The sequence below is a fragment of the Notamacropus eugenii genome, chromosome X (genome assembly GCF_028372415.1).
Source record: "Notamacropus eugenii isolate mMacEug1 chromosome X, mMacEug1.pri_v2, whole genome shotgun sequence".
NCBI lineage: Eukaryota > Metazoa > Chordata > Mammalia > Diprotodontia > Macropodidae > Notamacropus > Notamacropus eugenii.
This window is the reverse complement of record NC_092879.1, coordinates 73,290,534-73,430,911: the sequence shown is the minus strand read 5'-3', so window position 1 is coordinate 73,430,911 and position 140,378 is coordinate 73,290,534. Positions and strand designations below refer to the sequence as shown.

The following is a 140,378-nucleotide window of genomic DNA, read 5'->3' as shown; positions in this document are numbered from 1 at the left end:
CATCATAGTCTGAGGGAGATAGATACAGTTTGAAGGTAGGTCATGGGGCTTTGAGTAGATGGAAATTCTGTAGGATTCCGCAGTGTCTGTGCAGTGGCTGCCCCGCAAATGAGGGCAGCCTTGGGGTACATTGACAGAAGCAGAGATTCCAGGATGAAGGAGGGGGAATGCCCTCTGCCCTCTTCTAGTCAGATCATGTCATTAAAGTCAGACCCTGAAAAGCTAGAAGCCAATTCAAAGAGGGCTCCCAGGAGAGGATTTAAACCCGTGCCATCTAGGATCAGGCTGTGTAAGGATCAGGTGAAGGAACTTGAGATGTTTAGCCTGAGAAGACTTGGGGGTGAGGGTGCTTGAATAACTGTCATGGAGATGGGGAGTTCACAATCTGGAGGAAAGACAGGACACACACACATGAAAATAGCCTCAGTCCCAGTGTCCACTAAATAGAACGTAGACAGTGCTGTAGAAGGGAGAGATCCATTCTGTAGGCTGTGGTGACCAGGAAAAAAGGTTACTTCTGAGTTGGGCCTTGAAGAAAGTAGGCACAGAGGAGGAGACCCACGTAGAGACGGCCTTTGGAGATATGGGACCACAGTTAAGGTGAGAAGATAGTCTAGCCAGGATCTCTCATCATTCTCTCCTGCTTACATTTCAAACTGTTCTCTTTTGTCCTTTCCTCACTGAAAATGGAGAATACCTGCTAGTCACCATCTATGTGTCATCCCTTCAATATCATCACTGACCAACAGGGACTAGGCCTGTGCTGTCGTGTGTCTATTCACCTACAACCAAATATCAGGGGTAGGGGGAGGAAAGGTAGCAATGAAAAGCCATTTGGCTTTCCTCATGAGGTAATCTAATGCTGTTTCTTTTTATTGAGACTCTAACCAGGACCTCTGAGGTTCTTTCTCTATTTCAGTATTGCTGGGGCCTGCCTGAAGCTGTCTTTTCCCCTTTTCTTTTGTCCTTTGCTCCTGCCTACTGGGCCTTCCCCTTTGAGCTTCTCTTAGATCACTCATGAGTTGCTTGGGTGGCCCCAATGTACGTATCACAGACCAACAAGTTGGGAAGGGACAGATCTGAACCCTATCCCTTTCCTAGAGCTTGTAACTCTTAGCTTCCTGGTTGGATGGCCCCCCTTTTTCCTCCCAACCCTGCCAAGGTCCCCAGTTGCGTTGGCCTTGAATCTCCCCCAGGCAGAGCGGAAGCATCTTTTAGCCCTATCTGGGCCCCCTGCACAAAGCACTTTTCAGTTATCTCTGTTGTGCTGCTGGCCCTGATTTCCCTCCCTCTCATCCAGGCCATGAGGAAGGCAGCCTTCCAGCCTTGGGCTGCCATAAGGGAAGAATAATCCTTTTGTTCCCTGCCTTCCCTTGTCTACTAGTAGTTCATTAAATCTTCTTCCCTCCCCAACTACCACCCCTTCCTGCTGGCCAGTGGTCCAGCTGCCCTGTTTATGAACCTCCCATTCTCTGGCAGGATGTGCCTCTAAGAGCCACAGGACCTGCTTTGGGGTCATTGGATTGATCAGAACTAGTAGTGAGGTCCCTGGTTTGATGTATCCTTTTTTTAATAGTAGTTGAGTCTGTTTTTTTTAAGCAGTGGGAGTCTATTAGCTTCCCTAGAACAATTTATGTTCCCAAGATAAAGAATGATTTCTTTAGGATAGCAAACCTATTATCAGTCAATCAATACAAAATTTATTAAGGGCCAGGCCTTCCTGAGTCTGGCAGTAGGCAACATCCTGAATCTCTTTGGCCTCAATTTCTCAGTATGCAAAATGGGACCAATCTTGTTCACCTAGTGTCAATGATGGATATACATAGAAGGTTCTAATAGAAGATGTGGTAGTACCATTCTGGATACAGGGGATGAGTCCCATGTGATGGGCTAGAAACTCTTCTCCTGGGGTTTTAGCATTCCAGGATTCCTGAATCCTAGTCCTTCTGAGCACTCATCCTCTGGGCCTAGAAAATAGATCTCCAACAAGTTTTCGTCTCTGTGCTGCATTCCCACGTGGTCACTTTGCTGAGGCAGAGTGAGCATTCAGTTCCTCCTCACAATTAACTCATAGAAAGTTTGCAAGGCCTGCCTGATTCTTCTCCTTTTCTTCTGGCTCCCTGTTGATGAGGAACTGACTCCTAGAGCCTTGGACTCGAGTTGATGATGATAAAACATCGCTTTCTTTCCTGTGTAGCTCCACACAGACAGGCCCTAGCCAGTCTTCAGTGACTGCCCGACATCTTGACCAGCTCTCCCAAACCTTGCTTTTCCCAACCTTCATCAAACTAAGGGCAAGACTAGAGCTACAATTCCAGATGCAGACTGACTCTGAGCCCCTCCAGGGTTTGGCTTATACCTGCTTCGTTCCTCTGGTAGTACTCTCCTTTCCCAGCCTTGACACCAAGGGGCCTGGGAAAAGAAACTGGGCTGGGTAAACTGGCATAGAGAGTAGTTTCATGTGTGGCTCTCTCTTAATAGACAGAGAGACAGAACTGGCCTGGGCATCAGATATGTTCGGGGGACCCCATGCAGGCCCTGGCAAGGTGGGGCAGGGAGGGAATTCTGGGCTTCAATGGCCAGATCCCTTTAAAGGATTGTGTTCTCAGCTCCCTTCCTGCTCTCCAATACCACAGTCTGAATCCAGTGTTGGAGAATCAGGGCTGATTATTCCTTTTGTGACCTCAGCTGGGCAGGCTTTACTGTACCTGCAGCTACATCTGTATTAACACTTTCTCAGCATCTGCCCCTGGATGGCAGCCCAGAAGATGGATGGCGCCAGTGCTTAAGCCACTTACAGTGGTCCATTTAAATGCTTAGCTGCACCTCCCTGACTGGGGGGTGGGTGGAACTCAGCTGTCTCTGCACATGCACTTCTTGAGTTGGTAATGTGACATGAGCCTGCACAAGGAATTGGAAATCTCTGGCGAGAAGCTGTTGAGCTCTCTGAAGAATTGACCAGACCACAGCCAGTTTCCAGGGGAAAGGGGAGGGCTAATGAATGAACCCTCCCTAAGAACTCCATCAATGGTTTCTACCCTTCCCTACCCAGCCTCTGACCAGAGCTGCTCCAGGCTTCATGGAAGTCAGGAGAACTGGTTACTCACCCCAAATCAGCCCCTGCTTTGTGACCTTGGCCAAGTCACTTTCCTGGCTCTGTATACCCATCTATAAAATGGGGGTGATGCTGTCTGAGCTATCTCACTGTTGTGGGACTCAGAAGAGGTAATGTATATATATAACAGTTTGGAACCTTAAAGCTGTTATGAAAATCCTACCAGTGGGCAGCTGAAATATTCAAGTGACTCTAGACCCAAATTCTGGGCATCTGTTCCACAGATGAACCTGACCGGGAAGGAGATGAGGCTGGGTACAGTGACCATGCCATTCACATGGAAAATAGGCTGAAGCCCTGTGCCCTGAGAAGTCTCCAGGCCATTTGTCTCTCTCAGGGTTTATCTGGGCCCTGAGGCCCTTCCTCCTTCCTTTCTCTTTTCTTTGCTCATATTCGGTGTCATTTTGAAATTACTGAACTGCTCCCCTCTTCCACCCTAGTATAAATACTATTTCCCCTTATTTTTACAGATGAGGAAACTGAGGCTTGGAGGAGGAAGAATATAACCCAAGTTCCCACAGCTTAGTACCAGAACGTCTCCCCTCCCCTGAGGATGCTCAGGGAAAAGAGGGGAAACTCACCTCCAAAAACAGAACTGTAGAAGGTCAGCCAACAGTGACCTTAGAGGTCAACTAATGATAGTGATAATAAGTCTTCCCATTTCTGCAGCACTTTGAGATTTCCCAGGAGCTTTCTTGACAGGCATCCTATTAGATATTCTAATCTCCCTTTTACAGATGAGGCCTGTCAAGGTTAAGTGACTTGCCCAAGGCCATACAGCTAGGAACAAAACCAGGAATGATGGGACACAAGGTTACTATGTCTCCATCCAGTTTGATTTCACTTTTTCCCTTCGTCTCTACCAATAGGGCTTCCAAGGATCACCTTGGAGATTGGGGCTTCAAGCTAGTGAAACCAACTTGATCAGACCTCCTTTGACTAGAAAAAGAGAACTTGTATGAGGGCACAGGGTAAGGAAGGAAGGGCCACCCAGGAACCTCATAGGATCTAGAACCAAAAAGGACCCTCAAGTGTAGACTGACTTATTCCCTCATTTTAGAGGAGTAAAGTAGAGCTCACAGAAGGGAAGGGACTTGACCAAAGGCATATACATAGTCAGGACTGGAACTCATGTCCTCCAACTCTCAAAATCATCCCCCTTTCTCTCCTTTTCTCCAGTCTCAGAGGAAGAAAATAGTCCTCTTCTCCAAGGCCAAGCCCTCTCATTGTGTCCTTGAACCTATTCACTCCAGCCTCCTCTGTAAGCTTTCCTTTTTCATCATCTTCTCCCTCTCTCTACTCTTCCTTTTTTATCCACTGTCCTTTTACAAGTCCCCCACACAGACACATCTGGATCTCCCTGATCCTTGACAATACCTTCTTTTGACACTATTGCCTCCTTGAGCTACTGGCCTGGATCTCTCTTCCCTTCATAGCCAAATTCCTAGAAAAAAGCTTTCTATACTTTCTGCTTCCACTGCCACACTCTCACCCATGTTTCACTACTTGGCACCTGTCCCCTCCTCTCTGGCCCCACAGCCACCACCCTAGTCCAGGCCCTCATGGCCTCTCTCAGCTCCTTGGTGTAACCTCCTCATTGGTATGCCTGCCTCCAGGCTTTTCCCCATTGCAGCCTAACCTCCACACAACCACCAAGGTAATTTTCCAAGGTGCCTCTCCTACTCAGGAAGCTTCATTGCTTCCTCATTGCCATAGGATCAAATAGAAACTCCTCTTTGGGTCATTCAAAGTCCCTCACCACCTGCCCCCCAACCTATCTTTCCAATCTTATTACATTCATGCATCCTAATCCAGGCAAACTGGCTTTCTACTGTTACTCCCCCATGGCACTTTTCTCATCGCTGTTCTCCCATCTCCCTTCTCCATGCCTGTAGTTCACTCCTTCCTCACCTCTGCCTCTTGGAATCCCTAGTTTATCTTTCATCTGATAGAAAGAATCTCCATCGCAGTCTATATGGCAAGTGGTCATCCAGCCTCTGCTAGAAGGCCTGCAAGAAGAGGCCTTCCCACTTCCTTTGAGGCAACCCTGCACCATTTGGGGACAGCTCTCATTGGTTGGAAGTGGTTCCTACCCACAAGCCTGATTTGCCTCTTTGCATTGCCTGAGTCCAACCATTCTTCTACATGGCTCTCATGCCCTCTCCCCCCAGTCTTCTCTCAATTAATCAATCAGGCATCTCTTGAACTCCTGCCATGTGGCAGATGCTGGGCCCAGCTGGGCAGCTGCAGTTCTCACCCTGGCCTCCTACTGAATGGACTCTAGGCCCTTCATCTTCCTGGTTTCTCTCCAGCTTATCAGTTTCCTTCCTGATATGGCACCCAGAATGGAGTCTTAATTGGGATGTGTCCTGGCCAGGGCAGAGTACAGCCCAAGGCCCAGTGTGCTTTCTGAGCTGACACGTCACTCAGCACTCCCCTTGCACTTGCAGTCTGCCAAAGCCCCTAGATCTTTTTCAGAGAAATTGTTGCCAAGCCAAGTTTTCCTCTTCCTGTGAGGTGATTTTCTGGTAATCCATGGGTAAATTTTGACATCCTTACTGAATTTCATCTTTTTGGATTAGCCCAGTGCTTGAGCTTGTCAAGATCTTTTTGGATCCCCACTCTGTCCAGTGTGTTATGTCTCCCAGCCTTGTGTCATTTGAAGGTGTGATAAGCATGCCATCTACATCTTGAAATAATTGGTTAAAAAAAAAAGTTTTAAAATAACACAGAGCCAAGCACAGATCCCTGGAGTACTCTACTGGAGACCTTCTGTCAAGCTGACATCAAATCATTACTGCCCACTCTCTAGTTTGACCACTCAGCCAGTGAGAAATCCACCCAGCTCTATTATTATCTAGTGCTCGTCCTTCCATCTTTTGAGATCAACTGCCTCCAAGAGATCAAGGCATGAACAGTACTAACCAGGACCAATGATAAAACCAATAAGAGTCCACAAATGTTGCTGAGGAGAGAGGTTTGGGGAATAAACCAGGAGGTAATCAACAAAAGCCAAAGTATCACTGCTGAGGGTACAGGGACCCCAAAGAATGAAATTTGGAGCTGACATCCAACATGACAAAAGTCCCTGGAGTGAAATCCGTAGTATCCTTTACTCTCCCAAAGCCAGAAGACCTCAAGCAGGGGGAAGAGAAGGACAGAAGAGACAGAGAAGACCAAGGTGAAGAAGCAGTGACATGGAGTGGCCCAGCTCTTCTCAAAGCTGTCAGTAAAGCATCAGATGATTGGAAGGGAAATGAAGAGAAAGGGAACAAGGGATACTTGTAGACCAAAATGAAGGTTTTCAGCTTCTAAACTTCCTATTCTTGTTGCAAGGCAGTCACAGGGCTAGACCGGAGGGTGGCAGGGACACCACAGGGCTAGGCCTGAGAGCAGCTACCTCAGCAGCAGGCTGCAATGGATGTGATGGCAGGAGGAATTGGGTGTAGCAGTAGGAGCCAGGTTGCTGATACGAGCAACTCCAGCCCTTCCATATACCTGGACACAGGTCTCCCCAGGGTACCACCCCTGGCTGCCATTCTCCCAAAATTTGAGCTGCCCATTATGACTGTGATCACCACTTCCTTTTCTAGATGTTCACTAACTGTCTTTTTAATGGTCTGTCCTAGAATTTTCCCAGGAATCAAAATCAAACCTCACTGGCCACTCTTCCCATTATTCTCTTCCCATTTTTGAAAATCAGGATAACATTCAGCCTTCTCCAATTTATGGTACCTCTCCCATTCTCCCGGAGCTTTCGATTGGATCATCAAGAGCTTAAGAGTCACATCCACCAGTTCTTTCAGTCCTAAGGCTTCAGTCCAAGTGGTTTGAACTCATCCAGGGCTATTGCTTCATGCCAGTCAATTTTGTTCATCACTTCCCATTGGCTGAGAAAACAGGACAGGAAGGAGTCCCAGATAGTTGTGCATTCTCTTTGTCAGAAATGCTCAGAGCCCCAAGCTCAAGATCTTTTCCCTTCTTGTGTCTACTTTCCTCCCAAACAATTAGGGAAACTCTGAGTTTTCCTTTCCAGCCTCTGATCATTCTGAACTTTTCCTTCTTTTTTTTCTTTCTCTTTTTTCTTTCTTTTCTTTCTGTCTCTTCCTCTTCTCTCTCTTTGTCCCTCTCTTTCTTTCTCTCTCTCCCTCTCCCTCTCTTTTTCTTTCTTTATCTTTCTCTCCCTCCTCTCTCTTCTTCTTTTTTTCTCTTCCTTCCTTCCCTCCTTCCTTCCCTCCTTCCCTCCTTCCTTCCTTCCTTCCTTCCTTCCTTCCTTCCTTCCTTCCTTCCTTCCTTCCTTCCAGAAACTATTTTATGCCCCACTTAGATTCATTCTCCTAAGTTTGCTCTTGCTTCCATCTTATGTCTACCTTCTTTTAAAAATCTGGGTTGGTTGGGGAGTTGCCTGTTTCTCTTTACATAGCTTCTGTTTTTCTCCTCATTAGAATGGTTTCCTTTTGTGTATTCAGAATTTTGTACTTGAGAATTTTCCAGCACTCCTGTACTTACTTCCTCTCTAGATTTTAGTCCATGGGGGTCCTACCTATTTTTCCCCTGAGCCCTTTGAAATCTGTTTTCCTAGCCTTGGGTGCACGTCACAGTATGCGCCTACCTTTCCTCTCTCCTTGATCACAAACTCTAAGAAGGAGTAATCACTTTGTCACAAGGTTCCCATCGCTTTTATCCCCATCATCAGTTCCTTCCTATTGGTAGATATCAGATCCAGAATAGGATTTCCCCTTGTTGGTTCCTCTACCTTTTGAAGACCAAATTATCCCATGACCATATGACCCATCTCAACTGTCTTCTCACTCTGCTCCCCAATCCTTTTACTCTTCCCTGGTCATTTCTTTGTTATGCTCTCCAAAACAGCTACTCCATACCTTCCCTTCTTTTCTCAAGATACCCACATTTCCCCCAGGAGGACCTTGCCTCATATGGAACTGAAAAAACCAAAGCCATACATTTCAAGCTTCCTCTTCCCCGCTGCCACCCCAGTCAGTTCCATACTTAAGATCACCAATCTTCTCGCTTGCGAGAGAGAGAGAGAGAGAGAGAGAGAGAGAGAGAGAGAGAGAGAGAGAGAGAGTCCATCTCCTTGTGAATGTTAACTGGTTGGGCCCTTTATCTCATCCCTTCTCATGTCCTCTGGCAACCTGCCTCTTCTTCAACCATCCTCTCCCAAATTATCTACCTCTCCTTCTCTGATTATTCCTTTGCTTCTGCCTTCAAAATTTCCCAAGTCTCTCCCATCTTAAAAAAAAACTTTCAGTTGCCACCCTCTTCAGCTAGCATTATAGAATTTTCTTCCCTTTCATAGTCAAACTCCTAGAAAAAGCTTTCTACATTTGCTGCCTCCACTTTTCTCACCTCCAACCCACTTATCCACTCCTTGCAATCTGGCTTCTGTCCCTAGCACTTTTTGGAAACTTCCCACAAGATTACCAGTGCTCTCTCATTCAATAAAACCACTGGCTTTTTCTCAGTTCTTATCCTTTCTGACCCCTCTGCAGTGCTGGCCACTGATCCCCACTCCTTCCTCCTTCTGTGTACTCTTCTCTCTTCAGGTTTTCCTGACACTGTTCTATCATGGTGATCCTACCTTAAGACTGATCCTTTTTTGGTTTCCTTCATAGGTTCATTATCCATATTCCTCTTCCAGTGTGTGAGTTTGCCCCAGGGCCCTGTCCTGAGCTCACTTCTCACCCATCTCTCTCTCGCAGTCTCTTTTTATTTCTGTCCCCATCTCCTTATGCACCCAGCAGTCACTGCAGTGCAAGCCCTCCTCACTTCTCATCTGGTCAATCCAGTTGCCCACTAATAAGTCTCCCTGCATCAGAGTTATGCTGGAACCAGCTCAAGCCAATTCTTAAGAATCAAGTGTTAAGTTTTCAGTATGAGTATTCACACCTTGAAAATTAGTTGATTTTTTTAGTAAACAAATCAGGGCTTGATTTATTGGGGGTTTTTCGTTGTCTAAAGAAAGTGATGGAGAAAATGTTAATATGAAGATTAAATTTGAAAGCATTGTGGGTACGTATACCCAGGCTCTTCCCTCACGAATCCATCCTCCATACAGCTCCCCACTGACTGTCTAACCAGATCTAACCAGATTACTTCCTTGCTCAGTAAACTTCAGTGGCTGCCATTACCGTTAGGTTAAAAATCTTTGTTTCACATTTTAAGCCCTTCATAATCTGGCTCCAGACCATTTCTCTGGGCTGATCACAAATAACTTCCCCTCAGTTGCACAGTTGGCCCACTTGCCATTCCCTCCAAAGAACGGAACATCTCCCAAGTCTGGTCCTTGGTACAGACTGTTCCCCATGCCTGGAATATGTACCCTCCTCACCCATGCCTCCTTGAACCCCACACCCCAAACTCCCTGTAAGTGCCTACACTTTCGGGTCTTTCCTGCTTCTATCCTCTCCCTAATCACTGTTTACTTTGTGGGTATACTGGATTTGCTATCTGTGACCAAGTAGATCCCCCAGCAGAATGTATGTTACTTGACAGCAGGAGCTTCCTCACTTTATTTCTCTCCCGTGTGACAAGCACAATGCATAGACCATAGTAGATCATAGTAGGTCATAGTAGGTCTTAACAAATATTTGTTGTTTGATTAATTTGATCAGTGAGGCAAGTCAAGAAATCATCTACTGCTCTGCTTTTGACAAAGAGAGCTAGCAAACTACTGGATAATTGAAGTTGCCCATCTTTGTGCCAGGCTTATAATGTTTCCCAAACTGCTTATATATGTCCAAGTGATCTGTATTTGCTGAGGACAAAATCTCTTCTGATTTTCTTCCCGTTGTTCCTCATCCAAACATTCTCCAGCATGTTTCCCTTCTGGTTTTTTGGATTTCCTCCCATGAGTCTACCTTCTTAAATGTACAATGCTGCCCCTCACCCACCCCTTTTTAATGGGGTTGTTTCTCATTCAGAACCAGTCATGGGTTTCACTCCCGCTGAGTCTTAGTGATACCTTTGAAGTCAAACTTGCCTATTTCCATGAGATCTTGAGTTCTTTTTGTTGTTCTAAATTTGGACACCTGTGTGTGGATATGTGAAGCTATGAGCTTTTACTGCTGGCTCCTTTCTTGGATTGTATCTCTAGTGAATTTCTAGGTGTCTCAATTGCTATAAGTCTTTCATCATTGTTCCTCCCGTCTACCTCCTGTGGATTTACAAAGGCAGATTTCTCCCTCCCTCATCATTGTAATTTTAAAACACTTTGCATTAGATTCGCATAACACCAGCTAAAGCTTTAGCTTAATCCCATATTTTAATCTGTGGCTCAGAAATCCAAATTACATTCTCAAGCACCACTTTTGTAGCCAATCTTTAGTTTATTGCCCAAGACAATAATAATCTTTAATCACAATCTTTGGTAGTGCTTTCTAGAAGCCTTCTGGCAATATCATTTGTTCCCATGTCAATCACCAAAAGTAGGTAGTAGTCATCCAGTTTTACAGTCCTTGCAAAATTCTATTTTTTTGTCTTGGATATACACCCCCAGAAAGACAGCAGACTTCTCTCTCTTGCTACCATAGAGACAAATAGCGTTAGTGTAGTAAGGGGTATTGCCAATGACCACTATTTGTCTCTTCTTCCTCTGGCCCTCACTGGAAGAACTCTCTGGTTCCATCACCTATTGCTTTGCAGCTCCATCATCGTTCCTTGCAGGAGAAGCAGTTGCATCCTGCTCCATCCTCCTCTTCTTCCATGTGACCTTCCACTTTCCAGTCTTCCAAAGAGGGGCAAGTTCCCCCTTTATCCCATCAAATCCTTTTTCCCCCTTTGAGGACCTACTTTCCTTTTGTTTTTTGACTGTTCCACTGTCCTGATAACTTGGAGTATGGAGAAGCATTCCTCAAGTCCTAGACTTGGAACATACAGAGCAGTTACTTGGTTGTGGCAAAAAGAGAAACGTCGCCCACTCAGTGCCAATCACTGGAAAATCCTCTCTGTTCTCCATACTGATGGAGACTCTTAGACCTTCTTTGGTTGTTTTCCTGCTTGTGAGTGTTTGTGCCTTGTAGCCAAAGCACTTGTTGGTGCCTTTCTAGCCTTTTATCCATTCTTAACAACTTGACAGTTGCATCGGATTTGTTTCACTTACACTTTCTTACTTAGCTTCATCAGCGACCTTTTCTTCTTTTTTTGGAATCCTTCTCTTCAGGGTCTTATTCCTTAATGCAGTTACTCCTATAAATTTTCCCACAGAGATGAGAAGTAGAACCTGGACCTTCACAATTTCCTGCTCCTCCTTACTCAGATTGGGTCCTATTTACTTTTCTTTCTGCTTCCTCAACTTCTGTGTCTTGGCATGAGCTTGGAATGCCCTTACTCCTCACTTCTACTTCTTGAAATCCTTAACTTTCTCCAAGAATCAACTCTAGGGTTACCTCTTCTATAGGAGGATGTCCCCCATCCCCACTTGGCAGGTCCCCCTGAAATAACATTAGATTTGTTGATATGTGTATAGGAAGCTAGATTGTGATTAATACAAAATTCAATGTAGTGCAAATTGTAAAATGATACCAGGTCACATTTAATGTAAAGATAAAATTCAGTTCATGTGATACATGTGAGTTAGTCGAGGGTTTCATAACATGCCACTACATTGTCAGTCTGCATTTGCCTGTGGTTGCGATGTGTTGCTGCATACTCACCTTATTACTAGTAGTTTTATTTTTTTAAAAAAGAACCCTTAACAAAATGGACAAAAGAAAGAATACTTCAGATGGAAACATGGTCAGTGCAGCAGAGAAAAGGCTTGTTATATTAGACTAACAATATGATGTAACTGAACGGTAAAAACATGGTCATAGTGACTCAAAAACAGGACAAGATGTGAAAATGGCCAATCTACAGTACAAACACACAGGTGAAATAAAAGGAAGATTCTGGAGAAGGAGACCTTCCAGACCTTCCAAGTCTAAGAAGGAAGAAACTCAAATGGACTGAAAGTGTCTTTTGATCCCCTAACACTTCTTTATTGGAAGGTAATGAAAAGGGGGAATTTTAAAACCAAACCAATGCTTATTTATCAGTCTCCAAATCCTCATGTTCTGGAAGGCTGTAACCATCAATCACTTCCAGTTCTTTGGTGATCAGACAAGTTTCGCAGAGGTGATGAAAGCTGGTTTTACAGACTAGTACTCAAGTTATTCCAGCTGTTGAAAAAGATTGCAAGGACAATAATCTTACTTTCAAAGCATTACTGATTTTAGATACTGGCCCAGATCATCCAATGATACTTGGTTTGTTGTGTGAGAATGTGAGTGTGCAAACTTGAGATGTGAATAAAACTCTCTGCACTCATCAGCATATGAAGATTTTTAAAAAGAGAAGACAGATCAGTCTGGGCTTCCAAAATATTGAAATATGACAATAAGTATATTTTCTTCATATCAACATAGGTTTATCTATGTGATACTCAATCATTTTGAAGTTTTTCTTTCTAGAACTACTCTAATATTTCGTAATAAATTTGAATCAGAAATAATTTTTCTTGTCTTTTGTTGTTATATTACACTAATAATCAGATAAACATTTATTTTTAAGAAAATTGTTTCATATTTCTATTGGGTTGGAATAAATTACTATATTTATAAATAACTGTAACTTCAAATAATGTGAATTAGACTAATGCAGCCACTTCATGGGATTCGTTATTCACATTCATTGGGACCTTTCTGGATTGTGTAATGACTTATTTGTTCACATGCTATTTCCTTTCAGTAGAATATAAACTTCTTGAGGGATTTTCTTCTTTCATTTCATTTCCCTCTTTGCTTAATAGGTGCTTGTCGAATTGAACTGTTTACCCAAACTTTCCAAGTAACTTAGTTGAATGGTGGAATCTCCCAGAGCAGAATTAGGATCTCAGATTGGTTTGGGACATGTTAGGATATTTACCTTTTCTTAGTCATTGCCCCACTTCTTCTCCCCTAGGATTTCACTGTCCCTTACACTCAAACAGGAAGCTGCAAGAGTCCACTTTCCCAAGCCCAAGCCTGGTAGGAGGAGTTGGCCCTGAAGAAAGTTATCAGTGCTAGAAGAGACTGATAAAGAGTTTTCAGAAAACAGAGCAATGCCAAGGCCACTGTCTGGGCTTTCCCTTCTTCTGCCCCATCCCTGGAACCCCAGGATGGGCTGACCAACCTGCTCTGTACTCAGTTATAGCCAGACTGTCATCATGCCCTGTGCACCCGTGCACACGCACACGTGTGTGTGTGTGTGTGTGTGGTCACTAGGAAGAGCGACAGAGGACAGCAATTTGCCTTCTTGTTGTCGATTAAAGGGGTTTCCTACAGCTTGCTTCACCTAGAGAATCCAATTAAACCTTTGACCCAAGATCCCAAAACACGTAAGTTTGCTCAAGGACTGATGCTGGGAGGCAAAAAGAAACCAGCTCTCCATTAGCTGCTGTCCTAATAGAACTTAGAATGTTAGCACTGAAAAGGACATTTGTATGTTCATTACAGAATATGCAAATAAAATTAGGACTTCGTTCTACACCTCCCCAATGTACTTTTCCTGCAATATTGTATAGTTATCTATATTTCTGCCTAATTTTCTTCCTTTAATTTTCTTTTGTCTTTTCTTTTTAATTAGTTTATTTTAAATATAATAAATTCACAATAAGAAAAGAAAAAGAAACATGAACTTAAATACAAAAAAAAAAAAAGCATTGCCATGTGCTCAACTGAACATAAGAGAGAATTCAAAATATTCAGCAATAAATTTCCATTTCAAGAAAGGCTACGTAATAAATTCTGCCCATTGTGTTCAGAGCTGTCCAGCTTTTCTTTGCTTCTTTGTGAGTTTTCTTTTGTTCTCTGTTGTGCACTTTTTGCTTTGTTCTTTTTTCCCCTTCTTCCCCCAAGAAGACTACAATTAAGCATGCATACACACACATGTATAAACATATATACATATAATTGCGCATTCATATACTTATATATCTATAATCATACTAATATATAGATATGTTCATATATTCACAGGCATCTACACAAGACCATGCTATACTTGTTTGTCCTCTGTTTCTCTTAGGGACGATAACATCTTCCTTCATAAGTCCAAGTCTTTCTATATTTTTCTAAGTTCACTGACTCATCATTTCCTACACCACAGCAATATTCCAACCTTATACTGTCTAATTATTTTAAATAATCCAAACCAATATTGATTAATATGACTGACATATAGTGAAATTTCCCTATTTTGCTCTTTTGATTAAATCTGTTTTTAGCTTTAACGTTGTCAGAGATCATGATTACTACCCCTGCTTTTTTCCCTAATAAATTCTATTTCTGATCTTCATTTTATGTTTGTGTGTATCTACTATTTCCTATCCCTCCTGACTCCTCTGCTTTATTTCTATCCACTATCATGCCCTCCTACTACTTAACCTACCCCCCACCAAACATACCTCCATTGTCCTCTCCCCCCACCCTGAAATCGCTCTCTTATCCTCTCTCTCTCTCTCCTTACCCCCTTAGCTTTTTACTTCTTTCTGAATTTAGAAGACTTTTATACCCTTCTCAGTGTATATATATTGTTCCCTCTTTAACCCATTTCCAATGAGAGTAGGGTTCCAGAACTACCAGCCCTCTTCCAATCTAATTCCTCTGGGTCAGTTCTTCCTCTCACACCTCATTTGTATAAGATGATTATTCTTTTTACCTTTTCCTAAATGGTTTTACTTTTTAGAATCCTCTCTCACTCAGGTCTACCCCAGTTTTTCTTTTAAACTACCCAATTATTAATAACAATCTTAAACATATGTTTTACATTTCCTCACATAAAAAGTCTCCCCTCTTTGAACCCCTTGTAACTAGTCTGTGATGTATACCTTACATTTCTCTTAGATCTTATATGTCAAATCTATTATGTTCAGGATTTTTGTTTTTTAACAAAATCCTGAAACTCTGGCATTGCATTAAATGTCCATTTCTTTTCATTCAGGATTATGCTTACCTTTGCTGGCCACAACCCCAGTTCTTTTGCTCTTTCATGTATAGTGCCCTCTGCTTGTTAGGTTTGAAGCCTCAGGCCTTGACAAACTCATGGTTTCCCTAACACTTCCTGTGAGTGCCAAGAGCCCTGGCCTTGTGATGCAATTGAGCTAGCATATATTGAGTGCACACTGTGTGCCAAGCATTGTATGCTAAGTACTGGAGGAAGGAGAGCATTGAGACAGAATACAAACATGTTCAGATGCACACAGGGGATTCTTCAAGCAACAGAAGCCAGCAGTGATGCTGAATGCCACCAAGTTTCAGCTTAATGCTCATCTCAGGTGATGGGACTGATTGTGAGTGAAGAAACACAGACAGTGTTCAGTATGTTGGAAAGATTGTTGAATTTCTCTCAGTTCTAGTCCTAGGCCCACCATTCACTACCCATGTGACCTTACACAGGTCAGTCATTTCACCCCAGGAGCCTTATTCCTGAACTATAAAATGGGGGTGATAATACTTGCATTGCCTGTCTCATGGTTTAGTCATGGGGAAAGCCACCTGTAAACAATAAATGTGAGCTTTTTGAACTCTTGTTCTGGGATCCCCGTGAGACTCAGTTTCCTGATTTGTAAAAAAGTGTAATAACTATCTCATAGGGTTGTGAGTATCAAATGAAATAATGATTATGAAAAGGCTTTGTAACCATAAATCATTCAACATAAATAAATGTGTCACAGCTCACACATATGGTCTATTATTAATAATACCAATGACAGTGATGCAGAAGGAGAAGTGACACAGTTCACTAGACTGTGTCCCAAAATCAGTTTAGGACCTTTTCCTACTAAATCTGCATTTCCTTTTATCTTTATCATTTCTGCTTGTGCATCCTCCCAAGCTTCCATCTTTCGAACCTTACAGTTCTCTTCTCCCTCCCTCCTCACATCCCATCACCTACCAAGTACTCTCAATGGTACTTCTGGAACCTGTCTTTCATCCATCCATCCCTCCCTCCTGCCATCCATCCATCCCTCCCTCCCCTGTTCTTCTCTGTTGCCACCACCACCAGCCTAGGCAAGGTCCTTATTACCACTGGCTTGGCCTACTGCAGTAGGCTCCTATGAGGACTCTGCTCTCTTCTCCCTTTAATCCATGTAGTACATTGCTAGCAAAATTATTTTTTTAAAGAACAGATCTGGTTTCATTGCTCTTCTTCTCAGAATCTTAAGTGACTTCTTATTACCTCTGAAGTAAAATTCCAGCACTTCTACCTGGCCTTCCAGGACCTCCACCATAGCGCCACTCCACTTTGCTTTTCCAGATTTCAAATGTCTTCTTTCCATTCATTTAAGGCTTTGGTTAAACTGGACAACTCTGCTCTACTACCACTTCCTGTCTTCCCCCAACCATGGGCTTTCACTCACATTTTTCTCCAGGTTTGTGATGATCTCCTTTCTCTTTTTTTGCTTGTTGATTCCTACCCACCCTTCAAAGCCCAACTCAAATGTTGCATCCTCCAGGAAACCTCTTAGTACGCTTATTGATAATGACGTTCCTCCTGGACTCTACCAGCACTTTGCTTTGTGGTTTTGCAATATACTTATAATTTAGTGTTGTTGTTGTGTCAGTTCAGTGATGTCCGACTCCTTGTGACCCCATTTGAGGTTTTCTTGGCAAAGATACTGGAGTGATTTGCCATTTCCTTCTCCAGCTCATTTTACAGATGAGGAAACTGAGGCAAACAGGGTAAAGTGACCTGACCAGGGTCACACAGCTAGTAAGTGTCTGAAGCCATATTTGAACTCAAGAGGATAAATCTTTCTGACTCCAGGTCTGTCACTCTATCCACTGCAGTGCCACTCAGTAGTGTTTATTCTAGTTCTCTTTTTGTTTCTTGTCTCTCTACTAAAATGTGAGCTCCTTGAGGATAGAATTGTGTATTGTCTAAGAGAAGATTAACCCCATTCCTCATGGTTTGTTTGTATTCCCTAAGCACAGGGCAGCTTGGAAGTCATTCAGGAGCATTTTGGGTAAAAAAAAAAAGTAACCCCCCCACCCCAGGACTAGAACCTTGCTGGACAAGAAATTTGATGCAAGTTCTGAGGGTCTCATTCCACTATGAGTATCCCATCCCCTCTCCCTTCTTCCCCAGCACCAATGTAGGAGGAGGACAGTTCTGTGGTCCCAGTTTGGTTCCTAGGCAGCGTTTGGCCTATGAGAAGGCGAGTACCAGTTTTGGATCTTGGCCGTCATCACTGATGGGTTCTGTGGTGAACCTTGGATTTTTTAGAGATGGAAGGGACCTTAGACCATGAGGCTCAACACTTTCATTTGACAGAAAGAAACTAAGGCCTAGACAGGAAGTGATTTGCCCAAGATCATACAAAGAGTGACCAGAGCAAGGTCTACAGCTTGTCTACGGATTCGGAATCCCTTCTTTGGGGTGCCTTAGTTTCTTTCTCTATGAAGTCAAAAGAGAAAGAAGAAGGCTTTTACTTTGGATGTTTGGGGAAGGACAGTACCTTGACCTCCTTAGAGAAAGCAGCTGTACTGGAATCTGCCACGTGGGGGCATTCCGGGTGGCTAGGCTGAAGCCCTAACCAGCCCTTTCCCAATTAGGTCCTGTACACATTCTATGCCCCCTGGGCCCCCTTTGGAACTAATTGCTGAACTCGACAGCTACTGCTTCTAGGTTTTGCCATGGTAATGGGCTGCTTTTCTTCCATCCCCACCAAAGCTTCACCCTTCCTCCATGGAGCAGCTGCAAGCCTTCCCCACCTCTGCTGGGAGGTCCCTCAGTCCTACTGTCCCTAAAAAATTCAAAGGCTGGCACTATTTTGTGGGAGATTTTGAGGGGAGGGGAATGGGTTCTGGAAATTGGCTCCCTGGGGCCTCTCTGAAAGTTTTTCTACCACTGCCATCTCTTTGAGCATAGTGGAAACCCAGCAGGCCTGGATGCTTCTGTAGTGCCCACCATTGCCTGCCAGCACTCAATGATAACAATTAATGGAGTGTGCCACATATCTTTGCTGCTTTTCAAGCTTAACATCCGGGCTCTGGAAAATGGTTGTACAATAAGCTAGTTCATCAGAGGAAAAAGCTCATATGATGTGGCTATATAGCTCTCACTCAGCTTGCTTATTCCTCCCCCCACCCCCAACTGTTTTTCTTTGAGGCAGTAGAACAACAACATACTGGTACATGGACCAGGCTGCCCCTTCCTTGGGCATGAAGCCAATGTTTTTCTATCTCCCGCCTCTTCACAGCAACACAGGGAGGCACACAAGGGCACAGAGACCCTTAATGCTTCCTTTTGCAGATGGGCACACTGAGGCCCAGAGGAAATAAAAGGAAGGCTCCTTGTGGTAGTAAGTCAGTGACAGACCTGGGACAGAAGCCCAGGGTTCAGGTCCTTTTCCCTACCAAGCGAAATTGAACTCAATCTAATATGGTGACTAGCTGGAGGACTGAGGGGGATTAGCTGGCCAACCAGAGTGGGCTTCACCATGAGGCACAGTGATGTTTACCATTTCGGTCTGTCTTGTCTGTTCTGATCTAACTGTCTAGTCAGGCACAGTTTGGAGACTCACACAGACCTATAGTACACAAGTTCCTGTGGGGAGGTGCAGGGAGGGGCAGGTGGGATGCCACAGTTAATGCTGCTTGGCAGCCTAGAGAACTAGGCAGTGGAAACAGGAGGGAAAGGAAAGGAGGCAGGTATGTGATGAACTTCTTAGGTTGGGTCAGCAGTCTGGATGGTCATAGTTCTTGGGGAGAGAATCTGAGAGAGACCCACCATCCCTTCCTTTGATTGTCTGGCAAGGGAATAAGAAGGCTGCCCCATTTCCCCAAAAAGAGAGAGTGAGCCCTGCCAGAGCTGTGCCACATATTCAGCTCTGGGGAGGACGTCCTTTCTAGCATTTTCCATTTGATCTACTGAGAACAGGCTGGTGGCACGTGCAGGTGACTGCATCCAATTGGAAAAGTCAATGGTGAAAGTTCTCACCACGCACATTCTGGCTAAGTCCCTTGGCTGCTCAGTGCCTCAGTTTTCCCATCTGTAAAGTGAGAATCCAGATCTTTATGTACCATGACCAAAAGAGTGGCAAAGCCCTTTGCCAATGCAAAGAGCACTTACAATGTTATTAAATACTAAGGAAGACCAAAAGGGATGACCTAGCAAAACGTATATAAGATGGGCTGAAGAACCTTTCTGGATAGCCAATAAAATACCTGTAAAAATGACTCTAAACAAATTCTAGAGCAGCAGAAGCCACAAAACGACAGAGTGAAAGAGATTTCCAGCCCAAGACAGCCTGGAAGACTGACAGGAAAGGTCTATCGCACTGGGCTGAGAGGAGAGCACAGGCCAGGCACATGGCACAGACAGGATTGACGCACGCTTCAGGGTGCAGAATCACGAGTAGCAGCTGCGGTTCCCACAGTTCTCAACACACAAATGCCAAAGGCAGCTTCAAAGGTCAGTGAGAAGGCTCTTTCAGCTTGGTGAGAAGGGAGCTGGTCCATCCCCAGCCTGGACCTCAGAGCAGTGGCAGCCACTGTGACAGCAGTGTCAATTTTTGGAGCCCTTCACCTAAAGACCCTGGGGCAATTGAGCCGCTAATCTGGGTCTCAGTTCTGAGTGGCTGTCCTGGAGTGAGGAGGAGCACTGGCATGGTGGAGCTGGTGGAGGCCTTGGAGAGGGAACCCTACTCACAGATCCTGGAAAGAAAGTGTTTGTGGTTGCTCCTAGACCAGAGTGCAGGCCAGGAGAGGAGTAAACTCCTCTCCCTTGATTGTGCCACCTTGGAGGAATGGAGAACTTACAGGTCCCTAGAGTATACTCTCCACTTGACAAAGGACTCAAAAGTCAGGTAACTGGCTGGGAAAATGCCCAAAAAAGGGGGACAAAATTAAGACTATAGAAGGTTATTTTCTTGGCAAAAAGTTATTTTCTTCCATCCTTTTGGATGAAGAAAAACAAAGCATACTATCAGAGGAAGACATAAAAGTCAAGGCTTCTACATCCAAAACCTCCAAAATAAATATGCAATCATTTCAGGGTATGGAAGAATTCAAAATGGATTTTGAAAATCAAGTAAGAGAGGTGGAGGAAAACTTGGGAAGAGAAATGAGAGTGATGAAAAAAATCATGAAAAACAAGTAAACAGCTTGCTAAGAAGACCCAAAAATGCTGAAGAAAGTAACACCTTTAAAAATAGACTAACCCAAATGGCAAAAGGGGTCCAAAAAGTCAATGAGGAGAAGAATGCTTTAGAAAGCAGAATGGGCCAAATGGAAAAGGAGGTTCAAAAGCTCACTGAAGAAAATACTTGTTTAAAAATTAGAATAGAGCAGATGGAAGTTAATGGCTTTATGAGAAACCAAGAAATTACAAAACAAAACCAAAAGAATGAAAAAATAGAAGACAATGTGAAATGTCTCATTGGAAAAACAACTAACCTAGAAAATAGATCCAGGAGAGACAATTTAAAAATTATGGGATTATCTGAAAACCATCATCAAAAAAAAGAGCCTAGACATGATCTTTCATGAAATTATCAAGGAAAACTGCCCGGAACCAGAGGTAAAATAAATATTGAAAGAATCCACTGATCACCTCCTGAAAGAGATCTGAAAGGAAAAACTCCTAGGAATATTGTAGCCAAATTCTAGAGTTCCCCCAGGTCAAGGAGAAAATATTGCAAGCAGCCAGAAAGAAAAATTCAAGTATTGTGGAAATACCATCAGGATAACACAAGATCTAACAGCTACTACATTAAGGGATTGTAGGATTTGGAATATGATATTCCAGAACTCAAAGGAACTAGGATTCCAAGAACCACCTGCCCAGCAAAACTGAGTGTAATATTTCAGGGGAAAAATGTTCATTCAATGAAATAGAGGACTTTCAAGCATTCTTGATGAAAAGACCCAAACTAAATAGAAAATTTGACTTTCAAACACAAGAATCAAGAGAAGCATGAAAAGGTAAACAGCAAAGAAAAATCATAAGGGACTTACTAAAGTTGAACTGTTCACATTCCTACATGGAAAGACAATATTTGTAACTCTTGAAACTTTTCTCAGTATTTGGGTAGTTGGAGGGATTACACACACACACACACACACACACACACACAGGGCACAGGGTGAGTTGAATAGGAAGGTATGATATCTAAAAAATAAAATTAAGGGGTAAGAGGAATGTATTGAGAGGAGAAAGGGAGAAATGGAATGGGGCAAATTATCTCTCATAAAAGAGGCAAGAAAAATTGAACCTTACTCTCATCACATTTGGTTTAACGAGGGAATAACATGCACACTCAATTTGCTATGAAAATCTATCTTACACTATAGAAAGTAGGGGAGAGCCGGATAAAAGAGTTAAGAGGGATGATAGAAGGGAGTGTAAATGGGAGGAGGGAGTAATTAGAAGTAAACACTTTTGGAGAGGGATAGGATCAAAAGAGAGAACAGAATAAATGGGGAGCAGGATAGAATGGGGGGAAATATAGTCTTTCACAACATGACTATTATGGAAGTCTTTTGCATAACTTCACAAGTATAGCCTATATTGAATTGCTTGTCTTCTCAGTGGGGATGGGTGGAGAGGGAGGAAGGGAGAGAAGCTGAAACTCAAAGTTTTAGGAATGAATGTTGAGAATTGTTTTTGCATGCAACTAGGACATAAAAAATACAGGTAGTGGTATAGAAATCTATCTTGCCCTACAAGAAAATAGAGGAGATGGGGATAACGGAAGGGAGGGGTGTGATAGAAGGGAGGGCAGATTGAGGGAAGGGGTAATCAAAATGCATGGTGTCTTGGGGTGGGGGGGGAGAGATGGGGAGAAAATTTGGAACTCAAAATCTTGTTGAAATGAATGTTGAAAACTAAAATAAATAAATTTAAAATAAATAAAAGAACTTTTCTGGCTTATGGAGCTGAATCCAATTGGCTTAAACCTTTCAGCTTGGAGTCTCTGACCCTCCCTTGAGGTCCCTGGTCTACTTGTCTCAACTCTTCCTCTTCTCCTTTTCCTCTCCTACCTGCCCCTCCCCACAGATGATACTGAAGACAACCCAGGACAATGCCACTGGTCAAGAGGAACATTGAGCCTAGGCACTTGTGCCGAGGTGCCCTGCCAGATGGGGTCACCAGCGAGCTGGAGTGTGTCACCAATAGCACCCTAGCTGCCATCATCAAGCAGCTGGGCAGCCTCAGTAAGTGGGCATGGCTTTCTGGATCAGTGCCATTCACCTTTTTCTCCTGATTTAAAGAGTCCAAAGAGGCCAACTAAAGACTATTGGGGGTGGGCAGTAAAGGATCACACATAATGTCTAAGGTTAAAGCTTTAGACTTAATCTATTTGAATCTCTCTGAGATCCAGAAAAGGGAAGTGATAAAGCCCCCTACCTCTTAGGAAGCCACAGATTTTTAAGGATAGAAGGTGATCTCAAAGTGTCATCTGATCCATTGCCCTGCCTCCAGTCAAATAGCCAGCATATTTAGGTCATCCCAGAGAGTTTATTTATTGCTGCTTTCATCCTGAAAGATTTTACAGTCTTCTCTAGGAACGTTCTTTCTAAGTGCTTCCTGCCCTTCTATGGGCTACTCACTAACTTGGGCGAATAACTCTTCTCCTGAGCCTCAGAAGACTATAAAATGAAGTGTGGAACCTCAAGCTCTCTAAGGTCCCTTCCAGCTCTCATGTTTTGCTAGCTCTTAGTGAGCAGTCTGGCTCCTGGAAAATGGGCCATGTGTGCCGAGGTGCTCATGTTGCTACAATTGCCTGGGGAGAGGCAGGCTAGGATTTAGACAGACACCTCCTTCTCTGTTAAGACATTGCCTAAGTTAGTGGCAAAGCCCCAAGCTTTGGAGGCAAGCTGTGGCTTTAAGGCCTGACTCCAGCACAGCAGGATTGTGAAATAGGGATAACACTTACCCTCCCTGGCCCACAGAGTTGTTTTGCGGAAAGTGCTTTTTAAACCTTTGACATGCACTGTTATTATTGGGACAACAAGCTATGCGAAGCACTGGGGAAGGCCTGAGATTTGAACTGCTCCAGATGGCCTCTGGCCTGGCTGTAGGCCTCTGCCTTTCCCCGGGTCCTAGCCCTAGCCTCTCACCTCTCAGCCAGATTTCCCCAAATAGAGGGCCCTCCATGCCAAGTCCCTGGAGCTTAGATGCTCTCAGCAGGAAATCAGTGGCAAATGTGCTTCCCATTTGGCTAGTGAGCCAAAGTACTGTGCATATGCCCATCAGATCAACTTGGAATGCCTGGGAAGCCAGGGGATAGGATGTAGAGTGGGAAGGAATACAGCATGGCATGCTGGGATAGACATCAGGGTCAAGAGGGACCTTTCGCCATAGCATACCGTTACCTGGGTGGGGGAGGACCATAGCACATGACGTTGGTACTGCCTAGAAGGACCTTGGGACACAGAATTGCAGTGCTAAGAGGGATCTTGGGACATAGCACACCAGTATTGGGAGGGGTTGGGAGTTCAACTTAACTCATCATTTTACAGATGAGGAAATTGAGGCTTAAAAATAGTCATTGATTTGCCCAAGGTCAGTAGACAAGCTGCTTAGTTTTGAAGCTGAGGCTAGAAGAAGGTATCCTGATTCTCAGACCCATGTTCTTTCCTTTATGTCAGAGCCACCACCACTTCAAAGGGTCAGCCTTAGCAGGCAAGAGGGATGAGGCTACAGAAAACAGCTGTTCCCAGTAGGAAGAACATCTTCATGCAGAGATTGCCTCCTGTCCCCAAAAGGGCCCCAGCCTAAGTAGCTGTGGCTGAGGCCCAAGAAATAGCAGTGGCAAAGTGTAATGGTGCACCTAGATTGGGGGAAACCCCAGAGTCTTCACCTTGTGGTGCAGTAACACAGAACATGTTTAACAGGCCAGTCTGCTCCCCTACTCCTTCCTGTCACCTTTCAGGGCACCTTCGGCCCGAGTCTCTGTCATAAGAGACAAAAGCAACAGAGCTGTCAGAGACTTGGCATGTCCCACTTTTCTCCTCTGTTGGCATTGTCAAAAGAGGACAGAGCAGGTAGAGGGCCATTTTTAACTCAAAGGAATGATTGTCTAAGGATAAAATTTTAGGCATCAGCAGGAGTGCTAGTTTTGTGTCCCTCAGATCATACCCATAAGGCTGCTCTTGTTGGGACTTTGAGGAAGAGGATGAACTCAGAATGATGTGAAGACCATAAGGGTGTGGATGGTGTTGCCTGCCACTGGGCAGGTGGAGGAGGCCCAAGAGTGATAGCCAGTCACTAGGGCAGTACAGCCACTCAGAATCTCACTAGCTCCCAGAAGCCTGCCCATAATCACAGAATCTGAATGTTAGAAAAGATCTCACAGGACGTAGAATATACCCCCTAGCTGAGCAGGAATCTTTTCTACAACTTAAAGTTGCTAGCTGCAGATCTCCAATGATGGGGAATTCGTTATCTGCTGAGGCAGCCCATTTTGGTTTTGGATAGTGCTCATTATTAGGAAGGCTTTACTTACACTGAATTGAAATCCACCCCTCTGTGGCAGGCAGCATCATACATACCTGATTAGTAAAGTTGGGGCTGCCCTGTCTTCTCTGCCCTTCGGGTCAGGGGGTGCTCCTGTGGCAAAGCCAGGAGCCATTGGCCTCTCCAGTCAGCCAGGTTGTCTGTGGAAGACATGTGGCAACCCTGGTCTCAGTGAGAGTAAGACTGAAGAAGATAGTAGCTGCTCCTCTGTCCCACCCCCACCCTTCTAATGGAACAGCATGGCGGTAGGGTGGGAGGAGCCCAGCACTTGGTCTAGTCATCTGCCTTGGACCCCACAAGCAATCCCAATCTGATCTTTAGTCAACTCATCTGTAAAATGTGGGTCCTGATCTTTGCTCACCTTATTGGCACTGCCTCATTGTTGAAAATAAGAAATACATCTAATAGGCAAGGCACCAGGGCCTCCCCAGACCTGCAGTTGTTCACCTGGCTCTGGTCAATGCCAGCATGGAGAAGTGACCCATGATTATGTTACAGGAGAAGTGTTTGGGGGAAGTCGGGATGTTTAGACTGGAATCCTCAAGAGAATATTTAGTGAGAGGACAAGATGGCCCTCTTTGACTGTCTTGGGGAAGAGGCACTAGTCCAGGGGAGGGGAACCTGTGACCTCAAGGCTAAATGTGGCCATCTAGGACCTGAAGTGCAGCCCTTTGACCAAATCCAAATTTCACAGAACAAATCCCCTTAATAAAAGGATTTATTCTGTAAAATTTTGCCTCAGTCAAAAGACCATGCCTGAGGACCTAGAAGATCACGTGTGGCCTTGAGGCTGCAGATTCCCTTCCATTAGACTAGGCTTAGTTTGCTTGATCTCAGAGGGCAGAAGTGGGAGCATGAAACTAGGGTGGGGGAGCTGGCAGAAAGACAGATTAAGGCTTGGTGTCAGTAAAGATCTCTGAAAAGCTGAATGGAGGGACCCAGGAAATTGGGAGGCCTTTGAACAGAGGCTGGATGAGTTGGATCAGATGACCCCAGAGATTCCCTCAACTCAGAGATTCCATCAGTCAGCAAACAGGGTGGCTAAGACCAGTGGTTAGGTTTGGGTGAGTATTGTGGGGAGCCCCATCAAGACGTTCTTTGTCTCTCTCCCTCCAATTCCAGGCAGACATGCAGAGGACATCTTTGGGGAGCTGTTCAATGAAGCCAACAGTTTCTACATGCGAATGAACTCGCTGCAGGAAAGGGTGGACCTCTTGGTGATCAAGGTCACGCAGTTGGACTCCACTGTGGAGGAAGGTGGGTAGGACAGGATGAGCCGAGGGAGCATTGCTCTTTCCTGGGGCAGGGCAAGGCTGCTTTTTCTCTTTCTTGCCTAGATTATGTCCAAGTTTGTCAGGAAATACCCTAGGCCTGTGTTTGTTAGGGCCTCATGCCAGATCCCTGGCACCAGGGCTCCAAGGGGGGCACTGTGATATTGGTTTGTCTCTCTGTGATTTGTTTGTTCCTTCAAAGCTGGCCCTCGTTGTATATTTTGTCAAATAAGTTTTCCTGATGCCTTTTGTTTGTATCTCATGATCAATTTTGACTGTCTCCCACTGCCATCCCTAGCTTGAATTCTTCTATGTTACAGTGAAAAACAGTTAAGCAAAGGCAGCTGATAACAGTGCTTTGACAACACTCCACCATCTGGTCTCAAGAGGAATTTTCCATCCTCTCTCCTTTTTAAAAAAAAAAATGTATTTTCATTCATCTCAACAGTATCTGTACACTTAAAACATATTGATACAGATATGTAAAACCTATTAGTCTGCAAAATGACAATGCATTGTATGCATATGGACCTCTTGAAATAACTAAAAACAACCTACGCATACACACATACACAACCCAGGAATCCACAGTCCCTTATTAATTGAATTGTGTGATGATAAAACTTGGTCTGCTGTGGTGTAGAAGGCGTCAGAGAAGAAATGGATGGCCAGGAAAGGCGTGGGAGCAGTCAGGTAATGAGAATGGGGGCTGACAGATGGTTTAGCCCACGTACTTTGCTGGTAAGCACTAAAAATTAAAAGAAGAGGCTCCGAATCAGGAGGAAGCAGAACGGTAGGGTTGGCTTGCAGTTTGTTGGCACTGTTGGCGAGAGCCAGTTATCACCATAGATCAGCAAGCATTTACTAAGCACCTACTGTGTGCTAGGTATGGTGAGACTCTGGAACAATGGAGGTATTGAAATATAAGTGCAGGATTTTAGAGCTGGAAAGAGACCTCAGAGATTTGCTTCCCCTGTACTTCACACGTGTGGAAACTGAGGCCCCTTGAGGTAAAATGACCTGTCTTAGGTTACTTGAATAGTAAAGGGGTAGAGAATTTAAACTTGGATTTTTCTTTGTTTTTCTTTTCTATTCTTTTCTCTTTAATGACCCCCTTCATAATATATATCATATATATATAGTATTTATAACAACATCCTTTATCACATATCTTCTATATAACAATATATTGTTATAACCACCTTTACAATATATCGTATATATAACAATATTATAACAACATCATTCATCATATATATCATGTATAACAATATATCATATTATTATAACAACCCCCTTTTCCCCTTGGAAACCTCACTTCTAACAAGTCTGTATAGTTAAGTGCAGTATGGCCCTCACCTAGACTTCTCATCTGCACAGTGAGGGGGCTAGAACACATGACTTTGGAGATGCCACCCTGCTCCCAGCTCCAAGTCCATGGAATGGTGAGAACAGACCAGCAAGTTGACTGTGTCTGAAAATGTCTGCCTCATTCTGTCTCTGTGCCAAGAGGTGCGCCTCCACCACTACGCTCTGAATTCTGGAGTCCTTTCTTTGCAGAGTAGTTCTCATTGGATACATCAGTCTCCTGTCATTCATGTGTAGAGCACATCCTAAATTCAACTGGATAAACGTGTGGGGCAGGGCTTACCTGTTATGATTATCCATCCCACCCCCAAAAAACCCTACCCACAAACCCTTGAGGAAGCCCTTGTACTCTGTATATACATATTTCCCTTCTCCTGTCCCAGAAACACACATGAACTCATATTATTACATATTAACTCACGTACATTTATTCTCAATATACTTTACTGCATGTGTTCACTCCTGCTCACATTTCCACATGTGTATAGATTCACAGATGTGCAAATGGAGATATTGGACATATCTGCTCACATGTATGTCTTATCACAATTCTAGGTAACACAGTAGATAGAGTACCAGGCCTGGAATCAAGAAGACCCGAGTTCAAACCAGGCCTCACTTGTGACTCTGGTCAAGTCACTTAACCTCTGTCTGCCCCAGTTTCCTCATCTGTAAAATGAGGATAGTAATAGCACCTATCTCCCAGGTTGTTACAAAAATAAAATGAGAAAACCACATATTAACATTATCTGTGTTCTGTTATGTATATTTTGCTAAATATTTCCTAGTTAAATCTGAATTTTCTTTTGGCATCTTGGGAGGGCCCGTGGGCAATGTGTTTGACCCTCAAAGTGCTATATAAATGCCAGCTTTGTTGTTACACAGACAATGGCTTAAACATAGTTTTTTGATACCTACTGATGGGCCCTTCCATGTATATTTGTCTAGCTTATGACTTCCTCATTAGCCTACTGATTCTTCCCCATAACAATGGAGTCCACTTGGCTTAATTACCTAGAAGATGCTGGGAAACAGCATCCAGGTGCAGATATCCCAGAGGAGTAGATCCTCTACTCTAGGCTATGTTGGGTAAGCTAAGAGTTGGGCCTGAGGGAAAGCTTGGTAAGTTAGGCAGAGACATTAGTTAGGCCAAGATGCCTGTCGGAGACTTTCTGTGTCATGCTTTGGAGGCCTTGAGAACAGTGTCTTGTTATAGGACTCGACATGCTGGAGGATGCTAATTGAAAGCTATATTTCTCTGTATCCTAACCCTCACCCATAATGCCCTGCTGTGATATAAGCTAGAGAAGGGAGTCTGCTGTAGGCATCCTTTCCTCAGGGGGAGGGGCTGCTCCCTGGGCTTTGCCCCTGGTCCAGCTTGTCTGTTACAGGTTGTCCCAGCCTATCTGCTAAACTACCTGGATCCAGACAGGTCATAGGTACCAAGGTTCTTTTTCCAGAAATTGCTCCATGCACTGCTTGATAGGGCTTTCTACCCTCTAGCATCAGTGTGGGTTTGCATGAAACTAATATATAACTACATGCTTTGGGGCCAGTCATTTCAGCTCTCTGAATCTCCGTTTCTTCCCCTGTAATATAAGGAAGTTGAATGGACTAGATCAGGAGTGGGGCACCTGCAGTCTCGAGGCCACATGTGGCCTTCTAGGTCCTCAAGTGTGGCCTTTTGGCTGAGTTCAAGTTTTACAGAACAAATCCTTTTATGAAGGGGATTTGTTCTGTGGAGTTTGGATTCAGTCAAAGGGCCGCAGTTGAGGACCTACAGGGCCACATGTGGCCCCGAGGCTGCAGGTGCCCCACTCCTAGACTAGATGACTTCTGAGGTCCCTTTAGCTTTGAGATTCTAGAAGGGCCCTTCCCATTCTGATGGTCTGTGGTCTAAGAGTCCTTCCAGCTCTCAAATCATGTGATATGTTCTTTTGATCTCCCCCTACTGTGGTGCTGAAAACAGGCACATACTCTACTTCAACCTCTTGCCTAGGAAATCAGGCATCGGGCCTAGAGACTACAAGACAGTCTTATGCTTTTCTTTCTAGTTGCGCTCTGGTTCCTGTGGGATAGCTGGACTAGGGCCGGAGCTACAAGTGTATGTGCCAGAGGCAAACACTGGGCTTCTCTGAGCTGGTGATGGGCAGGAATGTGCATGGGGCACCGTGGGTGGGAGCAGTGCACATTATGTGGTGGGAATGGGTTTCTGGTGGCCCAGGGAGTTTTGACAATGACTTGGAGGTTGGTTTTTCATGGTTGAGGTCACTGGTGAGTAGCAGCTACTCAGTTACTTCAAGTTTGCCATCTGTTGGTCATTACTGGAGCAAATAGCTTGGGGAGGAGGTGATAAAAATAAAATAAAGCCTTTTCAGAAAAGAGTATAGCTTTAAAAGTACAGCTTATAGGTCTGCAAATATTGGAGCTGCAGGAGAACCCCTGTATTACTGCTGAGTGTGAAGTGTCAAGATGCCTGTCAGAGACTTTCTGTGTCATACTGTGAAAGGATGTTCCCATCCTGGAAGGAGAACGGGAAGGGGCCTCCAAGGTCATCTCGTGCACCTTTCCTTTCCCCCGCCACTGCTCAATTTACACAAGAGGAAAGTGGGGCCTAGAGGAGGGAGTGTGACTTCTCCAAGTTCACTCAGATAGTAAGTGATCCAAGCAGGATTCAAGCCTCCATCTCTTAACTCTTTGCACTGCAGCACTGTGTACTATAATAAGCTCTCCTCTCTCTTCCATTTACTAACTGTGTGACCTGGGACAAGGCATTTCATATCTGTTTCTCAGTTTCCTCATCTGTAAAATAGGAATAATTGTGTATTCTCTGCCTTCCTGTTTTGAATAAATAGTTGTGTAGGCTAAATTCTATAGAAATGTGAGCTACTTTTACATATTTGGGAGTCCTTAGCATCCTTTCCTGTGTCCTCCAGGAGCTAATCCACCCTTCTCCCAAACCTTCAATCTCTCCATTTCCTGGCTGCTTCCCTGCTGCCTATAAATCTGCTTGACTCTCTGCTGAACTTGCCAAGCTTTCCCTCAAGTCATTGTTCTAGATGTCTCTTCCCTTTCATAACCAAACTCCCAGAAAAAAATGTTTTTACTTGTTACCTTCCTCATCTCCCATTTCTCACACCCTTGAAATCTGGCTCCCAGACTCCTCACTCAGCTGAAGCTTCTCTCACCTTTTACCATCAACCTTTTCTTGGGCCTCCTCCTTCTTGCTCCTTCTGCAGCTTTGGCACCATGGAGCACTGTTTCTTCCTCAATGTTCTCTATGCAGGTGACTGCCAGGTGTACATAGCCAGCCTCCATCTCCCTCCTGGCCACCATCCCTGCATCTCTGGCTGTCTGCTTGGTTTTCTCCCTGTATGTATGTCTCTTAGGCATCTCTCCTTTCCGGTTCCTCTTCCACGTGGTTGCCTACTTGATATTCCAGCAGCACAAGGTTAACCATGTCACTCCCCCACTCAAGAAGTGTCCTGAGGAGAAAATACAAACTCTTCTCCCTGGCACTAACCTGTCTTTCCAATTATTCTAAAGCTGGCTTGCTTTTTCCCATCTCTCACCTCTGTGACTTTGCCCAGGTCATCTCCTGTTCCTGAAATGTTCCCCTTCCTCACCTTCACCTATTGGAATCCCTTGCTTCCCTGCAAGTCACCCTCTCTCCTTATCATGCCAGGTGATCTCCAGAATCTTCACTACAATTTAAGTGGAAGTGGTTCAATTTCCTGGCATGGTGCTGGTAGACTCTCCAGCTTTCACAGGCATACAACAATGAGATTGGCACAATGGCTCTATAGACATTCGGTTTGATAGTCAGTCTAATATCTCTTCTCTCCCACACTTTCCTTTGGAGCCTCCCAAACACTGAGCTAGCTCTGGTAATGCGTGCATCAACTGCACCTAGCAGGATAAGGTACTGGACTCTTTGGTCCTTTCTCCAGCTGAACTGCCAAGCATTCAAACTCTGTTGTAGAGAACACAACTCCAATGGGCTGATCACATTTTTTGAATGACGAAGTACACTTGTCTAAAAGACTATTTTACAGAGAACTCACACAAGGCAAGTGCTCACATGGTCAGATGAAGCGATACAAGGACACCCTCAAGGTCTCTCTGAAGAACTTTGGAATCGATTGTGAGCCATGGGAGACATTGCACAGGACCACCTAGCATGGCACGCTCACGTCAAAGAAGGCACTGTGCTCTATGAGCAAGCAGAATCTCAGTAGCACAGAGGAAACGTGAGTTGCACAAATCCAGAGACCTCTCCATTGCAAATGTTCTAATGGACTGCTTATGCCCAACCTATGGTAGAACCTTCTGAGCTCGTATTGGACTGATCAGCCTAATCAGACACACCATGCCCTGACCCCAATGTTGGGATGTTATTGGTACTCTTAGAAATTGAAGAGGGAATAGCTCTCTCTCTTCGCTCCAAAATTACTTTATTTTGACCATATTTTGTATTTACTTATCAACATACATGTTGTTATCCCCCAATAGAAAGTAAATTCCTTGAGGGCAAGAACTATCCCATTTGGGGCATGTAAATATAATCATGTAGATAGGGAATGAGATTTGAAATCCATCTGTGCTGTGGGCAGGTGCTTTATAACAGGATTTATTGAGTCTTTCCTTGTTCCCAAGAACCCCTTGGAAGTTCTTTGAAAAGAAAGGCTTAGAGAAAGAGGGGATCTTGTCACCAAAAGCAGGGAGCACCCTGAGTCTTTAGATGGACCTAAAGCCTGTCTCCATTCACAAGTTGTAAAATGTCTGAGCCAGAAAGCGCCCCAAAACGAGATGACCTTAGAGTTCATGTTGTCCAATCCTCTCATTTTATAGATCAGGAAACCTGCGCTAAGTCAAAGTCTACGGCAGAGCCAGGGCTAGAGCTATCACAGGATTCCCTGTGCCACATAGCTCTTTTTCAGTGCCAGATAAATCAGCCTCATTTGAAAGAGATGTCCATGGAGACCTGTAGCTAACGGGGAAGTGGTCCCGTGCCAGAGCCTCACAGGGTCCCTGAGGTGCTAAGTGGCTTCTAGTACTGGTCTGATGCTGACTTGCCGTATGACCTTGGGCAAAGAAATTCCCCTCCCTCTTTAAGGCTCAGTAGGGTTCCAGATGCTGGCCTAGATGTGAGTGCCTGAGGCATTTCCCATTGCTCTAATTCTAGAGATTCTCAGTGAGCCAGGTTGATTGTCAAATGAGTCACAGGAAGGGGATTAGGTGCTCAGTGAAAAAGCCAACAGGAAGTTAGCTACATGGAGGGGCTACAGTTGGATCATAGATGATAGTTTGTGAATTAGAAGACACCTTAGTGATCACCTAGTGTATACACACACACACACACACACACACACACACACACACACACACAATTTTACAGAGGAAGAAACCGAAGCCCAGAGGGGGCAGGTGACTTGCCCAAAGTAACCCAGCTGGAATTTGAACCTAGGTCTCCTCACTCTCTAGTACCAGAGTCAGTAGTGCCTCACTGCTTGCCTAATGTGGCTCCTGCTGTTTGAAGAAGGTAAGAATCACAAGCTTTGAGAACAGTAAGGTCAGAGGCCATGGAACCTTCTGGGTACTCTTCCATCTAATCCATGAAGTGATACCTCTTGAGGCATCTGGGGATATCCAGCCAGGATCTACGCAGGCAGACCCAGGAGGAACATGACCACAATGCAGTTTGGAAATCTGCAGCTTTATATGTGAAACGGAAGGCATCTGGTGTGAAGACTGGGCAGAACTGGGAGAGAGGCCATCAGGTAGCAGGGCCCACGTCACCACTCTGGGGTGGAGTTTCCTCTTCTGTCAGATGAGGGCTTCTTTACCTTTATTGTATCTGGACCCCGCCCCCCTGCCCTGCTCAGAGTCATGTTTTTAAATAACTGAAGGAAATTATCAATTTCAGCTGGAGGTTGGTGAAAATTAAGTTGTAGATTTTTCCTCATCCAATTTCATGAACCCCTTGAAATCTATGCACAGAACCCCAAAGGCTCTGTGAACCCCAGGTTATAAACTCCTCAAAATCCATTTACAGACCCCACAAGGGCTCTGTGGACCTGAAGTCATGAACCCCTTGAAATCTATCCACAGATCCTCAAAGGCTCTGTGGACCCCAGGTTATGAACTCATTGAAATCCATTCACAGACTCTCCAAGGGCTCTGTGGACCCCAGGTTATGAACCCCTTAAAATCTATCTACAGATTCCCCCCCCCAAGGGCTCTGTGGACCCCAGGTCATGAACCCCTTGACTAGATGATCTCAAAAGTCCCTTGCCACTCTAAATCCTGTGCTCCTCGGCTCCGCAGTGTCCCTGCAGGATATCAACATGAGGAAGGCTTTCCGGAGCTCCACAATCCAGAATCAGCAGGTGGTATCACGTAACTCCATCCCCAACCCCGTGATGGAGATGTACCAGCGGTGTGACAAGCCCCCGCCACTCAACATCCTCACGGCCTACAGGTAGGAGGGAGGGTAGGGCCCCTGGTGACCAGGATAGGCCTGGAGAGCAAGAGCAGGTGGAGCCCAAGTCAGAATCCTGTTCTGTCTGCTAGGAATCTGGGTTTGGCACCGACTGAACCCTGGCTCAATCCTTTCCTAGCTGTGTAACATGGGCCAATGCACTATATCTTTTATGGCTTCCGTTTCCTCATCTGTCAGTGGACAAAATAACCTTCCTGCCATACAGGGCCATGGAAGCAAAGTTCTCACCAGCCTTTTTTCCCCCACTTACTAAAAATATGTCAACTGCCCCCATGAAAGTAGTTGTCCTTGGCTCCATGTTGAGATGCTATGTCAACTGGGTAGTGACCTCTGCCTGCCTAGGCCTCCTTGCCTGGACTGGCAGGTCAAGCATTCCTTCATGCTCTAAGCTCGTCCTCCTCACTTCTTGGCTCAGAGCTGAGGGCATGTAAGACCCCCTCCACACCAGAGAACATTCGTCAGTTAGTCGTGGTTGGTGATAATAAAGAAAAGCTGGCAGTGACTTAGAGTTTATATGATTATGGGACTTATGTTACGGCCCAATCTTCTTGAGCTGCATATCTCCCTTAGTGCCTCTGCACACAGTAAGCACCAAATATATCTTCACAACAACTCTGGATTATGATCCCCTTTTTACAGATGAAAAACTGAGACCCAGAGAAATGATTGACTTGCCTTTAGGTCACAGCTTTAGTAGCTGGGAAAATGAGACTTCCACTCAGATCTCCTGACTCTAAACTCAGTGTTTTTTCTCCTACACCACCGCCACTTCAATAGGGTTCCCCAGGAAGCACATTACCATAGCCTTCCTTGTTGATGCCAAGCAATACCCATTTTTCAGGAATACGCTCTGTAGGGTAGGTTGTTTGGGTGTTTGTTGGGAAGTATCTATTTGGTTGAAACGAAGGTTTCATCCATTGTTTTGCAGTCAGGAGACCTAGTGTTAAATATTTCTTGGACCTTCTAGACCTCATGTCTCATCAGTCCAACAAGAGAGGGCATTTCCTGTGCTTGGAGAATGTCCTTGAACTGCAGGGATGTCTGATCTGAGTTCGAATCACAGCTAACTGTGTGACCTTAAGCAAGTCTCTTACCCTTTCCAGGCCTCATTTTGCTCTTCTGTAAAATACAGGGGGCAGACTAGATGCCAAATGTTGATGAGCTCACTAACATGCCCTTTTGGGTCCATTTCAGAGATGACAAGAAAGATGGCCTTAAATTCTATACTGACCCATCATATTTCTTCAACTTGTGGAAAGAGAAAATGCTTCAGGCCACTGAGGATAAGAGGAAGGAGAAACGAAGGCAGAAGGTACATGGGTGGGGCTGGAGAGAGAATTAGACATGAGAGGAGCTCCCTATCTCTCATGGTGCCATGGAGTCAGAAGCCCTCCTGGCTTGGGCCCTTGTTGTGTGACCTTGGATAAATCACTTCTTTCTGAGCCACAGTATCCTCATCTGTAAAATGGAGGTGTACTAGATGACCTCTTAGGTCCCTTATTATCTGTGATTGTGTGTGTGCTTGTGTGTGTGTGTGTGTGTGTTTGTGTTCAATTTACCATGTTTTAGGAAGAGATTCTTGACAAACTGTGACTTTGCCAGAAGGGCAGGACCAGGATGATGAAAGGACTACAAGGCAGGCTGTGTGAGAGTCAGTATTTAGTTTGGAAAAGAGAAGACTTAGTGGGAGGCCATGGTAGCAGTCTTCAAATATTTGAAGAGCCATCCTGTGGAAGAGGGACTAGCCTTTTCTTTGCTTGGTCCCAGAGAACCAGGAACTATGGGGGGAAGTTGCCGAGAAATTCTGGTTCAAATCTAAACCCCAGGCCCTTTGTTGGGGGTGTTGCAGATTGAGCTGTCCTTTACAGGTGAGAGTCAGATTCTCCAAACAGAGCTAGTCCCTGGTCAGGGTGTTGCAACACTGTCCCCCAGAGGGGACTTCATTGCTCAGGAAGCACCTTTTCCTCAGAATCCACAGATGCAAAGCTCAGCTACCCAATTTGGAAGGCTGCAGACTTTGGCTTCAGTGATAACAGCCTTTGTCCCTCCTGTCTGCCTCTCTGCCTCCAACCCCTCTTGACCCTCCTTGGACTCCCAGGACCCTCCTGACTTTTCTGTCAATCCTACACTGGACTAAGAAAGGGAAGGACCCGGTTATTCTGTGCCCTGATCAGCCTACATATAAAATATTGTGTTCAGTTCTGGAGGTCACATTTGAAGGACTTTGATAAGCTGGAGGACAAGCAGGATGGGGAAGGGCTTTGAGAGCCCCTTCAAGTGAAGATCACTTGAAGAAATTGTGAAAGAGAAGACATGATAGCTGTTTTCAAGTATTTAAAGGGTAAATGACTAAGACTACAACGTGACCCATTACAAGGAGCTGACATTTTAATTCCATTTCAATGAATTCCCTTTGTGAATCAGTTTAGTCGGTCTCTTTTGCTGACTCTATCTTCCACCCCCAACCGTGGGTGTTCTTTTCTCTATATATATGCTATCTAGCCATGTGATTTCAGCAGCTTCTCCATCTCTACATGGATATCTCCACATGGATAACTCCAAAATACAAAGCATTTTATAAGCCTTTCATGTAATGTCAGTGATTATTAACCCCGACCTGTCCTCTGAATTCCAGTCCCCTCGTTACCAACTGCCAGCAACACACCTCTATCTGGATACCCCATTGGCACCCCAAAATCAGAATGACAAAAACAAAGCTCATTGTTTTCCCCTTGAAACCTGCTCCTTCCCCACATTTCCCCATTTCCGTAAAGGCACCACCATTCATTCCTATTCTACCTCTGCACTCTCCTTCCTATCTTCCCCCTTCTTTCCACTCACGTGGATTTCTCATCACCTCCTTCCTGGAGCATTGTAATGGTATCCTTGCCTCTAGACGCTCTCTTCTCCCAGCCTTCTTCCATACACCTGTCAAAATAATCTTACTAAAGCACAAATTCTATCATTCCCTGTTACCTCTGGGATAAAATAAAAACTCAGTCTGTCATTTCCTTTGTGTTCTAGTCCACTATATCTAGCTGGCCACAGACTGGTCCATTCTTCATTCACATCCCATCCAGTCATTCATTATGGCCGTTGCAATCTGCTCCTAATCCTAACATCACCCACCTTCGCAGCATCCCACTGTCAACCTCCTCAGATAGAGTAGTCAAATCAATATCTGTCTCTATGTAATAAGTGTAACAAACAAAACAAGGCAACTCATACAGCAACTCTGTCTAAGGAGAACTCCTGCTTCCTTCTTCAGTTCATCAAACCAGTACCACTATTGTTTCTGGAAAGATCATCTTCTTAATTGGCTGCCCAATGGATGATCTCGCCATCCTTGTTGACTTAGACCAAAATTCCCTTCCTTGGCTAACACTTCCCTCCATATTTTGCCTTCCCCATTAGCATGTCAGCTTCTCATGGGCAAGGATTGTCTCACCCTTGTGGTTGTATTCCTGACACTGAGAACATTCCCTGGCACAGAGTAACTGATTAATAAATGCTTTTTTATTCATTCATTTAAAGCCCTTCACACACGAGCTCCAACCAAACTTTCAAGGCTTATTTTCTATTACCGTCCTGTATTCATTTGTACGCCCTAGCCAGCCTGCTCTGTTAGCTATTCCTTAAAGCCAGCCTGTCATCTGTCTTTACCATGCCTCTGTACAGACTGTGCTGCCTGAAATGCAAACCTTATTTACCCCTGCCTCTTAGAACCCTTAGTTTCCTTCAGGGATGGAGTGCTGGGCCTGGAGTCAAGAAAACCTGAGTTCAAATATGGCCACAAGCACATCCTTAGTTGTGTGACCCTGGGCACATCGCTTAACCTCTGTTTGCCTTGATTTCCTCAACTGTAAAATGGGCTTAATAATAACACCTACTAGCAGGGTTGTTGTGAGGAACAAACAAAGTGATATTTGGAAAAAGAGCTTGGCACAGTGCCTGGCACATGGCAGGCACTATATAAATGTTCATTATTATTGTTATTTTACTACTAAAAGTTCAGTTTAGATGACTCTCCTACAAGAAGCATTTCCTGACCACCCACCACCCACTTGTTAATGCTCTCTCCTTCCTTGAGGTATATTGTTTATATTTATCCGTTCAGTGTTTCCTTGGTAGGCAGGGGCTTCTTGGTTTTGTCTGTGTGTTCGCAAAGCCTAGTGCTCAGTACACAGGAAAAGTAGAATAGATCCTTGGTGAATTTATACTATACTGACTGTATCTCCCCATCCTTCAAAAGCCCCCACTGTCTGTCCTTCAATCCCTCTCTTCCCCTTTGGAGCCAAACTCCTCGAGGATGCTGTCTATACTAGGTGGAGGGATAGAGGGTTGGAGGGAGCCCCACATGTGCAGTGAGGCTCCTATAGATGGTGAAGTCAAAGGGAGGCACAATAGACTTCCACAGCCCCTTTCTTCAAAGGAGACTTTCATTCCTGGCAGGGTGGAGGGGTGGGAGGTGGGGTGGGAAGCAGGAAGTTAAAGCCAGAGAGAAGAGGTACTGACTAGAAGTCTTATCTATCTACTCCAAGTAATAGCATTGATAGTTTTGGGGATATGATCAGGTTCCAGTTGACTTTTGATCACTTGGTTATTTTGGGAGAAGGGAACTCCAAGCTCTACATCCAAGGCTTGGTCCCTTTCCCTCCTAATATCAGTTCTACAATGAACACATAAGGAAAAGCAAAGAAACCCCTTTATCCACATCATAGCAAAACAGAAATAGGAGAAGGTATATACACAGGAGAACATATGCCAGACCACACAGAGTGAAGGAGCTCTCCCATTGGCAGTGAGATAAATCAGCTTAACCAAGAGAGAAGATCTTGGAGCTCAAACAAGGCAATACTCCTTACAGCTCTGGAGTAGCAAGCTGGGATTAGGGCCACAGTGGAGACTGCCCACCCCTCTAATGTCTTCCTAAAATCTTTTCTTTCAGCAGTGGTTGAAGTGGGATTGGCCTCTTCCATCTTCTTTCTCCAGGCTAGAAGCAAGGAGGTTGTGAATGATGACTCCCCAAAGGAGAACTTAGCAAAAGCTGGAGCTCTCTCAGCTCTCCCCAACTCGCCCCACCCCTTACACAGGGCAGGGCCTTCATCTCCACCAATAAGGGGAGAGTCCCATAGCATTTGGGCTTTGGGATGGTCTTATATAGGTGCCTCTACTTTCTCTCCTCTCACTTGCTTCTAAACCCTGAGCAATCCGGCTTCTGATCTCGTTTAACTGGAAACTGCTCTCTCCAGAGTTTCCAGTGACTGTCAGATTACCCAGCTTCACAGCCTTTGTGCCCTCCCTGCAGCCTTTAACCCTTGGCAAAGATGACCTTCTCCTATGGATACTCTCTTTTCTCTAGGTTTTCATGACACTGCTGTCTCCTGGTTCTCCTCCTATCTGTTCTTCCTTCTCAGTCTTTGCTGGCTCTTCAGGTCACACCCACTAACAGTGGGAGTCCCCCAGGCTCTGTCTTGGCTCCCTCCTCTTCTCCCTCTCTACATTCTTACTTGGTGATCTTAGCAACCATGGATTCAGTGATTATGTCAATGCACATGATTCCATATCTCTAGATCCAATACTACTTGCCATTCTCACGTGCTTAACATAGCTCAGATCCTGACTTGGGAGGATCTGAGGGCAAATCTAGGCCTTACCACTGAAAGAACTTTTGTTTTAGAAGAATGACCTGGCAGGACTCATGTACACTGAAATGGACTATGAAGGCAAGTTGTAGCATCTTTTAAATTAGTTAGCTTTTTATCAAGTCAACAAGCATTTATTAGGCACTGATGGCATACCAAGCCCTATGCTAAGCTCTAGAGGTTTTTTCTTTCTTTGTAGAAAGGCAAAAGCAATCCCTACCCTCAAGGGGGAGACCACAGGCAAACAACTCTGGACAAAGAAGATATAGACAAGACAAATTGGAGATAGTCTCAGAGGGAAGACTAAGTGCCTTAAGAGGGTCAGGAAAGGCTTCTTGCAGAAGGTGGAATTTTAGCTGATACTTGAAAGAAGCCAGGGAAGGGAGGAAGAAGAGAGTTCCAGTCACAGGGAGAGAGCCAGAGAAAATGTTCAGAAAATTCAGAAGATGTAATGTCCTGTGCAAGGAAGAGCCAGGAGGCCAGTGTCACTGGATCACAGGGTATGTGGGGTCATGGGTCAGGTAAGAGGATGAAAGTGTAAGAACACTGGAAATCTAAGGCTTTAAAAATCCAAACAGAGGAATTTATATTTGATCCTAGAAGCGATAGGGAACCACTGGAGTTTATTGAGGGAAAAGGGGTGAGGTGGTCAGACATTGCTTTAGGAAGAGAATTCTGATGTCTGAATGGAGGATAGAGTGGATTTGGAAGAGCTGAGGCAGGGAGACTAAGCAGCAGGCTATTGGGATAGTCCAGGTGAGGAGGGCGGGAACTAGGGTCGTGGCAGGGTCAGAGAAGCGAAGTGGGTGAATAGGAGAGACCGTGAGAAGATACACTCAGCAGACCTTGGCAACAGCTTGGCTATGGGGATGTGGGGGACGGCGAGAGAGAGAGAGAGGCAGCAAGGGTGACAGTTGGGCTGTGAGCCCGAGTCACTGGGAGGATGGTGGCACCACTAGTAGACAGGAAAAGGGAATAGAATGATTAATCTGTTTTGGGTCAATGAAGCAAACCCTGTGCTTGTGCTGGGTAGTGGGCATAGTGTTAGACATCACTTAGGCCTTTTTCTAAAGAAGCAACACTCCAATATGGAAGGGCCAAGAACAGAAATTATCATGATCCAAAAAAGAGTCAGGCTCATGTTCTCATGGGAACATTCCCAAAGGAAGGGAAAGACTTCAGTGGGGGGAGGAGCTCTATCCCTAGATGGAGGATGGCATGGGCAAAGGCACAGGGATGGGAAAGGGCAAAACAAGACCAGTAATCAGAGAGTTGTTTGGCTGCAACATAGTGTATGTGAAGGGGAATAGTATGACAATAGTGTGGACTAGCAGTTTGGAGCCTCATTGTCAAGGACCTCGAATGCCAGAATCCGGAGGCTGTACTTAATCATGTAGGCAACAGGGAGCCACTGAAGGTCTTTGAGCAGGGGATAACAGGATCTGATCAGGAATAGTTACTAAGATCCAGTAGAGAGAGGAGTCTGGAGGCAAAAACACCATTTGGAAGGCTCTTATAACATGAGTAGTTCATCCTGTTGTGCCGCCTGGGGCTGTGGGATAGTCTAGTCCACTATTTGCTCAGGTTCCTTCCTGGCCTAGTATTTACTTTGACAGCCTCCTTGCTGTGAGAGGAAAGCTTTGGTATTGTGGTTAGGTGACTATATGTGTGAGGACTGGGTTGGGTTTTTGCAGACCAAGATGAGGAGATTGAGGCATATTTGTATTGATTCCCAGGAACAGCGACTGGTGGAGGACTCCACCAGGGAGGTGAAGAAAGTGCGGAAGGCACGGAATCGGCGGATGGAGTGGAGCATGATGGCATATGACAAAGAGTTCCGGCCAGACAACAGGTTCTCGCCATCTCCGTATCACATGGCCTCTTCAGAAGGATCGCTGTCCCCAGATAATAGGCAAGTGTTACCTATTATCACCTACTCAGTCCTTGATTTCCCCCTTTCTATTGGCAAAAAGTATACTATGCTACTGCACAGAAGGTGGACCCATTTCTCAAAGCAATCCCTTCTCCCCTTGCCAGAAAAAGACCCTAAGACCTCATTTACCTTTCCCCAGGCATAAAGTATTCATCCTCTTTAAAAAATATTGTAAAAAAGAATTTATAATGCACTTCAAAACCAATGAAGTATACAACTCCTTATGGTGAAAACCAAACTTCTGGTATAATACGCACATATCAGTGTCCATATCCTTAGCTATTCTCTGGTCAGTCTTCTGTTCATTTGGATAAAAGTCCAAATGTATTGCATCATGGGATTCTTTCCACATTTCAGTAGATCATTTGCATTGGAATATTCCATTACATTCCTATCCCGTTCAATCATTCACCTAAAACTTGGACTTTCAAGTTATCTCCTGTTGTCTGCATTGTCTGTACGTGCTGCTGTTTATTTAATGTCTTTTTTTCCCTTTATGATAACAGCCAAGAGGCTAGAAATCTGGCCTTAGAGGAGGAAGGACAGGAGTTCAGAGTCCCAAGCTGGATGGATGTGGGAAAGTCAAGGAGCCAACTCTCTAAGACTCTAAGTGACATGTGCCAGGGAATGGTGCTCCTACACCAAGCATGTCCTCACCCTGATGAAATCTCAGCTGTAGCTCCTCTTTCCTCTAAAAGGGATCACATTGAGAGCAGATTCCCAATGATGAGATGATTAGGTTTTGTGACTCCTGTTGCATAGAACCAGATGCCTTCCCAATATGCTCCTACTCATTTTAATTCCACCAGCAATATGTGAGGATATTAGCCACCTTTTTAAATTTCCAGGGGTTTAAAATGGCTCAGTCTCCAGGAATATACCCAGTCCAATTGAGGGAGTTGGGATTTATGGCAGGGAGGCTCCCTTGATCTTTGGAGGTGCTGGCAAAGCTGAAGGTAGTTGTTGGCGGGTCCATTGTTTTGTCTGTACTGCCACCCTGACGTATACCCCTGTGCTGTCCAGCTCCCATGTTTTTTATGGCCAAGGTAGATACCAGCGAAGCCAGATTTGAACTTCCTAGATGATCTTTATGAAGGTTATGACAATAATAATACCTTGAGAGGCAGCGTTACCCAGTGGAAAGAGCTCTGTCTTTAGTGGCACTTTCCTTCTTTGTCAAATGAGAAGATTGGAAGAGGTGATTTTGAGGGTCCCATTCAGCTAGCAATCCTATGACATGTCCCCATTGCTCCCTCTTTGGCACCTTCCTTGCCCATACCATTGCTAGCCATCCCATCCTCGACTCTCTTCCCCATTTGCCTCTGGCTACCATGGTTCAGACTGGGACACAACCATCACTGTCCACGTTTACTCTAGGTCTTATGCATCAGACATCGGTGATCACTCCTACCCAGCCAGCCCCAACCATCCAGCCCAGCAGGTGTTGGCACCCACTCCTCATCTGCCCATGGAACATAAGGAGATCATCCTGGCTCCCAGCCAGCTCCCGGAGCTAACTTATCGGCCCACGGCCCCAGGCAGTCGGCAGAACAGCCTTGGCCGAGCCCAACAGCCTCATGTGCCGCAGCCTCCAGATCCAATATTGAATGGACCCAGGCCTCAGCTGATCAAGGACTATGGGTAGGCTGTCACGTTCTATGCCTCCTACCCCTCCTTTCTCTAGTTTGGGTACAGGGACCTGGCACCAGAAGTGTCAGTGACCCCAGGGCTCATTCCACTAACCCTATGGCAGGTTGCCAGGTAGCTCCTATTCCTGAAGAGAGAGAGGGCCTTAGGGGTGAGCTTGGCTCCTCTGCCATTCAGAATCTCACCCGTGGGTGTCATCATTGCTCATTCTGCCCACACATGCCCCAGCCACATGCAGAGGAAGGATGGTCAGGGCAAGTCACTATCTCCTCATGTAGCTGCTGGAACAGAATTCTTCACTAGAATTACTGCCTCTCCTCTGACCTCAGATGACTTCCAGGCACATACACTGGTGTTCTTACCTGTCTTGGTGCCTTTCAATACCCCACTTTCTTCCTCAATGCCCTCACACTAATAAGAGGTGGGAAAAGAAGCTTCCATATAAGCAGCACCTGCTTCCCTCTCCCTCTTCCACCCCCCCCCCATCCTCATAGCCTGTGAAGTAGGCAGGCCAATTATTGTTGTACCCATTTGACAGATGGGAAACTGAGAATCTCTAAGGTCCCTTCAAGCTTAAGTCTATGAACCTATGAAGCCCTGAAAGGTAGGGTGCTTGTCCAAGGTCATACAGCTAGTGAGAATCAGAGCAAGCAATGGAAAAGAGTTCTGATTCCCAGCCCTGTGTTCTGCCTGGACCATACACTGCTGATTCCTGAGACATCTTGGGCAAGTCATTACATCGCCATGCGTGTCAGCATTTCTGTTTAGAAACGAATGATGGTTCTTTTCATCTTTGCTCTGATATTCACTCTATGACACTCGACAAGTCATTGAGCCTCAGTTTCCTCACCTGTAGATTGATGCTAGCAGTCTTTGCACTCTTTGTTGTCAATCCTCGGATGCTGTAGAAATGACAAGTGTTGCCATGTTCACTTTGCCCAAACCAAAGTTCCTTTCAGATCAGCCCCATTCCTGTTAGGCTCCCTGCCTTCAAGGCTAAAGGTCAGTTTTGTAGCAGAAGAAAGCTGGAAAACCTTCTCTGGGGCGTCCTCTGTTGCTGCGATCCCCAAGAAAGATCAAAGTCCTTTGTTAGTGTCCAAAGAATAGTCAAGTTATTTGGGACTGTGGACACCATGCTAGTCTCTAGCTTCAGGGAACCTTACTGGCCCATGTCTTCCAAGCCCAGTTCAAGGGGACAGAGGCAGACCAGCATGTTGGTAGTAACCAAGCAGCCACTGGAAGGGGCCCTTGCTTGACAAGACTCAGCCCAGGAAAGGTCTGCTTATGATGTGGGGAGAGGCCCCAGATAGCCCAAGGCCTCTTGAGACCTATTATATTGGTCCAAATATAAGCTGTGCTTTCCCTCAAATATCACTTGTATAAAATCTGTTGTTTTCAGGCTAAGTGTGTACATATCATATTTTACATTACACATACACTTTTCCTCCTCTTTCAAAAGCATCTCATTTTGGGGTATGACCTGTATTTGGACAATATAGTTGTATTTTGGGTCTAGACAAACAATTTTATTGAGGTAGGAAAATTTCAGTGTGGGAACTCCCTCCTCCATTAAAGCATCACCCCCCAGATCATCCCCTTGTCTGTGACTTATGACTTCCAAGAGAACATGAGCCCAGGCCCCCTGATCCAAAGGCCAGGGTCCTCACCCACCCACCACACTGAGTATTGCCTAGGATACCAGCAGCTTCTTTTGCTGTTTCTCATTCAAAACCTAGCACCTTGTCATCCTGCTTTACAAAGAGCAGCTGAGAAAGGTGTTTTGGGACTTAGGGTTGCACCCAACACATTCCTGGGTGCTGGCCACAGAATCAAGGGGCCTGTATTCACATCTTGACTGTGAGGCCTTGGCAGATCTCACTTCCTCTCAGCCTCAGATTCCTTATCTGTAAAATTGGGTTAGAAATACATTAAAATGTGAAAAAAGAAGCATCTCTAAAACAAACAACAAAAGAAATGCACTGCCTCCCTTACAAAAACACATAGTAGTATATTATTAGTGGCAGATCTCTTCCATCTCCACACTCCTTGGTCCCATCATCTTTGCTGTTTTCTTGTACCTCCCTCCTCTGGTTCAGCTCATTCTGCACAAGGCTCCCCTGAGAGGGGGGTGGATCTTTCCCAGACCCTCGGTGGTCCTTCCAGAGATCAGGCGTAATATCATACAGTGCTGTCAGTGTGCCAAACTCTTTATCTACATGAATTAATCTGACTGGTTCCTCATAGTAGCTATTTTACAAATGGGTATACTAAGGTTTAGAGAGTTTCAGTGACTCTCTGGAGGTCACTCAGCTAAGTAAACTTTACAGGGGATTGAAACCCAGCTGTCTCTGATTCTAAATCCAGCGCCCTACTGTGCTTCCTCTCTAAAGCCGATCTGCCATTTCCTACAGGGTATGATTTCAGAGGTGCCAGGAGGGTCTGTGTCCCTGCAAATCTTACCTTGCCTGTTGGAAGATATCTGACACTGAATTAATCAAGCATCATCTCGTTAGCTTGAGGTTTTATTCCTTAGTAAAATGCCCATCTCTCTGAGAGGAGTCATACTTGAAACTATGGGTCATTTATATCTTGGGAAAGGATCAGAAATTCCCTCCTACTGACCTCTCTGGATAGAAGTTTGCTTTTTTGTAAAATGAGGGGGTCCTATGAACTCAGCCATTCAGTGATTTTGTGATGGTGTGGAGGGGGATGGACACAGAGGTTCCTGGAGGGGAGCATGGGCCCCCACCAATAGAACAGGCCAGGGCTGCTGGGCATTACCTAGTTGACCATTTTTCAGAATGAAGGACTCCTCTCTGGGCCTCACTTTCCTCTTCCCTAAGTCAAAGAGGTTGGATTAGATGAGCTCCAAGGTCCCTTTCAGCCTTCAGAATTTGAATCTCTGAATTCTTGGGGCCTCAAGGGTGAGAGCCTCTGCCCTCTCTCTCCCAGTGGTGAGGAACCTTAGAATGGCTGACTGAATTGTCACCTCAGAGACCTTCTCATGAAGCCACCAGAAAGGAAATATGACTTGTTTTCAGTGCACATGAGTGGTCAAGTACTCAGATTCAAACCCAATTCTGATCTCCTAATCTCTCTCTTCTGCTTCCAGGTCCCAGCCAGTGCCCATGGCTGATTTCTTTGTACCACCTGCCCCACCACCCCCACCTCCAGTGATCCCCTCAGCCCAAACGGCTTTTGACAGCCCCATCTCTGCCCCACCTGCTCTTGCACCTGCAGCCACTGCTGCCCTGGCCCACCCTGCTTACACACCCTCCCCACCCCCAGCCCCACCCTGTCCATATTCTGCCTCTCCCCCGCAGACTGGCCCCATGGGCCCTCCTGCAGCTCCTCCTCCACCCCCTCCTGGTCCCCCAATGGCCATGGCCTCTCCGGCCCACTCGGCCTCCCCGGGTGCTGTACTGTCTGAACCACGGAAACCTCAGATCCCATTGATACCAATGAGTGATGCCAGAAGTGATCTTCTTGCCGCCATCCGGAGGGGTGAGTATGATGGAGGGAAGGAGGCTGGGAAATCCAGCAATGAAACACCGTATAGAAAGGGTGATTTCCCAGGGACCTTCGCAGCTAATGAGAGGTTTGACAACATGACCATCTCCATTGATCACAATTTCATCCATGTGAGCACTACATTTGTGGACACCTTTGTTGATGGTCTTCAAGAGGTGATATGACCAAAAAATTCATCCCCTGTGGCTGACTCGGTGATGCACCTCTAACACTGCCAGCCTCTCACGGTGCTCTCACTCTAACCCTTTATAACCTAGAAACAATTTTCAAGGATCCAGGGTGGTCTCCATGCCATGGGAAATAGACATCAGAGAAGACTCTAGTGGATTGTGGGTAATGAAAATAGCATTTGAAGGGTTACAAGTACTCTGAGGTACAGTGGAAAGAGTAGTCATGAAAGACCTGGGTTTGAGCCCATTTCTGATACTTATTAGTTATAATACCTAACTTCTCTGAGGTTGAGTTTCCTCATCTGCCAAATGGGGTTTCCTTTTGTTTTTACATCACAAAGTTGTTAAAGGAGTAAATGTGATCATGCACAGATAATGCAGCTATCAACAACCAGGTGGTGCAGTGGATAGAGTGCTGGGCCTGGAGTCAGAAAGACCTGAATTTCAGTGTGGCCTCAGATGCACACTAGCTATATGACCCAGCACAAGTCACTTCACCTCTGTCTGCCCGAGTTCCCTCATCTGTAAAATGGGGCTAACAGAGGATATGAGCAGCATGGAACTTACCTCCCAGGATTGCTGTGAGGATCATGTTGGATACTGTCTGTAAAGTGCTCTGCCAGCCTTACCTAAGGCACTATAGAACTACAAATTGTCGTTGTGGCCTGCCTTATGAACCTGAAGGGGATGTCAATGTAAGTTATTTACCTACTAATAGACTTGTCATCTCATCAGTGTGGCAGGCTGTTTCCATTGATGCAGCTGACAGTCTATCCATATTTCCTGGGGCCTTTGTGTTTGCTATCTGAGTGCTAGCCAGAGCTGTACTCCAACCCACATCGGAGCTGTGCCCAGGTCGAATCTTCCAGAATCTATAGTCATCTCCACACCATACTGAGGCATCATAGGAGAACCTTAGTGGATATAGAGGAAGAATGGGCACCTAGGCAGCTGATGTTGATGTTGAGCCTTATGTGATCTGCCACTAAGCCAGTGACCTCAGGCAAGTCACTGAACTTTTCTGAGTCTCAGTTCCCTCTTTTAGATGAGGGGGTTTGGACCATGTGACGTTTAAGGTCCAGTCCAGCCATACTGTTCTGAGCTTGCAAGTTCCATTGTGGGTGACCCTAGCGCCTTCTAAAGCTAGTGGGCAGGCCCAGACCCTGAGCCCTTTACACCGTCCTGGAGTCTTGAAGAATCGAGTGGCTGTCATCTGTTAGGAATGACAAGATTCAGGGGAAGTGAGAATGGGTTAAATGTGACTTGCAGAAGGTGCTGAGCACCTGTTTTCCCTGTTTCTCTGCAGGCATCCAGCTGCGGAAGGTGCAGGAGCAGTGGGAACAGGAGGCCAAGAAGGAGCCCGTAGGCAATGATGTGGCCACCATTCTCTCCCGGCGCATTGCAGTGGAGTACAGCGAGTCAGATGATGACTCCGAGCTGGATGAAAATGAGTGGTCAGACTAAGGGGACATGGGCCAGGCTGGGCCAGGCCAGGTTGCTGTACCCTCCCTCTTCCCTCTTCCCTCCACCCTAGCCTGCCCTGACCCCACCCTGAGCTCCCATGTGACACTCTCCCTCCCAACAAAGGTTCCCTTACTGCCTTTTTGCCCCCCACACCCACCTTTACCCCTGCCTGGGCTTCTGCTCTGGGCAGGAGCAATGGGTAGCCAGAAGGGTGGCTGGGCTGCATACTCCTGTATGAGGATAGGCATCAGTTGAGAGGGAGCAGGGGTGGAGAGCTTTTGAAAAATAGATTTTCATCTCTTTGGGCTGATTTAGATATGGTTCTATGTATAGTCAGGGAAATGAATTAGATGGCTGCTTAATATTACCTTCAGTTCATGGCTTTTCAGAGAAGGGGCAGCCCAGCTTGGCATGTTTGAGGTAATGAGAAGGCATTTTCTCACCCTGGCACCCCATCTTCAGTTCTCCCCACAGTTCTGCTGAAAAACTTCTTGTCCACTGAGGCCTGTTGGGCCCAGTTGTTTATGGAAACAGCTTCTTCCTGGTACCACAGGGCACTTCTCCAGAGAGTAGCCCCAATGACCTCTCTGCAAAGAAGCAGCATGTGTATGACATGGTCCTCAGGTTAGGAGCCCTGCGCATCCTGGGAATGAAGATGTGTCCCCAGGCAGGCACCAAGCAGCCATCAGAGAGTGTGCGCTTTATTATCCCCATGGAGGCAGGCAGGCAGGTAGGGGGAAGGAAGGACTGGGAGTGCAGACTGTGGACACTGTGATTGCTGGGATGGGAAGAGCACTAGACTTGGAAGCAACAAGACCTGTGTTCAAATCCCTGTTCTGATACTTCCTAGTTGGGCAGCCTAGGCAAAATTCCTTCCCTTCTTTGGGCCTCAGTTTTATCTATAAAATTAGGGGTTTGGATCAGAGAGTCTGGCCATAAGGTCACTTCTAAGTCAAGGCCTAGGTTTCTGTGGAAGATTCTTTACTTAGTGGGTCATCCTTTGGAGGGGTGGGAAGAGGGAGAACTGAATAATTAGATCTCTGTAGGGATTTCATCTGTGTAGGGAGCTCCCAGTGTGTAAATTCTGTCCCCTCACACAGAGTGGCACCTCATCTGTAACTTTCAGTTTGAGAGAGTTACCCGAAGCCCTGAGAGTGGAGCTAACTTGGACATACAACCTGTATGTGCCAGAGACAGGACCAGTTTGCAAGGTCAGTTCTCTAGCCATGAAACTGTGCTGTCTTGTCCATAACAAAGGTTTAATGACAAATTGGCTTCCCCCATCCCCCACCCCCCGGCATGTTCCAGGGGCAACTAAGTCCAGAGGTAGGAAAGCAAAGTATAATTGGGAAAACAGTCACCATGGAAGCTGACATCACCAAGGGTACCTGCTGCCTGGGCTTCTCTGAGGCCCAGGCTCTCAGGAGATAAAAATGACTGAGACTTCATCCTCCAGAAAAGGACCATTTGCACAGGAAAGTCCCATCATAAGTCATGGCTCCTGATTTAGGGTTTTAAGGCATCATTTTGCCTTGGTGAGCCTTGGTTCCATAGCAGCTATGGGGCCTGTTTCCCACACAAGATTATTGTAGGGGTCAGATGAGAGAGAAAATAGAAACTTGTTGGATATTATGATCCTCATTAGCACTAAAAGCAGCTCACATTTCTCTAGGGCATATATTCATAGCTTCATTTGAGCCTTCCACAGTAGCCCAGTTAAGTGGAATTTCCCCTTTTTACAGATGAGGAAACTGAGGCAGATGAAAGTCAAATGATTTTGCCAGAGTTCACTCAGCTTCTAAGTGGCAGAATTGAAATGAACTTGGGCCCCCCAATTCCACTGGACCAAACTAACCTTTGCTAGAGTCCCTTCCACCCTTTCTTCTCAGTGGGAGCTAAAGGGAGAGTTGGGTGTCTCTGAATCTTTCTGAAGCTTGGTTGTGAGTAGCAGACAAGAAATGGTCTGGCCATCCCAGGCTGTGGGCATGGCTGTGGGCTGGTTTTAACAATCCTTGCCTTTCTATGTCGTAACACTAAGATGTTTTTCAAAGACCCACCCAGAAAATAACTAACAGTACCGCCATCTAATTTGCCAGCCAGGCAGCCAATGCTCAGGCAGGTGAGACCTTGACAAAGATGGCTGCCTTCAGTGGGTCTGGGAAGTATCTGTTGATGGCCACCTTAAGGATGGCTCCTACCCAGTCTCTGTGGCCCAGTACAGCCTGAGAACAGTGGCTCCAGGAAGGAGGACCACTGAGAGCTCTGCCTTTCTCAGGCCTGGCCACTTCAGTTCCAGCCAGCAAGCATCTATTAAGCACCAGCTATTTACCACATGCTGCACTAAGCCCTGAGGAGACAGGTAGCAAAGTGAGACAGCCCCTACCCACAAGGAGTTTCAATTCCATTAGTGGAGGGATATAAAACATACACAGATAAATTAATACAAAGTAGTTGTAAAGGGAGAGCACTAGCAAATGGGGGAGGGGGGCAGGAAAGACTTCCTGTAGGAGGCAGCACTTGAGCTGAACTTAGAAGGAAGCTAAGGGTTTGAGAGAGATGGAGGTGAGGAGCAAGAGTTTTCCAGGTAAGGAGGGAGTGGTCTGTGGAAAAGCACAGAAAGAGGAATGAGGAGGTCAGTCTGGCTAGCCAGCTTGTCTTCTGGGATCACCATTTTTGGAAGGCCGTTGGTCATTCATTGGCCAGCTGGAGCTGTCTTGAGGAAAACACCAGAAAGGCAGAGGAACCAAGGCTGGTGAGCCTAGAGAAGAGAAAGTTTGGAGGATCCAGGTACTGTCTTCAAGAAGCAGTGGGGGGAAAGTGACAGAGACAGAAGGAAATTGGGTAGCAACTTGGGCCATCTGGAAGTAGATGTACCTTCCTTGTTACTAGAGGTGAGGCTGAAAGGCTTTCTGCTTAGGTATGGGTTGAAAGAAGATGTGTCATGGGTTAGATGGAGCCAGCAAGGTGGGGAGGGTGCTGTATCTAGCTGTCCTTTGTCCCTGCCTCACACATACATAAGTGCTTTCCTAGTGATACCTGGAAAGAGCTTGGAGGAGCCCAGGATTTTCTCATCTTCTCCCTCTGGCCATCCAGCACTAGGATGGGGCTAGTATACTCTCAGTGGCCCTATAGGCATAGGCTCAATGCTTGTGGGACCAGAAGGGCCTTAGAGATCACTTAGTCCAACCTCAGAGAGAGGCAGTAACTTGCCCAAGGTGCCATATGTAATAAGTAGCTGAGCAGGATGAAGCTCGATCTCCTTGCTCCAAAGGGAAAGCACGTGTCTACCTGAGAGAGGGCGCCAGCCAGCACTCCCCACCTTTGGGCAGCACATGGGCCCGGTCATATCATGGAAGCTGAGTGGCCCTATGCCCAGGTGTGAGCACAAGATGTTTCCTCTTCCCCATCCCTCTGGGCCCCCAGGAGGGTCAGACTAGTGGACTGGGCTTTTTCTAGACCAAGATCCTTTGAACCAGAGCAGGCTATGTTTTGGGAGTGCTCTTGTTCCTGCTCATAAGTCATCAAATCTTCGGAGTAGAAGGGGGCATCAGGCCTGCCCGCCCCCTAAGCCATCCTCCCCACAGGGGCTGCCAAGCTCTGCCCTCCAGTGACAGGGAGCTCCATAAGGCAGGTTCCACATTGGGACAGCTCTAACTGTTAAGGAATTCTTCCTTCTGTGGAATGGGGGCAGGGAGCAGGGGATGGCAACACCCAGAAAACCTGGGTTGAGATTCCACTTCTGACACTTCCTAGCCTGGGACTCGCTAGAACCTCAGTTGCTTCCGCTGTGAAATGAGGGGGTCAGACTTGCCAGCCTCAAAGGCCCTTCCAGCAGGAAATCTCTGCTCCTGTAATCTCTCCTCATTGTCTCCTAGCCTGGCTCAGAGCCTGGGACCCTAATAAGCAGAGTAACCTCTCTACACCTCAGTTTCCTCACCTGTCATTCGATGTTCTGACTGGCAGGACCCTTTACGCCACTGCTATCCCTGCTAACTCCGAGAGGCTGGGAAAATTCCCTTCTCCCCCGCCTCGAACTTCCTCCATCTTTATCTCCTTCCATCATCCCACAAGCAAGTTCTGTGGCTTCCCCCAAATCCCCCAAAACTGCTGTTTTGTGCAGACAAGTCTGGCTGGGGACTGGTTCCCACTACTGCTTGGGCTTAAGCAGGCCATGTAGCTATTCCCCAAGCTGGAGTGTTTGGGCTCCTGGGTGCTCAAGGACAACAAAGACTTAAATGTACTTTAGAGCTACAACAGTGGCCTGGTCAGCCCCCAAGGACATGGGAGCCTAAACGACTGGAATAAATGGGCTTCAGTGGAGGTAATTGCCCAGCCCTTGAGACCCCCAATGCCTGATGGCTCAGAAAGTCAGAAGAAGAACTACAGTTGACCATCTCACAGCCTGGGGGCCCTTTGCCCTGGATCACTTAGGAACTTCAAATGAGCACCTCAGCCAGAGGAAATGGATTTAGCTGTTTTGCTCTGGGCAGCTAAAAAAGTCAGGATCCCAGCCTGCCATGCCCTCTCCATGGGACCACAGTCCCCATGTTTTTCTTAACCCAGACACCCTCAAAACTATTTTTTGTAAGCTACCTCCTTGTCACTTTTAGAAATGAATGTTCAAACAAGAAAAAGTTTGTTGCGCAGAGGGTGGGTAGAGAGAATTAGCTAGGTTTCCAGTTTGTCCCCTCTCCCCCATGGATGGTTTGACTAAATGGCACCCAGCAGACTTCAGAGTGTACCCAAATCAAAGGCAGTGGTGGTTTCCAAAGTCTCCATTCCTTTCTCCCCTCCCCATCACTGGCTCTTCCCTATTTTCTTATCTGCTTCTGGGACCATAAGAATCATGGAATGTCAGAGCTAGAAGAGACCTTAGAACAGAAAATGATGGAGTCCGTCAAGGATCTTAGAACATAAGACTGCCAGAGCTGGGAGGAATCTTAGAACATAAAATGTCAAAGGTGCAATGGAGCTTAGAACATAGTCAACACTGGAAGTGACCTTAGAATACAGAATGTCAAAGGTACCATAGGACATGGAGTGTCAAAGTTGGGAAGGACCTTAAGAACATGGAATTTTTGAGGGAGAAAGACCCTCAGAACAAATAATATCAAAGCCAGGGGTGGCCTTGGAACCCAGAATGTCAGGATTCTGAGAACAAGGCCCCCAGAAATGGGACTAAGGGTCTGGGCCTAAAGCAGGGGTATGAGCACCGGGAGAAAGATGAAGGATCTCAAAGGAGAAGCCGAATTCTCAGAGAATCATGACACCTCAGAGGTTTCTATTGGCACAAGAGCCTTCTTTGCCAGGTCTGCTCAGTAAGGACATTTTCTCTGCTCCCCCTGTGTCTAGCTATCCTTCAAACCTAGAAGTACCAGGGCTTGAGCCCAGCCTTCCCTTTGAGCAGGTCAGAGTCCCAGCCTTCCTCCCATATTTAGCAGTCTAGCAGAAGCAGAAACTAGGGGTCATCCATCCTCTGGTCAGGCCAGCTCGCTAACCAGACAGTAACAGATGATTTCCTTGTATGCCAGCCTCCCACATCCCCAGGAGCTGGGCATGCCTGCACTGTCCAAGCCAGGAAACTGATGCTGCCATGACAGGGAGAAATGAAAGTGTAGCAGTGGCCTGGCCCAAAGAGAAAGACTTTGGGCATAGGTGGATATGGGCAACACCATGGAAAGCAAACAGTGGAAAAGCTTATTTTCCCAATTCCCTGTTCTGCTAGTCATGAGTTCTTTGACCTTGGGCGAGTCATTTCCTCTCATTGGGCTTATAGCTCTTTGGTCCCATGAATGAATGGGGCTCCTTCTCTAATGGCCCTTCTAGCTGCCCCTTCCTTCCAATCTCAGTCCCTTTTGCTGCTTTGCATGAACTTGGCCTTATATTTGTGCTTCATCTTTGTGTGGCCTCCTCAGGCTTGCTGATGGGGGGCAGGAGTGGTACCTCAAAAGATCCAAACTTTACTATTGGCCACTGTCACACCTCCTGTTTTGTCAGTTGGGTCTCTCTGGGCTCTGACTCATGTGGAACAGATGGAATTTAGGTTGGAACCAGCCTCTCCAGCCCAGGAAGGAAGAAGGTGGCCTTTCCCGGCACAGACTGGCACAGCTCTTGAGGCACTGATCATCTTGTCAGCTGCTAAACAGTTTTGGGACAAGTAGACAATTAACACGTGTATCAATCAGGTCAGTCCCACTCATATGCAAGAATAACAGTCTCCTGGGACCCCAGTATAAATGAGCAGCTGCTCCATCTCCCCACTGCCCTTGTCCCATCCCTGGTGTACATAAAAGGAGTAGAAAGTGCAGGGAGAGTAGGCGAGACAGGCTTCAGGTTGGAGCAGTGGCTCGAAGAAGACTTCTTAGATGCCAGAGCTGGGCCTTGAGGACCAGCCCCCTGAATTTCCCAAGCAGTGACACGAGGGCAGCATCTCTGGCCAGACTGGGCCTTGTGTGACTGGTGGATTTTCATGTGCATATTTTTAGGTGGCCCCTTCCCTTGGGATAGATCCTGATTCCATGTCATCCATCTCTTTTCCTGGCCTAAGGAATTGGACTATCCACATCTTCTGCCTGTGGACTTTGGCCAAGTCCCTTTACCTCCCTGTGACACATTTTCTTCATCTGTGAAATGAGGGTGTGGGACTAGATGATGTCTCTTAATCCCAGCATCCTTTGCAAAACCACCTGACCCATTCAAACAGCGTGAGATCTATTGTCTAAAAGGCAGAAAAAAACCAATCCATCTGTTTCTTCACTGGGCCACCTCTGGGCTAGAATCTTACTGATCCTTCAAGCCAGGTTGTCCAAGAAGCTTTCCCTTCACCCTCACAACCAACCAGCTAGAACTGATCTCACAGCACTTAATTCTCATCTATGTACACAGTATATTCAAACTTAGTAATCTGTGTTTTGTCTTAACCCCTTCCAACTAGAACGTGAGCTCCTTGAGATAGGGCGCCCGCAGCACCCAGAACAAAGTTTTTTTACTTAGAAGGTACCATAAAGCTGAGTGGGAGAAAGGAGATGCATTTGACTAGGAGCAGCACGATGTGAGAACATGAAAGGGTCGGGGCTATTCTGATGAAAGAAGCCAAGGTTAGTTTCTGAGCAGTAGCTTGATATGGAATGGGAAGAGGGAGAGGGTAGAGTTGAAAGCTGGCCTCAGAGCAGTCTAAAGGGCTTTAGAAGTCACCTAGACCTTTTACCCTTTCATGTTACAGTTAAGAAAACAGAGTAGAGCCCAAGGGCGCTGTGGGAGTGAGGGATCTACATTCCCATTTGCCTGGCACTTAACAGTCTCCTGCTAATCTGATCCTCATCGGGTGAACACTGGGAAGCCCTCTGAGCTCCATTGTTACGGAGGAGGACTGGGGTCCAAAGCAGAAAGTGCCCACAGGAGCAAAAGTTGGTGACAAAGCCAGTGGCAGGAATATAGGGTCGCCCTTTTCCAGGTGTTCTTTCTGTGCTCCACTGAAACCATCTGATCACACACACACACACACACACATACATACACCATACACACATACACACACTATCACGTCTTTGAATAGATTGGTCAATGGCCATGGCCTGGAGCTAGCAAGTGGTAAAGATACTCTTTTGACTTTTAGGAGGGTGGCTCAGAGGTTTGAAGAGGGAAGTAAACTTAGCAACAGTTAGTGGGAAGAGATCCTTTAACACACACATTCCCATTCCCACTCCCCCAGACCCTCCACCACTGCCAAACAAAACCAGTCTTTCCTTTCCCCCTCAAAAAAATGTCCTTTCCTTCCATGGAGATTTTCCAAGCTGGCTTGGTCTACAAGTAGGAAAGAGTGGTGGTACTGTCCTCTTGCAGTTCTCTGGAAGCCCTCACTTCTCCCTAATTCCCCCTGCTCTCTCTATGCACCGAGACTGAGAGGACACGCACTCCTTGCCCCTATCACCCTGACCTGGGCATCAGCACATTGGTGCCTTCTGCCGAGAAGGTTCCACTTTCTGAGAGTGGTGAGCCTGGGCTGGCCTCAGTATCAGTCCGGGTGGCTGCCTGTTCCGAGAGAACCCCTTGGGCTTCAAACTTGTGAATTTGCACATGCTTCAAGCTATTTGATGATTGATCCACATAATTCTCAAGCTAATGTTTAAACTGTGATCCCACATCATGTGGGATCCAAACCCTTTGCATTTAATCAATAGATGTTGCTGCCTGTATCTACCCACTGTACACGGTTTGCTAAGTGTGAGCAAGTGTGTCTTACCCAGTGTTGTGGGTTCTGCTTGCCTTGATGTGGACCCCAAAAGGTACCAGTAGAATGGTTGCTAAGCAAGCTCCCCTCAGTCAGAGGAAAGAGAGCAGCTTTTCAAGACATGTGTGTGAACTACATTTGTGAGCAACATATATCCACCATCATCTCCCAAACTGCTGACACTTTATGCATGTGGTAATAAGACCAATAAAGATTGGCTTTGTGTGGGCCTCTGCCAAATCTCTGTGATGTGTGCTTGGTTTGTGTGTCTGAAGAGAGGGAAGAGGGTGGGGAAGGCAAGGTAAAGCCAGACCCCCGCAAGAGCACCAGTATAACTAAGATCCAGACAGCCCTTGGACCTGGCCAAGTTCAAGTGCTATTGAAAGCATGAAGCCCCCTGTGCGATGACCCTGACAAAAGGATCCTGCAACCTCTCTGCAGTGGCTTCAGAAGCCTGGGTCTGCCACCAGCTCCTGGTCCTGAGACCTCTGATCTTAAGGACAGACTCAGTGCCCTTCTAAATGTAGTACTTGTTCCACTTTTGGATGGCCTTAATTGTCAGAAAGGTTTTCCTCACATCAAGACCAAGTCAGTCTTTTGGTGATTCCTAACCATTGTACATAGATTCGTGAAATGTTAGAGGTACAAATAACTTTAGAGAGCTACTCCTATCCCCTTATATTTAGAGAGGAGGCAATTGAGTCCCAAACAAGGGAATGGTCTGCCCAAGGCAGCTCGGGGAGGGTCCAGGATGTGAACTTTACTGGAACCTTAATGAAACTGGGACCCTAGAAGTAACACTTTTATGGCTAGGAAGAACCTTAGAACATAGGATGTCAAAAGGAGGTGGACCTTGGAAAACAGTACATAGGATTTTACAGCAGCAAGTAAAATTTAAAATATGGAATATGAGAGCTAAACAAGACTTTGGAAATAGACTGTAGGTAAAGAACCAATACACCTAAGAAACTACTGAGAAGAATGGGAAGGCATATGACCTGATGCAAAGTAAGTAGAACCAGAAAAACAAAATGCACAAAAACTACCACTAGGTACATGGGGGGAAAACAAAACCAAACTTAAACTCATATGCATGGCTGCAAGAGAAGAGATGAGAAAATCAGCTTCTTTCACTGCAGAGATGGGAGACTGTGTGTGGAACACCACATATACTTTCTAACTCACTGTATAAATGGCTTATTTTTGCTTTGTTAAAGTTTCTTTTGATAACTTTGTTATAAAGGATGGGTTTCTGAATTGAAGAAAGGATATATTTGAATATGAAGATGACATAAAAACAAAAAAAAACCCAGGAAATTTTTTTTAAGAAAACAGAACATTTAATAGGACAACTAAAAGAGAGTCAGAAGGAGGCAACAAGATGGGGAAGTGGATCAAGTGCTTGGCCTGGAATCAGGAAGACCTGAGTTCAAATCTAGCCTCAGTCACGTACTAACTTTGTGGCCCTGGGCAAGTCATTTAACCCCTGTTCGCCTTAGTTTCCTCAATTTTAAGATGGGGATAGTAATGGTACCTATCTCCCAGGGATGCTGTGAGGATAAAATGAGGTATTTGTAAGGTGTTTTGCAAACCTTAAAGTGCTATATAATTGCTAGCTTTTCATCAAAACAGAATGTTAAAGCCTAGAAAGAATCTTATAAATATATGCAACCCCACTCATCTAACAGAATAAAATCTCACCCTGCAAAGCACTTGCCCTAGGTCACCCAGAAAGTTGATGGCCCAATCAGTAGAATCCACTTCGTCAAAATCCTAGTCCTGTGCTCTTTCCAGGAAAGACCCTAACTCTATGGCAAAGTGTTTCTGGGAGAAGTGGGTTGGGGGAACAAGATGGAGAATTTTGCAGTTTTTCCTGGGACCCCATTATTTAAATGTGGCAATGCGTACATGGGCCAATGACGAGCTGTTCTTCCACTCTTGGATGAAAGAAGAAATCTTCCATGGCCATCAGGAGCATCTAAAAACTGAGTGCCTAAGAACGTTGAAATCTCCCTCTTTGAAGTAAGAAAATGCAGACAGATTTCCAAGCTGCCACCAGCATTTCCACTTTCGAGTAGTAAAATCCTCCCGCCACTGCATTGCCAGCTAAACTCTGACAACAGTCCTAAATTGATAGCAAACAATAATAATATTAGTAGCCAAGGATGGTGCTGCCCAAGATTCTCCTCGAGGAGACTGTATAGGAGTGTATCAGAGATGTCCATCATGGTCCCATCTCCAATGATTCTGGCAGATACTATATAAATGGGAGGAAAGGAAGATAGGAGGGCTCCCAAACAACCACTCTGCCTGAAGGCAGCAGAATTTGCTAACCATTAATAATCCAATTTCCATCTCTCCCATGGGCCTCTGCAAGCAATTAAGGGAAAATGTGATGTAGTCTGGGAGGTCCTCCTTGAGAAGTAAAGTTTGAATGGGGAGGATTCTCCTGGTTGAGGGCATTGCACATTGTGGGAATTCCAGCAGACATCCAAAGGAACATGTGCATGTGATGACTTCTTTACAAAATGATGCTATACGATAATAGGACGCAATATGGTCACCTCAATTTGCAAGAAAATTTACAATAAATGATTAAATTGAAAGTGTATCTTTGTTAGGTAAATACTTATTTTTTTAAATGAGCAAATTTGCAAAAAGAGAAAAACTGTTAAAGGGTTAAAGAAAGTAGGCTTCCAGAGGTCTGTGAGCAATTTTTTTTAAAAAAGGAGCAGTAGGTCAAATAAGTTTGGGAATCTCTGATCAAGAACTTGACCAGACATAATTATTATCTTTTAAATCCCTTCATTTTCAGAGGAGAAAAGTGAGCTCTAGAGAGGTCAAATGATAACCTCAAAGCCACCAAGGGAATTTGGGTACCTGTAGCTGCTGCAGTCTCAGCTGTAGGCCACAGGTGAGGGCCACAGGGCGCACTTGCCCTTTAAAACAGACTGCATTGGGATGAAGAAGACCTGTCTTGTTTGAACAGAAGCCACTCCCTCCCTGCCCTCCAGTGGCACAGCCCTCTGTCCATCTATGTATTTATTAACAAGCTCTTCCTCACAACTGACAAGGTGCCTGGCACAGTACTAGGCAGTTACAGAAGGACCCAGATACAGAAGGGAAACAGGACCTGTCCTGAGGGCCCTTCCATTCTCCCTGGGGCATGCCCCTGCAAAGAAAAAAGAAATGCAAACCTCCCTCAGGGAACTCCTCCTCTGGGGGAAGGGAACCTGGACGCTCTGGGGGATTCCTCCTGTCCGGTCACCCAAAAGGTAACAAGGGCCCCACTGATGCTTCCTCTCCTCTCTTGGGAGCCACAGGCTTTGGTTTTCCACCCCTTTTGGCCCCCAACAGTTGGGAGACCTCGGGCAGCACACTGACCTTTTTGATTATTTAAGAAGCCTCAGTTTCTTCACCTTTCAAATGAGAGCCCTTGCCTAAAAAGGCAAGCCCTTCTGGTTGTATGATGCTATGAGTGGTGAACATAATTTTCCTCTTTTCAATCAATTATAATTCTATCTCCTTTTCTAAAATCAACCAGCAAGTCCTTCTGAAGCACATACTAAGTTCCAGGCACTATGGGGAGCTCTGGTAAGGAAGAGGAAACAATCCCCACTCACAAGGAGATTACATTACAATAGGGATTACCAAGATAGTTATGAGAAAATAGTAACATCGACATTATAACTGCAATGACTGTACATACAGAGCAGGAGAGAGAGAGTAGTTGTAGTCGTTGTCGTCTTTCCTGTAAAGCAGCAGCATCTCCTGACTTCACTATAATTTCTGTTCAAATCCCCTGTTCAAATCCTTAATCAAGCTTTCTCTCTCACTTCTCACATCCCCTTCATTACTCTGAATCCAGCTCCCCGAAATAGACATCTTGCTTGTATTTCCTCCTCTCTATTCCTGTTGAGATCGTGCATCTTCTCATTGGGCTCCCCATTGACTACTGCAAAAGCCTACCCTCTCCCTCATCCAACGCATCTTTCATGCCAATGCCAGACTCACCTTCTTTGTGCATACACCTGGTGTTGGGAAAAACCTTCCATAGCTCCCTATGGCCAATTAAGGCAGAGCCCTGAACAGCCAGTGTTTGCCTGTGGGCAGTAGTTAGAGAGACTTGCTGACCCCCCACTTCAAAGGGATTCTCATGGCCCCTGTATGGGCAGAGGGCACCTTGCCATGACCACCAGTAGAAAAGATACTTACTGTGCCCTCTAGGGAGCAGGTTGCTGGCTCCCTCAGAGACACTGCTGTGGTTCATGTTGCTTCCTGACTAATAAAGTTGGATTGCACATGGGGAGAGCTTTAAGTGTTTAGTGATTGAGGACAGAGTGTAAGCAGTGTCTCTGGCTTAAAAGTAAATGGCCTACAAGCATGAATCACGTATCCCACCCTACTTGAAAGCCTCCTATGTGCAGGACAGCCCTGTCCACTCCCAATCAGGTCAAATGCCCCCTGCAATTTCCAGGCATCCCACCTGATTCTGACCCTCTGGGGTCAAAGCGGAGAAGGGTCATTCCTCTCCCACATGCCACCCTCCAATGAGGGTGAACAGGTCCCACTGCTTGCCCAAGGGCTTGAGCCCCTTCCCCATCCCGTGTATGGAAGCTGGCAAGAACACCAATCCCCCTCCCTTCTTTGTCCCTCTTCTGTGCCCTATGGATCACTGCTGCTCTGCTTCCTCTCCCTCACCCCTGGGGGGGGGGGGGGTGTGTGTGTGTGTGTGTGTGTGTGTGTGTGTGTGTGTGTGTGTGTGTGTGTGTGTGTGTGTGTGTGTGTGTGTGTGTGTGTGTGTGTGTGTGTGTGTGTGTGTGTCTGCCTGTGCGTGTCTGTGTCTCTCTGTCTGTCTGTGTGTCTGTCTGTGTGTCTGTCTGTGTCTGTCTGTGTGTCTGTGGGTCTGTGTGTGTCCGTGTTTGGGTCCATGTGTGTCTCTACCACTGTTTCTGGGGAATAACTACAGAGGTGCAGCTGGGCATGCTGGACCACTGCTGGAACGCCCTTCTCTATCTACCAGGTGCCAAGAGGGGCTGAAAGGAAACTCCTTGAGGGCAGGGACTGTCTGACCTTTGCCCTTGGGTTCCCAGAATTTAGCTCAGTGCCTGGGACAGAGAAGGTGCACCCTCCCTGCCTGCTGTTCTCAAATGAAAGCAAAGATAAATTAACTTTACAAACGTTTTTTATTCTTCTGTATCTCCTGTCACTTGAATAATAAATATTCTTCTGCCGTGGAATCCCATAACTGCTTTAAAGATATGTAAATTTTTCCACTCCATAAGCTGCAGAAGAGAGACTCTGAACAGAGTCCCAGGAGAATACAGGCTCTTTTAATACCTGCAACAAGATGAGAGCAAAAAAGCTGTTAGGCGAGTGATAGTTGTCAGAGTTCAACTCTAGAGCCATAGAACCAAGACCAAAACAACACAGACACAAGATACAATAGACACGTACATGACCATCTAGACATGACAACAAGTACATGACAAATGGGGGAAAGAAGATTTTGTCTTTGTTCTTTGTGATCTAGCATTAACGGAAAAACGAAAGAGACTTGGAGGAACCTGGAGAAGAATTCTGGCCTGGCTCTAGGGACACCTGAGGCAGGAAGAGGGGCAGGGTAGGAATGACATTGCACCTTCTGTGGAAGACAATTCTCAAGTTCCAAACATGAGAGTTAGAAGAGACTTCAGTAGGAAATCTCCAGCAAGATGGCCACTTGTGGTCCCCTATGGGTGGAAGGCCTTCTGTTTTTTAGCTACATTTTTAACTGCTTCTGGGCTCAGAGTAAAGGCTTCCAGGAGAAGCAGGTGGGCAAGCTCCCAGGGTGCTCATGGCAATACTGCTAGGGAGTGGCAGGGATGTGGATTGCCAACCCAGTTCCTTCTCCAGGCAGTGAAGCTTAGCCAAGAAGAGACAAGACACAGAGACACAGACGCAGAGACACACACAGCCAAGTAGGGCTCAGGTCCTTACTTAGCATGGGAAAACGGGAAGGTGCTGATCACTTCTCCACCCTCGTCGGTAATGGTCTCGTAAACCCACACTCGATTGAGGCGACAGGTAGGCCCACACTTGGTGGACTGGCACTGGGGGCACGGGTAGAAGCAGCCTGGGCATTCTCTCTCCAGGCAGTCACAGAGGTCTTCTCCATTCAGATTCAGCCTGCCTCTCGCGTCGTATTTCTTCACACCTTTCCTGGCACGTGGGAGCTTCACAGGGAGCTGAGCTGAGTGGGAGCCAGCTTGGTTATAAGGCCCAGGTTGGTCAGAGGGCCCTGCTTGGTCAGAGGGCCCAGCTTGGTCATAAGGCCCGGCCTGGTAATAGGGCCCGGCTTGGTAATAGGGCCCGGCTTGGTAATAGGGCCCGGCTTGGTAGTAGGACCCGGCTTGGTCAGAGGGCCCGGCTTGGTCAGATGGCCCAGCTTGGTAATAGGACCCAGCTTGGTAATAGGGCCCAGCTTGGTCATATGGACCGGCTTGGTCATATGGACCGGCTTGGTCAGATGGCCCGGCTTGGTCAGATGGCCCAGCTTGGTAATAGGACCCAGCTTGGTAATAGGGCCCAGCTTGGTCATATGGACCGGCTTGGTCATATGGACCGGCTTGGTCACAGGGCATGGCTTGGCCAGCAAGGCCCCAGGGGAGAGCTTGGCCGCAGGAGCCACCTGGGCTATGGGAACAACCTTGGCCATGGCCACCTTGGCCCCAGCCAGCAGCTCCGCCTTGGCCACCACATGCACCGTGGCCAACACCTCTGCCACGGCCACCTTGGCCCTGGCCAGCAGCTCCCCCTCGGCCACCACTTGCACTGCGGCTAACACTTCGGCCACGGCCACCCCGTGCACTGCAGGCAACACCTCTGCCACGGCTGCCTCGGCCATGGCCAGCAGCTCCGCCTCGGCCACCACCTGCACTGTGGCTAACACTTCGGCCACGGCCACCACCTGCACTGCAGCCAACACCTCTGCCACAGCCGCCTCGGCCCCGACCAGCAGCTCCGCCTCGGCTACCACCTGCACTGCGGCCAACATTTCGGCCACGGCCACCTCGGCCCTGGCCAGCAGCTCCGCCTCGGCTACCACCTGCACTGCGGCCAACACTTTGGCCACGGCCACCACCTGCAATGCGGCCAACACCTCGGCTTCGGCCACCAGCTCCACCATGGTGGCCAGTACCACCACGGGCCCCCTCTGCAGCATCGCGCTTGCCTTTTTTCTCCACAGCAGTTGGCTTCTTCTTGTGGATTCTTGCCTTCTTCTTGGCCTCAACTTGCAGGTGATGCTCCTCTTTGACCATCTCCTTCTTGGCCTGCTTCTTCATGAGACGAACTGATTTCCTTGCAGGCTCATCCTCCATTTTCTTACCCAATTCAGAACAGGTACTCATTTTCGGTCACTGGAAGGCAGCTTCTCTTGCTGCCTCAGGCACTCTTGGAAGTGGCTTCGGGACCTTGGGAAGGACAGGAGGCACAGAGGGTCACTAGAAGCCAAGGTATGTACACTGGTGTGGAGGGACATTGGATTCAGGTATTGAAAAAGTGCACAAGTCGAGGGCACTGGCCAGGCATGGAGCCTCAGCTAGGCCTCTGCAAACAGGACGTTTCTTGAGCACCTCCCCAAAGGAGGGAGAAGGAGGATGGGGGAAACCTGACTTAGGAGTTCACCTGAAAAAAGGAGCCAAATCTGGCTCAGGCCATATCTCTTTTTTCCCTTTTGCATTTTCCACCTCCTCACAAATTTTCATTCCCCTACCTGTACCAGGACAAAGCAGCTGATACTAAGGTCTGAAAGGGTGGCCTGTCCTCTCCACAAATCTCCTCTTCCTTTGGGTCCATCTATCCCTTTGTGGTCCTGGCTCCCCAGTTTGGGCCACCCAGTCTCCCAGGCATGGCTGAAAAGGACAAGCTACTGCTCCTTTCTCTTCTTCCTCCTCAACCTTCACCTTACTCTAAGCCTTCCAGGCTTGACTCATTGGTACTGGTCTTCTGGAAGCTGAGCTCCTTGACCGACAAACTCCCCTCCATCTGTGACCATTTCAAGTACCATTTCTTTCACCCCATTCACTGTAAGGGAAACCACAGCCATCAGAGCTGGAGCAAGGTGGGAGGAGGTGAGGAGAAAGCCTACTCTGGGAGCCTCCCAACTCCATCTCCAGCCCTTTGGCTTCTTTCCTGTGGAAAGCAGAACCACTGGGCTGGAGAGGGGCAGATGAGCTCCAGTGCATGCAGCTGCTCAGCCGCCATAGCCACAGAGGCAGGGCAGGCAGGACTCCTGGAACAGAGGCCAAAGGAGATGAAGGGGCAGTTTTCAGATGAAGCAAGGGCCACTCTCTAGGCAGGCTGGTTAGGGACTGGAGCTGTCATCTCCTTGCCTTAGGGAATTCACAGGTGAGAAAACTCCCCTTACTCCTCCCTCTGGAGTCTGGCACTTTCTCTGCACTTAGAGTCTTAGAGGTTTGTTTGGAGCAGAGGCCACTCAGTTCCCTGAGGTGGGGGAAGCCCAAATCAGATTCAAATGGAATTAGGAAATGCGGATCAGAAGAAACAATAACCTGCAAGGGAGAGAATGCTCCTTTGAGCTTTTCTCAGGCAATTGGGCCTTCAGGGAAACCTTTGTATTGGAGGTTGAGGCCCCTGGCCTCAGGGCCTCCTGAGTGCTAGTAGCCTGAACAAGGTGTGACCCACTGATAGGTGCAGTGGAGCTGTGAGACCAAACTGATGTGTTTTAAAGGAGAGCTTGTACTCGGGGATGGGAGGATGGAAAGGGGTGATAACAAATGGGGGAAATGGTCTATTTCTTCACTGAAATTAACTTAAGTGCATGTGGTCAGACAGCAGGTTTACATGGTGCGTTCAGTCCAATAGGTTTGAACAAGGCGGTGTTTCCAGTGGGGGAGTGAAGGGGGTATGGTGGGTATCACCTGACAAAAGAAGAGCAAATTTTATTTAAATGCCCAACTGGGGAAAGAAAAAGTGCAGAGGGCCAGAGAGGACGGTTCTGCTACTGCTCGGTTAAACGAGATATCTCTTCCTTCAAAAACACCATCATTTAACACCAAGAAGACCTGAGGTCAGAGTTGGCCTCTGGCAGTTTGCTCAACTGTAAAATGGGGATGAGAACAGCACTTGCGTCCCAAGGTTGTGGTGAAGATCAAATGAGCTATTTGTTTGGAAAGCACTTTAGCACAGAGCCTAGCCCACTGTAGGTGAGAATAAAGGCTTGATCCCTTTCCTTTCTCCTTCCCTGGGTTTGTGGTGATTAAGTCCAGAGGAATAAAGAGAACTGAAAATGTGTGACAAGGGGAGGCTGGAAACAAGGCTCCCCAACTTGACACTCCTAGGGACAATTTAACATTTCCTTCCTCTTTGAGTGAGAAACAACCTTATTCTGACAATGGCTATGTGGGCCTTACCAGACTGACCCTGGGGTATATGACCCAAAAAAGGCTGAAAAGGCCTGCCAGGGACAATGGTCATGGAGACCCTCCATCTCTGCAGAAAGGCCCCACCCCTTTCATCTGGGCCCCTGCACTTAGAATCCTCAGCTGCTGACTGAGCATCCACTCCCCTGCAGAGGCAGTGAGCTGGGGCAGGCATGGACAGGGAGGCTCAGAGACAGAAGCTCCTGCATGGGGGGCCAGGACAGGAGCCTAAACTGGAGATGGGCTCACAGTGGGACTGTCCTTTTGACCACGCTATAAAACAGAGAGCTCCCTAGGGGAGGGACGGAGAGGAGGAAGGCCTGGCCAGAGCTGAATGACTGCAGACACCAACAGCCCTGGGCCGGGTCTTGCCACCCACTGCATCTGGGTTGTAATTGCTATGGGTAACTTACTTTTGGAGTCTTCCACCAGCTAAGTCTTTGTCCTGGGCAAACCTGGAAGAAAAAGAGACACAGTGGTTAATGAGTGGGGTTTTTGCCAAACCAGGAAGGTCAAGATAGGGAGCTCCTCTGACCTAGTGTGTTTCCCAGGGTGAGACCACAGAGAATCCCATGGCCAGGAATGCTCACTCTCCTGGCCCACTCTGCATGTGGACGGTGCCTCCTCTGTCTGTGCCAGGCACTGGTATAGGTAGGCCAGGGGAGCCAAAGAGAAGAACAAAACTTTTCTGGCCCTCAGGAAGCTTACATGCTTTTGGGGGATACCACCTGCACTCGCGTGAGAAAATGGAAAACTTATGTCTTCAGAAGACACCAATGATTCCAGACAGCTCCCCGATGTCTATTAATTACAGTACTCAGTCCCAAATTCTTCGGGTTCTAAGGTACTGCTTTGTTCACTTAGAGAACACTGAGTCCTAGGGATTCATTTTCTAGAAAGGGAAACTGAGGCCCTGAGAGGCTAAACACTATCCTTGATCTCACACGTTTCTTTCTTCTTTTACTGGGGCCAGAACCCAGATCTACTGATTCTCATTTCAATGTTCTGTCTGCCTTTGATTGAGCAGCTGAAGAGGAATGGGGGATTAGGTCTGGTGGCAGGATGATCAGTGTAAATCCTGTCCTGGCCCTGGAAGTATGGACCCTCTCCAGGACCCCTTGTACAGTCTAAAGGCACAACAGGAATGTTGCTATTTTAGGGGGCTCTTGGCAGCAAGCCCATGGGGATAGGCTGTGGGAGGGAGGACTCCCCAGGGAGGGACACCAGGTAGGACCTCCTCTCCTGGGCAGCAATAGACAAGAGGTCACCTACCTCTGTTGTGATCTACTTCCCTAACCCCAAGAACTAGGGTGATCCAGGGTTCTCTTAACTACTTCCTTATTAATCAGTAGATAACATTTCCACCTATTTTTCCATGATTCACTTAAATGAGGAACCCTCATCTCTTCCTGAAAGATCATTTACATAACAACTGAATAAAATAATAGCCACATAACATTTCATTATATTAAATCACTCTCAACAGAATGCCCTATAGACTCCTGTCCTCTCCATTCCTGGTTGACCAAGGGGCTAGTAGGCCATGAAGTTGAGGCCTGGCCAGATCTGAGAAGTCTGAGGTGGCTCCTAGACCTTAGCCTGTAGATGAAACACAACCATACAGGCTTAAGAAACAGCCAGAGGCTCTTTCTGCAGCTCTGCCTCACCGCTAGAGCCCTGCCCATTGACTCCCCCGCCCCCACCAGAGGACTGAGAAGGATGAGAAAGGAGGACTACCAAGGCTCTGCCCCTCCCCCTCCCCAACCTTTGCCATCTCCAGGTCCCCCAGACCCTAAGCCCACCAAGAAAAGTATGCAGAAAAATGAAAAAAGAGGCCTACTGAGTTAATATAATAAAAATGACAATTCTTTCTAAATTCATTTACTCCTTCAGTGTCACACCAATCAAACTACCAGATAATTATTTTTCAGAGCTAGAAAAAAATATCAAAATTCATCTAGAAGGAAAAACGGTCCAGAATATCAAGGGAAGTGATGAAAAGAAATGCTAGGGAAGGTGGTCTAGCCCTACCAGATCTCAAATTGTATTATAAAGCAGCAATCATCAAAACTACTTGGTACTAGGTAAGAAACAGAGATTGGGCACCCAAGACACAGTAGTCAATGAATATAGCAATCTACTGTTTGATCAACCCAGGGACCCCTGCTTCTGCGATAAGAGCTCACTGTTCGACCAAAAGTGCTAGGGAAACTAGATAACACTATGGCAGAAACTGGGCATAGACAAATGCCTGACACTGTACACAAGAAAAAAGTCCAAATGGTTTCATGATCTAGGTATAAAATTTAATACTATAATCAAATTAGGGTAGCAAGAAATGGTGTATTTCTCGGTTTTAGGGAGAATGGAGAAATTTTTAATCAAAAAGGGATAGAGAACATTATGAAGTGCAAAATGGATCATTTTGATTACATTAAATTGAAAAACAATCCCAATGCAACCAAGATTAGGAGAGAAGCAGAAAACTGGGAGAATTTTTGCAACTACTGTCTATGATAAAGATCTCATTTCTAAAATATATGTAGAGAACTGAGTCAAATTTACAAGAATATAAGTCATTCCCCAATTGATAAATGGTCAAAGGATATGAACAGGCAGTTTTCAGAGGAAAAAATTAAAGCTCCTTAAAGTCATATTAAAAAATGCTTTAAATCACTCTTGATTAGACAGATGCAAATCAAAACAACTGCAAGGAATCACATCACACCTATTAAATTGGGTAACAGGACAAAACAGGAAGATGATAAATGTTGGAGAAGATGTGGGAGAGTTGGAACACTAATTCATTGTTGGTGGAGCTGTGAGCTGATCCCACCATTCTGGAGAGCAATTTGGAAGTATGTCCAAAGGACTACAAATATGTGCATACCCTTTGACCCAGCAATATCTCTTCTGGGACTGTAGCTCAAAGAGATCATAAAAATGGGAAAGGGTCCCACACGTACAAAAATATTTAAAGCAGCACTCTTTGTGGTGGCCAAAAACTGGAAATCAAAGGAAAGCCCATCAATTGGGGCAAATTATCCCTCATAAAAAAGGCAAGAAAAAGCTTTTTTAATGGAAGGGGAAAGGGGAAGGTGAGAGGGAAAAAATGAAGCTTACTCTCATCACATTTGACTTAAGGAGGGAATAACATGCACACTCAATTTGGTATGAAAATCTGTCTTACACTACAGGAAAGTAGGGGAGAAGGGGAGAAGTGGGGTGTGGGAGGATGGTCGAAGGGAGGGCAAAAGAGAAGGTGGGGAAAATTAGAAACAAACACTTTTGGGGAGGGATAAGGTCAATGGAGAGAATAGCATAAATGGGGAGGGCAGGATAGGATGGAGGGAAATACAGGTAGTTTTTCCCAACATGACTACTATGGAAGTCTTTAGCAAAACTACATATTTATAGCCTATGTTGAATTGCTTGCCTTCTCAGTGGAGATGGATGGGGAGAGAGGAAGAGAGAGAAGTTAGAACTCAAAGTTTTAGGAACTAATGTTGAAAAGTCTTTGCATACAATTAGGAAATAATAAATACAGGGAATGGGCTATAGAAATCTGTGTTGCCCTATAAGAAAAGAGAGAAGATGGGGACAAGGGAAGGGAAGGATATGATGGAAGAGAGGGCAGATTGGAGGAAGGGGTAATCAGAATGCAAGGCACTATGGGGTGGGGGAAGTGAGAGATGGGGAGAAAATTTGGAACTCAAAACTTTGTGCAAATGAATGCTGAAAACTAAAAATAAATAAACATCAAATAAAAAAAAACTGTGATCATAAAAAAAATAGTGTATTTGTGGAATCTATATAAGATTGCGCACTGTTCTTGGGAGGGAGGGGGTAAGTGAGGGGAAAATGTGGTAGAAACGAAGGGGAGAAAGTGGGAGAATATATGAGATTTAAGTATGGGACTGTAGAAAACTGAAAACAAATATGTTGATTGACTTAGAAATAGAGAAATGAGGCCTACCAGGGTTCTGCTCTTCCCGCCCCCCCCCCCCCGCCCCCGCACGACCCTCAGGACCTACTTGGATGGAGAAGGAGGAGAAACATGAAGGACCAGGTGTCTGCCCCTCCCCACCACTTCCGCCTATTGTCGCACTTCCCCCACACAGAGGATGGAGTAGGATGAGAAACTAGGCCTCAGCAGACCCCCACCCTTCCCCTTGGCCCCCTCCCAAATCCCCTCCCAGTGCCCTGGCCCAAGGATGGCAAAGGATGGGAAAAGCGGCCATCTGGGGCTCTGCCTCTCCCCCGGAAGTCCGCCCGCTGGCCCTGCCACCAAAAGATGGACGACGAGACATGAGGCCTACAGCGGCTCCACCACCCGAGCCCAACTGCCACCCCCCCAGGACGCGAAGGATGAAAAACGGGGCCCCCCCGAGACCCCCAACCCTCTGCTCCCCCACTACACATCCCATTGTCCCCTGAAGAATGACAAAGGACGGGAAAAGCGGCCATCTGGGGCTCTGCCTCTCCCCCGGAAGTCCGTCCACATGCCCTGACACCAAAAGATGGAGGACGAGACATGAGGCCTACAGCGGCTCCGCCACCCGAGCCCAACTGCCACCCCCCAGGACGGGAAGGATGAGAAACGAGGCCCCCCTCGACCCCCGGCTCTCAGCCCCCCTAGTACCGCTCCCATTACCCCCCCGAGGATGGTGAAGGATGAGAAACGCGGCCTACCTCTGCCAGGAGGACCTGAGAGACTCTCTGCCTCGAGCTCTCACGAGCACAGAAAGGAAGGAGCCTGCTGTGCCCCCTAGCGATGGCAGGATGCAAGGGAAGGGAGGAGAGGGGGCGGGGCTGAGAGGGGAGGGGAGAAGAGGGGGCGGGGCAGAGAGGGGGAGGGGGCAGGGGGGAGGGGAGGCCAGGGGAGGGCTTGGCCACCCACAGGGCCACCCTGGGGGAGGAAGGGGAGCTCCAGGCGCTGCTCTGCCCCCAACAGGCACAAGATGGGGTTGGGGCCTGGAAGGGGCCTCCCACAGGCGCCTTTTACAGGCAAGGGAGGCGCTGGCTTAGCGTCCCAGAGGTGGGGCATGGATGCCAGCATTCTCCAGGGCCCCTTTTGGCGGCCTCCCTACCCCCACCCCCCTTACACGTGGGGAAACTGAGCCCCGGGAGGAGCCCAGGGGGCCCTGGGATTGGTAGACCCCATCTTACCCAAGTGGCAGCTGAGGCCCAGTGGTGTCCCGCACTTCCCAGATTAGGAGCCCAACCAGAGGCTTGCCAGACTCCCAGGCTCTGGGCGGGAAAACCCAGGGCGCAGGCGCCGCGTTACTGAGGGGGTGGCATGGGCGGTGGTAAGGGGGCGGGGCAGGGCAGGAGGTGCAGAGTTCGAGTCCAGCCCTAAACTGTAACCCCCGTAGGTGTTTGCCCCAGGGTCCCTGCCAGGAAAGGGCGGGAACTGCAAAGGCAGGGGGCCGTTGTGGGGAGGAGATCGGGAAGCCAGTCCATGAACTGATCAATAAGTAGCGCTCACCAACGTGCAGCTGGGGCCAGACCAGTGCTTTGTGATCAGGCAGCTGGTCAACAAACCTCAAAGCAGCTCCTAAGTGTCTGCCAGGAGCTGGGGAGCAGATGCTAACAGAGGCAAAGACAGCCTTGCCCCCTAAGGGCTGACCCTCCAAGGGGGAAGGACGCCCTTTACAGCAGCGGTGGTGTGGGTGGAACCCTGCCCACCATGGAAGGTCTGGGAGGAAGGAAAGGGGGCCAGCAGGGGTGAAGGAAGGAGACTTTGGGATAGCTGGGGGAGGGGGTCTTCTGGAGGAGCTCAGCTTGCATTAGAGTCAGAATCATGGACATTCACAGAGTGCCTGCTGTGTCCAAGGCATTATGGGGGCCAACTGCAGTCTTCTTGATGTACCTCTCCCCACTGGACACAGATGGGTCTGGGGAGAAATGAGGCTGGGGACCTTGCCCAGGCCTCCCTCACTTAAATACAATTCACTTGCAACTCGTGGCGTCACCTCCGTGATGTCATGGTCCTCTTCCAGAAGGGAGGAAGAACAGCACCCACTGGGAAGGAAACTGAGGCTCAGGGAGGGGAAGGACTGACCCTTGCTCACAGAAGCCAAATTTCATCCCAGATCCTGCACCTCTAAAGAGGAGCCCAGGAACCAGTCTGTCCAGCCTGCTTGCCAGTTCCCTGGGATCTCTGGGAAACACACTGGGTGCACCTGCTGCATTAGGCACTGACCATGGGGCTGGCACTCTTTTAGGCCCTGGCCATTCAAGCGCCTGTCCCTCACCTTCCCATCCTGGACCTCCACCAATCACCCAAGCTCAAAGCCTTTGGCCCCTTTATCAAGTATGCATTATTTATGTGTCAGTTCATAATGCATAATAAGTAAATAACATCTTACGACATCACATGACCTCTAGTGAATGCCCTGTAGACAGCTGCGCTGGACATTCCCGGGTGGCCAAGGGGCTAGTTGGAACTGAGTCCCCAGATGAAGCACAATAATATTGCCTTCAGTTTCCCTGAGGCTCTTTCCAGGGCTCTGCCCCTTCCCCAGGCCCCTGCCCCTCTTCTCTCCACAAGAAGGATGGAAAAGGATGAACACCTGGGCCTACCTTGTCCAGGCTCCCAAGACCTTTGGTCACTGGCCTTCCACCCAAATGTGGAAGAATGAAAATGAGAACGACCAGGATTCTGCCTGTCCCACAGAACCCCAGCCTTTGTTCCCCTAGAGGAGGAATGGATGAGAAACAAGGCCTTCTTCTCTCAGGACTCCCTGAATGACACGAAGCCTGGTGGTCTCCCAAGCAGAGAAAGGAAGGAGCCTGCTCTAGCATTATATGTAATGGGGATAAGATGAATGCATTTCCAGTAAAATCAGGGGTGAAACAAGGATGGTACTAGAAATATTAACTTTACCATTAAGAGGAGAAAAAGAAATGGAAGGTATAAGAGCAGGCAAAGAGGAAACTAAGTTATCACTCTTTGCAGGTGATATGATGATATGCTTACAGAACCCCAGAGAATCAAGGAAAAAACTACCTGAAATAATAAACAACTTTAGTCAACTTGTAGGTTACAAAATAAACTCACATAAATCATCTGCATTTCTATATAATACTAACAAAGCCCAACAGCAAGAACTAGGAAAGGAAATCTCATTTAAAGTTATGGTGGACACAATACGATTTCTAGGAGTCTACCTGCCAAAACAAATCCAGGGACTATATGAACACAATGACAAAACTCATTTCACACAAATGAAGTCAGATCTAAGTAAGTGGAAAAACATCAGTTGCTCGTGAGTAGGCCAAGCTAATAAAATAAAAATAATCCTACCTAAATGAATTGATCTCTTCATTGCCATACCAATCTAACTACCAGATAATTATTCTCTAGAGCTACATACAAAAAATAATATCAAAATATATGTGGAAGAACCAAAGGTCCAGAATAGCAAGGGAGCTAATGGATGGAAATGGCAAGGATGGTGGCCAAGCACTACGAGGTCTCAAATTGCATTTAAAGCAGCAATCATCAAAACTACTTGGTACTGGGTAAGAAATAGAGGGGCAGACTAGTGGAATGTGTTAGGTATTCAAGGCACAGTAATCAATGAATATAACAACCTACTGCTTAATCAACCAAAAAACCCCTGGCTTCTGGGATAAGAGCTCACTGTTTGACAAAAACTGCTGCACAAACTGGATAAGTCTGGCAGAAACTGGGTGTAGACCAATGCCTGCCAACCGTACACAAGAACAAAGCACAAATGGATACATGATGGAGCTATAAAGAGTGATGCTATAAACCAACAAGGGGAGCAAGGAACACTGGATTTGTCAGATTTATGGAGAATGGAGACATTTATTCTCATTACATCAAATTGAAAAGTTTTTGCGCAAGCAAACCCAACGCAACCAAGATTAGGAGGGAAGCAGGAAACTGGGAAAGAACTTTTGCAACTAGTGTCTGTGACAAAGGCCTCATTCCAAAAATATATAGCGAACTGAGTCAAATGTACAAGAATCCAAGTCACTGCCCAACTGATTAATGGTCAAATGATAAGAACAAGCAGTTTGCAAAGTAAGAAATTGAAGGTATGTATAGTCATGTGAAAAATGCTGTAAATCACTATTGATGAGAGATGCACAAAACAAAACTACTATGAGGCACCACATCACACCTATCAGATTGGCTAACATGACAAAACAGGAACATGATAAATGTTGGAGAAGATGTGGGATGGTTGGAACACCAATTCATTGCTGGTGGAGCTGTGACTTGATACAACCGTTCTGGAGAGCAATCTGGAACTACGGTTAAAAGGCTATAAAAATGGGTATAGCCTACGATCCAGCAATATCGCTTCCAGGACTGTATCCCAAAATCATCACGGAAATGAGAAAGGATCCCACATGTACCAAAATATTTATACCAGCTCTCTGTCTGGTGGCCAAGTGAAGGAATATTTCATATCCTTTGAATAAAGTAAGTTCACTCTGTCCTTTTGGTGACCTCCCAAGGAACATAACATGCGCGAGTTGGCCAGGTATTAATGTTTTGGGAACTAGCCACTCCCGGAACACATAGACAATACTTGGAGGATCTGGCTAGTCCTCCCAGTATATGATTAATTAACTTATATCTTGTGGCCCCCGTATAGTATCTCCTTGATGGACAAAACCTGTATTCCCATGGCCATGTGCCTGACCATCTTCGAACAGTGTGCGGAGCCGTTGGCAAAAAGCCTTCTTTGTCTAGGTCCCTATAAGATCCCCTTCTTCAGTGTAAGTCCTCGGAATCTCACCCGTGGACAGGATGCTCTGCCTGGGACCACTTGCTCCCAATTCGGACCCTGAAAGCTGTATCCTGGGATTCCCCAGCTGATGAAATTCAGGTGTTGGTGCCTCCCCGAATTGGTGGTGTTTTCTTTCTCTTTTTCTGCTATACTGATTATTATTATTACTTATTATTCTGCGTTTATTGTGTATTATCTGTTGTATTGGATGTTATTATAGACAGTCTATTCCTTGTATTGTATAATTAAACTACCTTCATTTTTAAAGCAGTGTGGGAGTGTTATTTACAGGAACGAATCCGAACCCCTAAAAATCACAAAACATAAATTGGCGTCACGAACAGGATTCGTTGTGTAAATGCCTCTCTTTAAGAAATCAGTTGAGAACCCTGTCCCAGTTGAATCCCGGGATGGGAAGACAGGATTCGCAGTACAATATGCCATTTTTGAAGAAGAATTTGACAAATAAAGTATTTGAAGAAGATATTGTGGAGTCGGGAGATTTGCCCTACTCCTCGGTGGCAAAAGGACAGGACCCTATGAAGACTGGGGTAGTAGACTTAAAACTGCAGAGCCCTTACAGGTGACTGCTTGCCTACAAGAATCATCACCTTCTCTGCTCTTGGTAAACTTCACTTCTCTGTTCCGGTTGCAAAAATGTATTTTATCTCTGTTTGACCTGTTTTCTGATTTGTAAAAGTAAAGATAATGATGGTTGTTGTTATGGGATCAAAATGATAAAATGATTATAAGATTCTTGACATAATGACTGGTGTATAATTGTTAACTTTGAAGTGGTTTTAATTACTAAAAGTAATAAGATCAATAATTTATGGAAATGTAAATAATACCACCTGAAGTTATTGTTGTGTTAAAGCTGTATTTCTAAGATTGTATTTCTGAATTTCTCTTAGATTGTAAAAATTGAGTGACCACTGTAATTCAGAAATAGTGTTGAAACTAAAAGATGTTGGGAAAATTGTGTAAAACCAGCTATGTTACTTTATGAGTCCCGCTAACCTTGCCTTATAATGTTTTATAATTGCCATTTAGAAAACCAGGTATTTTCACCTTTGCCTGATAAAGGTTATAGCTAAAACAATTCGGCTATCATGCATAAAAGTTGTAAGACTGTTAGCTAAGGTATTTGGAGTTACTGTTTTAATGCTAAGCCTTAAACTGTTAATTGATTACTGTGTATGGAAAGAAAAGAACTTGTTTGGCTTATGTAATTCCTAAACAATGAATATGACTTTCTCAGAAGCTGTAATAGATAGAAAGGATTTTTAACAATTGGCTTTTATATCAGGACAAGTTCTAAATTTGAGAAGGAAAGATGTTAAATGGAATCCCTTGTGTATGTGAGTCCTGGTAGATCTTTATTGCTTATTGCAACTCCATAAGAAAAAAAAATAACTATCTGGCTCTAAACTGTAATTGGTGAAATTTGCCATTTAAGGTAAAAGGTATTTGGGACCATAACTATTTTTGTTTTGAGTTTGAATTTGGGTATAGTTGTTTGCATTAAATCAGCATCTGAGAGAAATGCCACAAGTTACTCAGAGAGAATGTGATCCTGTACTGTTAACAGGTGAAGTTTGTATTTGGAAAGGAAAGGCCAAGGAGACAATTCTAGCCTCAATCTAGGATGGGATCCCCCTGGCTCAGTTTCCCCATTGTGTTCCTTTAAAAAGGAATGTTTCCCACCTGACTATTCCTGAGTCTGGCTGTGAAAAGATACTGCATGACTGGAGAATTTCACTCTTATCTGAATTCAAACAGAATAAAGGATGTTTTATCCTGTCATATTTGGTATGTCACATGTCCCTGCTTTTTTCCTTCTATAGCAAATTTCTATGAACAGAACAAGTAGTCAGTAAATGTGTGAGCCCTGTCATGTAATCTTACTGGCAAATCAAATTAGAACATGTGGAGAAATTTATGTAAACTGCTTAAGACTCATCTTTAGATGTTCCCATTGTTTAAAAGGATTTTAAAAGCAGTCATGTTTTTCTGTGATCAGTCTCTTACTGTTACCAATGTGAGATTCCATTACAACACCTTTTTGACTAAAACATTTTGTAATATCTAGGAATTCTGCAATAACTAAGAATTTAGTTTGTAATACTTTGGGAATTCATATTACTTAAGGACATCTTTATAACAACTCAGCTTTAATGAACTTCAATTTTAAAGTTTTATTTTTGCTTCAAAGTGAAGAGTTATCATTTCAAAAGATTTCAACTAATTTTCTTTATAAAAGTTTAGTGACTCAACATCAGGATAAAATTTAAACCGTTTTTTAAAGAAAAGAAAAGGAAATGCTTTTAGAAGAAATATTTTTTTAAAAAAGAAAAATCTCTCATGTAAGGCCTACTAAATTTTCATTTTCAAGATAATGTATTGCTAAATTAATATGTAATGATCTACAAAGCAGAAAAGATTTTGGTATTTTGATCTGAATTTGGAGTCATCCCATGGCCTAAGCAAGAGTTAAAATTAGTGTTTGAACTTACCATATGTAAGCAACAACAACAACTTAATTTCTAAAGTTTCCCTTCCAGAGTGAATAATCAGAAAGAGATAAACAAGCCTGTGAAACAACGATGTACATCTACTCAGTTGTGAGGTTCAAGTTAGAAACCTCTTTTGTTTAAGGCAATACAGCCATACTAGTGAAGAGTAATAACTTGTGAGCTATCTTGTCTATGGTAGAAATATAAAGGAGAGTGAAGCAGTCTGAATAATGGGCTCAAGAGATTTTGAAAGATAAATAAAGGTTTGACTGAAAATACAGAAGGCAGATAAGGTTTGGGACAAATGGGGGTCATCCAAGCCTCTCCTGTCTCCAGATAGTTGCTCTGGATACCTTTGTACCAGTCTCAGATGGTTTAAGTATGTTGAGAGAGTGTGGGGAAGTATTTTCAGAAGACAGAAAAGTGTTGTAACTTGATTTGATAATTAGTAGCCCTACCAGATTTGAGATGGCCCTACCTAAAGTATACCAACCCATATGTAACCCCTTCTGGTCATTTTTTGGCCTTTGTTTGCTTAATCTCCTTGCCAGTTTTGTCTCCTCCAGGTTCAGTTCCTTCCACTTGCAGATGACCATTCTGGCTGTGTATCACCCTCTGTCTGAGACCATTACGCATCACTGTCTGGACCTGGATCATGTTCCTGATACTGACTGAAGAACCAACCCCCTGAATGGGACCTCTCAAGGCAGGGACAGCTCTACGTCCAATCTCAGCATGAAGCAGTTTCGGAATCTGAGACCTTGGTCCCTTACCCCAGAAAGATTTGGGGTCTCATCTGTTTAAGGGGGGAATGATGGGGTGCTTGGGTGCATGTACTTGGGCCCCAATTCTGGAATCACATTTCTCCCTAACCTCAAAATACTGCCATTATAGGCAGATACTATCCTGATCAAGTTTAGCTGTTTTAGGAGTAGGTGTACTAGGAGGAGTAATTGACTCCGACTATGTTGGAAAAATTAAAATAATTTTGCTAAATTTGGATACTGAACCTTATCATACAACAGAAGGAGAGTTGCCCAACTAGTTATTATCCCTTGCCTGAATCCTGAATGGCCAAAGTTCATATACCAGAATCTTCTGATGCCAGGAGGGGAGGATTTGGTACTACCAATATGACAATTGACTCAAAGGCATGGGTTAAAAATAAACCTACAGACTGGCCTAAGGCCATGGAAATCGTAGCTGAGGAAAAAAAATAATACAGTGCTGGTTTGTTACTCAGGAGATGATACCTTATATGATGTTCCATTAATACATGTCTTTTTCTGTGAATAAAGTGTTTTTTAGGGATATGGATATTGCTGTACACCATCTCAGAAAATTTTGCCTGGACCCCAGGAGCACGACTGCACGCAGGTGGCTCTCAAATAACCTTACGGTGGAGAATTCTACCACCCCTGATAGGTGTTTTCAAGTGATGAAGGATCAGTTCAAGAATAGTAATTGTACCACCTGGGGCATTAACAATACGACCCAGTGTATTAATGTTAACAATAACATATCCTTCCCTGTATTACCAAATTGTGCCAGAATAAAAAGGGCCTGGTATGATACATTGCTTGGCGGGACAGGAACCGGTTTGGGTATAATAAATTCTATAGATCTTGAGACCCTGGCCAGCAGACTGCACAGTGCTGGACAGGATGTAGCTCAAGCACTTACTGTTAATGCCAAATGGTTGCCCACAACGATCCTGCCCCATCAACGTACTTTAAAATACCAAGGCCAATTCCTACAGGTTTTAATGACTCAACCTTAGCTTCAGTAACTTTTAACACTAATGTTACAGCACTATTTAATTGGACTCAATGTTCTTTACAAAATACGTATACTCTAATACAAAAAGAGAATGCACAGCGTTTATTGTTGAGTGGAGACCCTGATCTTTGGAAAACTTTATTCCCTTCCTATAATTATTGGAAATCTCAGCAGCAAACTCAAGCTAAGTGCACCTCTCTGTGGTGTACTGAGACTATGTATTACTATAATGTACAACATTGGACCACCATGTGTCAGTACCATGTAATTCCTTTTATATTGCATCATTACTTTGCTTTGCTACATTTATATGGAAATTACATCGATCAAGCTAATGTAACTCATACTTTAGAAGATTGTACTTTAACTAATAGTGGAATGGTGTGTGGGATGATGACCAGACAGATGGAGCCCTGTCTTCTCTCACACTCCTCTAATCTACGTGATCTTACTCTATACCCTATGTCCAATTTCTCTATGTTACATGAAGGATCTGTTCCATCTATCTGCCTTGTCTCTAACAATCAAACTAACTTGTACTCTGTAGGGCAAGTAGCCCCATTTGCTGGTTGTATACAACATGTGAGTCTTCTCCATTGGCAGGGTGATGATTTCTACTTTCCCCCTGATAGTGGATGATGTTATTTTGTCTTGGGTACCCAAACTATTACGTCTACCCTATGTGTATTTATCTTTGGAACCTTTAATCTCTATTTTAAATTCTTCTGTTGAATTCCAGCAACTATTAGAGAAAAACCAAAGAGCGCTCAATAAACATCATATACAAACACTTGTAGTTGAGGCCTCACACTTAGTAACCTCTGATACTAATCATCGTTGGTATGATTTTCTATTCCAATCCTCCACTGCAACTAAATACTTTAATAGCCTTGCTATTCCTATTTTGTTATTATTCCTATTACTACTGTTTTTATTTTGTTGTAATTGTTATATGTATACTCAAATGAAACGGATATATACTAATTTTACTCCCTTGATTCAGTCACCTTAAGTCCTTTGTGACCTTAAGGCCAAATGAAGGAATATTTCATATCCCCTGAATAAAGTTAAGTTCACTCTGTCCTTTTGGTGACCTCCCAAGGAACATAACATGCGCGAGTTGGCCAGGTATTAATGTTTTGGGAACTAGCCACTCCCGGAACACATAGACAATACTTGGAGGATCTGGCTAGTCCTCCCAGTATATGATTAATTAACTTATATCTTGTGGCCCCCGTATAGTATCTCCTTGATGGACAAAACCTGTATTCCCATGGCCATGTGCCTGACCATCTTCGAACAGTGTGCGGAGCCGTTGGCAAAAAGCCTTCTTTGTCTAGGTCCCTATAAGATCCCCTTGTTCAGTGTAAGTCCTCGGCATCTCACCCGTGGACAGGACGCTCTGCCTGGGACCACTTGCTCCCAATTCGGACCCTGAAAGCTGTATCCTGGGATTCCCCAGCTGATGAAATTCAGGTGTTGGTGCCTCCCCGAATTGGTGGTGTTTTCTTTCTCTTTTTCTGCTATACTGATTATTATTATTACTTATTATTCTGCGTTTATTGTGTATTATCTGTTGTATTGGATGTTATTATAGACAGTCTATTCCTTGTATTGTATAATTAAACTACCTTCATTTTTAAAGCAGTGTGGGAGTGTTATTTACAGGAACGAATCCGAACCCCTAAAAATCACAAAACACCAAGAACTCGAAATCGACGGAATGCCCATCCTTTGGGGAATGGCAGAAGAGCTTGTGGTATTTGAATGTAATGGAATACTACTGCACTCTAAGAAAAGATGAACAGGAAGACCTCAGAGAGGCCTGGAAAGTCTTCTATGAACTGATGGTGAGTGAATTGAGCAGAACCAGGAGAACTTTGTACACAGTCACAATCACAGTGTGCGAGGAATTTTTCTGGAAGACTTGACCCTTCACAGCAATGCAAGGAACTCAAAAATTTCCAATGGACTCGAGGCAAAATGCCTTACAGAAAGAACGATGGAACTGGATCCCTGAAGGAAGCAGGCCATTGTCTCTTGTGCCTTGTTTTCTTTTCATGCTTCTCCAATTCACTTTCATTGTTCCACTCAACATGACTAAGATGAAAATGTATTCAACAAGAATCTGTGTGTAGGATCTATATACGATGGTATGCCATAAAGGGAAGGGGGGAGAGGGAGGGGAAGCAAGGAGGAAAGTGGAGGATGGAAGGTAAAACTATCAGATGTATGGAAGTGATTGCAGAGAACTGAAGACAAAAAAATTATTAAAAATACATTGGGGTTTTTGTAGTGAGGGGTTAGGGGTCAAGGAAGTGCAACTTACTGAGGCCAGTCAGGAGTCACTGGGGTGCTGCTGCTTCACTGTTAGACTCCCAGAAGGGGCAGCCACTTGATGTTGAGGCGATGATCCAGAAAGAGGCCTCTCTGAGTGGAAAGGAGAAAGAGGATTTCACCAGCACCTGGGTACCAAAGAGAATTTTGCCTGAGTAACGCAAATACAGGAGACACAACCTAGGAGCAAGTAAGTAGACTTGGTTGTATGGGTGACGTTTCCTGCAAGTTGGTGCAGCTTTGCCTTCTGTATTCAGGCAGCCCCCTCTTTGTAGGCCCGGAAATCTCCCTCATTCACCTGCATCCAAGCCATGGCCCACCTCCAGGGCTGGATGCTTGGCCCACTCATCCCCTGGTTTCTCAACAGGATGCCATGTAAGCAGTGAATCGGGAGGTGGCAGAGGCCTGAAGGATAAGGAGGATCTCTGCCAGGGGGTGCTTCAATTTTTAAAAATGGCCAAGTCCTGCCCTGGACACAGGGACCCTCTTCTGGACACCTGGTGGGGGCTGGTAGTGTGGCCATCCAGGGGGATGTTCATCAAGACCACCCACCTCTCCTCTGGTTCACCATGTGGTCTGCCACTTGACTTATTTAATTATCTTCAGGCAATTCATTAATTAATGACTTCTAGACTTATGTCTCCATGAAACACCTCGGAACAAAATTCCCTCATCAGATAACAATGACATATTACACCATACATATATGAACCCCTGTAGAAAACCCCCTCCCCATTCTTCCTGGTAGGGTGAGGGTCTAGTTGTTCACGCGGTAAAGGCCTTGCCAGGTCTGAGGGACCCACGGGGGCAGCTCACACTCAGGGCTGGGAGAAAACACAGCCAGGGAGGCTTTAGGGCTCCAGAAGCTCCCTCTGGGGCTCGTCCCCCCCCCCCCCCCAGACCTCGTCCTTTGCCCCCCGCAAACAATGGCGAAGGAAGAGAAGCCAGGCCTACCTGGACTCTGCCCCCCCATACCCACGGCCCTTGGCACCCCCACCAAAAGATGCAGAATGAGAAATCTAGAAATTGCAGGGCTCCGTCTTCCCCTGAATCCCAAGCCTCGCCCCGCCACAGGATCGGCACGGATCAGAAAGAAGGGCAACCTCGGCCTTGCCCTCCCCACAGACCTCCGCCCATCGAACCCCATAACCCAGAGGCTGGCCAAGGCTCAGAAACGAGGCCAACCAGGCTCGCCCCCACGCAGATCCCCACCCCCAACTTCCCCCAGTGTACCCCGCCCACTGTGCCCCCTGCAAAGGAGGGCAAACGATGGGAAAAGCGGCCATCTGGGGCTCTGCCTCTCCCCCGGAAGTCCGCCCGCTGGCCCTGCCACCAAAAGATGGAGGACGAGACATGAGGCCTACAGCGGCTCCACCACCCGAACCCAACTGCCACCCCCCAGGACGCGAAGGATGAAAAACGGGGCCCTCCTGAGACCCCCAACCCTCTGCTCCCCCACTACATATCCCATTGTCCCCTGAAGAATGACAAAGGACGGGAAAAGCGGCCATCTGGGGCTCTGCCTCTCCCCCGGAAGTCCGTCCACATGCCCTGACACCAAAAGATGGAGGACGAGACATGAGGCCTACAGCGGCTCCGCCACCCGAGCCCAACTGCCACCCCCCAGGACGGGAAGGATGAGAAACGGGGCCCTCCTGAGACCCCCAACCCTCTGCTCCCCCACTACACATCCCATTGTCCCCTGAAGAATGACAAAGGACAGGAAAAGCGGCCATCTGGGGCTCTGCCTCTCCCCCGGAAGTCCGCCCGCTGGCCCTGCCACCAAAAGATGGACGACGAGACATGAGGCCTACAGCGGCTCCACCACCCGAGCCCAACTGCCACCCCCCAGGACGCGAAGGATGAAAAACGGGGCCCCCCCGAGACCCCCAACCCTCTGCTCCCCCACTACACATCCCATTGTCCCCTGAAGAATGACAAAGGACGGGAAAAGCGGCCATCTGGGGCTCTGCCTCTCCCCCGGAAGTCCGTCCACATGCCCTGACACCAAAAGATGGAGGACGAGACATGAGGCCTACAGCGGCTCCGCCACCCGAGCCCAACTGCCACCCCCCAGGACGGGAAGGATGAGAAACGAGGCCCCCCTCGACCCCCGGCTCTCAGCCCCCCTAGTACCGCTCCCATTACCCCCCCGAGGATGGTGAAGGATGAGAAACGCGGCCTACCTCTGCCAGGAGGACCTGAGAGACTCTCTGCCTCGAGCTCTCACGAGCACAGAAAGGAAGGAGCCTGCTGTGCCCCCTAGCGATGGCAGGATGCAAGGGAAGGGAGGAGAGGGGGCGGGGCTGAGAGGGGAGGGGAGAAGAGGGGGCGGGGCAGAGAGGGGGAGGGGGCAGGGGGGAGGGGAGGCCAGGGGAGGGCTTGGCCACCCACAGGGGCACCCTGGGGGAGGAAGGGGAGCTCCAGGCGCTGCTCTGCCCCCAACAGGCACAAGATGGGGTTGGGGCCTGGAAGGGGCCTCCCACAGGCGCCTTTTACAGGCAAGGGAGGCGCTGGCTTAGCGTCCCAGAGGTGGGGCATGGATGCCAGCATTCTCCAGGGCCCCTTTTGGCGGCCTCCCTACCCCCACCCCCCTTACACGTGGGGAAACTGAGCCCCGGGAGGAGCCCAGGGGGCCCTGGGATTGGTAGACCCCATCTTACCCAAGTGGCAGCTGAGGCCCAGTGGTGTCCCGCACTTCCCAGATTAGGAGCCCAACCAGAGGCTTGCCAGACTCCCAGGCTCTGGGCGGGAAAACCCAGGGCGCAGGCGCCGCGTTACTGAGGGGGTGGCATGGGCGGTGGTAAGGGGGCGGGGCAGGGCAGGAGGTGCAGAGTTCGAGTCCAGCCCTAAACTGTAACCCCCGTAGGTGTTTGCCCCAGGGTCCCTGCCAGGAAACAAAGGGCAGGGGGCCGTTGTGGGGAGGAGATCGGGAAGCCAGTCCATGAACTGATCAATAAGTAGCGCTCACCAACGTGCAGCTGGGGCCAGACCAGTGCTTTGTGATCAGGCAGCTGGTCAACAAACCTCAAAGCAGCTCCTAAGTTGTCTGCCAGGAGCTGGGGAGCAGATGCTAACAGAGGCAAAGGACAGCCTTGCCCCCTAAGGGGCTGACCCTCCAAGGGGGAAGGGACGCCCTTTACAGCAGCGGTGGTGTGGGTGGAAACCCCTGGCCCACCATGGAAGGTCTGGGGAGGAAGGAAAGGGGGCCAGCAGGGGTGAAGGAAGGAGACTTTGGGATAGCTGGGGGAGGGGGTCTTCTGGAGGAGCTCAGCTTGCATTAGAGTCAGAATCATGGACATTCACAGAGTGCCTGCTGTGTCCAAGGCATTATGGGGGCCAAACTGCAGTCTTCTTGATGTACCTCTCCCCACTGGACACAGATGGGTCTGGGGAGAAATGAGGCCTGGGGGACCTTGCCCAGGCCTCCCTCACTTAAATACAATTCACTTGCAACTCGTGGCGTCACCTCCGTGATGTCATGGTCCTCTTCCAGAAGGGAGGAAGAACAGCACCCACTGGGAAGGAAACTGAGGCTCAGGGAGGGGAAGGACTGACCCTTGCTCACAGAAGCCAAATTTCATCCCAGATCCTGCACCTCTAAAGAGGAGCCCAGGAACCAGTCTGTCCAGCCTGCTTGCCAGTTCCCTGGGATCTCTGGGAAACACACTGGGTGCACCTGCTGCATTAGGCACTGACCATGGGGCTGGCACTCTTTTAGGCCCTGGCCATTCAAGCGCCTGTCCCTCACCTTCCCATCCTGGACCTCCACCAATCACCCAAGCTCAAAGCCTTTGGCCCCTTTATCAAGTATGCATTATTTATGTGTCAGTTCATAATGCATAATAAGTAAATAACATCTTACGACATCACATGACCTCTAGTGAATGCCCTGTAGACAGCTGCGCTGGACATTCCCGGGTGGCCAAGGGGCTAGTTGGAACTGAGTCCCCAGATGAAGCACAATAATATTGCCTTCAGTTTCCCTGAGGCTCTTTCCAGGGCTCTGCCCCTTCCCCAGGCCCCTGACCCTCTTCTCTCCACAAGAAGGATGGAAAAGGATGAACACCTGGGCCTACCTTGTCCAGGCTCCCAAGACCTTTGGTCACTGGCCTTCCACCCAAATGTGGAAGAATGAAAATGAGAACGACCAGGATTCTGCCTGTCCCACAGAACCCCAGCCTTTGTTCCCCTAGAGGAGGAATGGATGAGAAACAAGGCCTTCTTCTCTCAGGACTCCCTGAATGACACGAAGCCTGGTGGTCTCCCAAGCAGAGAAAGGAAGGAGCCTGCTCTAGCATTATATGTAATGGGGATAAGATGAATGCATTTCCAGTAAAATCAGGGGTGAAACAAGGATGGTACTAGAAATATTAACTTTACCATTAAGAGGAGAAAAAGAAATGGAAGGTATAAGAGCAGGCAAAGAGGAAACTAAGTTATCACTCTTTGCAGGTGATATGATGATATGCTTACAGAACCCCAGAGAATCAAGGAAAAAAACTACCTGAAATAATAAACAACTTTAGTCAACTTGTAGGTTACAAAATAAACTCACATAAATCATCTGCATTTCTATATAATACTAACAAAGCCCAACAGCAAGAACTAGGAAAGGAAATCTCATTTAAAGTTATGGTGGACACAATACGATTTCTAGGAGTCTACCTGCCAAAACAAATCCAGGGACTATATGAACACAATGACAAAACTCATTTCACACAAATGAAGTCAGATCTAAGTAAGTGGAAAAACATCAGTTGCTCGTGAGTAGGCCAAGCTAATAAAATAAAAATAATCCTACCTAAATGAATTGATCTCTTCATTGCCATACCAATCTAACTACCAGATAATTATTCTCTAGAGCTACATACAAAAAATAATATCAAAATATATGTGGAAGAACCAAAGGTCCAGAATAGCAAGGGAGCTAATGGATGGAAATGGCAAGGATGGTGGCCAAGCACTACGAGGTCTCAAATTGCATTTAAAGCAGCAATCATCAAAACTACTTGGTACTGGGTAAGAAATAGAGGGGCAGACTAGTGGAATGTGTTAGGTATTCAAGGCACAGTAATCAATGAATATAACAACCTACTGCTTAATCAACCAAAAAACCCCTGGCTTCTGGGATAAGAGCTCACTGTTTGACAAAAACTGCTGCACAAACTGGATAAGTCTGGCAGAAACTGGGTGTAGACCAATGCCTGCCAACCGTACACAAGAACAAAGCACAAATGGATACATGATGGAGCTATAAAGAGTGATGCTATAAACCAACAAGGGGAGCAAGGAACACTGGATTTGTCAGATTTATGGAGAATGGAGACATTTATTCTCATTACATCAAATTGAAAAGTTTTTGCGCAAGCAAACCCAACGCAACCAAGATTAGGAGGGAAGCAGGAAACTGGGAAAGAACTTTTGCAACTAGTGTCTGTGACAAAGGCCTCATTCCAAAAATATATAGCGAACTGAGTCAAATGTACAAGAATCCAAGTCACTGCCCAACTGATTAATGGTCAAATGATAAGAACAAGCAGTTTGCAAAGTAAGAAATTGAAGGTATGTATAGTCATGTGAAAAATGCTGTAAATCACTATTGATGAGAGATGCACAAAACAAAACTACTATGAGGCACCACATCACACCTATCAGATTGGCTAACATGACAAAACAGGAACATGATAAATGTTGGAGAAGATGTGGGATGGTTGGAACACCAATTCATTGCTGGTGGAGCTGTGACTTGATACAACCGTTCTGGAGAGCAATCTGGAACTACGGTTAAAAGGCTATAAAAATGGGTATAGCCTACGATCCAGCAATATCGCTTCCAGGACTGTATCCCAAAATCATCACGGAAATGAGAAAGGATCCCACATGTACCAAAATATTTATACCAGCTCTCTGTCTGGTGGCCAAGTGAAGGAATATTTCATATCCTTTGAATAAAGTAAGTTCACTCTGTCCTTTTGGTGACCTCCCAAGGAACATAACATGCGCGAGTTGGCCAGGTATTAATGTTTTGGGAACTAGCCACTCCCGGAACACATAGACAATACTTGGAGGATCTGGCTAGTCCTCCCAGTATATGATTAATTAACTTATATCTTGTGGCCCCCGTATAGTATCTCCTTGATGGACAAAACCTGTATTCCCATGGCCATGTGCCTGACCATCTTCGAACAGTGTGCGGAGCCGTTGGCAAAAAGCCTTCTTTGTCTAGGTCCCTATAAGATCCCCTTCTTCAGTGTAAGTCCTCGGAATCTCACCCGTGGACAGGATGCTCTGCCTGGGACCACTTGCTCCCAATTCGGACCCTGAAAGCTGTATCCTGGGATTCCCCAGCTGATGAAATTCAGGTGTTGGTGCCTCCCCGAATTGGTGGTGTTTTCTTTCTCTTTTTCTGCTATACTGATTATTATTATTACTTATTATTCTGCGTTTATTGTGTATTATCTGTTGTATTGGATGTTATTATAGACAGTCTATTCCTTGTATTGTATAATTAAACTACCTTCATTTTTAAAGCAGTGTGGGAGTGTTATTTACAGGAACGAATCCGAACCCCTAAAAATCACAAAACATAAATTGGCGTCACGAACAGGATTCGTTGTGTAAATGCCTCTCTTTAAGAAATCAGTTGAGAACCCTGTCCCAGTTGAATCCCGGGATGGGAAGACAGGATTCGCAGTACAATATGCCATTTTTGAAGAAGAATTTGACAAATAAAGTATTTGAAGAAGATATTGTGGAGTCGGGAGATTTGCCCTACTCCTCGGTGGCAAAAGGACAGGACCCTATGAAGACTGGGGTAGTAGACTTAAAACTGCAGAGCCCTTACAGGTGACTGCTTGCCTACAAGAATCATCACCTTCTCTGCTCTTGGTAAACTTCACTTCTCTGTTCCGGTTGCAAAAATGTATTTTATCTCTGTTTGACCTGTTTTCTGATTTGTAAAAGTAAAGATAATGATGGTTGTTGTTATGGGATCAAAATGATAAAATGATTATAAGATTCTTGACATAATGACTGGTGTATAATTGTTAACTTTGAAGTGGTTTTAATTACTAAAAGTAATAAGATCAATAATTTATGGAAATGTAAATAATACCACCTGAAGTTATTGTTGTGTTAAAGCTGTATTTCTAAGATTGTATTTCTGAATTTCTCTTAGATTGTAAAAATTGAGTGACCACTGTAATTCAGAAATAGTGTTGAAACTAAAAGATGTTGGGAAAATTGTGTAAAACCAGCTATGTTACTTTATGAGTCCCGCTAACCTTGCCTTATAATGTTTTATAATTGCCATTTAGAAAACCAGGTATTTTCACCTTTGCCTGATAAAGGTTATAGCTAAAACAATTCGGCTATCATGCATAAAAGTTGTAAGACTGTTAGCTAAGGTATTTGGAGTTACTGTTTTAATGCTAAGCCTTAAACTGTTAATTGATTACTGTGTATGGAAAGAAAAGAACTTGTTTGGCTTATGTAATTCCTAAACAATGAATATGACTTTCTCAGAAGCTGTAATAGATAGAAAGGATTTTTAACAATTGGCTTTTATATCAGGACAAGTTCTAAATTTGAGAAGGAAAGATGTTAAATGGAATCCCTTGTGTATGTGAGTCCTGGTAGATCTTTATTGCTTATTGCAACTCCATAAGAAAAAAAAATAACTATCTGGCTCTAAACTGTAATTGGTGAAATTTGCCATTTAAGGTAAAAGGTATTTGGGACCATAACTATTTTTGTTTTGAGTTTGAATTTGGGTATAGTTGTTTGCATTAAATCAGCATCTGAGAGAAATGCCACAAGTTACTCAGAGAGAATGTGATCCTGTACTGTTAACAGGTGAAGTTTGTATTTGGAAAGGAAAGGCCAAGGAGACAATTCTAGCCTCAATCTAGGATGGGATCCCCCTGGCTCAGTTTCCCCATTGTGTTCCTTTAAAAAGGAATGTTTCCCACCTGACTATTCCTGAGTCTGGCTGTGAAAAGATACTGCATGACTGGAGAATTTCACTCTTATCTGAATTCAAACAGAATAAAGGATGTTTTATCCTGTCATATTTGGTATGTCACATGTCCCTGCTTTTTTCCTTCTATAGCAAATTTCTATGAACAGAACAAGTAGTCAGTAAATGTGTGAGCCCTGTCATGTAATCTTACTGGCAAATCAAATTAGAACATGTGGAGAAATTTATGTAAACTGCTTAAGACTCATCTTTAGATGTTCCCATTGTTTAAAAGGATTTTAAAAGCAGTCATGTTTTTCTGTGATCAGTCTCTTACTGTTACCAATGTGAGATTCCATTACAACACCTTTTTGACTAAAACATTTTGTAATATCTAGGAATTCTGCAATAACTAAGAATTTAGTTTGTAATACTTTGGGAATTCATATTACTTAAGGACATCTTTATAACAACTCAGCTTTAATGAACTTCAATTTTAAAGTTTTATTTTTGCTTCAAAGTGAAGAGTTATCATTTCAAAAGATTTCAACTAATTTTCTTTATAAAAGTTTAGTGACTCAACATCAGGATAAAATTTAAACCGTTTTTTAAAGAAAAGAAAAGGAAATGCTTTTAGAAGAAATATTTTTTTAAAAAAGAAAAATCTCTCATGTAAGGCCTACTAAATTTTCATTTTCAAGATAATGTATTGCTAAATTAATATGTAATGATCTACAAAGCAGAAAAGATTTTGGTATTTTGATCTGAATTTGGAGTCATCCCATGGCCTAAGCAAGAGTTAAAATTAGTGTTTGAACTTACCATATGTAAGCAACAACAACAACTTAATTTCTAAAGTTTCCCTTCCAGAGTGAATAATCAGAAAGAGATAAACAAGCCTGTGAAACAACGATGTACATCTACTCAGTTGTGAGGTTCAAGTTAGAAACCTCTTTTGTTTAAGGCAATACAGCCATACTAGTGAAGAGTAATAACTTGTGAGCTATCTTGTCTATGGTAGAAATATAAAGGAGAGTGAAGCAGTCTGAATAATGGGCTCAAGAGATTTTGAAAGATAAATAAAGGTTTGACTGAAAATACAGAAGGCAGATAAGGTTTGGGACAAATGGGGGTCATCCAAGCCTCTCCTGTCTCCAGATAGTTGCTCTGGATACCTTTGTACCAGTCTCAGATGGTTTAAGTATGTTGAGAGAGTGTGGGGAAGTATTTTCAGAAGACAGAAAAGTGTTGTAACTTGATTTGATAATTAGTAGCCCTACCAGATTTGAGATGGCCCTACCTAAAGTATACCAACCCATATGTAACCCCTTCTGGTCATTTTTTGGCCTTTGTTTGCTTAATCTCCTTGCCAGTTTTGTCTCCTCCAGGTTCAGTTCCTTCCACTTGCAGATGACCATTCTGGCTGTGTATCACCCTCTGTCTGAGACCATTACGCATCACTGTCTGGACCTGGATCATGTTCCTGATACTGACTGAAGAACCAACCCCCTGAATGGGACCTCTCAAGGCAGGGACAGCTCTACGTCCAATCTCAGCATGAAGCAGTTTCGGAATCTGAGACCTTGGTCCCTTACCCCAGAAAGATTTGGGGTCTCATCTGTTTAAGGGGGGAATGATGGGGTGCTTGGGTGCATGTACTTGGGCCCCAATTCTGGAATCACATTTCTCCCTAACCTCAAAATACTGCCATTATAGGCAGATACTATCCTGATCAAGTTTAGCTGTTTTAGGAGTAGGTGTACTAGGAGGAGTAATTGACTCCGACTATGTTGGAAAAATTAAAATAATTTTGCTAAATTTGGATACTGAACCTTATCATACAACAGAAGGAGAGTTGCCCAACTAGTTATTATCCCTTGCCTGAATCCTGAATGGCCAAAGTTCATATACCAGAATCTTCTGATGCCAGGAGGGGAGGATTTGGTACTACCAATATGACAATTGACTCAAAGGCATGGGTTAAAAATAAACCTACAGACTGGCCTAAGGCCATGGAAATCGTAGCTGAGGAAAAAAAATAATACAGTGCTGGTTTGTTACTCAGGAGATGATACCTTATATGATGTTCCATTAATACATGTCTTTTTCTGTGAATAAAGTGTTTTTTAGGGATATGGATATTGCTGTACACCATCTCAGAAAATTTTGCCTGGACCCCAGGAGCACGACTGCACGCAGGTGGCTCTCAAATAACCTTACGGTGGAGAATTCTACCACCCCTGATAGGTGTTTTCAAGTGATGAAGGATCAGTTCAAGAATAGTAATTGTACCACCTGGGGCATTAACAATACGACCCAGTGTATTAATGTTAACAATAACATATCCTTCCCTGTATTACCAAATTGTGCCAGAATAAAAAGGGCCTGGTATGATACATTGCTTGGCGGGACAGGAACCGGTTTGGGTATAATAAATTCTATAGATCTTGAGACCCTGGCCAGCAGACTGCACAGTGCTGGACAGGATGTAGCTCAAGCACTTACTGTTAATGCCAAATGGTTGCCCACAACGATCCTGCCCCATCAACGTACTTTAAAATACCAAGGCCAATTCCTACAGGTTTTAATGACTCAACCTTAGCTTCAGTAACTTTTAACACTAATGTTACAGCACTATTTAATTGGACTCAATGTTCTTTACAAAATACGTATACTCTAATACAAAAAGAGAATGCACAGCGTTTATTGTTGAGTGGAGACCCTGATCTTTGGAAAACTTTATTCCCTTCCTATAATTATTGGAAATCTCAGCAGCAAACTCAAGCTAAGTGCACCTCTCTGTGGTGTACTGAGACTATGTATTACTATAATGTACAACATTGGACCACCATGTGTCAGTACCATGTAATTCCTTTTATATTGCATCATTACTTTGCTTTGCTACATTTATATGGAAATTACATCGATCAAGCTAATGTAACTCATACTTTAGAAGATTGTACTTTAACTAATAGTGGAATGGTGTGTGGGATGATGACCAGACAGATGGAGCCCTGTCTTCTCTCACACTCCTCTAATCTACGTGATCTTACTCTATACCCTATGTCCAATTTCTCTATGTTACATGAAGGATCTGTTCCATCTATCTGCCTTGTCTCTAACAATCAAACTAACTTGTACTCTGTAGGGCAAGTAGCCCCATTTGCTGGTTGTATACAACATGTGAGTCTTCTCCATTGGCAGGGTGATGATTTCTACTTTCCCCCTGATAGTGGATGATGTTATTTTGTCTTGGGTACCCAAACTATTACGTCTACCCTATGTGTATTTATCTTTGGAACCTTTAATCTCTATTTTAAATTCTTCTGTTGAATTCCAGCAACTATTAGAGAAAAACCAAAGAGCGCTCAATAAACATCATATACAAACACTTGTAGTTGAGGCCTCACACTTAGTAACCTCTGATACTAATCATCGTTGGTATGATTTTCTATTCCAATCCTCCACTGCAACTAAATACTTTAATAGCCTTGCTATTCCTATTTTGTTATTATTCCTATTACTACTGTTTTTATTTTGTTGTAATTGTTATATGTATACTCAAATGAAACGGATATATACTAATTTTACTCCCTTGATTCAGTCACCTTAAGTCCTTTGTGACCTTAAGGCCAAATGAAGGAATATTTCATATCCCCTGAATAAAGTTAAGTTCACTCTGTCCTTTTGGTGACCTCCCAAGGAACATAACATGCGCGAGTTGGCCAGGTATTAATGTTTTGGGAACTAGCCACTCCCGGAACACATAGACAATACTTGGAGGATCTGGCTAGTCCTCCCAGTATATGATTAATTAACTTATATCTTGTGGCCCCCGTATAGTATCTCCTTGATGGACAAAACCTGTATTCCCATGGCCATGTGCCTGACCATCTTCGAACAGTGTGCGGAGCCGTTGGCAAAAAGCCTTCTTTGTCTAGGTCCCTATAAGATCCCCTTGTTCAGTGTAAGTCCTCGGCATCTCACCCGTGGACAGGACGCTCTGCCTGGGACCACTTGCTCCCAATTCGGACCCTGAAAGCTGTATCCTGGGATTCCCCAGCTGATGAAATTCAGGTGTTGGTGCCTCCCCGAATTGGTGGTGTTTTCTTTCTCTTTTTCTGCTATACTGATTATTATTATTACTTATTATTCTGCGTTTATTGTGTATTATCTGTTGTATTGGATGTTATTATAGACAGTCTATTCCTTGTATTGTATAATTAAACTACCTTCATTTTTAAAGCAGTGTGGGAGTGTTATTTACAGGAACGAATCCGAACCCCTAAAAATCACAAAACACCAAGAACTCGAAATCGACGGAATGCCCTTCCTTTGGGGAATGGCAGAAGAGCTTGTGGTATTTGAATGTAATGGAATACTACTGCACTCTAAGAAAAGATGAACAGGAAGACCTCAGAGAGGCCTGGAAAGTCTTCTATGAACTGATGGTGAGTGAATTGAGCAGAACCAGGAGAACTTTGTACACAGTCACAATCACAGTGTGCGAGGAATTTTTCTGGAAGACTTGACCCTTCACAGCAATGCAAGGAACTCAAAAATTTCCAATGGACTCGAGGCAAAATGCCTTACAGAAAGAACGATGGAACTGGATCCCTGAAGGAAGCAGGCCATTGTCTCTTGTGCCTTGTTTTCTTTTCATGCTTCTCCAATTCACTTTCATTGTTCCACTCAACATGACTAAGATGAAAATGTATTCAACAAGAATCTGTGTGTAGGATCTATATACGATGGTATGCCATAAAGGGAAGGGGGGAGAGGGAGGGGAAGCAAGGAGGAAAGTGGAGGATGGAAGGTAAAACTATCAGATGTATGGAAGTGATTGCAGAGAACTGAAGACAAAAAAATTATTAAAAATACATTGGGGTTTTTGTAGTGAGGGGTTAGGGGTCAAGGAAGTGCAACTTACTGAGGCCAGTCAGGAGTCACTGGGGTGCTGCTGCTTCACTGTTAGACTCCCAGAAGGGGCAGCCACTTGATGTTGAGGCGATGATCCAGAAAGAGGCCTCTCTGAGTGGAAAGGAGAAAGAGGATTTCACCAGCACCTGGGTACCAAAGAGAATTTTGCCTGAGTAACGCAAATACAGGAGACACAACCTAGGAGCAAGTAAGTAGACTTGGTTGTATGGGTGACGTTTCCTGCAAGTTGGTGCAGCTTTGCCTTCTGTATTCAGGCAGCCCCCTCTTTGTAGGCCCGGAAATCTCCCTCATTCACCTGCATCCAAGCCATGGCCCACCTCCAGGGCTGGATGCTTGGCCCACTCATCCCCTGGTTTCTCAACAGGATGCCATGTAAGCAGTGAATCGGGAGGTGGCAGAGGCCTGAAGGATAAGGAGGATCTCTGCCAGGGGGTGCTTCAATTTTTAAAAATGGCCAAGTCCTGCCCTGGACACAGGGACCCTCTTCTGGACACCTGGTGGGGGCTGGTAGTGTGGCCATCCAGGGGGATGTTCATCAAGACCACCCACCTCTCCTCTGGTTCACCATGTGGTCTGCCACTTGACTTATTTAATTATCTTCAGGCAATTCATTAATTAATGACTTCTAGACTTATGTCTCCATGAAACACCTCGGAACAAAATTCCCTCATCAGATAACAATGACATATTACACCATACATATATGAACCCCTGTAGAAAACCCCCTCCCCATTCTTCCTGGTAGGGTGAGGGTCTAGTTGTTCACGCGGTAAAGGCCTTGCCAGGTCTGAGGGACCCACGGGGGCAGCTCACACTCAGGGCTGGGAGAAAACACAGCCAGGGAGGCTTTAGGGCTCCAGAAGCTCCCTCTGGGGCTCGTCCGTCCCCCCCCCCCAGACCTCGTCCTTTGCCCCCCGCAAACAATGGCGAAGGAAGAGAAGCCAGGCCTACCTGGACTCTGCCCCCCCATACCCACGGCCCTTGGCACCCCCACCAAAAGATGCAGAATGAGAAATCTAGAAATTGCAGGGCTCCGTCTTCCCCTGAATCCCAAGCCTCGCCCCGCCACAGGATCGGCACGGATCAGAAAGAAGGGCAACCTCGGCCTTGCCCTCCCCACAGACCTCCGCCCATCGAACCCCATAACCCAGAGGCTGGCCAAGGCTCAGAAACGAGGCCAACCAGGCTCGCCCCCACGCAGATCCCCACCCCCAACTTCCCCCAGTGTACCCCGCCCACTGTGCCCCCTGCAAAGGAGGGCAAACGATGGGAAAAGCGGCCATCTGGGGCTCTGCCTCTCCCCCGGAAGTCCGCCCGCTGGCCCTGCCACCAAAAGATGGAGGACGAGACATGAGGCCTACAGCGGCTCCGCCACCCGAACCCAACTGCCACCCCCCAGGACGCGAAGGATGAAAAACGGGGCCCTCCTGAGACCCCCAACCCTCTGCTCCCCCACTACACATCCCATTGTCCCCAGAAGAATGACAAAGGACGGGAAAAGCGGCCATCTGGGGCTCTGCCTCTCCCCCGGAAGTCCGTCCACATGCCCTGACACCAAAAGATGGAGGACGAGACATGAGGCCTACAGCGGCTCCACCACCCGAGCCCAACTGCCACCCCCCAGGACGGGAAGGATGAGAAACGGGGCCCTCCTGAGACCCCCAACCCTCTGCTCCCCCACTACACATCCCATTGTCCCCTGAAGAATGACAAAAGACAGGAAAAGCGGCCATCTGGGGCTCTGCCTCTCCCCCGGAAGTCCGCCCGCTGGCCCTGCCACCAAAAGATGGACGACGAGACATGAGGCCTACAGCGGCTCCACCACCCGAGCCCAACTGCCACCCCCCAGGACGCGAAGGATGAAAAACGGGGCCCCCCCGAGACCCCCAACCCTCTGCTCCCCCACTACACATCCCATTGTCCCCTGAAGAATGACAAAGGACGGGAAAAGCGGCCATCTGGGGCTCTGCCTCTCCCCCGGAAGTCCGTCCACATGCCCTGACACCAAAAGATGGAGGACGAGACATGAGGCCTACAGCGGCTCCGCCACCCGAGCCCAACTGCCACCCCAAAGGACGGGAAGGATGAGAAACGAGGCCCCCCTCGACCCCCGGCTCTCAGCCCCCCTAGTACCGCTCCCATTACCCCCCCGAGGATGGTGAAGGATGAGAAACGCGGCCTACCTCTGCCAGGAGGACCTGAGAGACTCTGCCTCGAGCTCTCACGAGCACAGAAAGGAAGGAGCCTGCTGTGCCCCCTAGCGATGGCAGGATGCAAGGGAAGGGAGGAGAGGGGGCGGGGCTGAGAGGGGCGGGGAGAAGAGGGGGCGGGGCAGAGAGGGGGAGGGGGCAGGGGGGAGGGGAGGCCAGGGGAGGGCTTGGCCACCCACAGGGGCACCCTGGGGGAGGAAGGGGAGCTCGAGGTGCTGCTCTGCCCCCAACAGGCACAAGATGGGGTTGGGGCCTGGAAGGGGCCTCCCACAGGCGCCTTTTACAGGCAAGGGAGGCGCTGGCTTAGCGTCCCAGAGGTGGGGCATGGATGCCAGCATTCTCCAGGGCTCCTTTTGGCGGCCTCCCTACCCCCACCCCCCTTACACGTGGGGAAACTGAGCCCCGGGAGGAGCCCAGGGGGCCCTGGGATTGGTAGACCCCATCTTACCCAAGTGGCAGCTGAGGCCCAGTGGTGTCCCGCACTTCCCAGATTAGGAGCCCAACCAGAGGCTTGCCAGACTCCCAGGCTCTGGGCGGGAAAACCCAGGGCGCAGGCGCCGCGTTACTGAGGGGGTGGCATGGGCGGTGGTAAGGGGGCGGGGCAGGGCAGGAGGTGCAGAGTTCGAGTCCAGCCCTAAACTGTAACCCCCGTAGGTGTTTGCCCCAGGGTCCCTGCCAGGAAAGGGCGGGAACTGCAAAGGCAGGGGGCCGTTGTGGGGAGGAGATCGGGAAGCCAGTCCATGAACTGATCAATAAGTAGCGCTCACCAACGTGCAGCTGGGGCCAGACCAGTGCTTTGTGATCAGGCAGCTGGTCAACAAACCTCAAAGCAGCTCCTAAGTGTCTGCCAGGAGCTGGGGAGCAGATGCTAACAGAGGCAAAGACAGCCTTGCCCCCTAAGGGCTGACCCTCCAAGGGGGAAGGACGCCCTTTACAGCAGCGGTGGTGTGGGTGGAACCCTGCCCACCATGGAAGGTCTGGGAGGAAGGAAAGGGGGCCAGCAGGGGTGAAGGAAGGAGACTTTGGGATAGCTGGGGGAGGGGGTCTTCTGGAGGAGCTCAGCTTGCATTAGAGTCAGAATCATGGACATTCACAGAGTGCCTGCTGTGTCCAAGGCATTATGGGGGCCAACTGCAGTCTTCTTGATGTACCTCTCCCCACTGGACACAGATGGGTCTGGGGAGAAATGAGGCTGGGGACCTTGCCCAGGCCTCCCTCACTTAAGTACAATTCACTTGCAACTCGTGGCGTCACCTCCGTGATGTCATGGTCCTCTTCCAGAAGGGAGGAAGAACAGCACCCACTGGGAAGGAAACTGAGGCTCAGGGAGGGGAAGGACTGACCCTTGCTCACAGAAGCCAAATTTCATCCCAGATCCTGCACCTCTAAAGAGGAGCCCAGGAACCAGTCTGTCCAGCCTGCTTGCCAGTTCCCTGGGATCTCTGGGAAACACACTGGGTGCACCTGCTGCATTAGGCACTGACCATGGGGCTGGCACTCTTTTAGGCCCTGGCCATTCAAGCGCCTGTCCCTCACCTTCCCATCCTGGACCTCCACCAATCACCCAAGCTCAAAGCCTTTGGCCCCTTTATCAAGTATGCATTATTTATGTGTCAGTTCATAATGCATAATAAGTAAATAACATCTTACGACATCACATGACCTCTAGTGAATGCCCTGTAGACAGCTGCGCTGGACATTCCCGGGTGGCCAAGGGGCTAGTTGGAACTGAGTCCCCAGATGAAGCACAATAATATTGCCTTCAGTTTCCCTGAGGCTCTTTCCAGGGCTCTGCCCCTTCCCCAGGCCCCTGACCCTCTTCTCTCCACAAGAAGGATGGAAAAGGATGAACACCTGGGCCTACCTTGTCCAGGCTCCCAAGACCTTTGGTCACTGGCCTTCCACCCAAATGTGGAAGAATGAAAATGAGAACGACCAGGATTCTGCCTGTCCCACAGAACCCCAGCCTTTGTTCCCCTAGAGGAGGAATGGATGAGAAACAAGGCCTTCTTCTCTCAGGACTCCCTGAATGACACGAAGCCTGGTGGTCTCCCAAGCAGAGAAAGGAAGGAGCCTGCTCTAGCATTATATGTAATGGGGATAAGATGAATGCATTTCCAGTAAAATCAGGGGTGAAACAAGGATGGTACTAGAAATATTAACTTTACCATTAAGAGGAGAAAAAGAAATGGAAGGTATAAGAGCAGGCAAAGAGGAAACTAAGTTATCACTCTTTGCAGGTGATATGATGATATGCTTACAGAACCCCAGAGAATCAAGGAAAAAACTACCTGAAATAATAAACAACTTTAGTCAACTTGTAGGTTACAAAATAAACTCACATAAATCATCTGCATTTCTATATAATACTAACAAAGCCCAACAGCAAGAACTAGGAAAGGAAATCTCATTTAAAGTTATGGTGGACACAATACGATTTCTAGGAGTCTACCTGCCAAAACAAATCCAGGGACTATATGAACACAATGACAAAACTCATTTCACACAAATGAAGTCAGATCTAAGTAAGTGGAAAAACATCAGTTGCTCGTGAGTAGGCCAAGCTAATAAAATAAAAATAATCCTACCTAAATGAATTGATCTCTTCATTGCCATACCAATCTAACTACCAGATAATTATTCTCTAGAGCTACATACAAAAAATAATATCAAAATATATGTGGAAGAACCAAAGGTCCAGAATAGCAAGGGAGCTAATGGATGGAAATGGCAAGGATGGTGGCCAAGCACTACGAGGTCTCAAATTGCATTTAAAGCAGCAATCATCAAAACTACTTGGTACTGGGTAAGAAATAGAGGGGCAGACTAGTGGAATGTGTTAGGTATTCAAGGCACAGTAATCAATGAATATAACAACCTACTGCTTAATCAACCAAAAAACCCCTGGCTTCTGGGATAAGAGCTCACTGTTTGACAAAAACTGCTGCACAAACTGGATAAGTCTGGCAGAAACTGGGTGTAGACCAATGCCTGCCAACCGTACACAAGAACAAAGCACAAATGGATACATGATGGAGCTATAAAGAGTGATGCTATAAACCAACAAGGGGAGCAAGGAACACTGGATTTGTCAGATTTATGGAGAATGGAGACATTTATTCTCATTACATCAAATTGAAAAGTTTTTGCGCAAGCAAACCCAACGCAACCAAGATTAGGAGGGAAGCAGGAAACTGGGAAAGAACTTTTGCAACTAGTGTCTGTGACAAAGGCCTCATTCCAAAAATATATAGCGAACTGAGTCAAATGTACAAGAATCCAAGTCACTGCCCAACTGATTAATGGTCAAATGATAAGAACAAGCAGTTTGCAAAGTAAGAAATTGAAGGTATGTATAGTCATGTGAAAAATGCTGTAAATCACTATTGATGAGAGATGCACAAAACAAAACTACTATGAGGCACCACATCACACCTATCAGATTGGCTAACATGACAAAACAGGAACATGATAAATGTTGGAGAAGATGTGGGATGGTTGGAACACCAATTCATTGCTGGTGGAGCTGTGACTTGATACAACCGTTCTGGAGAGCAATCTGGAACTACGGTTAAAAGGCTATAAAAATGGGTATAGCCTACGATCCAGCAATATCGCTTCCAGGACTGTATCCCAAAATCATCACGGAAATGAGAAAGGATCCCACATGTACCAAAATATTTATACCAGCTCTCTGTCTGGTGGCCAAGTGAAGGAATATTTCATATCCTTTGAATAAAGTAAGTTCACTCTGTCCTTTTGGTGACCTCCCAAGGAACATAACATGCGCGAGTTGGCCAGGTATTAATGTTTTGGGAACTAGCCACTCCCGGAACACATAGACAATACTTGGAGGATCTGGCTAGTCCTCCCAGTATATGATTAATTAACTTATATCTTGTGGCCCCCGTATAGTATCTCCTTGATGGACAAAACCTGTATTCCCATGGCCATGTGCCTGACCATCTTCGAACAGTGTGCGGAGCCGTTGGCAAAAAGCCTTCTTTGTCTAGGTCCCTATAAGATCCCCTTCTTCAGTGTAAGTCCTCGGAATCTCACCCGTGGACAGGATGCTCTGCCTGGGACCACTTGCTCCCAATTCGGACCCTGAAAGCTGTATCCTGGGATTCCCCAGCTGATGAAATTCAGGTGTTGGTGCCTCCCCGAATTGGTGGTGTTTTCTTTCTCTTTTTCTGCTATACTGATTATTATTATTACTTATTATTCTGCGTTTATTGTGTATTATCTGTTGTATTGGATGTTATTATAGACAGTCTATTCCTTGTATTGTATAATTAAACTACCTTCATTTTTAAAGCAGTGTGGGAGTGTTATTTACAGGAACGAATCCGAACCCCTAAAAATCACAAAACATAAATTGGCGTCACGAACAGGATTCGTTGTGTAAATGCCTCTCTTTAAGAAATCAGTTGAGAACCCTGTCCCAGTTGAATCCCGGGATGGGAAGACAGGATTCGCAGTACAATATGCCATTTTTGAAGAAGAATTTGACAAATAAAGTATTTGAAGAAGATATTGTGGAGTCGGGAGATTTGCCCTACTCCTCGGTGGCAAAAGGACAGGACCCTATGAAGACTGGGGTAGTAGACTTAAAACTGCAGAGCCCTTACAGGTGACTGCTTGCCTACAAGAATCATCACCTTCTCTGCTCTTGGTAAACTTCACTTCTCTGTTCCGGTTGCAAAAATGTATTTTATCTCTGTTTGACCTGTTTTCTGATTTGTAAAAGTAAAGATAATGATGGTTGTTGTTATGGGATCAAAATGATAAAATGATTATAAGATTCTTGACATAATGACTGGTGTATAATTGTTAACTTTGAAGTGGTTTTAATTACTAAAAGTAATAAGATCAATAATTTATGGAAATGTAAATAATACCACCTGAAGTTATTGTTGTGTTAAAGCTGTATTTCTAAGATTGTATTTCTGAATTTCTCTTAGATTGTAAAAATTGAGTGACCACTGTAATTCAGAAATAGTGTTGAAACTAAAAGATGTTGGGAAAATTGTGTAAAACCAGCTATGTTACTTTATGAGTCCCGCTAACCTTGCCTTATAATGTTTTATAATTGCCATTTAGAAAACCAGGTATTTTCACCTTTGCCTGATAAAGGTTATAGCTAAAACAATTCGGCTATCATGCATAAAAGTTGTAAGACTGTTAGCTAAGGTATTTGGAGTTACTGTTTTAATGCTAAGCCTTAAACTGTTAATTGATTACTGTGTATGGAAAGAAAAGAACTTGTTTGGCTTATGTAATTCCTAAACAATGAATATGACTTTCTCAGAAGCTGTAATAGATAGAAAGGATTTTTAACAATTGGCTTTTATATCAGGACAAGTTCTAAATTTGAGAAGGAAAGATGTTAAATGGAATCCCTTGTGTATGTGAGTCCTGGTAGATCTTTATTGCTTATTGCAACTCCATAAGAAAAAAAAATAACTATCTGGCTCTAAACTGTAATTGGTGAAATTTGCCATTTAAGGTAAAAGGTATTTGGGACCATAACTATTTTTGTTTTGAGTTTGAATTTGGGTATAGTTGTTTGCATTAAATCAGCATCTGAGAGAAATGCCACAAGTTACTCAGAGAGAATGTGATCCTGTACTGTTAACAGGTGAAGTTTGTATTTGGAAAGGAAAGGCCAAAGAGACAATTCTAGCCTCAATCTAGGATGGGATCCCCCTGGCTCAGTTTCCCCATTGTGTTCCTTTAAAAAGGAATGTTTCCCACCTGACTATTCCTGAGTCTGGCTGTGAAAAGATACTGCATGACTGGAGAATTTCACTCTTATCTGAATTCAAACAGAATAAAGGATGTTTTATCCTGTCATATTTGGTATGTCACATGTCCCTGCTTTTTTCCTTCTATAGCAAATTTCTATGAACAGAACAAGTAGTCAGTAAATGTGTGAGCCCTGTCATGTAATCTTACTGGCAAATCAAATTAGAACATGTGGAGAAATTTATGTAAACTGCTTAAGACTCATCTTTAGATGTTCCCATTGTTTAAAAGGATTTTAAAAGCAGTCATGTTTTTCTGTGATCAGTCTCTTACTGTTACCAATGTGAGATTCCATTACAACACCTTTTTGACTAAAACATTTTGTAATATCTAGGAATTCTGCAATAACTAAGAATTTAGTTTGTAATACTTTGGGAATTCATATTACTTAAGGACATCTTTATAACAACTCAGCTTTAATGAACTTCAATTTTAAAGTTTTATTTTTGCTTCAAAGTGAAGAGTTATCATTTCAAAAGATTTCAACTAATTTTCTTTATAAAAGTTTAGTGACTCAACATCAGGATAAAATTTAAACCGTTTTTTAAAGAAAAGAAAAGGAAATGCTTTTAGAAGAAATATTTTTTTAAAAAAGAAAAATCTCTCATGTAAGGCCTACTAAATTTTCATTTTCAAGATAATGTATTGCTAAATTAATATGTAATGATCTACAAAGCAGAAAAGATTTTGGTATTTTGATCTGAATTTGGAGTCATCCCATGGCCTAAGCAAGAGTTAAAATTAGTGTTTGAACTTACCATATGTAAGCAACAACAACAACTTAATTTCTAAAGTTTCCCTTCCAGAGTGAATAATCAGAAAGAGATAAACAAGCCTGTGAAACAACGATGTACATCTACTCAGTTGTGAGGTTCAAGTTAGAAACCTCTTTTGTTTAAGGCAATACAGCCATACTAGTGAAGAGTAATAACTTGTGAGCTATCTTGTCTATGGTAGAAATATAAAGGAGAGTGAAGCAGTCTGAATAATGGGCTCAAGAGATTTTGAAAGATAAATAAAGGTTTGACTGAAAATACAGAAGGCAGATAAGGTTTGGGACAAATGGGGGTCATCCAAGCCTCTCCTGTCTCCAGATAGTTGCTCTGGATACCTTTGTACCAGTCTCAGATGGTTTAAGTATGTTGAGAGAGTGTGGGGAAGTATTTTCAGAAGACAGAAAAGTGTTGTAACTTGATTTGATAATTAGTAGCCCTACCAGATTTGAGATGGCCCTACCTAAAGTATACCAACCCATATGTAACCCCTTCTGGTCATTTTTTGGCCTTTGTTTGCTTAATCTCCTTGCCAGTTTTGTCTCCTCCAGGTTCAGTTCCTTCCACTTGCAGATGACCATTCTGGCTGTGTATCACCCTCTGTCTGAGACCATTACGCATCACTGTCTGGACCTGGATCATGTTCCTGATACTGACTGAAGAACCAACCCCCTGAATGGGACCTCTCAAGGCAGGGACAGCTCTACGTCCAATCTCAGCATGAAGCAGTTTCAGAATCTGAGACCTTGGTCCCTTACCCCAGAAAGATTTGGGGTCTCATCTGTTTAAGGGGGGAATGATGGGGTGCTTGGGTGCATGAACTTGGGCCCCAATTCTGGAATCACATTTCTCCCTAACCTCAAAATACTGCCATTATAGGCAGATACTATCCTGATCAAGTTTAGCTGTTTTAGGAGTAGGTGTACTAGGAGGAGTAATTGACTCCGACTATGTTGGAAAAATTAAAATAATTTTGCTAAATTTGGATACTGAACCTTATCATACAACAGAAGGAGAGTTGCCCAACTAGTTATTATCCCTTGCCTGAATCCTGAATGGCCAAAGTTCATATACCAGAATCTTCTGATGCCAGGAGGGGAGGATTTGGTACTACCAATATGACAATTGACTCAAAGGCATGGGTTAAAAATAAACCTACAGACTGGCCTAAGGCCATGGAAATCGTAGCTGAGGAAAAAAAATAATACAGTGCTGGCTTGTTACTCAGGAGATGATACCTTATATGATGTTCCATTAATACATGTCTTTTTCTGTGAATAAAGTGTTTTTTAGGGATATGGATATTGCTGTACACCATCTCAGAAAATTTTGCCTGGACCCCAGGAGCACGACTGCACGCAGGTGGCTCTCAAATAACCTTACGGTGGAGAATTCTACCACCCCTGATAGGTGTTTTCAAGTGATGGAGGATCAGTTCAAGAATAGTAATTGTACCACCTGGGGCATTAACAATACGACCCAGTGTATTAATGTTAACAATAACATATCCTTCCCTGTATTACCAAATTGTGCCAGAATAAAAAGGGTCTGGTATGATACATTGCTTGGCGGGACAGGAACCGGTTTGGGTATAATAAATTCTATAGATCTTGAGACCCTGGCCAGCAGACTGCACAGTGCTGGACAGGATGTAGCTCAAGCACTTACTGTTAATGCCAAATGGTTGCCCACAACGATCCTGCCCCATCAACGTACTTTAAAATACCAAGGCCAATTCCTACAGGTTTTAATGACTCAACCTTAGCTTCAGTAACTTTTAACACTAATGTTACAGCACTATTTAATTGGACTCAATGTTCTTTACAAAATACGTATACTCTAATACAAAAAGAGAATGCACAGCGTTTATTGTTGAGTGGAGACCCTGATCTTTGGAAAACTTTATTCCCTTCCTATAATTATTGGAAATCTCAGCAGCAAACTCAAGCTAAGTGCACCTCTCTGTGGTGTACTGAGACTATGTATTACTATAATGTACAACATTGGACCACCATGTGTCAGTACCATGTAATTCCTTTTATATTGCATCATTACTTTGCTTTGCTACATTTATATGGAAATTACATCGATCAAGCTAATGTAACTCATACTTTAGAAGATTGTACTTTAACTAATAGTGGAATGGTGTGTGGGATGATGACCAGACAGATGGAGCCCTGTCTTCTCTCACACTCCTCTAATCTACGTGATCTTACTCTATACCCTATGTCCAATTTCTCTATGTTACATGAAGGATCTGTTCCATCTATCTGCCTTGTCTCTAACAATCAAACTAACTTGTACTCTGTAGGGCAAGTAGCCCCATTTGCTGGTTGTATACAACATGTGAGTCTTCTCCATTGGCAGGGTGATGATTTCTACTTTCCCCCTGATAGTGGATGATGTTATTTTGTCTTGGGTACCCAAACTATTACGTCTACCCTATGTGTATTTATCTTTGGAACCTTTAATCTCTATTTTAAATTCTTCTGTTGAATTCCAGCAACTATTAGAGAAAAACCAAAGAGCGCTCAATAAACATCATATACAAACACTTGTAGTTGAGGCCTCACACTTAGTAACCTCTGATACTAATCATCGTTGGTATGATTTTCTATTCCAATCCTCCACTGCAACTAAATACTTTAATAGCCTTGCTATTCCTATTTTGTTATTATTCCTATTACTACTGTTTTTATTTTGTTGTAATTGTTATATGTATACTCAAATGAAACGGATATATACTAATTTTACTCCCTTGATTCAGTCACCTTAAGTCCTTTGTGACCTTAAGGCCAAATGAAGGAATATTTCATATCCCCTGAATAAAGTAAGTTCACTCTGTCCTTTTGGTGACCTCTCAAGGAACATAACATGCGCGAGTTGGCCAGGTATTAATGTTTTGGGAACTAGCCACTCCCGGAACACATAGACAATACTTGGAGGATCTGGCTAGTCCTCCCAGTATATGATTAATTAACTTATATCTTGTGGCCCCCGTATAGTATCTCCTTGATGGACAAAACCTGTATTCCCATGGCCATGTGCCTGACCATCTTCGAACAGTGTGCGGAGCCGTTGGCAAAAAGCCTTCTTTGTCTAGGTCCCTATAAGATCCCCTTGTTCAGTGTAAGTCCTCGGAATCTCACCCGTGGACAGGACGCTCTGCCTGGGACCACTTGCTCCCAATTCGGACCCTGAAAGCTGTATCCTGGGATTCCCCAGCTGATGAAATTCAGGTGTTGGTGCCTCCCCGAATTGGTGGTGTTTTCTTTCTCTTTTTCTGCTATACTGATTATTATTATTACTTATTATTCTGCGTTTATTGTGTATTATCTGTTGTATTGGATGTTATTATAGACAGTCTATTCCTTGTATTGTATAATTAAACTACCTTCATTTTTAAAGCAGTGTGGGAGTGTTATTTACAGGAACGAATCCGAACCCCTAAAAATCACAAAACACCAAGAACTCGAAATCGACGGAATGCCCTTCCTTTGGGGAATGGCAGAAGAGCTTGTGGTATTTGAATGTAATGGAATACTACTGCACTCTAAGAAAAGATGAACAGGAAGACCTCAGAGAGGCCTGGAAAGTCTTCTATGAACTGATGGTGAGTGAATTGAGCAGAACCAGGAGAACTTTGTACACAGTCACAATCACAGTGTGCGAGGAATTTTTCTGGAAGACTTGACCCTTCACAGCAATGCAAGGAACTCAAAAATTTCCAATGGACTCGAGGCAAAATGCCTTACAGAAAGAACGATGGAACTGGATCCCTGAAGGAAGCAGGCCATTGTCTCTTGTGCCTTGTTTTCTTTTCATGCTTCTCCAATTCACTTTCATTGTTCCACTCAACATGACTAAGATGAAAATGTATTCAACAAGAATCTGTGTGTAGGATCTATATACGATGGTATGCCATAAAGGGAAGGGGGGAGAGGGAGGGGAAGCAAGGAGGAAAGTGGAGGATGGAAGGTAAAACTATCAGATGTATGGAAGTGATTGCAGAGAACTGAAGACAAAAAAATTATTAAAAATACATTGGGGTTTTTGTAGTGAGGGGTTAGGGGTCAAGGAAGTGCAACTTACTGAGGCCAGTCAGGAGTCACTGGGGTGCTGCTGCTTCACTGTTAGACTCCCAGAAGGGGCAGCCACTTGATGTTGAGGCGATGATCCAGAAAGAGGCCTCTCTGAGTGGAAAGGAGAAAGAGGATTTCACCAGCACCTGGGTACCAAAGAGAATTTTGCCTGAGTAACGCAAATACAGGAGACACAACCTAGGAGCAAGTAAGTAGACTTGGTTGTATGGGTGACGTTTCCTGCAAGTTGGTGCAGCTTTGCCTTCTGTATTCAGGCAGCCCCCTCTTTGTAGGCCCGGAAATCTCCCTCATTCACCTGCATCCAAGCCATGGCCCACCTCCAGGGCTGGATGCTTGGCCCACTCATCCCCTGGTTTCTCAACAGGATGCCATGTAAGCAGTGAATCGGGAGGTGGCAGAGGCCTGAAGGATAAGGAGGATCTCTGCCAGGGGGTGCTTCAATTTTTAAAAATGGCCAAGTCCTGCCCTGGACACAGGGACCCTCTTCTGGACACCTGGTGGGGGCTGGTAGTGTGGCCATCCAGGGGGATGTTCATCAAGACCACCCACCTCTCCTCTGGTTCACCATGTGGTCTGCCACTTGACTTATTTAATTATCTTCAGGCAATTCATTAATTAATGACTTCTAGACTTATGTCTCCATGAAACACCTCGGAACAAAATTCCCTCATCAGATAACAATGACATATTACACCATACATATATGAACCCCTGTAGAAAACCCCCTCCCCATTCTTCCTGGTAGGGTGAGGGTCTAGTTGTTCACGCGGTAAAGGCCTTGCCAGGTCTGAGGGACCCACGGGGGCAGCTCACACTCAGGGCTGGGAGAAAACACAGCCAGGGAGGCTTTAGGGCTCCAGAAGCTCCCTCTGGGGCTCGTCCCCCCCCCCAGACCTCGTCCTTTGCCCCCCGCAAACAATGGCGAAGGAAGAGAAGCCAGGCCTACCTGGACTCTGCCCCCCCATACCCACGGCCCTTGGCACCCCCACCAAAAGATGCAGAATGAGAAATCTAGAAATTGCGGGGCTCCGTCTTCCCCTGAATCCCAAGCCTCGCCCCGCCACAGGATCGGCACGGATCAGAAAGAAGGGCAACCTCGGCCTTGCCCTCCCCACAGACCTCCGCCCATCGAACCCCATAACCCAGAGGCTGGCCAAGGCTCAGAAACGAGGCCAACCAGGCTCGCCCCCACGCAGATCCCCACCCCCAACTTCCCCCAGTGTACCCCGCCCACTGTGCCCCCTGCAAAGGAGGGCAAACGATGGGAAAAGCGGCCATCTGGGGCTCTGCCTCTCCCCCGGAAGTCCGCCCGCTGGCCCTGCCACCAAAAGATGGAGGACGAGACATGAGGCCTACAGCGGCTCCGCCACCCGAACCCAACTGCCACCCCCCAGGACGCGAAGGATGAAAAACGGGGCCCTCCTGAGACCCCCAACCCTCTGCTCCCCCACTACACATCCCATTGTCCCCTGAAGAATGACAAAGGACGGGAAAAGCGGCCATCTGGGGCTCTGCCTCTCCCCCGGAAGTCCGTCCACATGCCCTGACACCAAAAGATGGAGGACGAGACATGAGGCCTACAGCGGCTCCACCACCCGAGCCCAACTGCCACCCCCCAGGACGCGAAGGATGAAAAACGGGGCCCCCCTCGACCCCCGGCTCTCAGCCCCCCTAGTACCACTCCCATTACCCCCCCGAGGATGGTGAAGGATGAGAAACGCGGCCTACCTCTGCCAGGAGGACCTGAGAGACTCTCTGCCTCGAGCTCTCACGAGCACAGAAAGGAAGGAGCCTGCTGTGCCCCCTAGCGATGGCAGGATGCAAGGGAAGGGAGGAGAGGGGGCGGAGATGAGAGGGGCGGGGAGAAGAGGGGGCGGGGCAGAGAGGGGGAGGGGAGGCCCGGGGAGGGCTTGGCCACCCACAGGGGCACCCTGGGGGAGGAAGGGGAGCTCGAGGTGCTGCTCTGCCCCCAACAGGCACAAGATGGGGTTGGGGCCTGGAAGGGGCCTCCCACAGGCGCCTTTTACAGGCAAGGGAGGCGCTGGCTTAGCGTCCCAGAGGTGGGGCATGGATGCCAGCATTCTCCAGGGCCCCTTTTGGCGGCCTCCCTACCCCCACCCCCCTTACACGTGGGGAAACTGAGCCCCGGGAGGAGCCCAGGGGGCCCTGGGATTGGTAGACCCCATCTTACCCAAGTGGCAGCTGAGGCCCAGTGGTGTCCCGCACTTCCCAGATTAGGAGCCCAACCAGAGGCTTGCCAGACTCCCAGGCTCTGGGCGGGAAAACCCAGGGCGCAGGCGCCGCGTTACTGAGGGGGTGGCATGGGCGGTGGTAAGGGGGCGGGGCAGGGCAGGAGGTGCAGAGTTCGAGTCCAGCCCTAAACTGTAACCCCCGTAGGTGTTTGCCCCAGGGTCCCTGCCAGTAAAGGGCGGGAACTGCAAAGGCAGGGGGCCGTTGTGGGGAGGAGATCGGGAAGCCAGTCCATGAACTGATCAATAAGTAGCGCTCACCAACGTGCAGCTGGGGCCAGACCAGTGCTTTGTGATCAGGCAGCTGGTCAACAAACCTCAAAGCAGCTCCTAAGTGTCTGCCAGGAGCTGGGGAGCAGATGCTAACAGAGGCAAAGACAGCCTTGCCCCCTAAGGGCTGACCCTCCAAGGGGGAAGGACGCCCTTTACAGCAGCGGTGGTGTGGGTGGAACCCTGCCCACCATGGAAGGTCTGGGAGGAAGGAAAGGGGGCCAGCAGGGGTGAAGGAAGGAGACTTTGGGATAGCTGGGGGAGGGGGTCTTCTGGAGGAGCTCAGCTTGCATTAGAGTCAGAATCATGGACATTCACAGAGTGCCTGCTGTGTCCAAGGCATTATGGGGGCCAACTGCAGTCTTCTTGATGTACCTCTCCCCACTGGACACAGATGGGTCTGGGGAGAAATGAGGCTGGGGACCTTGCCCAGGCCTCCCTCACTTAAATACAATTCACTTGCAACTCGTGGCGTCACCTCCGTGATGTCATGGTCCTCTTCCAGAAGGGAGGAAGAACAGCACCCACTGGGAAGGAAACTGAGGCTCAGGGAGGGGAAGGACTGACCCTTGCTCACAGAAGCCAAATTTCATCCCAGATCCTGCACCTCTAAAGAGGAGTCCAGGAACCAGTCTGTCCAGCCTGCTTGCCAGTTCCCTGGGATCTCTGGGAAACACACTGGGTGCACCTGCTGCATTAGGCACTGACCATGGGGCTGGCACTCTTTTAGGCCCTGGCCATTCAAGCGCCTGTCCCTCACCTTCCCATCCTGGACCTCCACCAATCACCCAAGCTCAAAGCCTTTGGCCCCTTTATCAAGTATGCATTATTTATGTGTCAGTTCATAATGCAAAATAAGTAAATAACATCTTACGACATCACATGACCTCTAGTGAATGCCCTGTAGACAGCTGCGCTGGACATTCCCGGGTGGCCAAGGGGCTAGTCGGAACTGAGTCCCCATATGAAATAAAACCATACTGGCTTCAGTTTCCCTGAGGCTCTTTCTGGGGCTCTGCCCCTTCCCCAGACCTCTGTCCCTCTCTGCTTCACATAAAAGGATGGAGAAAGATGAGAAATGAGGCCTGTTTCAGTTCTGTCTCCCAGATCCTTGATCATTGGCCCTGCACCCAAAAGCTGGAGTAATAGAAGTGAAGCCTTTTGGGACTCTGCACCACTCCCCCAGCTCCCCAACACTTGCCTACCAGATCTCCAATTGTATTATAGGGTAGTAATCATCAAAGCCACTTGGTACTGGCCAAGAAACAGAGGGATAGACCAGTGAAATAGCTGAGGCACTCAATACACAATCGTCAATGAATATAGCAATCTACCGTTTGATCAACCCAAGGACCCCAGCTTCTGGAATAAGAACTCACTCTGACAATAATGGCTGGGAAAATTGGATAACAGTCTGTGCAGGAACTGGGGATAGACCAATGCCTCTATCCCAGACACAAGAAGAAAGTCCAAATGGATACATGATCTAGGTATAAATACTGATACTACAAACCAATCAGGGGAGCAAGGAATAGTGTATTTGTCAAATTGATGGAGAATGGAGAAATGTTTGACCAAAGAAAAGGTAGAGAAAGTTATGAAGTGGAAAATGATCAATTTTGATTACATCAAATTGAAAAGTTTTTGCACAAGCAAACCCAATGCAACCAAGGTTAGGAGGGGAGCAGAAAACTGGGAAAGAATTTTTGCAACTACCTGAGTCACATGTACAAGAATGCAAGTCATTACCGAATTGATTAATGGTCAACGGCTATGAACAAGCAGTTTGCAAAGTAAGAAATTAAAGCTATCTATAGTCATATGAAAAATGCTGTAAATCACTATTGAGGAGAGACACGCAAATCCAGACGACTAGGAGGTAACACATCGCACCTACCAGACAGGCTAACATGACAATACAGAAACATGATAAATGATAGTGAGTGGGGCAGCTACGTGGTTCAGTGGATAGAGCACCAATGCAGGAGTCAGGAGGACCTGAGTTCAAATCTCACCTCAGACACTTGACATACACTAGCTGTCTGACCTCGGGCAAGTCACTTAACCCCAATGGGCTCATCCTGGGTCATGTCCAGTCATCCTGATGAATCACTGGATTCAGATGACTCTGAGGAGAAGCGCGGCTGGTGACACGCACAGCCCTCAATCACTCAAAACAAAGGACTGATGGGACCATGAAGGGCCTCTTGTAGGAGGTGGCACTTAATCTGAGCCTGGAGGTAGTTTCAGCTTCCAAGAGGAGGAGGGGAGGAAGGAGAACTTCAGACACTGGGGGTGAAGAGGAAACCAAACCTACAAAGGGGGAGATGGGATGTTGCATATGAGGAAACAATAAGAAGACTGCTTTGGTTGAATGTAGAGTGTGTCCACGTGAGAAGTAGGAAGGATAGAGCCCCCTGGGAAGGGATCTAAATACCAAATAGAAGAGGGGGGGCTTCTTACTCAAGTATCTTGAGTAGGGATGTGAACTTTAGGACTATCAGTTGGTAACTCTATGTAGGATGGATTGGAGAGGGCAGAGGCAGGGAGATCAAGTAGGAGGCTTCCGGAATAATCTAGGCAAGAGGCAACAAGGGCCTCTACTTGAGGGATTTGGGAACAGGTGGAGGAAAGGAGATGGATAGGACAGTTGTTATGGGTGTAGACCTGACAACAGTTAGCGTCTGATTGGATACTGAGTGAGGGAGAAAGAGGAGCCAAAAATGACTCAGACATTTTGAACCTGGTTTATGGAAAAGAGGGCAAGGTCCTTGAATGAAGGAGAAGTTAACCCTTCTGGTCCTGTGACTCAGTCCTCTGTAGATTTGCTAAGGACAAAGAGTTCTGATCATCTAAATATTTCACTTTTTCTTTTCCTAGCCAAAGTATGGACTTCTGCAAATGGGGAGGGCAAGGGAGGAAGGGAGATGGAGACAGTACAGTAGCAGCATCCAGGTTAGCAAGAACTTCAGATGAAGGCTGCAGAAATAAGGCAGAATGGGCCACACCTCTGACTTCTTATAACATCCCACTTCTGGTAGCAAGATCTCCAAGTATCGTGCAAAAAGCTGGTGCCCCCAAAACATTTGATAAGTGTTCAACCACTAGGAGGACACTATTAGACACTACCCTGATCCTAGTCAGCAGAAAGGTGGTAGAAAGTGTTAGAAGCTGGGAGACTTATTCTCACCCTGGAGATTATTGAAGTGAGCTGCAGTGAGGAAACATGAGGCATTGTTAGGCAGTCTATGGTTGGGAAGCTAGGTGGCTCTGTGAATAGTGCTGGGCTTGGAGTCAGGAGGATCTGAGTTCAAATCTGCCCTCAGACATCGACTAGCTGTGTGACCCTTGGAAAGTCACTTCACTCTGTTTGCCTCAGTTTCCTCATCTGACAAATGAGCTTGAGAAGGACATGGTAAACCTCTCCAGCATCTTTGCCAAGAAAATCCCAGCTGGGGTCAGAGTTGGGGGAGAGGTGGACAGGGCTGAAATGACTCAACAACAACAACTATGGTTCTCAGAAAGTTGCTGACCTCTCACCTCAGCCTCTCTGGTAGCCACATCTACACATTACGTCTAGCAGGGCATGAACTGAGTGGGATTTATGCATTCAGAAGCTGCTCTAAGCCTACATCCTACCAAAATGCTTCCCCTTCTGCCTCCACAGTTGCTGTATTTTTTCAGAGCTCAAGTCCCATGAATTTAGCATAAGGAATTCACTCTTCTCAGGAAGAGACAGAAGATGGTCAGCTATGTATGGAGTTTTACTCTTGAAAGAAAAGCCAAAGCAATGAATGAGAAATAAAACATCTGCCATTTCGCTGTGTACCCAAAACTTCTCCCAGACCTATGAAGTTTGCTCATAGTACTTAAACCATGACTAGCCAAAAAGTGGTAAGAACTGCACAACTCAATTTGCTTAGTCAGCCCCACCACCAGCTGTTCCTCTTGGAAGCCAGCAAAAGACTGCAGACAATACAACACGGCTTGCAACTTTTATTTTCCTTATCTATCCCTTAGAAAGGTCATGAGGTGAAGACTCAGCTCCTCTCCATTGTGACCCTAGGCACAGACTCAAGATCCTGTGCTTTTTTGTTGGGGGGGGGGGGGGTAGGGGGAGAAAAGGACGAGAATGTCTGTTTATCTTTTCCAGGTTAGACGTGCAGTGATCACACAATGGGCCAATTCCAATACAAATGAGCAACTTTAACCAGCTCCTATTCTGGACCTGAGCTGGTCCATCCCTCCTGAAGCAGCCTGGTGGCCTTTCCCCTCCAGAGACTCAACACACTAGTGCATCTCAGAACTCCTAATCTCAAGTGATCCACTAACCTCAGCCTCCCTAGCAGCACGGACCACACTCCACCAGTACTCCACCATTTAATGTCTTGTTGGTCCTAGGACCCTCCCTTTGCCACCTTCACCATCTTTCTGGGGGTTGACCTGAAGCTTAATATTAAAGGTGTGGTGTAAAATTCTGTATTCTGTGTTGAGGTATAAGCCTGCCAGAAATCATTTTTATTCATTTAGATTATTTTAATCTAAGCATTTTTGCTTGGAGAAAGGCCAAATTTCCATGCCAATAAAGACCACTATGGGCCAGGCAGGGCGACTCTTATTTGAAAAACTTCCATGGTCAACTAACCAGAGTAGAGGGACCTTTGGAACCCTCATAAGAAGTTCTTTTGGAGTAGAGCTGCCCTGTCTTGCTGATTCCTCATTTAGGTTTAGTAATCTGCCTGTTTGAAAAGAAAGCCTAGTCTGTGAGACTCAGTAAGAGGTATGCTTCTGGTCACATCTGTTTTTGAGGCCACCTTCTATGTTGTGTATGGGAATTCTTAAACTAGGGATGTGGAACCTGCGGCCTTGAGGCGACACGTGGCCCTCTAGGCCCTCAAGCACAGGCCTTTGACTGAATCCAAACTTCACAGAACAAATTCAGTCAAAGGGCTGAACTTGAGGGCCTACAGGGCCACATGTGGACTTGAGGCCTAAGGTTCCCCACCCCTGTCTTAATCCATGCCAGAATAAAGCCTTCCTGGATCATCCAGAAATCAACTTTCTGGTCTGACACCAAGCTAATTCCAGCTGCACTGGGCTACTTGCAATTTTAAACAGAAGAGAAGTGACCATTTTCTGAAAGAAAGGGAGGCTAGCTCAATCCTGCAACCTGGTGACAGGCATGTTTGCCTCACCCCTTTCCTTTACATTGAACAGCAGACCAACTCTAGATCGGGTGGCTTGGTTAGTGAGCAGAGCTCCTCTGGGAATTCCACAAATTCCAAGGTTCTCTGTCTAGGGATTATGAATGGCATAAACTCATATTTTCAGGATTTTTCTTTTCTGTTTGTTGGAGGTTTGTTTAATGTATGTAGATTTGCTTTATATTTAGAGATGTAAAAGCACCAGGTCGGGATACCCTCCTGACTAAAGGAATGTCTGCAGGGTCAGACAAACCTCCAGAATGGGAAAGAGGTTAGCAGGCCAATTATGTTGAAATATAGTTATGAAAAATGCATAAACAAACAAGCTTATGGCTCCTCAGGTCAATCATTTCTGCTCTAAGGGGACACCCATTTGACTGACAAAACTTTGAGACCTGACTAGTACCCAAGTGTCATTACTGCCTAGGAGAGGTAAGAAAGATTTAGTTGGATACCCTTGGGATAACCAACACTACTGCTGCAATCTGGGATGGAAAGAGACCACTCACTAGTTGGTACAATTAGAAAAGCTGCCATCCTTATCCCAGGAGATGAACTGAATCAGTCCCAGATGGGTTTGGGAGAGCACCACATCACTGCTGCACTAGGCCACTGCCCTGCAAGCCTCCTCATTCATGAGGAAGATTGTCCAAATGACTGAGACACTCCAAGGCAGCAGACCATGTCTTGATGTACAGCATGTTTTCAAAGGTTAGGGTGCTTATTCTTAAAACTAAATTCATTATTTATTTTTAATACTCTTTAAATTTTGAGTTTCTGATTCTCTCCCTCCCTCCTCCCTCTCCACCCACCACTGAGAAACAAGCAGTATGATCTCAATTATACATGTAAAATCATGAAAAACGTATTTCCATATCAGCCATATTTCCCCACAAAGCAAGAAAAACAACGAAAGTGAGAAAATCATACCTCAATCTGCACTCAGAGTTCGTCGGTTCTCTGTCTGGAGGTGGATAGCACTATTTTTTTTTATCATGAATCCTTTGGAATTGAGTTAGACCATTGTATCCATCAGAGTAGCCAAATCTTTCACAGTGAAGCATCATGACAGCATTGCTGCTACTGTGCACAATGATCTCCCAGTTCTCCTCATTTCATTTTGTATCAATTCATGTAGGCCTTGACATGGTTTTTCTGAAACCACCCCCTGCCTCTCGTCATTTCTTACAGCACAATGCTACTCCCTCACGATCACGGATACCACAACTTGTTCAGCCATTCCCCAACTGATGAGCATCACCTCGATTTCCAATCTTTTCCACCACAAAAGAGCTGTTATCAATATCTTTGCATGCGTAGGTCCTTTTCCTTTGCTCTCTCTGGGATACAGACCTAGCAGTGGTATTGTTGGATCAAAGGGTATGTGGTTTTATAGCCCTTTGGGCCTAATTCCAAATTGTTCTCCTGAATGGTTGGAACAGTTCCCCATTCCACCAACAGTTCATGAATGTACCTATTTTCCATCATCCCCTCCAGCATTTGTCATTTCGGATAGGTGTGAGGTGGAACCTCAGAGTTGTTTGAAGTTGCCTTTCTCTAATCAACAGAAATTTAGAGCATTTTCTTTTCATATGACTACAGGTAACTTCTTCTGAAAACTCAAAATATAGATTAGATTTTTAAAATAAAGTCTTGTTGGACTACAGCAATTTTTTCCAAGAAACCTTTCATTTTGATCAAGTTGAACTTATCCCAGGGATGTAAGGTTCAACATTGGGAAAACAGTCACCATAATTATACATGTTAAAAGCCAAAACAACCCAAACCACATGATTATCTCAATAACTGCAGAAAAACCTTTGACAAAGTGCCATATTCATTTATGCTAAAAATTTTAAACCTATGAGATATGGGCATAGAGGGATCTGTTTAATATCATAAAAAGTATCTATCTAAAACCAAAAGCAAGCATAGGATGCAGTGGAGATGCACGAAAATCTTTTCCAACAAATACAGGAAGAAAGCACAGGATGCTGTCTCTCTCTCCCTACTGTAACCTGATACCATTTTGGAAGCATGAGAAATGGTAAGAAGAGAAGCCAGTCCATGAACTGATCAACAAGTAGTGCTTACCAACGTCCAATTTGGGTCAGACCAGTGCTTTGTGTACAGGCAGAAGGCCAACAAACCTCAAAGCATCTCCTAACTGTCTGCCAGGAGCTGGGCAGCAGATGCCAACAGAGGCAAAGACAGCCTTGCCCGCTAAGGGCTGACCCTCCAAGGTGGAAGGATGCCCTTCACAGCAGGGGTGGAGTGGGTGGAGCCCTCCCCACCATGGAAGGTCTGGGAGGAAGGAAAGGGGGCCAGCAGGGGTGAAGGGAAGAGAATTTGGGATAGCTGGGGGAGGGGTCTTCTGGAGGAGCTCCGCTCGCATTAGAGTCAGAATTATGGACATTCACAGAGTGTCTGCCGTGTACAAGGCACTGTGGGGGCCTTCTGCAGTCTTCCTGATGTACCTCTCCCTACTGGACCCAGATGGCTCTGGGGAGAAGTGAGACTGGGGACCTTGTCCAGGCCTCCCTCGCTTAAATACAATTCACTTACAAGTCTTGGCGTCACCTTCCTTCTGTCATGGTCCCTCTTCCAGAAGGGAGGACCAACAGCACCGACTGGGAAGGAAACTGAGGCTCAGGGAGGGGAAGGACTGACCCTTGCTCACAGATGCCAAATTTCAACCCAGATCCTGCAACTCTAAAGAGGAGCCCAGGAGGCATTCTGTGCAGCCTACTTTCAAGTTCCTTGGGATGGTTGGGAAACACACTGGGTGCACCTGCTGCATTAGGCAACAACCATGGGGCTGGCACTGTTCTAGACCCTGGGCATTCAAGTCCCTGTCCCACACCTTCCCATCCTGGACCTCCACCAATCACCCAAGCTCAAAGCCTTTGGCCCCTTCATCAAGTATACATTACATATCTGAAAGTTCATAATGTGTAATATGTAAATGACATCTTATGACATCACATGGCCTCCACTGAATGTCCTGTAGATAGCTGCCCTGGACATTCCCGGGTGGCCAAGGGGTTAGTCGGAACTCAGTCCCCCATGAAGCACAATAATATTGCCTTCAGTTTCCCTGAGGCTCCTTCCAGGGCTCTGCCCCTTCCCCAAACTCCCACCCCTCTCCTCTAAACAAGAAGGATGGAAAAGGATGAGCACCTGGCCCTACCTGGGCCAGGCTCACAACACCTTTGGTAACTGGCCTTCCACCCAAATGTGGAAGAATGAAAATGAGAACTACCAGGATTCTGCCTGTCCCACAGACCCCCAGCCTTTGTTCCCCTAGAGGAGGAATGGATGAGAAACAAGGCCTTCTTCTCTCAGGACTCCCTGACTGACAGCCAGACTCCAAGACTCCGAAGCACAGAAAGTAAGGAGCCTGCTCTAGCCCCTAGGGACAAAGGATGCAGGCAAGGGTCCAGAAAGGTGCAGAGAGAGGGGAGGAATAGGGTTTGACAGAGAGGCACCCCCGGGAAGGCAGGGGCATGGAGGGAAAGAGGGAAGAGCTACTCTGCCCCAGCATGGGGAAGGTGGAGTTAGGGCTGGAAGATGAAGGTAATCTAGCAAAGCTGCCTCCATTTACAGAGGAGAAAATTGAGGGCCCAGGAGGTTGAGAGGCTTGCTCAAGGTCAGGAATGAGATCATAGATCCCCTTCCCTAAGATGGTGAATCTACCCCTGGGGTGCTGCAGTGACCCAAGAGGATGGGAGTATCCTCCATAGAGCTTGGGGCTATGGGGGTAGGGGTCAGATACAATAGAAGAGGGCAGGGGAAGCATGAGGAAAGAAAAGTAGAAAATTTACAAAAACCATACATGCGTCTTCCATCTGCTGTCTACCAGAATTAAAGTCATAGTGATTGCTTCCTTTTTCCAATACACACACACAACAAGTCAACTCCACTGTCCATTCTTAACCAGCAAGTGTCAGCAGGCGAGGGTGCTGCATATTGTGGAAAGTCCAGCAGACATCCAAAGGAACCTGTGCAAAGATACTGGCGTGGTTTGACATTTTGGTCTCTAGTTCATTGTACAGCTGAGGAAAGAGAGGCAAGCAAGGTGAAGTGACTTGCCGAGGGCACACAGCTAGGAAGGATCTGAGGACCAATTTGAATCCAGCAAGATAAGTCTTCCTGACTGCAGGCCAAGGGAGGCAGCCACTGCCACATCCAAAGGCTCCTATTTTTTATTCACCCATTTCCAGTCACATCTGGCTGATTGTGACCCTTTTGGCATCTTGTTAGGGTGTCTTTCCTACCTTTGCCCTAATGGTATGCCTCCCTGCACAGGTGTACACCATTGGATATGGTGGTCTAGAGCCATGCTTGGTTGCTGAACTGAAGGGAATTCTTTCACATTAAAAACAAGCTTTGAATTCAAAATGACTTTTTTTTGTCTTTAAATGCTATTGCTCGAACAATACCTATCCATTTTGGTTATGCAGCCATCTGAATAGGTTAACAATTTCTGGACTATCACTGAACATGAAAGACTAGAGTGGAGGAGTGAAAAAGATTCCAAAATACAACCACGTAACAGAAAGTAAAACTGTCCCAAGCAAACATCTGCCCCAAATTGGTGGACAGGATCTTATTCTCATGTTCAGGAGCAGTTAACACTTAAATTGGTCTTTTTGAACCACCAAGCACTAATGACCACAAGAACTACAGTTAACTCCTGGCTTTAGTGACTCAGGCTCCTTTCTTTTCTCAAAATCTAAAGACACGTCTGACCTGGCTGAGGTGATAACTGAAGTTGGAAAGTTAACAAGGGAGGAGGTGGGAATGACTTATTTTCCTTTCTATGGAAAAAAAAAACCCGAAAAGATGGAATCATTTGGAGGTGGGCATTGTTTGCTGATGATGGAATGACCAGTTGTCACTAGGACCATGGCAACTCTTTGCCCACGTCCTTAGACTCTCTTTAATAAAAGCCAGCTCGGGGGGGCTGAGCCAAGATGGCCGAGTAGAAAGACACACATGTGCTAGCTCCAAACCCACATCCCAAAAAATATCTGTAAAAAAGAACTCCCAACAAATTCTGGAGCAGCAGAAGCCACAGAACAACTGAGTGGACGAGATTTCTGTTCCAGAGAGCCCAGAAAACCTCTCCCAAAAGGTCCTTCACGCTGCAGACCCCGGAGCAGAGCCCAGCCCTGCCTTGGCCGAGCAGCACCGAGAGGAGTCTATCTGAGCTGGCTTCAGGGACAGAATCTCCAGCAGCTGCGCAGGTCCCTCCACACACAGGTGACAAGAGTTGGTGAGAGGGTCTCTTTGGTGGGTCAAGAGGGGAGTGGGGTGCCCCCATAACTCAGACCCCCTTGGGAGGTAGCAGTGGAGGCAGCAGCACACAGGGGCTCCCCAAGCAGGCAGGAGCCTGGATCCATTGTTGAAGGTCTCCACATAAACCCCCTGAGGGCACTGAGCCTTGTGAGGTGGCCCTGCTCCCACCTGAGCACCTGAACCTGATCTCACACTGAATAGCAGCCCTGCCCCCGCCTAAGCCCTGAGGCTAGGGAGCAGCATTTGAATCTCAGACCCCAAGCTCTGGCTGGGCAGATCTCGAGGCCAAGTGGGTGTGAAGAGAATATTCAGAAGTCAAGTCACTGGCTGGGAAAATGCCCAGAAAAGGGGGAAAACATTAAGACTATAGAAGGTTACTTTCTTGGTGAACAGGTATTTCCTCCCTTCCTTTCTGATGAGGAAGAACAATGTTTACCATCAGGGAAAGACACAGAAGTCAAGGCTTCTGTATTCCAGCCCACTCAATGGGCTCAGACCATGGAAGAGCTCAAAAAGGATTTTGAAAATCAAGTTAGAGAGGTGGAGGAAAAACTGGGAAGAGAAATGAGAGACATGCAAGCAAAGCATGAAAAACAAGTAAACACCCTGCTAAAGGAGACCCAAAAAAATGCTGAAGAAAATAACACCTTGAAAAATAAGCTAACTCAATTGGCAAAAGAGGTTTGGAATGCCAACGAGGAGAAGAATGCTTTCAAAAGCAGAATTAGCCAAATGGAAAAGGAGGTTCAAAAGTTCACTGAAGAAAATGGTTCTTTCAAAATTAGAATGGAACAGATGGAGGCTAATGACTTTATGAGAAACCAAGAAATCACAAAACAAAACCAAAAGAATGAAAAAATGGAAGATAATGTGAAATATCTCACTGGGAAAACCACTGACCTGGAAAATAGGTCCAGGAGACACAATTTAAAAATTATGGGACTACCTGAAAGCCATGATCAAAAAAAGAGCCTAGACATCATCTTTCATGAAATTATCAAGGAAAACTGCCCTGAGATTCTAGAACCAGAGGGCAAAATAAGTATTCAAGGAATCCACAGATCACTGCCTGAAAGAGATCCAAAAAGAGAAACTCCTAGGAACATTGTGGCCAAATTCCAGAGTTCCCAGGTCAAGGAGAAAACATTGCAAGCAGCTAGAAAGAAACAATTCAAGTATTGCGGAAATACAATCAGGATCACACAAGACCTAGCAGCTTCTACATTAAGGGATCGGAGGGCGTAGAATAGGATATTCCAGAAGTCAAAGCAACTAGGACTAAAACCAAGAACCACCTACCCAGCAAAACTGAGTATAATACTTCAGGGAAAAATTGGTCTTTCAATGAAATAGAGGACTTTTAAGCATTCTTGATGCAAAGACCACAGCTGAAAAGAAAATTTGACTTTCAAACACAAGAATGAATAGAAGCATGAAAAGGTAAACAGCAAAGAGAAGTCATAAGGGACTTATAAAAGTTGAACTGTTTACATTCCTACATGGAAAGACAATATTTGTAACTCTTGAAACTATTCAGTATCTGGGTACTGGGTGCAATTACACACACACACATGCACACGCACACGCACATGCACACACACATAGAGACAGAGTGTAGAGAGTGAATTGAAGAGGATGGGATCATATCTTAAAAAAATGATATCAAGCAGTGAGAGAGAAATATATTGGCAGGAGAAAGGGAGAAATGGAATGGGGCAAATTATCTCTCATAAAAGAGGCAAGCAAAAGACTTATTAGTGGAGGGATAAAGAGGGGAGGTGAGAGAAAAACAACAAGTTTACTCTCATCACATTCCACTAAAGGAAGGAATAAAATGCACACTCATTTTGGTATGAAAACCTATCTTACAATACAGGAAAGTGGGGGAGAAGGAGATAAGCAGGGTGGGGGGGATGATGGAAGGGAGGGCATGGGGAGGAGGGAGCAATTTGAGGTCGACACTCATGGGGAGGGACAGGATCAAAAGAGAATAGAAGTAATGGGGGACAGGATAGGATGGAGGGAAATATAGTTAGTCTTACACAACACGACTATTATGGAAGTCATTTGCAAAACTACACAGATTTGGCCTATATTGAATTGCTTGCCTTCCAAAGGGAAGGGGTGGGGAGGGAGGGAGGAAAAGAAGTTGGAACTCAAAGTTTTAGCAACAACTGTCGAGTACTGTTCTTGCCACTAGGAAATAAGAAATACAGGTAAAGGGGTACAGAAAGTTATTTGGCCCTACAGGACAAAAGAGAAGATGGAGACAAGGGCCGAGAGGGATGATAGAAGAGAGAGCAGATTGGTGACAGGGGCAATAAGAATGCTCGGTGTTTTGGGATGGGTGGAGGGGACAAAAGGGGAGAAAATTTGGAACCCAAATTTTGTTAAAATGAATGTTAAAAGTTAAATAAATAAATTTTAAAAAATAATTAACGAAAAAGGAAACCGAAAATAAAGAAAAATTCTTTTCAAATGAAAATCCTATACATCAGATATAAGACACCATGATTTAGGATATTAAGCTTATGTTTAGAAATGATGGACATTTTAATATCTAAATTTGGAAGCCAGCATTTTGTGTTTAAAAGTGACTTGCCTGTCACCTTTTCTCTTTGGAAGAAAGGTGCAGTAGAAATCAAATCTAACACTTGTAGGGCTGGAGAGTAAAGCAGTCACTTCCTTTTCACTTCGGTTGTAGATTAAAAATTCTAATCTTTATTAAAAAGAAAGAGGTTTCACACAGAATTATTTCAGCAATACATCGGAAATTTTATTGGAATCTTAGCATTTGAAAAATAAAACCTGCAGTTCAGATTTGTATATCTATCCCCTGCCCATCTTCAGGTCTGGTTTATCATTACGAGTTTGGTGTTGAAGTCATTTGGAATGGTGAAAATAGGTCCTGGAAAGTAACTAGCTTATCCAGACTTATCTGATACAAGCTCATTTACCCAAAAGGAACTGTGTGTACGCCCAGATGTGTCATGTGAAAATGAGAGCTCTTCCCAGTCTCTTTTGTCCATCTCCTGTTTAGATAGTTCGACAGAACACTTATTGACTTCCAGAAACTGTAATAAGTACTGAGATTATAGATATAATCAAACAAATAACTACAGTCAAGGAGGCTTTTTTATAGCGAGAGAAAACATACATAAAGGGCAGCTGGAAGCAGGATGTGCACAAAATGTGGTCTGGAAATGGTTGGGAAGTGACATGGAGGCCTGGTCCAGGGCAAGAGAAAGTCAAAGTTTACTTAGAAGAGAATCCCAAGTCAGGAGTCCAAGGCTGGGATGGAAGGAAGGGGAGAGGTGGAAACAGTAACATTGAGAGAGATTCCTGGAATGTTCCTGGAGTAGAGACTAAATGGTTTGAAAACTGCCAGGAAATGGGTAGTGGATCAAGTTTCTTCCAGATGACCTGCTCATTTCATGAGTGATTGGGGTCTTGTGATCTTACAGTACACATGTCCCTGTACCCAATTTTGATAAACTCAGTCCTGACCAGTGTGACTTTAATGTAGTTTGGCAAAACAGGTTTAAATACAATTTTGAAATTAAAAAAAAAAATAAAAGTCAGCTCAACCTTCCAAAGGAAGGGAGGCAAGTGTCGCCAGAACCTTATTTAGGAAAGGCAAAGTGAAAGTCACTGACCAGCTCGCCAGATTCATCTGCCAACTTATTGTAAACCCACTCGCGATTGTGGCAGCACTTGATTCCACATTTCCGAGAGTTGCATCTGGGGCATGGGTTGAAGCACCTGGCACAATCAACCAGCAGGCAATCACACAAATCGATACCAGATTGTAAACAGTTTCAAAGTTTTCCAATTATTGAAAGAGGCCACTATCTCTGATTCCAGTTAGATACACATCTTGCATGTCTCCTCCTCTCCATTCCTGCTGTGACTGTGCATCTTCTCAGTGCGCTCCCCAAGGACTACTGCACGAGCCCACTGTCTCCCCCACCCAACACACCATTCATGCCAATGAAAGACTCATCTTCTTGGTTCATACACCTGCTGGTGGCAAAAACCTTTCATGCCTCCCTATGACCAACTGAGTCAAAAAACCCTGAGCAGACAGTGTTTGCCCAGGGGCAGTGCAGAGTTAGGGAGACTTGCTGGACCTCACTTCGGCAGGAGACACACGACCCCCGTCTGGGGAGAGGGCACCTTGCCGTGACTGCCAGTAGATAAGATACTTACTCCACCTCCTAGGAAGCAGGTTGCTGGCTCCTGCAGAGACACTGCTGTGGTTCATGTCGCTTCCTGACTAAGAAAGTTGGATTGCACGTGTGGAGAGCTTTAAGTGTTTAGTAACTGAGGACACAGTGTAAGTAGTGTCTCTGGCTTAAAAGTAAATGGGCTACAAGCATGAATCCTGTGTCCCACCTGGCTGAAATCCTCCAGTGTGCAGGAAATCCTCAGGCTTCTAAACAGCCCTTTTCACTCCCATCCAGGTCAAATTCTCCCTGCAATTTCCAGCCATCCTGCCTGCTTGTGGCCCTCTGGGGTCAAAGGGAAGAAGGGTCATTCCTCTCCCACATGCCACCCTCCAATGAGGGCTGCCCACCCTAGCTGTGAAGAGGGTGAGCAGGTGCCACTGCTTGCCCAAGTCTTCCCTTTTCCAGACTCACTGTCCCATCTTCCCAAGACAGGGCTTGAGGCCCTTCCCCATCCCGTTTTGCTGCTGTGTCAAACCTGGCCAGCATACCAATTCCCACTCCCTTCTTTATCCTCTTCTGTGTCCTATGGATCTTTGATGCTTCCCTTCCTCTCCCTCACTCCTGTTCTCTCTCTGTCTCTCTGTCTCTGTCTCTGTCTGTGTGTGTGTGTGTGTGTGTGTGTGTGTGTGTGTGTGTGTGTGTCTGTGTGTGTGTTGCCCTGGGGAGAGATTAGCAGTCTCTACCACTCTTTCTGGGGAATGAACAGAGAGGTGCAGCTGGGCAGGCTGGATCACCGCCAGAGCGCCCTTCTCCATCTGCCAGATGCCAGCAGGGGCTGAAAGGAAACCGCTTGAGGGCAGGGACTGTTTGAGCTTTGCCCTTGGCTCCCCACAGTTCAGCCCAGTGCCCGGGACAGAGAAGGTACATCCTCCCTGCCTGCTGTTCTCAAATGAAAGCAACGATAAATTAACTTCACAAATTTTTTTTTATTCTTTTTCATCTGCTTTCACTTTAACAATATATATTCTTCTGCTCTGGGATATGGCAATTTTCTTAAAGATATTTGTATATATTTTTCCACTCCATAAGCTGCAGAAGAGAGACTCTGAGGAGAGTCCCAGGAGAATCCAGGCTCCTTTAATACCTGCAACAAGATGAGAACAAAAAAGGAGTGAGGCGAGTGGTAGTTGTCAGAGTTCAACTCTAGAACCACAGAACCAAAACCAAAACAACACAGACACAAGATAGAAGAGACACATACATGGCCGTGCAGACATGACAACGCATACATCGGGGGTGGGGGGGTGGGGGGGCGGAGAAGATTTTGTCTTTGTCTTTGTGATCTAGCATTAACGGAAAAACGAAAGAGACTTGGAGGAACCTGGAGAAGAACTCTGGCCTGGCTCTAGGGACACCTGAGGCAGGAAGAGGGGCAGGGTAGGAATGACACTGCACCTTCTGTGGAAGACAAGTTCCAAACACCAGCGTTAGGAGAGACTTCAGTAGGAAATCTCCAGCAGGATGGGCATACGGGTGGAAGGCCTTGTGTTTTTCAGCTGCATGTGGCCTCAGAGTAAAGGCATCTGGGAGAAACGTGTGGGCAAGGTCGTGGGGTGCTCACGGCAATGCGGCTAGGGAGCCCGCAGGAGTGCAGATTGCCAACCCAGCTCCTTGTCCAGGCAGTGACGCTGGGCCAAGAAGAAGAGACACACGGACACAGAGACACAGAGACACAGAGAGCCAGGTGGGGCTCGGGCCCTTACTTGGCATGGGAAAACGGGAAGGTGCTGAAGACTTCTCCACCCTCGTCGGTAATGTCCTCGTAAACCCACTCTCGGTTGCAGCGGCAGGTGGGCCCACACTTGGTGGACTGGCACTCGGGGCACGGGTAGAAGCAGCCCACGCACATTCTCTGCAGGCAGTCGCAGAGGTCTTCTCCATTCACGATCAGCCTGCCTCTCTCGTCGTATTTCCTCATGTCTTTCTTGCCACGTGGGAGCCTCCCAGGTGGCTGAGCTGAGCGGGGGCCAGCTTGGTCAGTGGGCCTGGCCTGGTCATCTGGCCTGCCTTCATCACTGGGCCCTGCTTGAGCCTGAGATCCAGCATGGCTGTAGGGGCTGGGTTGGCCATGGGGGTAGGCTTGGCCCCGGGAGCTGCCTCCACCACGGGGGCGGCCTCGCCCACGGCTGCCGCGCCCACGCCCACGGCTGCCGCGCCCACGCCCACGGCTGCCGCGCCCACGCACACCACGCCCACGGCTGCCACGCGGGCGGCCTCGGCTTCGCCCACGGGGGATGATCTCTTCCTGCTCACTGATCTGGACATCAAGGGCAGTCAGGTCATGGGGGCTGCTCTGCCTCTGCTCGTGCAGCAGGCCTCCCCTGGTGAGGGCAGAGCCCCCGAGCCCACGGCGTCTGGGGCGCCCGCGGCCGCGGGACTTCACCTGGACAATGGTGCCAGGGTCGACGCTGGAGCCGACCTGACTACCTGGGCTGATCTGCACTGGGGATGCCATCTGGACGCTCGAGCCAATCTGGACAGCGGAGGTGGCACTGCTACCACTGGGACCTGATGCACCACTGCAGCTGCCTGGTACTTCTCCACAAGGCGCCTTCTTCTCCACTCCTGCACTCTCCTCAGCCTCAACTCTCACCTCATGCTCTTCTCTGACCTCCTGGGTCTCCACACTCGCAGCCTTCTCCTTCTTTTTCTTAGACAACCGAGAACACGTACTCATTTTCGCTCACTGCAAGGCAGCTTCTCTTGCTGCCTCGGGCGTTCTTGGATGCCGCTGCGTGACCCTGGGAACGACAGTAGGCACCTAGGCTCACTAGGAGCAACCTTCAGCAACCCCCCAAAGGAGGGAGGACGATGGGGGAAAGCAGACTGAGGAGGGCCCCTGAAAGGAGCAAACAAGCCTGGCCCAGGCCGGATCTCCTGTGTCCCCTTTGCTTCTTCTGTCCCCCCTCACCCATTCTCATTCCCCGACCTGTACCAGGACTATCAAAGCAGCTGACCCTAAGGCCTGAAACGGTGGCCTGTCCTCTCCACAAATCTCCTCTGCCTTTGGGTCTATCCATGTACCCCTTGTCAGCCTGGCTCCCCAGCTTGGGTCACCAGCCATGGCTGGAAAGTCCAACCTCTTGCTCCTTTCTCTTCCTCCTTCTCAACTATCGCCTTCCTTCAAGCCGTCCAGGACATCGCCACATCCGTTGGCCCTGGTCTTCTGGAAGCCCAGCTCTTGTGGCCTACAAACTCCCCTCCATTTGTGGCCATTTCAAGCAACATTTCTTTCACCCTCTTCCCAGGAAGGCACACCACAGCCATCAGAGCTGGAGCAAGGTGGGACGAGGTGGGGAGAAAGCCTAGCCTGGGAGTCCTCCCTCCCCACGGTCCCCAGCCCCTCAGCTTCCCTCCTGTGGAAAGCAGAACCACTGGGCTGGAGAGGGCCAGATGGCCTACAGTACACGAAGTTTCTCAGCCGTCACCGCCACAGAGGAAGGGCAGGCAGGACCTGATCTCCTGCAACTGAGGCCAAAGGAGACGAAGAGGTCGTTTTCAGATGAGGAAAGGGACCCCTCTCCAGGCAGGCTGGTTAGGGGCTGCAGCTGTCCTCTCCTAGCCTTACTGAGCTCCCAGGTGAGAAAACTCCCCTTACTCCTCCCTCTGGAGTCTGGCACTTTCTCTGCAATTAGAATCTTAGAGATTTGCTGAGATGCAGAGTCCACACAGTGCCCTGAGGTGGGGGAAGCCCAAACCACATTCATGTGGAATTGGGAAATGCGGATCAGAAGAAACAATAGCTTGCAAGGGAGAGAATGCTGCTTTGAGCTTTTCTCAGTCAACTGGGCCTTCAGGGAAACCTTTGTACTGGAGGTTGAGGCCCCTGGCCTCAGGGCCTCCTGAGTGCTAGTAGCCTGAACAAGGTGTGACCCACGGATAGGGGCAGTGGAGCTGTGAGACCAAACTGACCTGTTTTAAAGGAGAGCTTGTACTCAGGGATGGGAGGATGGAAAGGGGTGATACCAAATGGGGGGAAATGCTCTATTTCTTCACTGAGATCAGCTTCAGGGCGTGTGGTCAGACAGCAGATTTACGTGGTGTGTTCAATGCAGGCAACAGGTTTGAACAAGGTGGTGTTTCCAGTGGGGGACTGAACGGGGCATGGTGGGTATCACCTGACAAAAGATGAGCCAATTTCATTTACATCCCCAGCTGGGGAAAGAAAAGGTGTAGAGGGACAGGCAGGGCCATTTTGTCACTGCCTGGTTAAACGAGGTATCTCTTCCTTCAAAAACACCAGCATTCAACCCCGGGAAAACCCTAGGCCAGAGCTGGCCTCAGGCACTTGAGAGCTGTGCTGCCCCAGACCAGGCTCGCTTTGCTCCACTGTAAAATGGGAGTGAGAATAGCACCTACCTCCCAGGGTTTTGGTAAAGAGCAAATGAGCTATTTACCTGGAAAGCACTTTAGCACAGAGTCTGGCCTGTTGCAGGTGAGAATAAAGGCTTGATCCCTTTCCTTTCTCCTTCCCTGGGTTTGTGGCCATTAAGTCCAGAGGGATAAAGAGAATGGACAATGTTTACAAAGGTGAGGCTGGAAACAAGGCTCCCTAACTTGACACTCCTAAGGGCCATTTAGCATTCCCTTCCTCTTTGGGTGAGAAACAAGCTTATTCTAACAAGGGCTACATGGACCTCAACAGACTGGCCCTGGCGTACATGACCCAAAAGCGGCCAAGAAGACCTGCCAAGGCCAGTGGTCACGGAGACCCTGCCTCTCTGCAGAAAGGCCCCATCCCTTTCATCCGGGCCCCTGCACTTGGATGCTCAGAGGCTGACTAAGCGCCCCCTACCCCCGCCACCCCGATGCAGTGAGCAGGGTCCAACCTGGTCAGAGAGGCTCAGAGGCACAAGCCCCTGCACGGGGTTTCAAGACAGGAGCCCAGACGGGAGCTAGGCTCACACCGAGACTGTCCCTCGGGCCTCCCGACAAAGCAGAGAGCTCGCTAGGACCTGGAGGGAAAAGAGGAAGGCCTGGCCAGGGCAGTCTGAATGGCTGCAGACACCAACAGCCCTGGGCCGGGTCTTGCCACCCACTGCATCTGGGCTTTAATTGCTATGGGTCACTTGCCTTTGGAGCCTTCCACCAGCTAAGTCTTGGTCCTGGACAAACCTGGAACAAAAAGAGACACGGGGGTTACCGAGTGGGGTTTCCGCCAAACCAGGAGAGTGACGAGAGGGAGCTCCCCTGACCTAGCGTGTTTCCCAGGGTGAGGCGCCACAGAGGGGCCAATGGCCGGGAGTGCTCACTCTCCTGGCCGCCTCTCCGTGCGGACGGTGCCTCTTCTGTCGGTGGCAGGCACTGGCCTAATTAGGCTAGGGAAGCCACGGAGAGGAAGAAAACCCTTCTGGCCCTCAGAGAGCTTACATCCTGCTGGAGGATGCCACCTGACCTCTCGTAAGGAAAGGGAAAACCTATGTCTTCAGAAGACATCAGTGATTCCAAACGTTCAGCTCCCCGATGCCCATTAATCACACTGCTCAGTCCCCAGTTCTTTGGGTTCTAAGGTACCACTTTGTTCGCTCAGAGAACACTGAGTCCCAGTGATTCGTTTTCTACAAGGGGAAACTGAGGCCCTTAGAGGATAAACACGATCCTTGATCTCACAGGTCTCTTTTATCTCTGCATAGGGGTCAGAACCCAGATCTCCTGATTCTCATTTCAATGTTCTGTCTGCCTTTGATTGGGCAGATCGAGAGGAATGGGGGATCAGGTCTGGTGGCAGGACGATCAGTCCATCTCTCCCTGCCCTGGCATTGGAAGGATGGGCCTTCCCCAGCGCCCCCTACACAGTCTTAGGTCCCAGCAGGAACGTGGCTATTTCAGGGGGCTCTTGGCAGCAAGCTCTTGGGGATAGGTTGGGGGAGGGAGAGATAAGCCCCCAGACAGGGACACCAGCTAGGGCCTCCCCTCCTGTGCAGCAACAGACCAGTTGTGGGCCACTAGCGTCACCTCAAGAACTAGGGCGATCCAGGGGTCTCTTAACTCCTTCCTTATTAATCAGTAAATAACATTTCCACCTAGTTTTCCACGATTCACTTAAATGCAGTCCTCAGCCCTTCGAGAAAGCTCATTTACATAACAACTGAAGAAAAATAACCTCATAGCACAACATCTGGTTACATTAACTATCTCTCAGCAGAATGCCCTGTAGACACTGCCCCCCCCCACCACCACCCCATTCCCGGTTGTCCAAGGTGGTAGATGGCCATTGGGTGAGGCCTCGCCAGGCGCGAGGGGCCCGGGGCAGCGGCTCCTGGAAGTCAGTCACGGGAGAAAACACAACCATCCAGGCTTCAGGGCCCCCACAAGCGGCCTTTGGGGCTTCCACCCCCCAGACTCCACACGTCTTAGCCCCCAGAGCATGGAGAAGGGTGAGGAAGGACGCCTACCGGGGAATGCCTCCCCCAGACCGCTACCCATTGCACCCGCCCCACAGGATGGCCAAGGATGACAAGTGCAGACGACTGGGTTCTGCCCCCCACAGACCTTCGCCCATTGGCCCCCTCCGCCACCCAAAATACGGCGAAGGATGAGACACGAGGCCTACCGGGGCTCTGGCCCCCCCAGGCCCCCGAATCTGCCCCACCCAGGGCATGGAGAGAGATGAGAAACCAGGGCTGCTGGGGTCGGTTCGGAACCCCAAGGAAGCAGGACGTGAAAGGAGGCCTATCGGGGTTCTGCCCCCCCAAACTCCCGCCCTGACCCCCGCGCCAGTGGGCCCGCCCAGAGAATGGCGCAGGCTGAGAATCCAGGCCTAGCAGCCTACGTCCTTCCCCTCAGATCTCCGCCCACTGGCCTTCCCTCAACCCAAAGAATGGCGCAGGATGAGACACGAGGCCAACAGGGGCTATGACCCCCACCCCCACCCCCACCCCTTGGCCCTCCCAAAGATGGAGGACAAAAAACGAGGCCTAGCTGCATTCTGCCCCTCCTCCACACCCCCTGCCATTGCTCCCCCCAACCGAGGATGGGGAAGCGTGAGAAAAGCGGCCTCCCGGGGCTCGGCCCCCAGACACGCCCAGCGCCCCCCAGGATGGCGATGGATGAGAAACCGGGCACCGCAGGCCCCAGCCCCTCGGCCCCCCCACACCTGCGCCATGGCCCCCCACCGAGGACGACCAAGGAGGAGAAACGAGGCCTACCTCTCCCAGGAGGCCCTCAGGGACTCCCTGCTTCAACTGTTCCCAAGCACAAAAGGAAGGAGCCTGCTCTGCCCCCTAGGGATGGCAGGATGCGATGCAGGGGAGGAGGGGGCGGGGCTGAGAGGGGGCGGGGCTGAGAGGGGGCGGGGCCGAGAGGGGCAGGGTTGAGAGGGGCAGGGCTGAGAGGGGAAGGGCTGAGAGGGGCGGGGCTGAGACGGGCGGGGCTGAGAGGGGAAGGCCTGAGAGGGGAAGGGTTGAGAGGGGAAGGGTTCAGAGGGGCAGGGTTGAGAGGGGAAGGGCAGACGGGCGAGGGGCGCCAGGGGAGGGCTTGGCCACCCACAGGGGCACCCTGGGGGAGGAAGGGGAGCTCCAGGCGCTGCTCTACCGCCAACAGGCACAAGATGGGGTTGGGGCCTGGAAGGGGCCTCCCACAGGCGCCTTTTACAGGCAAGGGAGGCGCTGGCTTAGCGTCCCAGAGGTGGGGCATGGATGCCAGCATTCTCCAGGGCCCCTTTTGGCAGCCTCCCTACCTCCACCCCCCTTACACGTGGGGAAACTGAGCCCCGGGAGGAGCCCAGGGGGCCCTGGGATTGGTAGACCCCATCTTACCCAAGTGGCAGCTGAGGCCCAGTGGTGTCCCGCACTTCCCAGATTAGGAACCCAACCAGAGGCTTGCCAGACTCCCAGGCTCTGGGTGGGAAAACCCAGGGCGCAGGCATCGCGTTACTGAGGGGGTGGCATGGGCGGTAGTAAGGGGGCGGGGCAGGGCAGGAGGTGCAGAGTTCGAGTCCAGCCCTAAACTGTAACCCCCGTAGGTGTTTGCCCCAGGGTCCCTGCCAGGAAAGGGCGGGAACTGCGAAGGCAGGGGGCGGTTGGGCAGGGGAGGGGGGGAACGAGATCAGGAAGCCAGTCCATGAACTGATCAATAAGTAGTGCTCACCAACGTGCAGCTGGGGCCAGACCAGTGCTTTGTGATCAGGACACCCTTTACAGCAGGGGTGGAGTGGGCAAAGCCCTCCCCTCCATGGAAGGTCTGGGAGCAAGGAAAGGGAGCCAGCAGGGGTGAAGGAAGGAGACTTTGGGATCCCTGGGGGAGGGGGTCTTCTGGAGGAGCTCAGCTTGAATTAGAGTCAGAATCACGGACAATCACAGAGTGCCTGCTGTGTCCAAGGCACTATGGGGGCCATCTGCAGTCTTCCTGATGTATCTCTCCCCACTGGACCCAGATGGGTCTGGGGAGAAGTGAGGCTGGGGACCTTGACCAGCCCTCTCTCACTTAAATCCAATTCCCTTGCAACTCGTGGCGTCACCTCCCTGCTGTCATGGTCCTCTTCCAGAAGGGAGGACCAACAGCACCCACTGGGGAGGAAACTGAGGCTCAAGGAGGGGGAGGACTGACCCTTGCTCACAGACGCCAAATTTCAACCCAGATCCTGCACCTCTAACGAGGAGCCCAGGAGGCATTCTGTGCAGCCTGCTTGCCAGTTCCTTGCGATGGTTGGGAAACACACTGGGTGCACCTCCTGCATTAGGCACTGACCATGGGGCTGGCACTCTTTTAGGCCCTGGGCATTCAAGTCCCTGTCCCTCACCTTTCCCACCTGGGCCTCCACCAATCACCCGAGCTCACAACTTTTCACCCCTTCATCCAGTATGCATTATTTATGTGTCAGTCCGTAACGCATAATATGTAAATGACATCCTATGAAATCACACATTCCCTCTGCAGGGAAAGCCATAGGAGCTATTCTGCCCCCAGCGTGGGTGAGATGGAGTTAGGGCTGGAAGAGGAAGGCCATCTAACAAAGCTACCTCCTTTTACAGGGGAGGAAACTGAGGCCCAGGTAGGGCGAGGTACTTGTTCAAGGTCAGGAGTAAGTTCAGAGATCCCCTTCTCTAAGATGGTGAGACTACCCCCCGGGGGGGGGGTGCTGGTATGACCCAAGACGATGGCAGCGTCTTCAGGTGCATTTGGGGGGCATTAAATAAAATAGAAGGGAGCAGGGGAAGCATGAAGAGAGAAAAGAAGAAAATTTTTAAAAATTACTCATACGACTTTCATCTGTTGCCTACATCCTTTTTCAAATACCCACACACACACAAAATATCAGCTCCACTGAAAATTCTTAACAAGCAAGGGTCAGCAGGCCAGGGCAGTGCATGTTATGGGAAGTCCAGCAGACAACCAAAGCAACGTGCAAAGATACTGCAGTGGTTTGCCATTTGGTTCTCTAGCTCATTGTAAAGATGAAGAAACAGAGGCAATCGCAGAGAAATGACTTGCCCAGGGCACACAGCTGGAAAGTTATCTGAGGCCCAATTTGAATCCAGGAAGATGAGTCTTCCTGACTCCAGGCTCAGGGCTCTAGCCACTGCCACATCTGAATGTCCTTATTTTTTGTTCACTCATTTCCAGTCACATCTGGCTCATTGTGACTCCTTTTTGGAGTCTTGTTGGCATACCTTTCCTACCTTTGCCCTATTGTTGTGCCTACCTGCACAGCTGTACCCCATTGGATACGGTGGTCGAGAGTCGGGCTTGGATTCTGAACTGAAGGGAATTCTTTGACATGAGAAACGAGCTTTGAATTCAAAATGGTTTTTATTTTTTTTTGTCTTTCAATGCTATTACTCGAACGAGACCTATCCATTTTGTCTATGAAGACATCTGAAGAGTTTCACAGTTTCTGGACTATCACCGAACATGAAAGGTTAGAGTGGAGAAGTCAGAAAGAATACAAAATACAACAACGTAAGAACAAATAAAACGGTCACAAGCAAATATCTGCCACCAGTTGGTGGATATGATCTGATGATCACATTCAGCAGCAGTTAACACTGAAATTGGGTTTTTTTAACCACCAAGCACTAATGATAACACGAAAAAGAGTAAACTCCTGCCTTCAGGGACTCAATCTCCTTTCTCTTCTCAAAATCTGAAGACCCGTCTGACCTGGCTGAGGTGGCAACTGAAGTTGGAAAGACAACAGGTTGGGAATGACTTATTCTCATTACTATGCAAAAATAAAAGTCCTAAAACGATGGAATCGTTTGGGGGAGGATGTTGTTGTTTGCTGAGGCTGGAATGATGAGTTGTCACTAGGACCGTTGCAACTCTTTGCCCCTGCCCTGAAACGCATTCTCAAAAAGCCAATTCAACACTCTTAAGAAAACGGAGCCAAGTGTCGCCAGGACCTTATTCAGGAATGTCAAAGGGGAAGGCACTGACTAGATTGCCAGATTCATCCTCCACCTTGTCATAAACCCACTTGCGATTCTGGCGGCATTTGACCCCACATTTCCTGGAGCTGCATCTGGGGCATGGGTAGAAGCAGCCAGCACAATCAACCTGCAGGCAATCACACAAATCGATACCATTGCAAATCAGCCTGCCTTTCCTGTCATACATTCTCCTGCTTTTCTTGGGCCCCATGAAGATTTCAGGATGGTAAGAAAACACATCAGGCTTTGGCCTAGGTGCCGGGCCAGGGTTTGCAGCAGCTCCCTGGGCTTCCTCTTCTGCCTGGACCTCAGATGTGGCAGCTGCCGCCTGGCTTCCTGGATTTCTCTCTTTGGAGGAGACACCTGGTCCTTGCTTCTCTGCCATCTGGTTTTGCGTAGGGCCAGCCTTCTTCTCAACATCTGCCTGGCTGCTATGGGATTCTTCACTCTGCATTTCAATGTCTGTGTTCATTCTCAATAATCGATTGCAGGATCCTTCTCCTGTCTGCTTTGGCACAACCTCCTGGATTTTAAGAATGAGAGTAGAAATGTGTCATCACTAAAAACACATGAATGTAATGGGAAAGCTGATTCAGAGACTAGCAATGTCACAAAATCAGGAAAAACAACACTTGGAACATAACTTTAACTTTTAAAATATTGCTGTTTCTTGTGAAAATTCTACTTAACTATTATCATTAGCTAGACATTAACTCATTTTCAAACTTTCTAAAAATTCCCATCAGCTGATGCTGAATGACTGAAAAGATTCCATGTGTAATCCTAGCCTGAAGATAATCCATAGAACAAAATTTTGATGAATATACGACAGTTTTCACCTGATCCCACAAGGAAAAATCTAGTACAGCTAGATCAGGTGACCAAGGAGGCCAAGTAAGAGAACTCCCTTTACCTGTCCATGGATCTGAAAAAGTATCCAGAAACTTTTAAACGCAATGCAAGTTGGAAGGAGGCTCCCATCATGTCAGAATTGAAATGAAAAAATTGGTATCCAAAATTCACAAAGAAAAAAGAAACTTTAAAATATCAAATGATCTTTTAAAACTTGTAGCACTCAGTCATCTGGAGTTATTAGAGCTCAGGCCTGCACCAAGACATTTGGAACAGTCTGTAAATAGCCAAAAAGGGAACCCCGGATTTTTGTGTAAGCAAAGGAGAATGAACCAGAAAGAAGACTGACCATACATGTGCATACAAACCCAGCAAATCTCTATAAACTTGGGCAGAACAAGAGAGGAGAGCATTGCCTCGAGCCAAGTATTTCTTTTTCCACTAAGAAATCACTGGAGTTTTTGTAGTGAGGACTTAGGGTTCAAGGAAGGGAAGGGTGGTGTCTCACCCTTCAACTTACTGAGGCCAGTCAGGAGTCTTTGTGGTGCTGCTGCTTCACTGTTAGGCTCAAAGAAGAGGCAGGCAGGCGAAGATGCAGAAAGAGGCCTCTCTGAGTGGGAAGGAGGAATGGGTTTTCACCAGGACCTGGGTACCAAACAGAATTTTGACCGAGAATCGCAAATAAAGGAGAAAAATACAGTGACCAAGTAAGTAGATTTGGTTGTTTGGGAGACGTTTCCTACAAGTTACTGCAGCTTTGCCTTCTGTATCCAGGCAGCCCCCTCTTTACAGGTCCTGGGCATCTCCCCCTTTCACCTGTATTCAACCCATGGTCCTCCTTCAGAGCTGTATTGTTGGCCTGTTCATCCCCTGGTTTCTCAACAAGAGGACATGTAAGCAGTGAATCGGGAGGTGGCAGAGGCAAGAAGAATAAGGAGGATCTCTGCCAAGGGGTGTTTCAATTTTTAAAAATGGCCAAGTCCTGCCCTGGATGGATGGGCCCTCTTCTGGATACTTGAGGGGGCTGGGGCTGGTAGTGTGGCCATTGGGGGGGATGTTCATCAAGACCATCCACCTCTCCTCTGGATCACCATCTGGTCTGCCATTACTTTGGGAGCTCTGGGATAATCCAGGCACTTCATTAATTAATAACTTCTTGACTTATGTCTCCATGAATCACCTCAGAACAAAATTCCCTCATCAGATAACAATTAGTGATGTTACATCACACAAATCTAATACCCTGTAGAAACCTCCCCTCCTCATTCGTCCTGGTAGGTCAAGGGCCTATTTGTATATGCGGTAAAGGCCTGGCCAGGCCTGAGAGACCCAAGAGGTCAGCTCACACTCAGGGCTGGGATGAAACACAACCATGGAGGCTACAGTGTCCTAGAGACTTCCTCTGGGGCTCAGTCTCCCAGACCCTGCCCTTCACCACCACCCCCCACCCCCTAGCCCCACCCCCACCCTCCGAGAGAATGGAGAAGGGTGAGAAACGAAGCCTACCTCTCCCTGGAGGCCCTCAGAGCTACCCTGCCTGCAGGGCTCCCAAGCACGGAAATTAATGAGACTGCTCTGCCTCCTAGGGATAAAGGGATTCAGGAGAGGGCCCAGAAAGTGGCAGAGAGAGAGGAGGGGTGGGGCACGACAGAGGGGCACCTCCAGGCTTGGAGGGGCTTGGAGGGAGAGCCAGAGGTGCATCTCTGCCCCCAGCAGAGGCAGAATGTAGTTTTAGGCCTGGAAGAGGAAGGTCATCTAGCAAATCTGTCTCCTTTTACTGGAGAGGAAACTGAGCCCCAGGGAGGGGGAGGGGCTTGCTCAAGGTCAGGCATAAGATCATAGATCCCCTTCCCTAAGATGGTGAGACTACCCCCTGGGGGGTGCTGGAATGATCCAAGTGAATAGTATTCTCAGGTGCACTTGGTGGGGTGGGGGGGGGCACTAAATAAAATATAAGAAGTCAGGGGAAGTCTAAGGAAAGAACAGAAGAAAAATCTGAAAAGTCATTCATACATCATTCATCTCTTGTCCAACAGAATTATACTCATAGTGATTGCATCATTTTTCAAATACACACGCAAAATGTAAAGTCCACTGACAAGTCTTAACAAGAAAGTATAATCAGGGGAGGTCATTGCACATTGTGGGAAGTCCAGCAGACACCCGAAGGAACATGTGCATGTGATGACTTGTTTACAATATGATGCTACCTGATGTAATACTGTGTCATCTAAATGTCAATGCAAGGAAAACCCCACAAGTTTGCAATAAATTATCAAATTTAATGTGCACCATTTTTTTAGGAAAGTGACTTGTATTTTTGGAAAGCATGCATATTTGCAAAAAGAGGAAAACCATTAACGCTTAGAGAAAGTAGACTTCTAGTGCTCCCTGAGCAGTGATTTTATGAAAAGGGGGCAATAGGACAAATGGGTTTGGAAACCTGTGATCAAGAACTTGACGAGACCAAATGATCATCTTTTAAACCCCTTCATTTTCAGAGAGGAAAATGAGCTCTAGATTGGTCAAATGATAAACAGAAAAGTCAGCCCAGGAATTTGGATGCAAGTAGCTCCTGCAGTCTCACCTGTGGGCCAGAGGTGAGGGGCACAGAGCTCACATGCCCTTTAAAACAGACTGGATTGGGATGAAGAAGTCCTAGCGTGTTTGAACAGAAGCCAACCCCTTCCCTCCAGTGGCACACCCCTTGCTAGTTGCTCTGTCCATCTACGTATTTAGTAAAAAGCTGCCCTCACAGGTGCCCAGCACAGGACCAGGCAGATACAAAAGGACCCAGATACAGAAGGGAAACAGGACCTGCCCTGAAGGCACTTCCATTTTCCCTGGGGCATGCCCCTGCAAAGAAAAAAGAAATGCAAACCTCCCTCAGGGAACTCCTCCTCTGGGGGAAGGGAACCTGGACGCTCTGGGGGACTCCTCCTGTCTGGTCACCTAGAAGGTAACAAGGGCCCCACTGATGCTTCCTCTCCTCTCTTGGGAGCCACAGGCCTGGGTTTTCCACCCCTTTCGGCCTCCAACACTTGGGGGACCTGGGGCAGCACACTGACCTCTTTGGTTTTTTAAGGAGCCTCCGTTTTCTCACCTTTTAATGAGAGCCCTTGCCTAAGGGAGGCAGGCCTTCTGGCTGTACAACACCATGAGTGCTGGACATCATTTTCCTCTTTTCAATCACACAGTTAGAGTACTATATTCTTTTCTGTAATCAGTAAATTCGACCTCCTTATCTAAAATCAACCAGCCATTCCTTCTGATGCACCTACTAAGTGCCAGGCACTGTGCTGAGCTCTGGTAAGGAAGATGATACAATCCCTACTCACAAGGACATTACATGCCAATGGGGATGACAAAGATAGATATAAGAAAAAAAAAAAAAAGAACATCGGCCTTATAGCTGCAATGACTTTACATACAGAGCAAGAGAGAGAGTAGTTGGGAAACTGGAAGGTGGGGGAGGGGAGTCGGGGAAGGCCTCATGCTGAAGATGGTGCTTGAACTTCAGGTCGAAGGAAGACAAGGATTCTGGGAGGTGCTGGTGAGAAGGAAGGGCATACCAGGCCTGGGAGACAGCCAGTGCAAAGACATGGAGGGGAGACTCTTCTGGATATTGGGAGTGAGGAACAGGCAGGGAACCAGTCTGGCTGGGGTGCGAGAAGGGGAAGAATGTCCAATGACCCTGGAGAGGAAGGTTGGGAAGGGCTTTCAAAACTAAACAGGAGTTTCTTTTTTACCCCAGAGGAAAGAAGTACATTGTGGCTCACAGATATTTCAACACTGCCCCTGAACTGAAAGTCTGCCTTCACACAGACAGCACTCGTTCTTGAGGGCTTCTCACTCACCACACTTTGTGTGGGTCACAAGCCCACCAAGGGTTTTCTGTGGGAGCAACAGGATTTGAGTCATGTCTGGGTCACTGAAGAACACAGAGAGAGCCCTCTGGTCCCTTGCAAGTACTGAGGCTAAGAATACACTGAGCATCGCATGGATTTTATGTAGCCCAATAAAGCACAGAAGAGTCACGTCGTCACCTGTAACCAGTCAAAACTCTTCTCCTTCCCTCTCTGGGGGGTCTCTAGGGTTTTTTCAGGCACCTATGTGGCCCTCTGGGAAATCAGGGAGTGTTCTACTTGAGCCTCGAGTTAGGAAGTTACGAAGGGACATCTCCGTGAGTTCAAATTCAGCCTCCGGAACTTACCCTGAGCAAGTCCCGAAACCTGTAACCAGTTTCCTCATTTGCTAAATGAACTGGAGAAGAAAATGGCAAACTGCTCCAGGATCTCTGCCAAGAAAACCCCAAATGAGAATCATAAAAAAAATGAAACGGCTCTGTAACAAATCTGGTCCTGTAGACAACCAAATCCCCTACATTCCACCTTCCAACTTCTAGGTGTTCAGTTGTCCTCCAATGAGTACATGTATCCAGGATTGCGCTGGTAAATATTTAACAACGGGCACCTGGGGAGGGGGGTGGGCGAATGTGTGCAGAGATTTACGTTTAAACTGCATTTAAACTAACCTACTTACTTTCACGCTCTTTACCCTAGATCCTGAACAAAACAATAAATAGTGCCCTGATATGTAATGTTTGCCAATTTCCAGAGTATCGATATTCACAATGAAAATTTTAAATCCGCTCCAGCACACCTCTGGATATATCCACAGTAATGGGGACAAATTGGGTGAGGATTTCTATAAAAGGAAGTAAAGAGTAAAGACTATTTTGATACATAATTATCCCCAAGATGCTGAGAGTCCAGGAACATGGGACACCCAGGTCAGTCAGTGTCCACAGGAGAAAGTTACCCTATGCACAAACTGCTTCCTTCACGTCACCCTGATGCTAAGACCAACATATTTGATTCACTGGTTCCTCTGTGTGGGC

The 140,378-nt window shown here is 46.7% G+C and overlaps 3 protein-coding genes across 9 annotated transcripts in view; 1 reads left to right on the top strand and 2 right to left on the bottom strand.

The window, feature by feature from the left end:
* LOC140515919 (actin-binding protein WASF3-like) overlaps positions 1 to 48,436 on the top strand; it is a 73,517-nt gene extending 25,081 nt beyond the window's left edge. For both annotated transcript variants that reach the window (XM_072626749.1, XM_072626750.1), the window contains 8 exons: positions 22,157 to 22,314; positions 25,742 to 25,876; positions 33,586 to 33,739; positions 34,955 to 35,072; positions 41,142 to 41,317; positions 42,716 to 42,979; positions 46,098 to 46,489; positions 47,993 to 48,436. In XM_072626749.1, coding sequence (XP_072482850.1) covers positions 22,182 to 22,314; positions 25,742 to 25,876; positions 33,586 to 33,739; positions 34,955 to 35,072; positions 41,142 to 41,317; positions 42,716 to 42,979; positions 46,098 to 46,489; positions 47,993 to 48,150 — 1,530 coding nt within the window. In that variant the 5' untranslated portion in view covers positions 22,157 to 22,181 and the 3' untranslated portion in view covers positions 48,151 to 48,436. The remainder of the gene's footprint in view (positions 1 to 22,156; positions 22,315 to 25,741; positions 25,877 to 33,585; positions 33,740 to 34,954; positions 35,073 to 41,141; positions 41,318 to 42,715; positions 42,980 to 46,097; positions 46,490 to 47,992) is intronic.
* Positions 48,437 to 61,547: 13,111 nt separating this feature from the next.
* On the bottom strand, positions 61,548 to 115,822 carry LOC140516110 (uncharacterized). 6 transcript variants are annotated; one of them, XM_072627072.1, is made up of 7 exons: positions 115,657 to 115,822; positions 106,993 to 107,128; positions 94,099 to 94,234; positions 81,201 to 81,336; positions 66,219 to 66,260; positions 62,360 to 63,834; positions 61,548 to 61,720 (listed from the first exon to the last, which is right to left on the bottom strand). In XM_072627072.1, the coding sequence occupies exons 6-7, from the start codon at positions 63,769 to 63,771 to the stop codon at positions 61,714 to 61,716; spliced, it is 1,419 nt and encodes a 472-aa protein (XP_072483173.1). In that variant the 5' UTR covers positions 63,772 to 63,834; positions 66,219 to 66,260; positions 81,201 to 81,336; positions 94,099 to 94,234; positions 106,993 to 107,128; positions 115,657 to 115,822; the 3' UTR covers positions 61,548 to 61,713. The 6 variants fall into 6 exon arrangements, with proteins under 6 accessions (XP_072483173.1, XP_072483178.1, XP_072483176.1 ...); XM_072627077.1 differs by lacking the exon at positions 115,657 to 115,822 and adding an exon at positions 108,732 to 108,818; XM_072627075.1 differs by lacking the exon at positions 115,657 to 115,822 and adding an exon at positions 108,732 to 108,818 and having other exon boundaries at positions 81,201 to 81,301.
* Positions 115,823 to 125,162: 9,340 nt separating this feature from the next.
* On the bottom strand, positions 125,163 to 131,500 carry LOC140515356 (uncharacterized). Its single transcript, XM_072626022.1, has 4 exons — positions 131,405 to 131,500; positions 129,330 to 129,371; positions 125,960 to 126,997; positions 125,163 to 125,340 (listed from the first exon to the last, which is right to left on the bottom strand). Exons 3-4 carry the CDS (start codon positions 126,931 to 126,933, stop codon positions 125,334 to 125,336), a joined length of 981 nt encoding a protein of 326 aa, XP_072482123.1. The 5' UTR covers positions 126,934 to 126,997; positions 129,330 to 129,371; positions 131,405 to 131,500; the 3' UTR covers positions 125,163 to 125,333.
* Between the last annotated feature and the right edge of the window lie 8,878 nt (positions 131,501 to 140,378).

Bases quoted from the DNA above. Each gene is read 5' to 3' on its own strand.
- LOC140516110 (XM_072627072.1), bottom strand. From the start codon at position 63,771: ATGAGTACCTGTTCTGAATTGGGTAAGAAAATGGAGGATGAGCCTGCA.
- LOC140515356 (XM_072626022.1), bottom strand. From the start codon at position 126,933: ATGAGTACGTGTTCTCGGTTGTCTAAGAAAAAGAAGGAGAAGGCTGCG.